General features: G+C 46.4%; 1 long non-coding RNA gene across 1 annotated transcript; it reads right to left on the reverse strand.

The window, feature by feature from the left end:
• Positions 1 to 25,439: 25,439 nt before the first annotated feature.
• On the reverse strand, positions 25,440 to 83,487 carry LOC311597413. The gene is made up of 3 exons (XR_014779224.1): positions 83,410 to 83,487; positions 61,488 to 61,582; positions 25,440 to 25,485 (listed from the first exon to the last, which is right to left on the reverse strand). It is a non-coding gene; the product is annotated as an uncharacterized lncRNA (long non-coding RNA).
• Positions 83,488 to 144,179: the final 60,692 nt, after the last annotated feature.

Here is a 144,179-nt window from a genome sequence, read left to right on the forward strand (position 1 = left end):
AGGGGGAAACGGCTGCTAAGTCGAGCAAGGGATGAGGGCTTGGAGTTGGGGGTACCCGGGAGAGGCTGGAGAAAGGAAATGAGGGGGGGTGATTAATTCTATTTCAATTAAGAACATTTAAAAATACCATGAAATCAAAACTTATAATAACCAAGTCCACACTACCGGCTATTTATTTGAGCTGCTTATGCTCTGGTACATGCTAAAAATGGACTGAAGGGGCTTGAGCTCTTCAGAGGGATTTTTGAAGTGAGGTAACTGCAGCTGCTTTCTCCCGGAGGCAGACACTGAAACAAAGAGTTCGCTGGAAGTAATTTGGTGGCAGCATGATCCTTCAAGGATCGGCAGGGGAGCAGCAATGAAACCCAAGAAGAGAAGAAACATTTGGGGTACATTATCACGCCACTTAAAACTGTGGGCAGTGGAGAACACAAGCTAACCTTTCCTAAGGACCCAGAGAGCTGGTCTTCAGCAAACAGCTCTCCGCATCACGTGACTCAACAGTCTAGAGGTCAAATGACCTTTTTCCATGTGAACGAGGAAAGTCTGTAGTAAGAACATGGATGAGGAAGCTGGGTTTCATCCTGCAGAAACCATGTGTGGCTTCACGCCAACCATGCCAGGAGCTTCGGAGCCAGCAATCTCTCTAAAGCAATGGCTCTCAACCTTCCTACTGCTGTGACCCTTCAATACGGTTCCGCCACCCCCCAACCATAAAATTATTTTGTTGCTACTTCATAGCTACAATTTGGCTACTGTTATGTATCCTGATAGAAATATCTGTGTTTCCCAAAGGTCATTGGGGGTCGTGATCCAAACACTGAGAATCACTGCCTTAGCAAATTAGAAAAGAAGGAACAAGTGGAATTTCAGCAAAGCAAAAGCAGAGAAATGATAAAACTTAGAGCAAAAACCAATGGCCGAGAAAACAAACTCAAGAGGGAAACAAGAAAATCAAACGCTGCTTTTGTTAATAAGGTCAGTGAAACAAGACCCCAGTCAGACCACTCCAAGAAAAAGGACGCAGATTACCAATGTCAGAAGTAGAATATGAAAGCCAGGCATTGTAATACACACCCCCAAATTCTAGCACCCAGGGGGCTGAGTCGGGAGGTACACATGGTCAAGGCCAGCCCAGGCTACAGCAAGATCTTGTCTCAGTTGAAAAAGAAAAGAATTACGAGACATTGACACAGATTCTATGAGCATCAATAATACATATGTGGCGATAATAAAGAGAAAAGGAGTATCAATTTGAGGGGATATAGGAGGGGTTTGAGGAAGGGCAGCTGGGAGATCCTAGAGAGAGGAAAAGGAAGAGGAAAGGAATGTAACTCTATTTCAATTAAAATATTAAAAAATAGATAACTAAAAAGTTAAGAAAAAGGCTAGTTAAAGGTACTTGCTGCTAACCCTGACAACCTGAGTTCATGACTCAGAACCCACATGATGGAAGTAGATAACTGTCCCCAAAACTGTTGTCCAACACACACACACACACACACACACATGCACATACATACGCCTGCACACAACCTCAACAAAAAGAAAACAAACATGTTAAATAAGGAGAAGACCTGAAAACTACCTTCCCAAAGACAACAACCTACTGCCCATAAGCACAATAAAAGGGCTCTGTATTTATGTCAGTGCAGAGTTGCACATTACAACAGTGTAATACCAACACACACCTCCCACCTTGCAAAACCTCAGAAACCCGACAGGGTGTTGGATCCTCTGGAACTGGAGTAGCAGAAGGTTGTGAACACTGTGTAGGTGCCGGGAATGGGCCCCAGGTCCTCCGCAAGAGCAGTGCATACTCTTAACGGCTGAGCCATCTCTTCATCCCCATATTTGACATTTTACAGAAGGCGACACTGTGGAGACAATGAAAAAAGTGGGTGATTAGCAAGGGCTCAAGACGAGAAGGACCAGTAGGCAGAACTTGGGGGGTGGGGGGTTCAGGGCCATGACCCTCATCTACAAGATGTCCTGATAGTCAATGCACAATGTTTCTCCTGTCAGAATTACACCACGTACTAGACAAGAGCAAGCCGTGGGGTGGACCACCGGCTCAGGATGGTAACTGATGTCAGCTCATCAGCTGTATCAGAGATGTTCCTCCCGTGCGAGAGGTTGACACAGGGCAGGCTGTGCGGGTGGAAGGAATAGGAGGACATCTGGGACATCTGCTTGCTTCTTGCTCAGTTTTGTCGTGAGCTGCTCCAAAAGTTAAAGTCTATGTTAAACCAAAACCAGCAACGAAAACACCATTGATCTCACATGGCTGGAAGTGGTTGCAAAGCACTTCCGTCTTCTGAAAGCTAACAGGAATCCACACAAATTAACAAGAGCTAACCTACCTACTGAGTTCTTAAATTCTGACCCATGACCAAAGTCCATAAAAACCATGTGTCTGTCTGTCTCTGTGAGTGCATGCATGATTTCAAACATGTGCCTTTTTCCCCTGAGAATAATTCACAAGCTTTTATCAAGATTTTTAATGCAGAGCTGAAGAGATGGCTGAAGTGCAAAGGTTCTTACAGCAAGCCTGGTGACCAGAGGTCTCCCAGGGACCCACGTGATGGGAGGACACTCATCATGTCACTTGTTAATGAGTACATACATACATACATACATACATACGTACATACAAAAAGTGAATACATAAAATGTAATTTTAAGAAGGTATAGTAACCCACACTTTTAATTCTGGGACTCAAGAAGCAGAGATGGGAGGATCACAAGTTCAAGACCGGTCCAGACTGCATAGCAAATTCCAGGCTACCCTAGGCTAATTAATTAGGGAGGTCATGCATCAAATACAAACAAAATACAGCTTGTCTCGGTGATGGCTCTGCCTTCAGTTTCCCTTTTCTCTCCAAGCCCTCAAACCTCCCCACCCTCCTTTCCTGCTGCAGGGAGGATATGGGACGTCTCTAGCTGAGCCTCCTACAGTGGGGGCACAGAGACTGTGGAGGCCACCTTCTAGGCAGGCAGAACCTATAGTGGTGGGAGGGGATCACCAATCCACCTACAAACCTTTCCAACCAAAATATACCCTGCCTACAAGATGTGCAGGGATAAAGATAAAGTAGAGACTGAGGGAATGTCCAACCAGTGCCTGGTGCAACCTAAGATCCACCCCATGGGAAAGAGCCAACCCCTGACACCATTGACTATATTATACTCTGCCATGTTTACAGACAGGAGCTTAACTTAACCATTCTTTGAGAGGCCCCACCCAGCAGCTAATCAAATCAGATGCTGAGACTCACAGCCAAGCATTAGGCAGAGCTCGAGAAGTCTTGTAGAAGAGTGGGGTGTCGCAGGAGGATAGACGGACCTGGAGGGGACAAAAATACCACAAGAAGAGCAACAGAGTCAACACACTTAGACCCATGGACGTTCACAGAAACGGAAGCACCGACCAAAGATCATGTATGGCCTGGATCTGGGGCCCCCTACACATATGTAACCTATGTGCAATTTGATCTCATGTGGGTCCCCTAGTGAGTTGAGCAGATGCTGTCTATGACACGGACTCTGCTGCCTGCTTGTGATCACTTCTCCCTAAAGGGGCTGCCTGCCCTGGCCTCAGTGGAGGACAATGAGCTCAGCCCTGATGCAACTTGAAATGCTGGGTGAGGAGACAAGGGGAGGGGAATAGGAGGAAGAGCGGAGGAGAGGAGGGAGGGGGCTGCTATCGGGATGTAAAGTTAATATATAAAATTTTAAAAATTAAAAAAAAGTAATAAAATAAAATAAAGGATTCTTAATGCTCCATCACATCCCACGCCGTTTCCAAACTGCAGAAGACAGCTCTGCTCAATTGCTCCTGATACCTCTCGGGTTTCCCCAGTGGCTCTAGGCACAGCAACAGGAGTCTTCCCAGACCACAGCGAACGTGTCTCTTGGGTTCCAGCTGGGTGCCTCTGACTAACTATGAACCCTATCCCTTTGCAGGAGATGTTGTTTGTGCACTCAGAGTCTGCAAATGAGCCCAGAATAGCTTCTACACAAAGACACACACACACACACACACACACACACACACACACAGACACACACACACAAACACACAGACACACACACACACACACACACTATGACCCCTGCCCCCCCCAAAGGAGGAGGAGGCTGAAAAAACAGTAACTACCAACATGGCTCCAGCTACGCTTGTCTCTCCTTGAACTGCTTGGCTTTTCCATCAAGAGGCTGATCTAAACATATAAAATGCTTACTCCAATGGATTGTGTGGGTTCCTATTCCCGCCATAAGATAAAGAAATGTTTGAGGTAAAAATCCTCCCCTTCTCCCCATCGTGTGCACCAGCCCCTCTAACCCCCCGACTCTGGGTCTTCTGCCATTCGGTTTTGTAATCAATTAGACCTGACATCTCCAGCATCCTCCTAGTCTTGACTTCTCTATCCTCCTCACGCAGCTGGACCTCACACCCTCTCGGGTTTTCCACGGCACAATTCTTGTATTCTCTTGTCCTGGCTATTCCTAGCTCCCCCTGCTGGAGTGGCTGAGAGCACTCAGCCCAATAATGCTGACATTAGCAAACTACATCCATCTATTTTGTTATTTGTCATGATGGCATTGCTCTTCTATTCAAATGTAGACTATTCCTAACATGGAGTGTATAGCACATGCTATAACCTCATCACTCAGGAAGAGAAGGCAGCAGGAGGCAAGTCCAGACCGGGCTACATAGTAAGACCCCACCTCGATTTTGTTTGTTTGTTTTTCAAGACATTTTCTCTGTGTAGCACTGGCTGTCCTGGACTCACTTTGTAGCCCAGGCTGGCCTCAAACTCACAGAGATCTGCCTGCATCTGCTTCCTGAGTTCTGGGATTAAAGGCATGCGCCACCATGCCCAGCCTCAATTAAAAAAATATAATGTATTAGCTCATTTTTGTCTGCCTTAGTGGGATATAGGAACTTTAACACAATCCTGAGAGATAAGCACCATTGGCCTTCCTTTTTTTATATATATAAGATTTATTTGTTTATTATTTATATACTATTCTGCCTGCATGTTATGCCTAGATGCCAGAAGAGGGCACCAGATCTCATTGTAGATGGTTGTGAGCCACCATGTGGTTGCTGGGAATTGAACTCAGGACCTTTGGAAGAGCAGTCAGTGCTCTTAACCTCTGAGCCATCTCTCCAGCTCCCCATTGGCCTTCTTAAGCAAAGGACAGATCTTTATACAGAATTTCAAAGTGCTTAGAACTGTTCTTTCGCTACCTTGACCCATCATCTGTCAGTGAAAAGTTAGCACTTAGTCACTATTTCTTAAAACTTGATGGAGATGATGCCATCTTCTCAGTAAACCCACAATGTTTATCCATCAGAGCCTTTGGTCAGGAATTTTTACAGACTTAACAGTTAGCAGTGGGTTTTAACAGCTTAATGAATATGTCTTTACAGGGGAAGATCATTCAGAGAAAAATTGTCAGGTGGCCACTCACCAGTTCTGGTCACGTCCGGCCATGTGATTCACTAAGCTTCCTTCATAACTAGCACTTCACCCTGGCTCCTGCTACCATGGTTTGAACCCTGCAGGGCCCGAGAGCCAGAGGAAGCATCTATCTCAAGTTGGACACAGAGTACACATGCTCTTCTGAGTAGATATAATAGAGTTGAACCAAGGATGGACGTTAAGATGAGAACGGATCTGGCAAGCTGTTCATGCTGGAGTGAGATAGGGCTTGAGGTTTGGAAGCTGGGAAGAAAAACAGTCCAAGCCATGGGAGAAGATACAGTTCAAGGCAATACTTGCTGCTGCGTGCAACGGTTCGTCTTTGTTGTCAACTAGACACACCTAGAAAGAAAGAATCTCAATTTGAGGAATGAACTCCATCGGACTGGGCATGTCTGTCGGACGTTTTCTTCATTGCTAATTGATGTAGGAGGCCCAAGCCCACTGTGGGCGGTACCATCCCTGTACAGGTAGGCTGAACTGTAAAAAAAAAAGAAAAAGAAAAAGAAAAAAAAGGTAGCTTAGCCAGGCAGCGGAATCATTCTCTCAATGATGGGCCATGATAAGGACCATTAAGGCAAATAAAACCTCTCATTCCTAAGTTTCTTTTGGTCAGTATTTTACCACAGCAACAAGAAGCAACCTAGCATTTGTGGCAGAAAGCATCTTCCAAAAAATAGGAAACAGAATGTTTAGATAAAAGGTAACCTCAGCCTCTCAAAGCTTCCAGATTGTCTTCTGCCACTTGAACTATGACAAAACAGGAGATAAGTATATCTTAGCTCTTCACCAGGACCAACGCATCCTCTTTGGAAGGCGCTAACAGTTCCTAAGGGGAAAACATCCCCTTCTTGATCCAAGCCTTGTCCTAAAACCATGGCTCTTGTGCGTTACTTCCATGAGATAAAATAGTGTTACCTCTGCCATCCAAGCGTAATGTCATGATTAAAATAATTTATTCCATTAACAAGAAGTCCATCCATCACTAATGAGGGACCACCGGACTCCCAAGACCCTGGAGGCAGGACTGGTCTAGAAGTGTGCTAGAGTGGCCTTGGGCTTGTCGGCGGGAGCTGGGCGGAGGCAAGAGAAAGGCACAGCCTGGGAGGCAGAGGTCACAGAAAGGATCAAATAGAGAAAGGGACAGTAGGACTTCAGGGTTACTTTAGACTTCAAAGAGTAGCTCAAAACCAGCCTCGCCTGACGTGTTTCATGAAACCTACATTCACATGTAGTTTACATTTGCATTTAATAAAACCAAAACCTCATAACCTTGCCCTTCGCTGGGAGCAGCCTGGAGCACCCTCACCTTTGGCTCTCTGCCCATTCTGCAAGGGGTGACTGTTCAGTGGCTTTCCCTAGGAAAAGGAGGAGAGAAAGAGAGACAGGGCTGGGGAAAAAAGAGAGGAAGATGAGGGAGGGAGGGAGGGAGGGAAGGAAGAAGGGAGGGAGGGAAGGAAGAAGGGAGGGAGGGAGAGAGGGAGGGAAAAGGAAGAAAAGCAGGGAGAGAGCAGATAGGCTCAGTTTTAGTCCATGGTGATTTTAGATTGCCTTGAGAGAACAGATGCCACCCTTCCTACATGGTCCAGAGATGTCACTAAAGTTTCAAATGCTACACTCTCCCATTTCATCAGGGTTGCGGCAGGCTGGTAAGGTTGGTTAGAAAGAGTCAAAAGCTAAGTACAGAGCAAACAAAAGATTTAGCTGGGTTCAAGAACCCTCCGTAGCTAAGCATTCTGAAAACTGAGAGTTTCTCTCTGGCCCTTGCACAAGGACAACAATGGCCTCGTTGGGTTCTGCAGCAAACTTTTCTTTTTCCAGAAAATGGGTGACCATTTCCCTGTTCTCACTGGGCAGGAAAAACTGCAAGTGCTTAATTAGGGCAAAAACAGCCAACTCAAGCAGAAAGCAAGCCATCAATCAGAAGACCGACCGCCTCATTGCACATGACAGCACACATCCTTAAGTCCACCCAGGGGATCCTGGGCTCCCCTAGGAGTGGCATCCTCAAGAGAAAGCTCTTTAATTGCTTCCCCCAATTCCTTCTGAGGACATGTACCACATTCAGGGCAGAGTCTCGGGCTTCCTGGGCACCACGACACACTGGCTGACTAATGACTCATGGTCACCCACCCACGTGCTAATGCTGCCATGGCTAACGGGCCAGGAGGAGAGAGAAACTCGGACTCTGATTCTACCAGGCCCTCCTGACAAAGCTAAAGGATGCTGACTCTGTGGCTCTGGAAGCTGGCATCTTTCTAGGATAGTTCGTAGGCAGGCACTGTCCTCACATGAAAGCAGTGCCTCTCCATTACATGTGGGGCAATACCAGCCTTCTCACACAGGAGTCAGGACCACAGCCTCTCCTTATACAGCAGTGTGCATCCATGATTCATGTTAGTTTGGTTGCAGGAGAAACCTCATCTGCACGTGTGTGCCCATGAGATCCAGGTGGACCAACTGCACTTCAGCAGAGATACAAGGTACTGAGTTGAGCCCTGCACAAAAGGAAGTTGCTGTCCCTGGACTCCACTATGTGGGTTACCATGACACTCCCTGAATATACTTCAGATTTTAAATACACAAAAATACCACAGGAACTATTCGGGCGGTGTGGAGAGAACCGCCCACAAACAACACCGCTTCATAGCTGGCTCGCTTGGGTTCAGACAGAGCTTACTTACTTGAGCCTTTCGCTAAGACACACACACACTCACTTCTCTGGCTTTCGCCCCGGGGAGGAGTCAGAAAAAGATGAAGTGTCCCGGTCACGGGAGCTACTAGCTCTGGTAGGAGAGCCAACACTCCCCTTTGCTCTTTCTCTTGCTCATGGATGGAGCCAAGACCTTGAGGAGGAGGAAACTCCCTCACTTACAGCGCCCCCTACCTCTAACCCTAGGTATTACTATCTCCAAATTCCTGCCAGTCCCTTTGATGGTATTATTTTATTGCCCTTCCTACAGATTGATCCTAGAGGTGTGTTTCTTTCATAAGCAGGGGGATCCTTAGTAAGAAGGGGAGTGGGGAGGAGGAAGAGGCGGGGAGGAGGAAAGAGAAGGTCTTAGGAAAGCCCGTGCTAGACTGGAAACAAGACTTGCTGGAAGGGAGGGCATTTGCCACGTATGCTCAGGACCCTGGGCTTAGACTCCAGCGCAGTGGGGTCAGCGAGGGGTAGATGCTAATTCTCTGCGACTCCCTCACTGGGAAAGAGTTTGATGCGCAGAGTACATCTCCCTCTCCCAGGAGGACATGCAGGAAACGGTAGCGAATTGAATCCCAGCGGCTGGGAAAGGGAAGGATGCTAAAACCAGTCAGAGGGGAAAAGGTTGGGAAAAGAATGTGGAAAAACCAAGGAAGTATCTGCCAGCTCATAACTCTCCCAGGTGTTATCTGAGCCTGCCTCTCCCTCCTCCACTCGGTCCCAGAAGGAGAGTCTCAAAGAAGGCCCGATCTGCTCTGAAAGGCTAGAGGCGGGGGAGGGGAGGGGGGAGGGAGACACGGAGACCTTGTGAGTCCAAGCCACCCTGTGGAGTCCTCTAGCTCAGTCCAGAAGCCTGTACACACTCGGCTCTTGACACAGTCTAAACGTTGCTAAGGCGTTTAGGTGCCCATTTCCTGAAAGCCCCGGCACACAAGGCCTTAACGGCCGGCCGCCATTCCCCTTAGAGAGCTTGCCTCCCTTGTCCACCTCCGCAGATCCAGGAAGTGACTGTCCACCCTGACTTCGAAATTCCCACAACACAGCCGTCATGCAGTCTCCCGTTTGCTCCAGGCTTTGATCAGCATTTATCACACTGGGCTTTCGGAGCTGGAGGACATGGTTAAATAAATTTAGGCATTTATGCGGCTTTCATAGTACGTCCCTTACTTTGCACTGGGGAAAAAAAATGAACAAGTATGAAGTGAGAAATTCAGCTCCAAGAATTTCAATGAAGAGGCCCTTGCACATCACTGCAAGTGTTACCCTGAGCCTAAAGCATCCTCTGGGGCTCCTTTTCTTATCCTGAGCCTTGTGAGCTTTTCCTATAGTCACTGTATGGCAGGGCCTGCTGACCTGAGAAAATCTTACATGCTTTGGAGAAAGGTTGGTGTCTACCTTTTGGGAACAATTCTCTCAGGAACAGCTTTCTCTCCTTAATACATGCCTCACCCATGCTGCTAGCATTTGGTTGATAGACATATGATTGGGGCAAGAATAAACCTATTTTTTTTTAATGTTTTGTTTTTATTTTTGACATATGTGCCTGTATGTGTGTATGTGCACATGAATGCAGGTGCCTGAGGAGGCCAGAAGAGGGCGCCAGCTTGCCCTGGTGCTGGAGTTAAGGGCAGTTGTGAGCCACCCAGTGTGAGTGCTAGGAAGTGACCATAGGTCTTCTGCAGGAACATCATACCTTCTTAACCACTTGCTATCTCTTCAGACACTAAATCTACTTTTTAAATCTTCAAACCCCTGTAGCCTCATTCTAGTTGTCTCTCAGATCCAAGATGATAGGCCCACCATGCCAGGCCCAGCCCAGTCATGATTCCACAACCACACACTTGCCTGTACTGTTGGTGAGATGACTGAGAGTCTTTAAATGCTCCCACTTGGTCATTATAAGGACAAGTAGTACAGCTTAGGGAGTCAGATACCCTGGTGTCAAAATATGACCTTTTTTTTTTTCTTGATGTAATAGAAGGATTGAAAGACAATGTAAGAAAGTAAATTTTTCATGATATGATCTAATATTCTTACATCCTTGTCTCTTGACTACCTATAATCACTTATGTGTGACCTCACACTTGAAAGTGAACAGCCCTGAGAAGCTCAAGCACCCAGCCTCAGACCTTTACACAACCATAAGCACTCCTCCCCCACACATACCACTGCGGGAAGGATTTGGTCCATCAGCAAATTCCCAAAACTAGGCCAACATGGACACAGGAGAGGGTCCCTTTCCTAGGCCCTGGCCCCTCCCCTCCCTCGGTTCACCCCCACCCACTGCGTAGTCAAACAGGCCAGAGGTTGTCTCCCGTTTTTTCAGGGTGCTTTGCGCCAACAATAAGCCCTCAGCCTTGTAAACAAACAAAGTCAGGAGCAGCGAGGGACGGTTAGTGGATTAGTTCAATTGCCTTTTCAAGAACTAGGTCTTTCTAAAAGAAAACTCTTGGCTGTGTAGAAAAATATTCTGCTCTCCCCAGAATCTGATTGGATCGTCTCTCACCCTAAACCTTAGGGTTCCGGAACAGAAGGAGGTGCATGAGGCCTGGCTGAGCCTCTACGTCCTTGAGTGAACACAAGCGGTCCCTGGCTCAGGTGGCATGTGCAGGTGGCATGTTCAATAAGGTGGCATGTCCAAGTGGCATGTTCAGGTGGCATGCTCGATCAGGTGGCATGCTCGATCAGGTGGCATGCTCGATCATGTGGCATGCCCAGGTGGCCTGCTCAGGTGGTCAGTGTTCTCGGGCCAGTCAGCCATATATCCTGTAAACAAGCAGTGATACCCAGAAGCCTAACCTGAGCTCCTACCACTCTGCCCATCCAGAAGCAACACTGAGAAATCTCAACCAAAGCAAGCGTGTTCTGAATAATTGTTTTAATTGAAGACACCAATCAGGACTGCACAAAATAACTGAAAAGCACATTTCATTACCTCCCATAAAGAAGATGATTTTCTTTAATGCTGCTTTTATATTCAGATTCTCTTTAGAAGTTCCCTAAGACTTTATACCATGTTAGTCATGATCACCATTTATTGGCACTATAAGCAAAGGACTATCCTAAGATTTTAACATGTACTGTGTCATTTAATCCTCATGACGTCCCTGAGGCATCTAAAATCACTCTAATTTAACATATTAAATAACTGAGAATAAAGGAGGCTAAGTACGAACCCAAGAGAACAGAGCTTCCAAATTATGGAGCCAGGACTCCAAAGACGACACCCTAAACATTTCAGTGCTAGCCCTCTAAGCCCCATGCTGTGTACCCATAAAGATAAATCAAGGTGTGGTGGTGCATACCTTTAATCCCAGAACCAAGGAGGCAAAGGCAGGGGGATCTCTGTGAGTCGGAATTCATCCTGGTCCACATGGAAAGCTCTAGGCCAGCCAGGACTACCCAATGAGACCCTGGCTAAAGAAAGAAAACTTAAAAAGATGACTCATGGGGAACAGAAAATGGTGAGCTTAAATTCTGTGTCTGCACAGAGCAGAGAATACATTTTCCTAAAAGGGGACCAAGCAGTAGAGGACCTGAGAGGAGGCTTTTAGTGGACCTGATAGTTCACTCCTTGAGTCTCTGGTTAAAGAGCTTTTATTAAAGAAAAATAAAATAATAAAAGGTGGAGAAAAAGGCAAAGCTCTTAACAATCGCAGTTTTTCTAAAGTAACACCAGAGAGACCTGGGTAGTGCTGTGTCATAACTTGGCATACATACACACACACACACACACACACACACACACACACACACACACACACACAAATAAACACTTTAAAACTTTTTAAATGAAAAGAAAAAATGTTAACGGTTTCTATGTAGCCCAGGCTGGACCCAAAGTCTCTCTCTGTACGTCTCTTCTCTTTCACACTTCGTTTTGGCAGGTAGCTCAGCCACCTCATTTCACTTTTGTTCCTCATTCCCTGAGCCATCTGTTTAGCACTCAGAGAGCTGTTCTGTGCTTCAGACACAAGCTCTGCACAAGAGGTGTGAAGCTGACGGAGACAGAGACGGGAGAGGCTTTTGTTGGAAAGTTGGCAATCTGGCTTTAGAGGCGGTTAATTTGTTACCTCCATGGGGCACAGAGAGAGACAGAGCAGTCTCCTCAGGGATGTCTGTCACTGCAGGCCTGGGTCTGGGTGAAGGGGATGTGAGAGTGCCCATCTTCAAAGGAATCTGAAAACCCTAGATGTGGAGAGGCTGAGTGGAGCGACGGGGAAGATGGAGAGATAAGGACAACGCAGCTGGAGCCAGTAAAGAGAGGACCAGGCAAGGAGATGAAAGCAGGGCAGCCAGAAGGATGCGGGAGATGGGAGCAGCTATGAGCCGGTCCACGCCCTCCAGCCTCAGAACGCACGCACGAGTGCAGTGTGATGTAGCTTGTGGCCGTGGGGCTAGGCAGAGCTTCAGGACAGATAATGGTTTACAATGGGTCTCTGAAAGCCGTGGACAGCAGAGGTCATCGGAGATAATATTAAGAATCCAATGCTGTAATAAACAGCGAGTACTTAACCAAGTATTCAGAAGATCCAATCCACCATGCACTGAACCCTCCTGGCAACTCCTTAAGGAGGATACTCTTTCCATCTCTACTCAAAGGATGAGGAAACCAAGACACAAATTGTGGGTTCTCTAATCAATGGATTTGAATCCTGGTAATCTGGTTTTAGACCCTGACTTTCTCATCCTTAGGCTAAACTGTTTCTCAAAGTTTAAAAAAAAAAATGTTTTTCAAAGAAAGAAAGAGAAAAAGGAAACAGGATTAAATTTAAGAAAGACACCAAGAGAAGATTTATGTGTTTGACTTGGGATGGAAGTGTTTTGAGTGTCGTTTTAGAGACTAAAAAAAAGGGGGGGATCATTGGGGAAAGTCTGAAGATTGTGGAAAAAAAGAGAAAAATCAACCTAAAAGGGTATCACAGAGAAAGGTGTGATTGAACCCTCAGAGAATGGCAGCATGCCAGATTCTGGCCCTGGGGACTTGATGGTGAGAGACAGGGAATGGGGCTGTGACCCCAGGAAGATAGATAAGAAGTACACCAACATGGAAACCAGTGTCCATGAAGAAGGTGGCAAATGGAATGCCGGGACAGAAAATAATCTCTGGTTGGTAGTGGCATTAAAGCTGAAAGCTGAGGAAAGTCCTCAGGGAATTGGAGAAGAGGGGCCAAGGTCACTAGCAAGGGAGCAGAGCATGAAGCCCAGAACGAGGTGACCCGGGTGACTTTTAGATCTTGTCCCATCCCATGGATGCAGAGCAACTGGCAGTGGCAGCTGGGCAAGGTTGCACTTTAATGCTTCCCTGAGCATCCTAAGAAGAGAGTGATCATTTTAGAAACATCTGGAAGGTTTCACGCACAGAAGTGAAACGATCACACTGTTTTTAAACAAAAGGACTAAGTAGTGAAGAGGGGACAAGAAACAGCTTTCTGAGGGAATAGGCAAGTCTTTCTCTAAGACACTAACAAGAGGAGAGACATGTGCATCTGTAGAGAAGTTCAGAGCCACAGTCAAGTTCTCTAAGAAAGGAGAGTTCATTCCTCCTGGAGTGAAGTGGGAGAAGACATCTAGGAAGATAAACAGAGACCAGGAGCCTCAGACGCTCCTTAGGTGACCCCATCACCACCAGGCAAGGCTATGTGAGCATCTCCAGAGGTGTGAACTGTGGGCGAGTGCAGAGGAAGAGTGTGGCACAGAATCCAGAGTCCCCAGTAAGACAGCGCTGTGCACACAGATCATGGATTCCAAACAGCATGTTATCAAGCCAGAAAGGGATGGGAGGTGGGGGAGGGGTGGGAAATGGGGGGGGCCAGGAGGGGTGGGAGTGGGGGACCAGGGGGATGCGAGACTACAATGGCTGAGATCTAGAGCTTTGGTGAAGATGAAGGTCTCATTTGGCAAGAGTGTAAAAAAGGGGGGAGGGGTGGAGATACGGACACTGGGTGGGGGCTTTTTAAAAGCGACAGCTTCAGTAAGATGTCCGTCTGTGAGCACAGGGACCACAAAAACAGTGTCAGTGGCCAGCTTAGGCCACCATCTTCAAGGAGCCGTGCAAATGAGCTGAAAACCATCAGAACGTGCCACTACCCTGGCACGAAAACTGTTCTGATCTGAAAGCAATCAACACCAACAAAAGCCCTCTAGGCTGCCCCTGCTTGCCAAAAAGCAGAGCATAATTTCATTTTGTGAGGTAATGAGAAGCCATTCTAGACTCTTCGTCCAAAGACGGCACCACAAGGTATCTGCGTCACAAACACAGCTGAAATAACCCTTCTCTTCCGGCAATTTCCCCCGTATATTTATCTTCCCACCAGTTAGCTGCCCTTGGAAGCCAGGAAACCTTTGCCTCTGCCTTGTCACACACCCATAAAATTGTGCCCCTTTGTTAAAACGACATGTAAGTCTCAGAGTCCAAGTAGCTGCTTGGGTTTCATTTCATTTCTGGGAAGGCCACGGGCATCCCAAATAAACCCTCTTCTCACTAGTCTCTTTTGCCAGGTCTGCTAACGCGACCCTGAAACTGAGAAGGTGGAAGAAACCACTTTCCTTCTTCCTTGCCAGAACGTTACTTAGATTATGGACTTTTTAAAGTTCTCCTAAAATCACCAAGTGTTAGTTTCACCGTTAAGGGATATTGGAAAGATGGCCTCTAGTAGTTTGCTTGATGATCTTCTGGCACCTTCTCTGGATACAATTATTGACCTATATTACCCCAGAAATTGAGGAGGTTCTATTGACCAAAAAAAAAAAAAACCAGTTTCTGTCATTATATCATCAAATCACTGCCTCAGTTTAAAACGTCGCTCTTAAAAAATAAAATAAATGTCACTCATGCAGAACCATTTGGTTCTTACAAACACCTGGTTATCTCACAGTGCTGAACCAAACGCCAGTTAAGAACCGGTTGGCCTTTTACAAAATGACCACCAATAGTTTTGGTGGGAGGGTTGTGTAATTTTTTTCTTTGCTTTGCTTCTGTTGGCAGTGAGAGACAGCTGCAGACTCGGGACTGTATTAGAGACGCAAGGATGAGACGCGGGGCACGGAGCATCCGTTACCTGGCTGTGTCCTGTGCTGCCTGGTGGGCATCCTCCCCATTTGGCCCGCTTGTCCGGAGGTTAAATCAGACTGGATAGATAAAGCAGTAAGCACAGGGTTTGGCGCATAGGCAAGCACTCTCTGAACTGAGCGCACAGCAGTGTGTGGAAAGCAGGGATGGGGAGCTGGATCAGCAGCCATCACCAAGTCTAAGCTGACAACCTGGTATTTCTGAGTGCATGCTCCACTCTTGGGAGTTGCGTGAACTATAACATCGAATGGCTGGTCCATACTTCCTCCCAAAGATGCTTGGGAATTCATTCACATATTTGCTTAATACACGTACGACCTGTGTGTACCTACTGTGGGCCATGCATCTACAATGCAAGGAGAATATTTAAAAAAAAAAAAAAAAAAAAACGAGACCCGATCTTAGACCCTGTGTTCAACCTTTACAAGGTGAGGTTGCACCTGTGGGGAAGGATGACATGACCAGGAAGTTCCTGGAGAGATACCTCGCTGATACTGAGGGTCAGGGACGAACAGAAGCTCACCAGATTACATCAGAGCTGGTGTAACATAGATGAAGCAACCATGGCCTGAAGTGTCAGCGTGGGGGGGGGGGGAAGCTAAGAGGTTAGTGTTGCACACAGCCCAGGCGGCTCCAAGCGGAAGAGACCAATCTCGCTCCACTTGGCCTTACCTGTGAGCTCCAGTAAGGCAGCCAGGTCGGATTTTAAGCCAAAAGGAGAGAGAGTGTTCAGGAGAGAAAACTGTTTAAAGAGGGCAGAATGGGTTGGCAACGTCAAGGGCTACTGTCAGCATGCCGAGGAGGGTGGGAAAGTCATTAGGGGTCCCGCTGACCCGGGTACAGTTAGTGTTGGAGTGCAGGGGGCCTGTGGGTGTACGTGGTCTTCTTGAGAGACAGCTGGTGAGAGACACAGGGAGACGGAGCAGGAAGTCGGTGGGAACATGAGCTTACACTTAGAAAAACCCAAGCCCTTTCAATGGCTGACTGGCAGGGTTTGCGAGCGGGGAGGACACTGATGATGTAAGAGACATGTGACATGGGACAAGCTAGACCTGAGAGGAACTCCGTGTTTCCAGCTACACTGCCAAGGAAGAGACTGACTGGCCTCAGGGCACCCCAGAGCCCACTGTCCTAGGAAACAGGTCATGAAGTCCTGTAAGCTGTACAATTGGGGACAGGCCTGCTGTGTGTTAACACAACCAGGCCCCAGTGAAAGTCAGTGCACTACTATTTGCGGGGGAAACAGTAAATGTTCATGTTTTAAAAAGTTATTTCATGAAAGCAAGTTTGTGATTTTTTTTAATGAAAATATGTCTTTATAAGTTTAAATGTTCTAAAGGGGAAAGGACGGCCTATCAATCCAGTTCAGCTACCAGCTCACCCCACCCCTCACTCCCCAAAAAATTGCATAAATGGTGTTATACATTTCAGGAAATTTCCCATTGAAAACATAGGCTTCTGAATTGCTTTGAACATTGCCTGGCAGTCATCAGATGACACACTCAGCTGCTTGCTCATCAGAAGGAGGCATGTGTTCCATGGGGCTTGGTTTGCCTTCCCCAGCCTCTTCCTTAACCTTCGAGGCTCAGAGGCAGCCTCTTCTGCTTTGGGTTAGGCGGTGGAACGGTGGATTGTCGTCTGTTCCGGCTTATTTCTAACTGAGCATCAACCATGTGCCTGGCAGAGAGCTAAGTCTCTAGGCGCAGGGGCACTGTGACTCTGCCCCACTTGGGGAGCGCAGGCTGGCAGGCCCGTCATCTCAGCAGGGTGTTGCAGCTGCCTCTCTCTGACAGCACAGATTTAACTTTGCACTTAGGAAATATTCCAGCTGTCTGCTCTTCCCACGCACCCACTCACGAACAAAAGCACATTAGAATGGATGCCCAGCTCACTATAGAAATGTTGACATGAGTTTTCTGGAGTTGGACATCGCTCCGCAGCAAGCGCTTCAGCAGCCAGGCCAGAGGCGCTATCTGAAGAGGGCGGATGTTCAGCCTAGTGCAAGAGTAAACTACAAAGAGGTCTTCCCGGGCTGCCTGGGGCACCAGCTGTCCCAGCGTCCCCCCTCCTGTCCCCCTCACCCCCTCCCCCCCGTGCAAGCCTTCCTCTTTGCAAACCATTCATATCAGCGTCTGATCTGATCTTTGACAGGCTCGGGTTGATTTAAAACCATAATTCAGCAGCTGCAAGCAATGGGGCTCAGAAGATGAGTTTGTCCCGCGCATGCGCCTACCTTCCCGCGTCCCTGAACGGTGATGCCCTAAGGAGAAGGCAGTGCGGTAACAGAAAGGGTGTCTTCACTGTGGATCCGTCCCATTCTTTCCACTGACAGGGGAAATGAACCGGGTAAAGTTTTAATGGAGACTGAAAAGTTCTCCCCTGAAGGAAGGACTTATTTTTTGCAACAGAATTTACTTTTATTGACTAAGCTGCAAAGGAAATTTAAACACCAAGGCCTCAAAGCATTTCATACAGAAAGATTAGGTTAGGGTATTTTTGTTTTGAGGAGCGGGGTGATGTTCTAAATTTCTGCCTAAGACAGTTGCGGGTTTTCTTTTCGGTTTTGCAGTGCCGTGGACCAAATGTAATACAAAACCCAGGGAGTTCTGAGCACTAGGCAGGTGCTCTGCCACTGAGTCCCATCCCAGCCTCAGTTTATGGACTCTGAATTGAGACACCCGCTCCTCCAGGCTGCTCTGAGGACCCAGTGACCCTCCTCTCTCCCTTACAAATTGAGATGGCAGCATGGTAGGTCATGAGCTGCGCTTGCCTCCGCGTGGACCCTGACTCTACCCCTTGCTAAAAGAAAAACGCGGTTACTCAACCTCTCTCAGCCCTGGCTATCCTGGAATTCTCCTTGTAGACTGGGCCTCGAACTCACAGAGATCCTACGGCCTCTGCCTCCCAAGTGCTGGGCTTAAAGCCATGAGACAACAAGGTTGTTAGCACACTGTTGAAAGCTGCCCTGAAAATAGGATGAGAAGATTTGCTAAGTAGCTGGTCTCCAGGATAGGGTGGGGGAGGTGGGGAGGTGGGGGAGGGGGTGGGTGGAGGGGTTGGGGGGGAGTGGGGGAGGGGGGCAGACCACAGACACTAAGACACAAAGGCAGCTCCTCTGGGCAGACAGATAAACAAAAGAGGAATTTGTTTGTTTGATCAGACTGTGTGTGTGTGTGTGTGTGTGTGTGTGTGTGTGTGTGTGTGTTTGTGTGTGTTTGTGTGTGTGTGTTTGTGTGTGTGTGTTTTCCTGGGAGTGCCAATATCTGCAGAGACCAGAAGGGCCACCAATCCTGAGAAGCTAAAGTTACAGAAAACTGTGATCTTTCATGTGGGTGTTAGAAACCCTACTTGGGTCCTCTACAAGAGCCGCGACTGTTCTTAACCATTGACCTTTCTCTCCAGACCCAGAAGGGCAATTTTTAATGGTGTTAGCTATCAAAATCTGACTTCTGCCCAGACATGGTGGTGTACTCCTTTAATCTCAGCATTCAGGAGGCAGAGGCAGGCAGATTTCTGTGAGTTCGAGGCCAGCCTGGTGTACATAGTGAGTTCCAGGACAGCCAGGACTATGTAATATAGAGACCATGTCTCAAAAACAAAAAAAATCTGACCTCTGACTATATGACTTAGCCTGATTTCTGAGATATTCAAGTGCCCAAAAAGTAAGTCTAAAGAACCCTTATGAGAGCCAGTGCAGGGGTGAAAGGCACTGGGGCTCCAGGGGCAGAACTGACAGGTGTGAGGAGGGCAGTGAGTTCCTGGGCCTATCCTTCTGACACTTAAAAAAAAAAATCAGATAATAACATCTACATATATATAATATACACAATATACATATATATAATATACACATATATACATAATTTATATATAAATATATATACATAATATACATAATTTACATATATATAATAAGATTCATCCATTTTGACTGTACAGATTAACAAATTTGGATAACGTGTCTAGCCGAGTCATCTTGTAACCATTCAACGAAGGCATTCACTCATTTGAGCACGACAAATAAACAACACACTGCTCCACCCAGACCCCAGGCAACCAAACAAGTGCCATCTGATATGATCTTCTGGCCTTTTCTGGAATGTCATACAGACGACACTGTATATAATATGTGCTGCTTGAAATTGTTTCTTAGTGTGGCTTTTAAAAATTCACCCACATGGATGCACATTGTGATAGCCTGTTCCTTTTTTTTATTGCTGAATAATATTCCATAATACGGATAGGTCCCCCTTTCGGACAGCTATTCAGAAACTGATGAGCAGTGGCTGGGTGGTGTCCAGTCTGTTATGAGCAATGCTCTTGCTAACGTTTTCACAAAATTCTTTGCGAATACACCCTCCATTTTGTTTCTAGACTGTGCACTCCCACTTAAAAAGTTACAGTGTAGGAAGGGCGCTCCTCTGAATGGCTAGCTTAGAATAAATGAATATAATTACAGCTCGGCTAGCTAAGCCTTATATAACTTCTTTCCGCATTCAACTGTTGGTGTCTTTTCAGGTTTTACATATGTAAGTTCAGAAGAACTATTTGGCTTGCTCTAAGCACTGTGTCTAGTTGATGTCTCCAGAAGGCAGGGCGAATCAGAACTCTACGGTAGTGTCTTAAGTGCCTTAAGAGCACTGATTCTCTTTAAAAAGCCATCTTCCCTACACTGTTAACCATTTGCTTGGGTTGGTTGGTTTGCGTTCCTGGGGTTTGAAGTCAGCCCAGTGCACGCTAGGCAAGTGCTCCACCCCTCAGCTACATCTCCAGCCTTGGAGAAATGACATTATAGGTCAATCGGCCATTTTTCCCACCTAAGGAATCACACTTGTATTTAGAAAATAGGCAGGGGCCTTAGAGCACTCGGAGGCCTGGTAACTTTGCTCTGTGTCACACAGGTGTCACACAGCTATGATGTAACAGAGCCAGATTTCACCGCCAGACAGTCCAGTTCTAGAGTGCTGACTCTAAACCAGGTGATAAGCACATCAGCCCTGCTCACTTTCTGTCAGAGTGAGGAGACTGCTCAGCGGGCAAAGTGCTGGTCGTGCAAGTGTCAATCACTCATTTTTTTTAATGGGTTTCTGCTATCTCCATGACTCTTCCGTTGTTTCCATTTATCTAGATTTGCTTTTGTTTCTTGATTTTAGATTTTTGTCTAAAATAATACTGTTGTAAGGTCCTGAAGCACACCTCTTCGCTGTCTTCACAGTCTGGGTCTCACATGTCAATATTTAATGTATTTTTTTTTAGTCGAGTTGTATAACTAGCAAAAAGAGACAGAAGCCTGATTTTGTTCTTCTGCATGTAGTGTATCTGCTTTTCCCTGAGGCATTTTGAAGCCGGTCCTTTCTCCAACATGCACTCTTAGCGCTTTTTTCAAAACTCAGTGGGTTTCCTTCTTGCCTCTCTTTTCTGTTACACTGGTCAATTGTGCCTGTTTTCATGCCAGTATTGTACAGTTTGGGGGTACTCCAGCTTTTCAGTACCCTTTGAAGGTGGGTGGCATGTTACCTCATAGTGGGGTGACTATGATACATATTCCAAAAGGCCAGAGCCAGGTCGATAAAGTGCTTGCCATGCAAGCCTGAGTGCAGGAGCTCATATCCTCACAGGGATGGGAAAGCCTAGCACAGCAGCAGCACATGTCAGAGGCCTGTCACAGAACTGGGGGACAGCTGAAGGAAGGTCCCCAGAGCTCAGTGGCCAAACAATAGCTGAATCAGAGAGCTTCAGGTTCAGCAAGGCCCCATGTCAAAAAAAAAAAAAAAAAAAAAAAACAAAACAAAACATGGCGATGGTGTGGAGAGCAATGAAGGAAATACTTAACGCTGACCTCATGCAGGCGCTGTCTTTTAGAAGAGCAAGAGGCTGAATCGTGAAGAAATAACCTTCCCCAAAGGGAGGCCTGACCTTCCACTCCAGGCTCTTGGGTCTCTGGAATGCCTTGGCTAGTAGGAGCCTCTGCCTATTGACAGTCTGTCAACAAGACACAACAGGAGCCGTAGAGTCACGCTCATCCGTTGTGGCCTCCGCTGGGACTGATGACTGAAAATACCAGCTTGCCTTCCAGGAACAGCAGAGACTAAAAGCTCTGCTGAACTTCAGCGGTTGACAGCCCTTGTGTGTCTGTCATGCTGGTGGGGAGGAGGTCATCTGGCCAAGACTCTGTACGGACAGTGAGACTGGCACCTTTTCATGGGAATCCCTCCCACACTCTGTCCTACGGATCTCTCCCCTTGGCTAACTTTAATTTGTGTCTGTTTGCTACAATAAAGCTTTTACAGTAGGTTGCTACTTCCTGGAGGATTCTAGTGAACAATTTCACCTGGGGGTATTTGAAAGAAGCCAGCTGGCCCGAATTTTAAAATGACCATATGGCTCGCCAAACAGGCAGCTGCCCCCAAAATGAGGGCCTCCTTCGAGAACTGTTCCTTCACTTGGTACATTTGGATAGATTCCATACAAATAGTGAGGACATCAGAAGTACAATGCTGTATGTCAGCATTTCTCAACCTTTGGAGGGTTGAACAACCCTTTCACAGGGGTCACCTAAGACCATTAGAAAGCAGAAATATTTATATAATGACTCACAGCAGTAACAAAAGTCACAATTGTGAGATAGAAATGAAAATGGCTTTATGGCTGGGGGTCACCACACCGTGAGGAACTGTATTAAAGGACCGTATACTAGGAAGACTGAGACCCGCCGCTGTAGATAGCTAAGCCCCTAATCAATTAAGAAGAGTGTGCCTCCTCACACTGCAAGACAGAGGAGGCCAGGGCAGGGGGCAGGGACCTGACTGGGTTCTGTCCAGTTGTAGGAAGAGAAAGGCTTCGTCCAGGAAGAGAAGTAAAGAAGGTTTGGTGGTGTTTAATTTCTTGAGTTCTTTACGTATTTTGGATATTAGACCTTTGTCAGATGTAGGGTTGGTGAAGATCTTTTCCCAGTCTGCAGGCTATTGCTTTGTTCTGTTGACAGTGTCTCCTGCCTTGCAGAAGCTTCTCAGGACTTGATACCCTATGAGCATATACAGGGGGAGGAGGTCCCCCTCAGTCACAGTCATAGGGGAGGGGAGTAAGGGGAAAGTGGAAGGGAGGGAGGATAAAAGGGGCGGGCTAACAATTGAGATGTAATATGAATAAATTAATAAAATATATATTTTTTAAATTTAAAAAAAAACAAGAAGAAGAAAAGAAGGAAGTGACAACCATGAAGAGGGGACACTTGCCGAGCACTGGGAATGGCCCTTGTGCTTCAGGCCGAGGGTGATGTGAAGTGAAGGCCAGCGTTACCATCCTTGTTTTATAGGTAAAAATAACAGAAGCACAGAGAGATTAACCAATCTGCCCAGGGCACCCAGCAGGAACATCTGAACCCAGCTGGAATCTGACAGCAGAGTCTAACTCATGGCCACGCTACCACACAAGCTCAACCATGTGTGGCAGGAGATCACTGGCCAGAAAGAGTCGAGGACAGCTGGAAGGCCGTACAGATGTCTCACATGCCCAGTTCTGTGAGCCCAAGAGCTCTGGGTCACAGGCTCAAAACTGTCATCACGTTCCTGGTCCTCGGGCCCCACTTCAGCTATATAAATCCCTAAGCTTCCTGAGAGCCCCAAGAAACAATAGAGTTGGCTGTCAATTGCTGCTGCTGGAGATTGGTGAGTTCTCTTCAGTGGCTGGCCATTGGTGAGTTCTCTTCGGTGGCTAGCTATTGGTGAGTTCTCTTTGGTGGCTGGCCATTGGTGAGTTCTCTTCAGTGGCTAGCTATTGGTGAGTTGCCCATGCTTCTGAAAACAAGCCTGATGGAAGCCATTGGCTCTCACATGCACAAAGACATGACTTGTAGAAGAAGGACTAGTTGGGGAGAGGGAAAAAAATCAGGGGAATGATAGGGAAAAAGAGAGGGAAATGGTGAATGTAATCAAAATACATTATGTACGTGTGTAAAAATGGTATACTAAACAGCGTCACATTGGATATGTGTAATTAGTATATGCTAATAAAAATAAAACCTTCACACACACACACACACACACACACACACACACACACACACACAAGACACAGCAGCAGAAGGCTGAGCAGCCAGAAGCCCCGAACTTGTGAAACCGAAGCTTTGGGGTCTGCATTTGCTGGCTTAGTGACACGGGCAAGTAACTGAGCCTTGGCAGTAGCACCTGGAAAATGGGGGGTTATGATCATATATAGGTCACGGCAAAATTACAGTGATGAAGTATCGCTAGGCAGGCTGAGAAGCGATGCTCTAGGACCAAGCTCAGCTTGTTCTAACACGCCTTCTCCGTATCACTGCGTATCCAGACTCCATGCTCAGTGGGGTGTGGCTAATTTCTAATCCTGATTAGTAGTATGAGAGAAACTGGTGTCTTACCTCTCCCATTGCTATGGGCATGTCAGTGTGTGTGTGTGTGTGTGTGTATGTGTGTGTGTGTGTGTGTATGTGTGTAAGACTAGGTAAGACCTATTGTTATCCAGAGGTGACAAAGAAAGTAAACACAACAGTTCACACTTGTACACAGCCAGATTGTGTTACAACAATCAAACTGACACCACTAAGTTGGGGGGGGAAGGGCACCCTGCATCTCCTCAGACATGGATCAGAACACAAGCTAATCCCCACCATCATAAAGCACAGCACAGCAGAGCCTTGTAACAGTCAAGTCTTAAGTGCCTAAGTATTTAATCTACTTTTTATGATCTCCAAGCAAAATCTACTTCAAATTTAGCCACAGGATTATTGCAACTCCCTGTTTCCAATCCTCTAGTGGTGGCCATCAGAGATGGCTCCATGGCCCTTGCCCACAGCTCTGCACTGTCGGCCTGCTCTCGAAGAATACCAAAAACGCCTTTAACTCTAAGGATTACTGGAGATCAGAACCCTGCTCACTGTGTGTTTCGAGCGCTCCTTGCCCGTTAACTGTGAGGTCTGCTCACAGTTATTCTGGGAGAACATTTGGATCTAAACATCTGTTCAATAGTTCCGAATCATAGGCACGGTGAAGAAAGCCCAAAGAGACGGGAGACGCCAGGGAGACAATTTAATTACATCTGCACGTGTGTCAAGACTCTCATTTCATGATGCAGTGTTTGCCAGGAGTGAAACACAAAGCATATGCGAGCACACAGTTTCAGTACCGGGTCCTCGATGCAGTCTATTTTGCTAATGAATAGAAAGAAAGAAATCATGTGAGCAACAGAGATGCATGCAATAACCCGCATGAGCAGCGGGTTTGGTAATGAAGGTGAAATGGGAGAAGCAGCATCCCTTCCCGGGTGCACCTCCTGGCCTCAGTGTCTCTGTTCACGTCTGTGGGAAGGCTTTGTCTCACAAGCTCCAGAGCTTAGGCTAACACAGCGCCTGCCACATATGGGGCTCTCCATGCATATGCATTGGAGAACTGAACTGTACTTTCTAAATCTATCTTCAGTTTTTCTGATGGCTAACAATGCATTTCAGTGTTCCCTTCTCAATTTACATAACCTAAAAGACGAGGAGGTGGTGGGAAGATGGCTCCATTGGTAAAGGCCTGCCCTACAAGCTAGCGTGAGGGCCTGAGTTCAAGCAAAGGGACACAGCTGTAACAGCAGCACTTGAGAAGCCAGTGACAGGAGGTTCCAGAGAGAGAGCCTATTTCAAACGATAAGGTGGACATAACAATACGGCTTGCCTATCAAGACCAGAACAGTGACAACACAAACAGACCTGGTAACATGAAAGGGGGAAATCTCTCTATGCATAACATCAATAATCATAGAAAAAGAGGCCAGAGATTTGAGAGGGATTATGGGGAGAGGCTAGAAAGGGAGGACACAGGAAGGCTGGAGGAAGGAAAAGAAAGTAAGGAAGCGATGTAATCAGATCTTAACTAAAAATTTTAAATCAATAAAGTGGACAGAGGCAGACTGATATCTATGAGTTCAAAGCCAACATGGTCTAAATAGCAATGGCTAGGCCAGTTGAGGCCGCATAGTGACACAATATCTCAAAAGTAACAATAACAATATGAAAAGAGGTTAAGGAAGACACCCAGCATCAACCTGTGGCCCACACACACATAGAGACACATTAACACACACATACATACATAAAAATATACAAATTATGATCAGTATTGATAGACTAATAATTTTATGTAATTATTCCATACTTAATACTTCCCCTTTCAAGAGTCACCACTTCTTTTCCTCACGGGCTATGAGGAAAGAGAAAATAGCATAAATGAACGGGGGCATTCCAACTGCACAATCAGCTCATGGTATTTATACGAATAAGTGAGAATGTTAAAATCATGAGCTAAGTACCCAGTACCTAACCATGAAAATAAAATTAGAAAATGAGTTTGCGGGGCTGGAGAGATAGCTCAGAGGTTAAGAGCATTGCCTGCTCTTCCAAAGGTCCTGAGTTCAATTCCCAGCAACCACATGGTGGCTTACAACCATCTATGATGAGATCTGGTGCCCTCTTCTGGCCTGCAGGTGTACATGCATTCAAAACACTGTACCTAATAAATAAATTAAAAAAAAAAAAAGTTGGAAAATGAGTTTGCTTCCGTTACTACTCTCAAGTCTATAAACTCATCTAGGAGTAGGACTGGAGCAAGAAAATCACCAGAGAGCCCCTTGCGAAATATATTAAGGGAAAATAGGGGGTGGAAAAGGACATGAGGAATGAAGAGACAGCCTGAGGTGGTTCGAATAAGAATGTCCCCCATAGGCTCAGATGTTTGAATACTTGTTCCCCAGTTGGTGGCGCTGTTCAGGTAGGCTCAGGGGGTGTGGCCTTGCCGGAGGAATTATGCCAGTGGGAGCCATTTCCATTCCTGCTTCTCGCTTCTGCTCCTTGCTTTGGGTCAAGATGTGAGCCTTCACCTTCCTCCCGTCCCTGCTGTTATGCCATTTCTCTGCCATCACAAACTCTGATCCTCTGGAACTATAAGACTCTTTCTTCTATAAACTGCCTTGGTCATTGCCCTAACTAGGGTTTCCATGTTGTGATGAAACACCATGACCAAAAGCAAGCTGGAGAAGAGAGGGTTTATTTGGCTCACACTTCCACACCATAGTCCATCATGGAAGGAAGTCAGGATAGGAACTCAAGTGAGGCAGCAGCTGATGCAGAAGCCGTGGAAGGGTGCTGCACGATGGCTTACTCATTATGACTTGTTCAGCTTGATTTCTTACAGAACTCAGGACCACCAGGCCAAGGATGGCACCACCCACAATGGGCTGGGCTCACCTCTGTCAATCTCTAATTTTTTAAAATGCCTGGATCTTATGGAGGCATTTTCTCAGTTGAGGTTCCTTCCTTTCAGATAATTCTAGCTTGTGTCAAACTGACATAAAACTAGCTAGCACAGTGTTGTTTCCAGGTTTTGACTATTACGAATAAGGCTGCTATGGACATAGTTGAGCAAATGTCCTTGTTGTTTGGTGGAGCTTCCTCTGGGTATACGTCCAGGAGTGGTAAAGCTGGGTCTTTAGGTAGCCCTATTCCCAATTTTCTGAGAAAGAGCCAGATAGATTTCCAAAGTGGTTGTGCAAGTTTGCACTCCCACCAGCAATAGAGGAGTGTTCCTCTTTCTCTGTATCCTCAACAGCATGTGCTGTAAATTGAGTTTTTGACCTTAGCCATTCTCAAAGGTGTAAGGTGGAATCTCAGAATCATTTTGATTTGCATTTCCCTGATGACTGAGGACATTGAGCATTTCTTTAAGTGTTTCTCAGCCATTCGATATTTCTCTGTTGAGAATTCTCTATTTAGCTCTGTACGCCATTTTTTAATTGGGATATTTGGTTTGGTGGTGTTTAATTTCTTGAGTTCTTTATATATTTTTGGATATTAGCTCTTTATCAGATGCGGGGTTGGTGAAGATCTTTCCCCAGTCTGTAGACTGTCACTTTGCTCTGTTGTCCTTTGCTTTACAGAAGCTTCTCAGCCTCATGAGGTCCCGTTTATTAATTGTTGACTTTAGAGCCTGAGCCGTTGGTGTTCTGTTCAGGAAATTGTCTCCTATGCCAATGAGTTCAAGGCTCGTCCCCACTTTTTCTTCTAACAGATTTAGTGTGTCATGTTTTAAGTTGAGGTCTTTAATCCACTTGGACTTTAGTTTTGTGCAGGGTGATAGATACAGATCTATTTGCATTTTTCTACATGTAGACATCCAGTTAGGTCAGCAACATTTGTTGAAGCTACTATTCAGCTATCAAAAACAAGGAAATCTTGAAATTTGTGGGCAAATGGACGGAACTAGAGACAACCATCCTTAGTGAGGTAACCCAGACCCAGAAAGACATAAATGGTATATACTCACTTATAAGTGGATATTAGCCCAACATAGATGTCTCTGGGAGACTCCACCCAGTGAGGGATGGATCTGGACAGATACTAAGATTCAAAGCTGGACTCTTGGTTAAGAAGTGCCAGTTGTATGGGAGAGATGGGGCATGGAAGGATGGGGGTGGGGGAGCAGTCAGGAGCCCCACAAGGAGACTGTGAAGGCTGGACCCGGGGCCCTGCACAAACTGAGGCACCAACCAAGGACAGAGAACCTAGACCTTCTACTCAGATGCAGCCAATGGGCAGCTCATTCTCCACATGGAGAAGGGAAGGGGAGAGTTGGGGGAGAGGCGGCCTCTGACATGAACTCTGGTACTGGCGATTTGATTGCTGCCCCTTGGCAGAGAGGCTCTGTGGGAACACAGATGAAGAGGATACAGGCTATCCAGATGAGACTGACCTGATAGGCTGTGGTCATGGTGGGAGAGGAAGATCTAGGGGAGAAATAAGGTGGAAGAGGGAGGGAGGGTGAGCAAGGGGATTACAATAGAAATGTAATGTAAATAAATTATAATTTTAAAAAGAATAACAACAAAAAAAGATAGAAAGAAAAGTAGCTAATGCATAGTGCTAAAGTTAGACCAGTAGGCGTTCTGTAGGCACCAAAACTGAGGAAGCCCAGTAGTGTAATGAGGGCTACTAATTTGCTTTTTGGAAGATTAAAAATTAAAACAATTAGAATTTATATTAATGATTAGATTTCATTAATTCCCAATCTTATTCTCCCTAGAATTGAGCATTTTACACACCGAAGCAACCGGGAACTGCCTACAGTCACTCTTCTATAGTCTCCGTTTGGTAGACTTCACAATGCTCTGTCGTTTGATCAAAGGTGGCATAGGCCCTGTTCAAGTGGTCCCGACACACGATGCTGGCCCTGGGGAGCTGAGTGAAGCTCACAATGTCAATGGGAAAGAAATGAGGTAGAAAAAAGTTAACTCAGGCAAAACAATTAGTAAGACCTAATTAAGCAAGGGATCTTGCTTGTTCAGCACTTTTTTTTTTTTTAACACTCTCCAAAAATCTTGATCCAGGGATGGCAGGCTAGGTAATTGTTTTAGAAATCATTCTCAGTTGTCTTCGGTTTAGTTGGTTTTGTTTTGGTTGTTCTAGTCTGGTTTGTTTGGGGGTCTTGGTGAGGGCTGCGGGGGAGGGGGCGAGGGGGGTAGAATTTGGTATTGTTTTTGTTTGTGACTTAGCACCAGTTTAGACCGTGTTGATAGAATCGAGGTGAGAACTGCTTGTTTAAGGAGAACTCCAGCTCCTAACATCTGGACTCTCATTGCTTCTGTCCATCAAATGAGTTTACATAACGAGAGATTTGCAGAGCTGGAGGCAGCTGTGCAAAGCTCATTTTGCAAGGTCTACACGGAGCAGGTTAATTTGCTTACCTGGTTTCTTGAGTCTTGTGAAACGAATGCTTTCATTTCTTCAGACGAAGCACAGCTCTCCCACCCCCACCCCTGAAGAGGCTCTGGCTCTGGCTCTGGCTTTGACCTCTGAGCCTCAGTTTCCCATCCTTGCTACAAAGAAGAGCTCTATCCGCAGCTAGTGACGCCCATGGCAACTGCAAATCTCTGTTGTTTTAACTCACAGTTTAAAACTTCGACTTATAGATTCTTCTCTGAACTTTCAAAACTTGCCCAAACCTCCTTTATGATGGAAGGTTCTACATGGCCTTCCTGCTTCTGATTAGAAAACACATTCCTTAAAATAAAGTATATGTAGTGGGAAAAGATCCTGCTGCTTTTGCCAAAGTGAATGACTTCTAATGCTAACAAATTGATTTAAGAGTTTTTTGTTTGTTTGTTTGTTTTGTTTTGTTTTAAGATGAAAAGGGCCTGGAGAGATGGCTCAGAGGATAAGAACACTGCTTGTTCTTCCAAAGGTCCTGAGTTCAATTCCCAGCAACCACATGGTGGTTCACAACCATCTATACTGAGGTCTGGTGCCCTCTTCTGGTGTGCAGGTGTACATGCAGGCAAGAATACTGTAAACATAATAAATAAATAAATCTTTTAAAATATATATAAAAGGATGGGAGTTGTAAGAAATGTTTTGTTTTGCTTTTCTATCAAAGGGCCCAGCAAGATCCAATATTCCATAAATCTCCTCATCTTAAAAAACTTTTATGCAAATCTTTTAATTTCCCCACCTGGTAAAACTTTGACCGACACTACACACACTACACACACACTACACACACACACACACACACACACACACACACACACACACACACTGCATTCCTTTTTTGCCAGTTTAAGTTAGCCAATCTTGAGATATGGTGAGGTCAGACCTCAGACAATGGAGAAAAGAAAAAGTTACCATCTGTGTTAGAATAAAACCCAGATGAACTTCCTGCCCTAATATGCTTGCTAACCAAGTTTGGATATTGATATACTGTTTTTGCAAAAAATAAATAGCTTTGCCAAGCCACTTTCCCCTTGTGTGCTCCTTTGTGAGACATTGAGCCTGCTTCTTGTTTCTAACAGGGGAGAGGGATGGAATTGAGTCACATGACAGAATTAACAGGCATCTGAGTGGTAAACTTATTCTCCTACTCACCACTGTCCACCTAAGAGCTGTTCCCAAACTGTAATTGCTCCATCTCTCTCTGCCCTTTGATTTCAAACTCTAACTCCACTTGGCCTGGAAAAGATGGACACTTTTGTAGCTCAGAGCTTGGCAAGGCTGCTCTTGTCTCAAGGCTTCAGCGGCAAAGGAGAACAAAAGTCCTAGTGCCTATGCCGCAGGACATCACCCCTGGCACTTCCTGCTATTCTGGCCTCTACACTCAGTGGTGAGGTATTGTTTGCTGGCCATTAGGGATTTGTAGGAAGCCAAAATGTGTGCCCCTGTTCTCCTGGGGCCGCTGTTAAGAATGGGTTAGGAGAGGAAAGACAAGGAGAGCTAATTGGAAGAACAGAAGAAGGCTCTGCTGCCCCCACAGGTGCCAGCTTTCCTGACCCAGCACTTTGGTGGGTAAGACTGATGCATCTTCTAACTCGGGACTTATTACGGGAACCTGGACCTCTCGGGATGAATTAAGCAGGCCCAGTTCCTGCCCTGCAGGGATTTGCAATTTAGCTGGTGCCAGAGCAGTGTCTCAGTAGTGGAACTCTAAGTGCGGCACTGGGGGGGGGGGGGGTGCTCCTCACTGAGGAGGGTGGGGGGAGGGGGTTAAGAGCCTTTTGTTCCCAAAACATGGCCCTTAATTCCTTCACAGAGACAGTTTTCCATGTCCTCCTCTGGTCCCGCAGACTAGGAATCTATTTGAGTCTCTAGGCTCTTGGAAGAAGCAAATCAACTAAGATCTCCATTCTGTCTACAGGGTAAAAGCTCTCAGGGTGATTTACTGGGCACATTTAGCACTCCTTTTGCAGGATGCTTGAGACTCCCCTGGGGGGATAAAACGATGAATATTTATCAGAGTCTAATAATAGTGAGGAAATCAGATTTTGTAAATTTTTTTTTGTAAAAGAAACCGGGTGATATTTTTATAGTTATCTCAGGAATTTTTATCTCAATAGCCACTTTTGATATACACAGTCATAATCTACCCTGGTAGTATGCTAAATACCTATAAATGCAGCATGATCTGGCTATATCGCTACCTTTTCTATGTGTTGCTAGTTGAGAAATAAAGGAAATGGCCCCAGACATCCAGTACCATATTTTTCAGACTATAAGACGCACCTGACCATAAGACGCACCCAGTTTTTAGAGCAGTAAAACAAGAAAAACAGTTTTTTTAAAAAACAGCAATTGGACCATATGGCGTATCCTAATTACCACCACCACCACCACCACCGCTTTTGGGGGGAGAGACGAGTGCATCTTATGGTCCAAAAAAGATAGTAATATTTCTGTAGTAAGTACCATGCTAGGCACCGAGCTAGGCGCTGGGGGACATAGACAAAGCTCAGCTGCCCCGCACAAGAATCACAGAGTACCGGTAGATAAGCATCAGTGTGCAGAGAAGAGGCAGAGAGAAAGTCTTGCCTTCTGAGTTAGGTACGGAGGCTCTTCAAGCAGCCACACACAGCGAAAGAGACATCGTGTGAAAGGAAAGAGTGAGGCGGCTGAGCGCTTAGTGCTCTAACAACCATCCTGAGTTCAGTTCCCAGCACCACTGTTGGGAGGCTCAGAACTGCCTGTAACTCTAGCTCTAGGGGACCCAGTGCCTTCTTCTGGCCTCCAAGGGCACCTGCATTCATGTGTGTGTGCTCACGCCACACACACATACACACACACACACACACACACACTTACTCTCATACACATACACACTCACACTCTCACACACATACACACTCACACTCACACACTCACACTTATAAACGGGGGGGGGGGGGGGGGGGCAGGAGAGGAACACTTCAGCTCTGTCCATCATCCAAAAGAAAGAAAAGGAAAAATTGGCACCTTTTTGAGTCAGAATTCAGAAAAGAAAGTGGACCCAACACAACCTTGTAGCAGTTCCATAGCAACTATACAGGTAGCAGGGAGGGCTGAGAAGGCAAAGCACATCAGCTCATTAAAGGAACAATTAGCCTTCCCACCTCTTTAGTATGATGTCAGGTAAATGTGCTTTCCTAAGGGCTGGCCTCTTAGCTAGGGGATTAAAAGGCCCAACTTGATTAAGTTTTACACTTTCAGTAAAGTGGAATGTTAAGTCTCTTTCCAAAGCTAGACTCAAATTCCACTCTTTTGACCAGAAGGAAGTAATTTCCCTAAGAGGCCTCAACACAACCTTGATCAAAGCTACTGTGTCACAGCGGGACAAACAAGGGCTGCAAAGGGCTATGGACGTGAAGGCATTTGAAGCTTGAACTACGTCAGTTCTTTCTTCTTGACCTGATTTATTCTTTTTCCTTGGTGGGGGGATGCATGCATTCATCCTGTCTTACAGAGATTTCCAGGATTCATGGGCTACATGGAATTCCTGCGTGTCTGTGTTGAGCACCAATGTTAGATAGTCAGACAAAAGAGCTAGAAATGGCATTCAAAGTAAACATCATGATTTAGAAGTTAAAGGGCACTGGAGGAGGGTAAGCACTGCAGAAGGACAGAAGGAGACCAGCATTGTCAGACTCGAGGGATTGCGAGGCCTGCCCTCTTCCAGGGCGGCTCACCAGATGCTCAGTCCCCACTGGACGATAAAAGAACAAACCAGGTGCAAAAAGACAGCCACTCCTAACTAAGGCTAAGTGTGTAGCTCACCAGGCCTGAGCTTGCCTAACAGGACAGCAATGAAGGAAAAATATTTTACCCATTGTCTCTATTTTGACACCGACTTTGTCAGAGTTATTTTCCTGGGCTCAAAGAAACTGAGTTATACAACATCAAAAACCAAATCTAAACTCAGGGTGATAGCATGCCAAAGTTATTGAGATTTCACTTCTATAAGTATAGGAAGATTGTGTATATTCATGAACTTAAATAATGTATACAGGGGCTGAAGATGGAGCACACTGTACCGTACCCCAGGCAGATGGGACGGTGACAGGGCAGGGCCACCAATTATGGCCTCCCCAGTAGCTCATCCCCTTAGGTATCACATCTCCTCTATTTAATAAAGAGCCAGTTGACCCCTCCAACAGCACTCTTCTCTCTCCATTCTGCTTCAAGAAAAGCATCTTGAAATGGCTGCCCATGCCTGCTCTCCCCACTTCCTCTTCCTACCGTCCCAGGAACACTCCAAAGCAGTTACTCTTCCCAGCACACCCAAACTGCCCTTGTTTACCAGGAATCTCTACTCTGCTAATTCCACAGAGTGACTTAAGAATTACTCAACGCGCTTGTAGGTTGGTGGTAGAGCGTTTGCCTAGCACGTGCAAGGCCCAGGGCCCAATGCCTGTATCGGAAGAAAAAAAAAAAAAAGGAAAGAAAGATCTACCTATTCTGTCTTGAACAATTGTGCTACTTAACAGCTTCTCACTGCTTTTACATGGGACCTTTCTCTCAGTTGGCTTCTGGGAACTCTCTTAATTTTTATTCCAGCTATCCTTTAAGACCACGCACCAATCTGTGTGCGCATGCGCACATCCTACTGAGGGACCCAGAGAGCTCACTTCTCTCTTTATCTACGCTGATGCTCTGGGGAACTCATGTAGTCCCGGGATGCAAATATACAATCTATGTACTGATGGTTCTCAGGTTTATACATTCACTCAGCAATGTCCTACTTGAACTCTGAACTCCTGTACCTATCTGCTTAATTGATGCTTTCACCTGGAGAGCTAATAATCTTTTCAAAATACTGTGCCTCGGTCTTAGTTTTTCTTCCAAAAGCAATTTCTCCCCAAAGCTTTCTTAATAAACAGCAGCGTTATCCTTACAATGGCTCAAGTGAAAAAAAAAATCTACAAGGCATCTTAGATTCCTTTTTTTCATCTGCATCTCACATCTAGGAGCTAATCCTACATCAAATCCTCTAAGCTCTGACTCTAAAATAAATCTCTAACAAGTAGATCAGAGCAATCAGTCAGTCTTGGGAGGCCTATGGTGCAGCAAAGCAACCACTTCTATGTACTTGAAAGCTGTGAAGAGAGTGGACAAAGCGACCTCACATCACAAAGATGCTAATTATATGAAGTAAAGCATTGATTAGCTGGACTCAACTACAGTGTATGCTGTACAATAATTTTGCAACAAAAAGCATGCATTACCTGCCAAAGAAAATAATATTTTCTAAATATATTTTATTAATTTATTCATATTACATCTCAATTGTTATCCCATCTCTTGTATCCTCCCATTCCTCCCTCCCTCCCATTTCCCCTTACTCCCCTCCCCTATGACTGTGACTGAGGGGGACCTCCTCCCGCTGTATATGCTCATAGGGGGAAATAATACTTTTTAAACAAAGTATTAAACTATTAAAACAAAGTGGTATGTCTGGAAAATGATTTGCAATAGCTGTGCTTTCAGTTTGGAATGAGTTAGCATTCTAAGCACATAGCAGCCAAAGTAACATAACTAACCTCTTAGGTAGCTAAACATCAGATCAGGTGACTCCAATATCCAGCAGAAACAGGCTGAGGAAGCCTTCCCAAAACCGTCCAGTTGGAGCTGCTGGTTGACAGCTCATGTGCAGAGCTTTCTCTCTATGGATGAGCATCGGCCTTCAGATCCCCACTGTAAGCACACTTATGCCATGGGATAAACAGTGGCAACCACTATTATTGCAAATGTTTACCTTCTAACTGTTCTCAGGGGTGTGATGTGGGTTTTGCTGTTTTTATTTCTTGTTTGTTTGTTTGTTTGTTTGTTTTTAATAACCCTAACTGTTTACTGTTCTCCTTTCTCTCTGTTACAAAACCAGGAGGCCAGCCTGACCCAAGAGAGGATGTTGTGAAAAATGCATGCTTGATCTGGGACAAGGGAACTCTCCTCACACCTAGATTCTTCTCTCAACAAGTGCAAATAGCACATGACGATTTGCCAGAGTCACTTATATGACAACTTCTCACTATGTCATCACTTCATTCCTTCCTGAAAACTGTATCACCCCCACACAGATTTGGGGAGTGTATGTGTGTGCGGGCATGTGTACCTGTGTGCGGGCATGTGTATATGTGTGTGTGCATGTGTGTATGTGTGTGTACATATGTGTATGTGTGTGTGTGCGCGCATGTGTATGCATGTGTGCATGCATGTGTATGTGCATGTGTGTATGTGTGCATGTGTGTGCATGTATGCGTGTATGTGTGTGTGCATGTGTGTGTGCCTGCATGCATGTGTGTGTGTGTGTGTTTTCAAGATAGCAAACACACAAGACAAGTCCTGAGGCTTTACCTCACACATTGTAAGCAAGTGCTCTACCATTGAGCTATATGCCCAGGCGTGAATTTAACCTCTTATTTGGTTGTTCTGCATCACAGTCATCTCTCCTACCGTCTTCCAGTGCTGTAATGAGAACATCGCAAGTCAGATGATATTGGTTCTTTTGCTCAACCCTTCCAGTGCAGTTCACATCACTCAGAAGAAAATCTCAGTTCTTATCCAGGCCCCCAGGCCTCCAAAGGCACACCCAAGCCTGCCCTGCCTACCATGTTTACTTTGTCTGCTAGCCCTTCTCCTCAGTGGCACCACAGCTGTCACGCGTATCTCCTGCCTGGGCACTTCCTGTCCCTTCTACCCCGAGTGTCCATTACTTCATTCATTGTTCAGACCACACTAGAGCAAGGAGCATCTCTGGTCTCTCTCCTTACATGCCTCTTTTTTCCTCCAGGCACTCAACCCCCACGTGACGTGCATTCAGCTACAGCCTATCTTTTCTGTCTCCCGCCATGAGATTATGAGTGTCACAGGAGCAAAGACTCTGCATGTCAGATGAACGGCTGCCTTCCCTGCCTAGGGCCTAAATGAAAAGAGACTAAAGTGTGGGATCCAAGTAGAGCACACAGCCTTGAAACTGTCAGGCACAGCTCTCTCTTCAGAACGAGATAGAGAGGAGCCTTGGTTGGCAAATTCCATAATAATGAAAGGCAGGAAACATTGGTCAACTTTATAACCAGTAACTAGGAAGGAGTCTTAGACCACCTATAACTCAGAGAAATGAGATTAAGCCAGCTCTAAAGAAAACAATAAAGATCAGAGATGAGGGCTGGAGAGTTGGCTCAGTGGTTAAGAGCACTGTCTGCTCTTCCTAAGGTCCCGGGTTCAATTCCCAGCACCCACATGACAGCTCACAACTGTCTGTAACTCCAAGATCTGACACCCTCACACCAATGCACATAAATTAAAGTCAAATAAAAATATTTTTTTAAAAAAAGGGGCTAGAGAGATGGCTCAGAGGTTAAGAGCACTGGCTGCTCTTCCAGAGGTCTTGAGTTCAATTCCCAGCAACCACATGGTGGCTCACAACCATCTATAATGAGATCTGGTGCCCTCTTCTGTTGGGCAGGCACACATAGAGACAGAACATTGTAATAAATAAATAAATAAATAAATCTTTTTTTTTTTTAAAGATCAGAGATGGCCATTATAGCAATAAAGAAAAATAGTAAAAGATTCTTAAGCATCTGTAATGGAGGTAGCTCAGAAATTCCCAGCTCTCTGGATAGACCTGCACAACCTGGATCCCAGGTTGGATGGAGGCCTGAGATTCAGGCTTTGGTAAGCACAGGCTTCTAGGTGGCAGCAGAGGTTGGAGGCTGAGGTTACCTTATATGGTTTGCAATGAAACCCACTATCTTGTACATTTAATTACACTAATAAAATATTTTTAAGAGGCTGAGTAAAAAAGCACAGTGAGGATAAACTCCAGGGGACTGTTAATGCCCAAAGCAGCTGTGAGGGACGCAAAGCATTAAGAAGGCGAGAGGGGACCAGCTGAGCAGTTGATGCGCCAACAGAGGAGAGAGAGCAGAGAGGCAGATGATGGGGATTTAGAAGGCAACAGCCACGGAGCCAGATGTTGGAAAGAGCTCAAATGGGAAACAATAATGTCAACTGACTACAAATGAGCTACGGTTTGGGCAAGAAGTATGCTACCATGTGTCTGCTGATTCTGTCACATTAAGGCAATGTCTTGTTCATTTGTTAGATCACAAATCAGAGTTTCCCAAGATGAACATTAGCATCCACCAGTGAGCGTTTTTTAAACACCAATGCTTGGATGTTCTCTGTGAGCAGTGAGTGCAAGATATCTGGATGGTGGGTCCCAGGCACTGGTTTACCATGAAAGCCCCCGAGAGGGCTGGTAATACCCAGCCAAGGCTGGAGAGATTCTGGAGAGGCTGAACTCTCTACAAGAACCACACAGGGAGCCTCCATGCGTGCCACACACTGGGCAACCCTGGCCCATGCAGTAGGATTGTGAGCCAGGCAGAGGACAAAAGGCTGTGGTCCAGGAGACAGTGGGAAAATCCATTGCTGCTGCACCTTGCCTACACACCCACGCCCGAGGGTGAGGCAACCATTTTCTCTGCCAAATGTCTTTTGCCTACTTATTGCTCTCAGTCTGACAAATCATTAAAACAGACCTAGTCTAGTCACTTGTTTAAATGATGGTGATGATGATGACGATGAGGACGATGACGACGATGATGACGACGACGATGATGATAATGATTGAACTCTTGACTTATACCAGGCACTTGCAGGGGCACCACAGCCTCTAGAGTGAAGTGTTATGATGAAGTAGGCACAGCCTTTATTCCTATTTCACCATACGATAAAGAAAACGGTTCATGAGGATACTTGTCTCCAGGTAGTGATGCTGGAAATGGCAGCACTGAGCCCAGATCCAGTTGCAGCTCACGCCAGAACCCAAGCTCTGAGCCGTGCCTGTACCACACCCGGCCCACTCCACTGTTGTCTGAGGCACTTTCTTCCTCCCTGAAAGTGAGAGCCATCTTTAGGCTCCACCTCCTCAGGCTGGGCGCTTCCTCTGAACTCAAGTACAGCTGCCTCGTGCCCCTGAGACAGTACCGACATTAGGTCTGCCCCTCGGCATGACTGGTAAGGGTTCTCTTCTGCCTCTGGTGTGTTAATGGAGGCTGACCCATCAAATGCCTAGCACACGTGAGAAATGACCCGTGAGCATCCAGGCAAGCAGAACACAGGGTTTTAAAACAAAGGCATACAATTTCCTGGCTTCAGCAATGAGCTCTCAAAAAAAACAAAAAAAGAACATGTCAGAGAAACAAGTTGAACAAGAATGTAAGGAGCTTTCAAATCAGCCTTGATTACCGGTGTTTTGTTTCAGTGTGGCTTTAATTACTATATTAGTAATTAATTAGGGCAGGTGGTCAGCTTGCTGCATTTCCTGCATTAGGGTCTCGGGGCTCAGCAGTAAAGTGCTTGACTAGCATGCCAACACCTTCAGTTGAAGCCAGTACTACAAAATAAAATAGTATCAAGTAACACTTAGCAGTGGAAAATCCAGCTCAGTATAGAAGTCTTGCCTGGTAAGTACATGCCATGCACTGATGGGGGGGGGGCGTGTCTCAGTTAGGGTGACTACTGCTGTGATGAAACACCACGATCAAAAGCAAATTGGGGAGGAAAGTGTTTATTTGATACCATGGAACTTGGGCTACCACTGAGGGAAGCTCAAATTGGGCAGGAGCCTGGAGTCAGGAGCTGATGCTGAGGCCAGGGAGGAGTGATGCTTACTGGCTGCTTCCTTTGGCTTGCTCGGCCTGCTTTCTTAAAGAACTCAGAGCCACTGCCTACAATAGGCTGAGCCCTCCCACGCTAAGAAAATGCTCAACAGGCTTGCCTACAGATCTTATGGAGGATCTCTTTTTTCAATTGAGAGTCCCACCCCTCTGATAACTGTAGCCTGTGTCAAACTGACATAAAAAATAGCCAGGGCAGGGGGCAAGGGAACTAGCTTGCCTTAGGTCTTATTTGCATACATTTTGTCCTTGGTCCTTTCTGTCACAAGTACTTCCAAGGGCTTGCCCTGTGCCTCCATCCCAGGCTTCACCACAAAGAGAAACTACTTCACAGACCCCTTGCTCTCTGTGGTACCAATCTAAGGTTCTTTGAAAGCTCCTAGCCCACAGGGCAGCTTTGCAGGAGGTTCCTAGCCTTGTAATTATGATACCATTCCCTAGGGATCCAGTAATGAGCCAGCCGTTCGTTCCTCATGAGGGGTGCACCTCCGAGTCCGCCCATAAATGTTCCCAAAAAGCCGTACCTGAATGAGTGCTGTTAGTGTGAACTGGGAAGTCACGTGAGCTCACCTAAGGATCATCACAACCAGCACTCTAATTTTGTCAAGATTCATCTCAAATAAAAGCAGCTTCATTTGTTCAAAGGCAGGCCTTTAAGATGGCTGCTTTTGCCAGCAGCTCCTAATCAACCTCAACGATTAAAAGTAACAATCACCACTGATTTTCCAGTGTTCTCAATAGAAAGGCAGAACTGAATGGCTTGAAAACCATCCCATCCCAGGCTTCTCTTTTTAACCTTTTCCTCACCAGCCAGGAAGAGCTGAGGCGTGTTATACACAGCGTGATATACTAAACCAATGTGTGGTTTCTGTTCACGTTACAAAGTTTGATGGTAAAATCCAGTGTGAGGAGATGGTACAAGGGCCGAGTCCGATGCGCATACTGTATCCACCTCTTGGACTTACAGGATCTTCTTTACTTTAAAGAAAAACAGAAGATGACCCAAAAGTGTTGGGATGTGAGAGGCCTGGGAATGCAGCCTGGAGCTAGATCAAAAGATGGTGTCCCATCAACAGCTGGTCTTTTCCATTCCCCTACCAAATGTTCTTCACCCTTCCAAGGCCGCCAGCCGTGCCGGTTAGTTTTTGTCAACTTGCACGAGCTAGGGTCATCTGGGATGACTGAGAAACATAAAACCTATAGGGCACTGTGGGTGGTGCCACCCTTGGGCGTGTGGGCCCTGTGGTGTAGAAGAAAGCAGACTGAGCAAGCCTTGGCGAGCATGTCTGTCTGTAAGCAGCGTTCTTCCACAGCACCTACCTCCAGATCCCTGCCTTGAGTTCTTGCCCTGGCTTTCCTCAGGGGTGGACTAGAACGTGGAAGTGTAAGTCAAAATAAACACTTTTCTTCCCAAGCTGCCTTTGGCCACGATGTTTATCACAGCAACAAGAAGCAAGCTAGGACAAGCGCAGCCTTCATTTTTATTTTAGTACACTGAACCCAGCAAACTGCCAGAAGTCCACATGCACATCTGAAACTCTCGGTAAAATGTACGGTTACTGTGGCTGCATGTGAGCATGCTTGGCGTGTCCCATAGTCAAAGTCACTCACGCTGACATGTGTTCGCATGGCACCAGAACTCTCTAGTAACGCTGGATTCATACCCCACGATCCTGCCATGGCCTCTCTCTGCTCTTTTCTGTATATTTCTTCCATTTTATCTCCACCTACAGTTATACAACAGAACTAAAGTAATGTCCCCACCCACCAATTCCTACCTTCATCTGAGCCTCTTTCGCATGTCCCTGCTGCACATCCCGATGCCGACTGACCAACCTCCGCCTGGAGATGGAGCCCAAAGGCAGTCTGGCGGCTTCCGAGAGGGCACTAGCCGAGCTCCATTCCCTTCCTCATTCCCTTCCCTCCGTAGCTTTGCCCACAACATGCTCTCACGCTACCCTATAATCTGCTCCTCACGAGGGAAACACAGGAAATCTCCTCAGAATGAGACCTGTCTTCCCATAGGAGAGAAGGGGACAAATGATTTTTAAAAATGGAAACAATTATTTAAGAATAGTGAGACAGATCCCGCTTCTCCACCACAAATGCCAAAGGTAACTCCTCTGAAAATTGCTAAAAGTTCACTGATTTATTTGTTCATTCCCTCAACCAATATGTCCTTAGTGCCTATCATGGGACAGCTGTGTTCTGAGCACATGGGTTACAGCAAGGACCAAAAAGGCAAAGCACAGTCCCCTCAGGGGACTTATGAGCACACACAGCTGGCCAGTTAGATAAAACAAGAGTGTGGATAGATGAATCTGTGTTGATGACAAGCCATGGAACTTAAGCCAGGTGAGGAAAGTGTGACATGTGGGGGAGGGGAATGTGCAGTTCCGTCAGTGAAGTGGACATCTCAATTTGATGTGTTGGTGGAATTGGGAGACTAGAGGGAATTGTCTGGAAAAAAAAAAAAGGAGACGAGTTCACAGACTAAAATGTGGATCCTAACATTGTGAATGGGATCAAGTGATAGACAACACTGTTGAGTGTATCAGGTGTGACATATGGTTGGAGGCCATGTTGATGTCTCTGGTCCGTGCTTTCACAGAAGGCCATATTGCTGTCTCCACAAGAGGCTGTGTCTGTGTGCATGGTTTAGCTGCTACCAGAGGCCATGTTGGTGTCTGTGGTCCATCCAGCCACCTGAGGTCCGCCCAGCCACCTGAGGTCTGTACTTCTACCTGAGGTCCGTCCTGCCACCTGAGGTCCATCTTGCCACCTGAGGTCTGCCCTGCCACCTGAGGTCTGTCCAGCCACCTAAAGTCTGTCCTGCCACCTGAGGTCTGTCCTGCCACCTGAGGTCTGTCCTGCCACCTGAGGTCTGTCCTGCCACCTGAGGTCTGTCCTGCCACCTGAGGTCTGTCCTGCCACCTGAAGTCTGTCCTGCCACCTGAGGTCTGTCCTGCCACCTGAGGTCTGTCCTGCCACCTGAGGTCTGTCCTGCCACCTGAGGCCACGTTGATGCCGATGCTGCCACCAGAAACTGTATGGAAGTTCATGATCCATGCTATGTTACGGGCAAGGAAATTGAGAATGAGAGACATAGAAGGCCACAAGAAAGAAAGAAAGAAAGAAAGAAAGAAAGAAAGAAAGAAAGAAAGAAAGAAAGGAAGGAAAAGAAAAGAAAGGGAGAGAGAAACAGTCTAGACAAGGAGCCATCATGGTGGCCTCCAAAAGGGGTGTGGAGGGGAAGGGCCCAATTATCTGCAAGGCACTGGCCACTGAGAGTTTGACCATGCTCCAGTGAGTATATGGGCAGCACAAATGGAGTTGGTCTATTTTTGTTTCTTCTTTTTTGGAGGGATTGAACCTGGAGGAATGGGAAGCAAATGTGATCAGGGTGCATTGTGTGAAATTCCCAAACAACTAAAAAAATATTATGTTGGGGGCGGGGAATCAAAGTGGGAAAGGTTAAGGTTGTGATCAGAACTCAGATTCGAATTCTCTCCACTGCTCCAGGTTACCTTAGACTACTGTTGATTGCATTAATATGGATTGTTTGTTTATGTAGTCCATAGTCTTTGCTTCTAAAGCCTCTAGAATCAGAACTCAAGGAAGGAGAGTGGGGCGGGGAGGGAGGAGAAGCATCTTGCGCCTTTTCACTTCACGTGGGGTGGGGGACTGAGAGGGGGGAAGGGGAGGGCAGGGAGGAGGAGGTTTGTGGGGGAGAGAGATAAAACCTCAAATCTTAGGGGGGGAAGGTGTGGCCTTGCAGAAGGAGGTGTGTCTCTGGGGGTAGCTTTGAGGTTCTGAAAGCCGACTCCAGACCCAGTGCCTCTCTGTCTGTCGCCCGTGTGTCAGGATGTACAGCTCTCAGCTACTGCCCCAGGTCCGTCTGCTCTCTGCCACCGTGATCATGGATTAACCTCTGAAACTGTAAGCAAAGCCCCAACCAACAAAGTTCTTTCCTTTTAAGGGTTGCCTTCATCATGGTGTCCCTTCACAGCAATAGAGCTGTGACAAAGATAGTCCCTCATACCTGACTCTCTCTTCTCTGTGAAGGAAAGATAAACCTGTCTTTGTTATGATCCCAAGTATGGGATTGGAACGGTCTTGTGAGAACAGGTGAGGTTAATCCACTAGAAGACCTTGTGCGGGAGCTTGATTGTTGCCAGTTGAAAAGATCCCGTGAACAGACTCTTGGAGGAGATATATAAATGAGCCCAAAACTGAAGGTGGGGCCTTTGGAGAATTGGCATAGTTTTGGCTGTTCATCGCTCCACTTCGAGACACTCCTAGAAAGAACCGCTCGAGGGAAGGCTTCGGGGCTCTGGGCTCTGGCTGAGGTTCCAGGTTCTGATTGCTCCAGGTTCTAGCAGAAGAAATCCTGCTGATTACAGCAGGAGAATCGTTCCTCAGAACTGATATCCTGATGGTTTTGTTATTCTTTTTTTTTAATATTTAATCGGGGTTTTATTTATTTAGGATTTTAACTTGTTTTTGTTGCCATTCCAATTTAGTGAAAAAAATAAGTAAAACTTATGATCAACTAATAGGTAGGAAAATGTTACAGAATAGTTTATATCATTTTAATGTAGACATTTAGTATGTTAAAATCATCTTTTTAAATATATGTTATTAATTTATTCATATTACATCTCAACTGTTATCCCATCCTTTGTATCCTCCCATTCCTCCCTCCCTCCCATTTCCCCTTACTCCCCTCCCCTATGACTGTGACTGAGGGGAAACCCCTACCCAGATCTAGCCAATGGACAAGACATTCTCCACAGTTGAGTGGAGAGTGGGGACTGACCTTCACATGAACTCTGGTGTCCCATATTTGACCACGTTCCCTGTATGGGGAGACCTGGTGGCACTCAGAGGAAGGATAGCAGGCTACCAAGAAGAGACTTGATATCCTATGAGCATATACAGGGTTTGTTATTCTTTTTTTAATGATTTGTTTATTTATCACATATACACAGTGTTTTGCCTGCATGTACACCAGAAGAAAGTATCAAATCTCATTATAGATGGTTGTGAGCCACCATGTGGTTGCTGGGGATTGAACTCAGGACCTTTGGAAGAGCAGCCAATGCTCTTAACCTCTCAGCTATCCCTCCAGCCCAGGTTTTGTTATTCTTTAATCCTCTTTTCCTATTGTTTTGGTTAGTCAGGTTATAAGGGACGTACACTCGGTTAATAAGTTCATAATAAAATATATTGGTTAAGAAAATTGAGCTTACATCTCTGCTCCATTTAAAAGCTGAGAATGCCCCTTCCTAACCAAGTGACTTCCTCAACTGTGCACATAAGACTCTATTCCAAAGGGCCCCTTCTGGGCATCCAGTCGTTGCCAGTGCACCCCAGTGAAACTGGGTGACCTCACAATACTGAGCTGCCTCTTGCTCTTCTTTTCCCTTCACTTTCCCTCTCTTCCCCACACAGGACCCCTAGCCAGCCCCATGGAGGACAGAGTGATGTCAACCAACGTGACCCTGGCATGGACTAAGTCCACACATGACCACTGGGCTGTACGGAAATATTCTAGCTTAAATATGCTTATCAGGTATAAACGGCGAATAGTGGATGCTATGAGCCAAGTTTCAGCAGTGTTGGTAGAGTTTTTCTTGACTTTGTTTTCAGTCTCTGAGGGACCATGCTTAAATTGCAAGGTGCTGTTGAAAAGCAATTTGCATAAACATAGATCATAAGCAGTTAGAGGCAGATAATTGGGGGAAATGGAAATGGAATATAAACTTGAATAGTGTAGCTCCTGGCACAAAGTGAATACTCTAGTGCAGTCAAATTTTCTTAATTTCTAAAATTTGAGAATTGAGGCAGATTTTCTCATTATAGTCTTTCGTTGCTCCTTCTGTTCCTCTATGTGTTGATTTTAAAAACACAAAAGGCAGTTAATAACATTTCTTTGTTCTGAATGAAATGCCTATATCCCATAATTTATCTGTTAAACAGCATTGAGAAGCATACAAAACTAATAGTTAATACACAGTCACTGATGATTTTGTAATTAAAATAATGAAATAAAAACAATCTCAAAGAAACGTGGCCTACCTTCACGTGCCTCCTATATAGCTTGTGCACAACGCCCTTACGACAGTTTTTAATCTATGTAGAAACAGCATAACTTATATGACCTATTGGGATTTATAAACCTGGAAGGAAGTTTCCTAAATAAACAAAACCTGAGGGTGATGCATTTGAGGAGTCACATGTGGGGAACTAAATTCACGCTCAACCTGATTATGACTGGAGTCTAGTCAAATGAAACAAATCCCAAAGGATTAGTGTGTTCCAGATGCTGCCAGGGTATTTTTAGTCCTGCTGTCTCTCTCACTGAAATATGCTCAGATCTGAGGGGAGGGATTCCTGCTGGTACCCAAGACTTTGCTGTATGGGATTTCTGTTCAGTGTTTGTTCAAGCCAGAACAGTGTACTATTCCAAGCATACATGTGTACATATCTATCTGTCCTTTTCCCTCAAAGCTAGTGTGTGAGCCATGTGAGTTAGCACACATCTGGAATCCCAGCACTTGGGAGATGAAAGCAGGAGGATTGCATGTTAAAGCCACCTGGACTACATAGTAAGATCCTGTATCAAAAAAGAAGAAGGAGGAGGAGGAGAAAAGGAAGGATGGATGGAAGGAAGGAAGGAAGGAAGGAAGGAAGGAAGGAAGGAAGGAAAATTAAATACCTGTGTCAGAATTAACAGCTGTACACAAAAGAGCCCTGCCCTTGCCTTGGGAAAAACCTGTAAATCACTTATATCTCGCCTGGCTCCTGCCTTGCCTCTGGAGTTTCTTCTTGCCTGTGGTGGAAGTCTGGTGTTTAGGGATACCTCAGAGGTTCATCAGCTCACACTAAAAGCCCAGTCTGAACAGCAGAGCTAAGTCAATGAAGCAAGCACATCTACCCACAGATCCTGTGGGAGCCTTGGAGGAAGTGTCTGCAGACAGCAGGGAGCAGAGGCAGCTAGAGCCAGTGTGGCTATCAGGGAGATGTCCCCTTCACTGTTACAGGGAGATGTCCCCTTCACTGTTGATGGGACCACAATATCTGCTGTTGTCACATAATTACCAATTACACTTGTTTGTGTGTGTGTGTGTGTGTGTGTGTGTGTGTGTGTGTGTGTGTGTGTGTGTATGATTATCTCTTAAGCATCCATAAGCAAAACAGCATGTCTGGCTAGGGCAGGACATGGCACTCATACTGAGCAGCAGAGAAACAGTCTATGCCACTTGAAGACGTGTTCAGGGGCGTCTTACTATTGCTGGGTCACTTTCAGGTAGCAACCTCCAACAAAACGACTGCACCTTTCCAAAAAGACGCACATTTTGACATGATGTCTCTAACGTACAAATTAAAATTTCACACGTCTTCTCCTCCTCTAAGACAAGCAGAGCCACTTCTACAGTGACTGTGGTAGCATTTCAGGAAAGCTCAGCTATACCCACACTGGTTAATTCTACAGCAGCATAAATAATTGCATAGAAGGATAGGTCACCATTCCAAGCTCATTTGCTTGTCTGGCTCGTTTTCCCGATACCCAGTGCTCTGTCAGCTGACCAACCGAAGGATGCTTAGCAACCAGTCTGGGATGTCACCCTCTCACTTCCTGCACCAGATCTCAGCTTCAGGCAGCCGAGAGGTCGTTCTCACTCCTAAATGCCTCCTATGCTGAGAGCATCTGTTCTCTTTCTGGATCCCTTAAATATCTGAACAAAATAAACTACTGTATCTTATTTGCTTTCTAACTGTTCAACGGGAACATTTATCACGGTACCAAATTGTTTTTCTAGTAGCTTCTCTGATGATAGACAATACATATCCGATGTTTCTTAGATTCTGTGTCTAAGATATTTACTCTCCACTCAGTGGAGTGATACATGTCTACTCAGTCTGGAACACTATAATGACTAATGTCAAGGTGGTTGTCGGAGTACACTCAGAATCGCCTAGGAGGCTGGTCTGACACACTTCCAGATGTGTTTGTGAAGGCATTTCTGGAGAGTATTAACTGATAGGGAAGCTGTGCCTGACTGTGGACAGTGCTTTCCCATGGGCTGAAAGCCTTCGCAGAACAAAACATAATCTAATTTTGTATATGTTTTTAAGATCTATTTATTATTTATATGGTATCTGCCTGCACGTGTGCCTGCCTGCCACAAGAAATGCCAGATCTCATTATAGATGGTTGTGAGACACCATGTGGTTGCTGGGGATTGAACTCGGGACCTTTGAAAGAGCAGATGGTGCTCTTAACCTCTGAGCCATCTCTCCAGCTCCCCATAATCAAATCTTTAATCTGTTTTTTTTTTCCCTTCAGGCTTGTCTGATAGGCCTAGGTTACGTCGCTAAGAGGTCAAAGTGGCTGCTGGTCACCAGCACTGTGTGCCTGGGAGTGTTGTCTTATCATCCTGGTTTTCAGTTCTCGCGAGGAATCCACCTTGCATGAGAATAAAGAGCTCATTGCCATCCTGCTGTCATCTCTCTCAGCCTCTGTCCTCATGTTCCTTCTGCTCCGAACGCCCACAAGACGTTGGATGGGATGGCTCTGACCTGATTTGAATCCTCACTCTGCCAGTCATCAGCTCCATAAGGCACAAGTTCCTAGGCAATCGAGACGTGGCAGTGTATGCCTCGCAAGCTTGTGCTGGGTCTCAATGAGGCCATGCTGTGGAGCGCCTAGCAAGGTGCCTGGGAAGTCCAGGCTCTAGCAGCCATTTTCTTCATGACTGTTTAGCACTCTGGGTTGTTCCTCCTTAGCACCCACAAGTGGCCTCCTCTTAGCCAGCATCACCTTACTCTTCACTGGCTCGCTCTACTCATCTACTCCCCAAAAGCAGAGTCAGCTTTATTTCATTTTTTTTCAATACCTCCTGCCCTTGTTATTCATAAGAAGCTTTCACTGAACACAATTCAAGAACCAAAAGAAGAGTGGGAGGAAGAAGGGAGCTTAGCACTAATGAGCACCTGTTCACGTCTCTGAGAACAGTATGCCAAGCCTGATAGGAGGTAAACATCTGGCACCAGAGACATCAGCTTCAAGCATTGCTGTGAAGCACGGTGCTCACTGCGATCTTATTTTCCTACGACGGCCAACACGGCTCTAACACTAAAGAAAACAAACCCACTTTCGGTGAGGATGGACAGTCTCACAGAACTAGGAAATATCAAAGCACCGTCCCCACCTCGAGGAATGTGAACGTGACTTAAGACCATGGGAGGCAGAGGTGACATCAGTTACCAAGGGGACAAGTTAGAATGGCAGCCGTCTGAGGGCTGAAGCAAATAAAAGAGTTTATGTCTAATTAGACTTGGATTTAAGAGTATTGTGTGGGTGATTAAAGAAAAAGATGGCATGAAGGGAGAGACATTTTATAATTTCAAAAAAAATGAAAATTTGACAAAAAATAAATGTATTGTATAAGACAAAATGATATGAAAAATTGGGTCCATTTTCATTCAAAGAGCATTGTCCAGATCTAAGCACCAACTCACACACTCCAGAGTATCCACATGATTATATTTCGAGACCAGCATGGCAAGCCTGGTCTGCCTCTTTGCCAGAGTGTAGAGGTCCCAACAATCAGCCCGATGAGGGTGAAATCCAAATAAGACAGAGAAACACTGTTTCCGGGTGAAGCTCAGAGCCACCCCCAGCCACTAGGAAATCATCTCTGACTTCACAACCTACGACGTTTTCCTTTCAGAAACACCACACAGACCATTAGCCAAACAAGCCTTTGAGGAGCACAGGGGTCTGCTAACCAAGAAACAGACGAGGCTGTCTTCACACGTGCAGCAGAAAGAGTTAGCAGAGCCTATCAATGCAAGGGGCCTGCGCCTTAGAGTTCTCTATCCATCTACCGCCATCTTCCTCCCTGGGAACTTAACGGATGCTCCCCCCTCCCTCAATCTCATCTTCGACTTTTTTTTTTTTATGCTGGGGTTTCTCTAGGTAGCCCTGGCTATCCTGGAACTATGTAGACCAGACTGGCCCTGAACTCAGAGTTTCACCTAGGGGCATGTGCCACCATGACTGGCCTTTGAATTTACTCTTTATCACTGACTCGTGCCTTTTTTTGTTGTTGTTTTTGTTTGGTTTTACCTTTTTGTTGTAAAAATCTTCAAATGTACGTAAAGATAGAGCTTGTGTAAACCCCAGGTACACATCGCCACACCCCACAGCCGACAGCATCCTACCCTCGGCGTTTCCCTGCATGCCTCAACAATCCGTCGGCTTTGCTTTTGTTTGAGCGCTTTAAATTAAATCCTAGAGCTCATCGCAGTGTGGCACAAGTCTGCAGCCTCGGCCACTTATGGGGCTGAGACAGGAAGATTGTTTGAGCCCAGGGATCTGAGGCTAGTCCGGGCTACAAAATGAAAGCGTAACTTAAAAGCAAACAAACAAACAAAACTGATACTAATTACTAAATGGAGCTGGGAAGGCAGGTCTAGGTTAAGTTCTTGCCACCCAAGCATAAGGACCTGGTTTCTGCTCCCCCAACATTCACATAAAAAAGCAAGCATCAACAACGCATTCATGTAATACCAGGTCTGGGGAGTCAGAGAAAAGAGGGCCCCTGGGTCTTGCTGGTCAGCTCGTCTCACCGAATTAATGAGATCCGAGTTCACTGAGAGTCCATCCTTGTCTTGAAAATTAAGGTGGAGAACAACCCAGAAAGACACCCAGAGTCAGCCTCTGGCCTCAACACACATATACACCATCCACACGCACACACAAACATGTATACACACCAAATACCATGAAATATATCCCACACACCTATCATTTCCCCTGTGAACAAGTTCAGTCTGTGCCCGGTGTTCAGGTTCAGCGCCAGGACCAGCACTGCACAGCCCCAGAATCACCTTTGCATGCAGTGCTCACCACACACATGTGCATGTAGCTGCCCCGTACCGCCTGACCTCGGGGCAGCACACAGGCTTAGCGGCCAGACAGTAAGCGCTCTAGGCTTTGCGAGCCAAACAGTCTTTTGTGGCAACTACTTCAATCTATTGCACCATAAAAGCAGATGCAGACCATATGTGAACAAATAAGCACAGCTGCAAGCCAATAAAACTTTATTTACAAAACGCAGGCTACAGAGGAAGAAAAAAATGATCATGGAGTATAGTTGGGGCACACATCCTCATCTCCCCCCAATACTTAGGAATGGTTCCATATGTGGTAGCTACTGTGAAAACTGAACAGACCCCATCTAAAGAATGACTCTCGGATTAGATACGCTCCTACCTAGAAAACCCGGCGTGCTGATAGGACGCGTCTCCCATCCCCTTGAAAGTTTATGGAGTCAGAGTAGACTCCTCGCCACTAGTAGATTCCAGCCTCCTGTGGTACACCTTATGCTGACAGACATGCAGTGCCCAAGAAAACCCGAGACTCACAAAAGGACACTGTGTGCTCTAAGAACAGAATCCAGGCTTCTAATGTTCCCAGAAGTTCCCTGCACTTTAATCAACACTAGAACAAAAATAATGAGCTCCGGCAACAGAACATTATCTCTTAGGAGGAGTAAGTCACACAGTACAAATGACCGGCTTGCCAGTGGCACAGAGAAGATACAGGCAGAGAGTACGGGAGGGTGACGCAGGAGGACTGAGAAAGGAGAGAAGAGGGGGGCATCGTTTCATGCATATATTCTTTGGGTAACCCTTTAAATTCAATTGTTTTGTTTTACAACTTGGAACTTGGTTACTTTGAATTATCATGTTAAATCCATTAACTTTTTTTTTTAATGTTGCCAATGTATTTATTATTTGGGCCCTGTTCTGATCTGTTGTAGGTTTTGGTTTTGGTTTTAATTGGTTTGTTTTATAATTTGTGTGTGTGTGTGTGTATGTGTGTGTGTGTGTGTGTGTGTGTGTGTGTGTGTGTGTGTTCTGTATTTACTTTGTTTTCCTCCACCTCCAATCCGTAGTATCACCCCTTCAAAGTCATGGTCTCCTTTTAATTATTATTGTTTTACACACACACACACACACACACACACACACACACACACACACCCCGCTGAGTCCATTCAGTCACTTGTATGCATGTGTTTTTAGGGCTGATCGCTTGCTATAGGATACCCAATCAGGAGGTTTATCCCTCTCTCAGCAGTCTCTCATTGCCTTAGCTGCCCACCTAGGAATGGGGCCCCAGGAGATTTCCCCCATCCATGGTGGCATGTCAACTGGTTTCACCGTTCAAATCTTGTTAGGCAGCCATGTTGTTGACATTTCATGGGTGTAGCCTCCCTATCCTGGCAAGAAGACACAATCTCATAGCAGACTTCAGACCTCTGAATCTTACAATTCTTCTACTCCCTCCCACAGCTGAGCCTTAAATAGGAATGCTCCCTGGGGTTTTTAACTTCTTCCTTCTCTCTTCCTCCGTGCCTCTGTGTTGTGGATGTCAACTGTATGGTACAGTAACTCTGTTGTAGGCCTTAAGTGTCATCTGTTAACTTTGTTAGCCCTTTCATTAGAGGGAAACTGGCATTTTGCTAATACAATCCAAAAGTTTTTTTTTTATCTGCTGGTCACAGGGTGTTAGGTGGGCCATAGAGGTGGGCAGGGGGATAGCTATTTAGGGGGTAAACATAACTGAAGATAAATGGCATTAGGTCTGGCCCTGCAACATCCCAACTTCCCCACATCAATGAAGTTCTAGTCAATCAGTCTTTGCAGACACGGCCATTTCAGGATTTCTCATTCATAAAGCAGAGAATCAATTACTACATGTGTGCTATCAAACATATGTAAACTCTGAAGTACATGTGCACAGCACACACTCACATGCGTTCACATGAAAGGGAGAAAGTAAGCTGTGTGTGTGTGTGTGTGTGTGTGTGTGTGCGTGCGTGTGTGTGTGTGTGTGTGTGTGTGTGTGTGTGATCACTTGGATGCTAACTAGGACTGTCTGACATCTTCGTTTAGCTAGATCTTTCCAGGCATCAGTGGAAGGCCCTGTTCTGTGTAGATCTCCATGTCTAAATACACTGGCCTAACCATTACCACTGAGCCCCAAAACAGAAAATACGACATCACATTCATCTCAGAGACAATGCATCCACATGACCGTAGATTGCTAAAAGCACTGGTAGCAGGAGGATCAGACTGCACCATCTCACTGGCTGTGTTTCCAACCCTCCAAATGCCTGCCTCTTGGCACAAACCCCCATGCAGAGGGAACGTCCATCAAACGCCACCCCCTGGGCACTGCTCCATCAAATAACATCTGGCACGTCCTTACAGCCTCCAGTGGATCCAAAAGTCTTTGAATGATCTCTAATTCTCTGGGAAAATCAACACAGATCAGGAAGGATTTATGTAGCATCTGATCTCCTAATTCCTCCTTTAAACCTTGACCCAGTTTTTCTGGCCACAAAAAGGAAAACCGTATCTCTCTGCGTGCAGTGTTGTATACAGACAGATCTTGCAAATCCACGGTGATGCCCAGCAAAGCACTCGGTAAGATCTTCATCATCCACACAGATCACTCAGAGCCAGGGACAACCTCCATAGGAAAAAACTCAAGGGACAGCCTTACATTCCAAAAGCAAGGATAGGAAGTAAACGGACCTGGATTGTCATACAGTCCCAACTGGAAGATAAAGGATTCTCTTAAGCATCTCTCATGCAACTTAGAAAGGAACAGGTTTATTTCAGCGTAAAGCTTTCAGGTCACACTCATCCCTGGGGAAGTCAAGGCGGGAACTCAAGGTAGAAAAGTCTAGAGGCAAAATCGGAAGCAGAGACCACGGAGGAGTGAGTACTGCTTACCGACTGGTCCTCCGTGGGACCACTCAGCGTGCCTTCCTAGACAATTCAGAACCACCTGCCCGGGGGTGAGCACCACCCCGAGAGAGCTGAGTCCCCCCACACTGATCATTAATCAAGAAAATGCCCCCACCGACTTGCCCACAGGACTGACTTGCCCAGGTGGAAGTGTTTTCTCAGCTGAGGTCCCACTTCCCAGACACTCTAACTTACGTCGAGCTGGCATAGAAACTAGGCAGGACAAAGACCTTGTGCCTCCTCTCTCCTCTCTTGGGAATGTTGATGGAATGTTGCTGGTCCTTCCTGTGCCTTTACTGCCTTCTCAGGAGATGGCCATCTTAAGGCTGGGAGCTCATACGTGTGCCACAATTACTGCAAGAGCCGAGTTCCCTGTATCAAAGACTATCCTCCTAATACCGCTTCCTGGAGAGTGCCCCGGGTGCAAAGAACTGTTGCCTCTTCTTCTTCTTCTTCTTCTTCTTCTTCTTCTTCTTCTTCTTCTTCTTCTTCTTCTTCTTCTTCTTCTTCTTCTTCTTCTTCTTCTTCCTGCTGCTGCTGTTATACCTACAAATGGGTGAGGAAGGCAGGCTATAGTTCTGGTGAGTGGAAGCTTAAATAGGCGACTTTAGATGTTCTGAGGCCAGGTTACTCCTGCCCATCTTCCTGTGGCTGGGAACATGAGTCTCAGGACAGTTATGGGCTAGGAGGAGGAAGCCTGAAGTTCAAGGTCAGGCCAGACTCACGGTCTCCATTCCAGCCTTTCTTGGAGTTTGCTTCGGATATCAGGAGCTTGTCTGGCCATGACAAAGAAATGACACTGTGCTCTACAGCTATTTCCCCTTATGTGTGCTCCCCACTGGTCAGAAAGAAAAAGAGGTGCACAGCAACCTGGTTCTTAGGGAAAAGTCTCCAGAAATAACCCCTCCAAGCATCAAAGCGACACCAAGCCACAGGCACAGAAGAAACCCCCTCCCACTGCAGAGCAAGGTGACTGAGAGTCCTACAGGTGTGCATCTTATACGCTGAAGTCAGTGAAGCTCAGTTTGCTGAGCTGGTGAGGCATGGCGTCCCCTGCAGAGGTGACAAGTGCGTTTGGCTACAGACACTGCAGGCTCCTCCCTGCAGCAGCAGGTCTACTTGGCCAACTTCACTGATGTGCAAACTTGGGCTCAGTCCAGCTGGTGTCTCCCCTGCCCGTGCCCCACCCTCTGCTAGCTGCAGAGGGAAATGGAAACGGGCAGGATAGGAGGTGCAGTGCGTCTGCTCCCGTTCTCCTTCACCTGGCTCTAAAGCCATCTTGAAGGAGTGTAGGGAAGCAGAGCCCAGCTGAATCACTGAGGCTGGAAGCAATCACAGTTTCCATAATAGCTAAGTTTTTAGCATAACCCAAGAGCTAAATAAGGGCTTAAACTATTAGGAAATGGTGGCTTGTAGTATTTTATAAAAAATAAAATTTTCACACATATTCTCTGATGACGGTTTTCCTTCCCACACCTCCTTCCAGATCTTTGCTGGTTTCCCATCCATCCCACTTCACACACACACACACACACACACACTCTCTCTCTCTCTCTCTCTCAAAAAAAAAGCAAATAAGAAAAACAAGGAAACAAGACATTTTTTAAAACAAAGCACAAGAAACACAAACAAATAAAAAACAAAAATAGAAAATTAAAAACTATAATATAAAAGCAAAAGACCATCAAGATTTAAAAAGGAAAAAAAAATGCCCAGCCAGATGGGGTGGCACACACCTTTAATCTCAGCACTCTGGGAGGCAGAGGGAGGTGGATCTCTGTGAATTCAAGGCCAGCCTGGTCTACAGAGCCAGTTCAGGACAGCCAGGGCTACACAGAGCAACCCTGTCTCAAAAACTAACTAAATAAATAAATCCATCCCAAACAAAGAAATATGAAAATTCTTTTAATTCTACAAAAATAGTTTGCTTTCTGTTGGCCACCTACTGCTAGGTACATAGTGTGGTTCATTATATACATTAAGTGTGATTTATATACCAATTAAGATTCCATTGGAGAAAATTAACTCTTCCTTTTCAAGTAATAGTCAATTAGAGATAGATTCTTGGCTAGAGCTTCCCCTCTCAGCCCATGGGCCCCACCTTGCCTGGACCTATGCAGGCTCTGTGCGTGCTGCCATGGTCTCTCTCTGAGTTCATATGTATGTCAGGCCTGCTGTGTCTCGAAAATACTGTATTCTGGGTGTGTTCTCTCCCTGCTGGCTCTCACAGTCTTTCTCCTCTTCCACAGAGTTCCCTGAACCTTGAAGGGAGGGGTTTGAGTAAGACCAACTGTCCTGAAGTCTCTCACTCTGCATATTGCCAGCTGTGGGGGTCCGTGTTTGCTCCCATCTGCGAAGCTTCTCTGATGATGGCTGAGGAAGGCACTGATACAGCAGAATGTCATTAGGACTCAGTCCATTTTACCTCTATGTTCCTTTAGCAGGAAGAACAACAATATTTGGTTTTCCCTTAGGATTCCTGGTCACTCGAGCAGTGTCAGGAACGGGCCCCACATCATGGAGTGGGCCTTAAATCCAAGCAGAGAATGGCTGGTTACTCCCACTACTTTTGTGCCACTATTGCAGCGGCGTCTCATGCAGGCGGGTCACCACGGTAGATTTCAGGGTTTCTAGCTGGGTTAGTCACTAGCATTCTCCTATGACAGGATTCAGAGCATCTTCCAGCACCATGAACACTAGTCTGTAGGGGGGAAGGCTCTATTTAGGCACCAGCTTAACTTCTCTGTGTTCAGTGAGATTTGTAAGTGTTGTCTTCAGCAACAGGGTCTCACCAACAGCTCCTAGCTTTTTTAAATAATAAAAGCCCAACTAACTTTCCTCTTCTGTACACACTTGAGACACTAATGGTATCAAGTTCTAATACTTTGGCCATCATACTAGCCTTCTAATCCTAAATGTGCATCTGTTTATCCCTTACCTTAATGAGTTAAAAAAAAATGAAATATAATGAGACTTGTTAATGCCTGGCTGCTGCTCTGAAGAGGTCCAGGGTAGGGTCTCTGGTGCTGGATGTGGATGCCCTTCCAGTTTGCTTTATCTCAAGATTAAAAGGAGGAAGAGAAAAGGGAGGAAGGGTTTCTTCTCTAGGGACTGTCTGTACTGGGGCCAAGGAGGAGAACTTAAACTGACCACCCTTTTCCTATGGCTGAGACTGTAAAAGCAGCTGCTGGCTAGAAACTGCACAGGGGGTCGTAAAAGGAGGCTCTTTGATCTGTAGACAGGCCTCTTTGCAGAGATCACCAATAAGCTGGTGTAAACTTAAGCTTTATTAGCCATAGAAGGCTGATGGCCCCAAGTCTGCTAACTTATATGCAAATCTACAGAGAAGTAAGAAATAAGAGAGAAATAGAAAATAAACCACTCACACACATACATTCAAGAAAAAGGGTAGATGAAATTGGGCGTCTTGACTTCAACTGAAGTTAACCCTCCCAATCCTCCCAGCCACGTTTATTGTAGAAGACCATATTTATACTTCTGAGAGAAGGGAATTACCTCATAGTCAAAAGAATGCAATTAATCACAAAAACAGATGAATTCTAAAATACAACAGGTTACATGTTTTAAATCTAAACATTTCTTATCTATGTATCCATTACATAAGCTCATGGTGAGTTCAGAATGACAAAGGTTGGCAGGGTCTAAGGTTAATAACGTCTGAAACTTATAATAGTATACAACTTATCAATTAGAATCCAGCAAACTCTTAGTTCATTATAAGCCCAGGACAATAATTTTTATCTGTCTTTCATTCTAAGAAAACATAGTAAATTCAGACATATCTAGGCAGCTTCATTCCAGTTAGGTCATGAGAAGTTTAAACAAACTTGCCCATATTTATGGTGAAATACCAGGATTCGTGGTGCCATCTGCAGTGGTGGCTTATCTGAAGCCACAAATCTGCTAGTAGGCTATCCTTAGTGAGGCATCTGGAGGTCCACAAAGGTATTTAGTGCAGCCATAAACTAACTTTAACTTTTAAAACTATTTGAATCAAATCAGGAATTCCATAATCAGGGATTAATTCATCTGAATAACAAACAGTACATCTTCAATAAGATCCTGTAGGAAGTTTGTCAGTCAGAGCTGGTCAGTGCCCAGAAAATAATAATTCACACCAATGCCAGATGTATTTACTTTTGGTTTTTCAAGACAGGGTTTCTCTGTGTAATCTTGGCTATCCTGGACTCATTTTGTAGACCAAGCTGGCCTTAGACTCACAATGATCCACCTGCCTCTGCCTCCCTGGGTGCTGGGATTAAAGGCATGTGCCACCATACCCGGCTCTAATGCCAGATTTCAGAGAGATGCAGCAGTGCACAATTGACAGGGTAGTCAGAGGTTGGAAGCAATTCTGGGGCACATCACGATACAGACCTTGCAAATACCAGGTCACCTCCAAAGATCTCTCATGCCTCCTGGACTTTCCCAAATCAATGGCTCCTGACAGCATGTCAGAGGCTGGAAGCAGTTTGGGAGGTGCATCATGGTATAAGACCTTGCAAACACCAGATCACCTCCTAGACAGCCCACATGCCTAGTGAGCCCCCTCAACAGGGTGGCTCTTGGCAGAGACTCAATAGAACATAAGGAAGGATTGTAGCTGTGACCCAACTCAGAAAGATGACAGCCTCCCAGACTGGAGCGTTGTACCAGCACGAGAAACTGCTTTGTTTTTTAATCATATTTCCTGAACTTTCCCTTGCCCCCTTTGCAAGGATTAGCAGCTAATCATGTCCAATTGTGGAGCTCCCACCAACAGGATGAGACAATGTCACCACATGTGTCAGGGATAAGAACCCAGAGCCATCTTGGCCCCTTATGTTCCTAGTCCCTGAGTTCTGGAACACCCTTTCTTCAATAAGAATTGTATTGCTGGATTATTTTTGCTGTGCTTGTACGTTCCGTGTGCAATGCTAAGACTAGTCATTGTCTCTAACATCTGGATGGGTTCCAAGGTCAGAGGTACTAATGATACAAAAGATCTGCGAACATGACCATGAGGGTTGGACATACCTCCTGCCTATGATAACACGTGCGCGAACATGTTCATCTGAGTACATGTGGGAGTGTCTACATATATATATGTGCATATGGAGACCAGAGGTCGACCTTGGGTGTGGTTTCTCAAGAGCCTTTTGCCTTGTTTTTCTCATTGGCTTGGAACTCACTGAGTAGCCGAGGCTTGTTGGGCCCACCTGTTTCCACCTCGCTGTGCTGAGGTTAAAAGCATACGCCATCACGCTCAGGGTTTTTAATGTGGGTTCTGGGTGTTGGACTTAGGTTCTCATACTTGCCTGGCACGCTCTTTACTAACTGCTCTCATCCCTTCAGCCCCTAGAGTTTTATCCTTAAGTCCAAAAGGACAATTTGCAAGTACATTTGTGTGAAGTCATTACAGTGATCAAGATGACAAGGGCTACATGCTCATGGTGAACCAGCAGCGTGAGTCACTATCTAAGAGGGTGGCATGGGTAGGGCCCACGCTGCCCAAAGCCAAGGAGAAGTGGTCTGCTCTCTGCTGGTTGTGACAAATGTTGGCTTCTACTCCAGGTGCCACCACAGAAAAGAATATTCGTCAATGGGCTGGGGAGGGCTTTGCACGCGTGCCCTACATGGAGAGTAAGGATGTCTAGACTGGTGGAAAGAGAACTTAGCTAAATCCTGACTCTCCCCTGCCCAGTAGTCTAGCATTTCTCTTGTCCCCTGAGTGGGTCACCTGAGGGTCACCATGACTTTTTATAACTAGGTAACTCACATGAGCTCTCTGATATAGTCACCTGTCTGTCTCTTCTGTGGCATGCCTGCAGCACTCAGCTATCACGCCTATAGGCTGACATCAGTTATTACTCACTAAAGCTGAGTGTACTTAAACTCACAACAGTGAGAGGATTTTGTACAGTTCCTAAAGTTGGGAGACTATGACATTCCTGGCAGAAAATAATAAATACAAATGCATTTTCCAAACTTAGTTGTGCATTTGAGCCACCACCAAATAATTATTCACCAAGCTATGGTAAAAATTTAAAAAAAAAAAAATCAGCGGCTCCTGTACAAGGTTAGTGATGTTGGGACCCACTACCAAAAGGCAAAGTGACCCTGTGCTGTCTTTATTTTTATTTTTGTTTCTGAGATCTGAGAAGGAGAAGGAGAGAGACAGAGACACAGAGAGACAGAGACACAGACAGAGACAGAGACAGAGACAGAGACAGAGACGGAGACAGAGAGAAAGAACAGGAAGCTGGGTGAGTCAGGAAGCATAAGAGGGCCTGGGAGGAGGTGGGAAAGGGGGAAAACATGGTCAAAATATATGTTATAAAAATTGTAAATAAAAATTTAAAACTCTATACTGCCTTTAAATGCTAAAAAATAGACAGCTGATGGTGGCAAAACCAATGAGAATTATTTAATGGCGCACAACTGTAGACTTTTTAAAAAATCAGTTAAAACGGTAGGTTGTGTGTGTTTGGCATGCACAGGTGTTGGGTGATTTCTTCTGTCACTCTCACAGAATCTCTGGGTGAACCTGGGTCACTAATTCCTATAGAATAGCTAGTGAGCGAGCCCCAGGGACCCTCTGGCCCCATCTGTGCAGCTGGAACTACAGCTGCCAAGCACAGCTGGCTACACAGTCCTGGGGAGCCGAATCCAGGTGCTCATACTTGTGTGGCAAGCACTCTGACTCTATCATGTCTCTAGCCCCAGAGTGGTATATTTTGTTCCATATACTATGTTATCCCAATTTTTAAACAGGTGGGGTGCGGAGGACAGGAAACATGGTATAGTTTCAAAAGTCTAGGCTTTTGACAGTGGAAGCAACAGCAAAAGAATTCATACATTTTATATAGATGCTACTTTCATTCTCAAAAAAAAGTTATGGATACATTTGTCATAAAAACATGGCAAAAAAAATAAGTCACTGGTCACATTTTTGCAAAAAAAAAACAAAACAGCTCTGACAAGCTAAATCCTAACACGTTCACATAAAAACTGAGCTAATGAGATGTTGAATTGGGACCACCAAACAGAAAGATTATCCTCCTATAAATCTGGCTTGAAGTGCTTTTTAATTATCTGCTTTGCGATGTGCGGAGAATTTTTAATAGCATTCATCTTATTGGGTCTTCCCAAAAGGCTTAAATGAGTTGTGCGTTTTCATCCTTGTACGCAGACACATCTACCAACATTTTCCTTTCAAGTGAATCCATCACATTTCAGCTCATCAACTTTTTTTTTTTCATGTAAGATGAAGACGCATTCCTCCCACCCCGCATTTGTTTCGTGTCTGAAAATACATTATTAAATGTGTGTGCTCATTTCAAATTTACTTCTTCTATATCTGTTCTGCAAATCTCTTTCCCAGTCCTGCATTCTTTTAATATTTTAATTTTCTATTGTTTTTAATAACAAATAATAAAAGTAGTCCATTTGTTCTAGTCTTCCAAAAATATAATAACTGTTCCTGGATACTCTCATCTGTTAACTTTTCCAAGGGAATGTGTCACTAGGTCCCTGGGGCCTCTGAGGCAAGGGGACAAAATGGACAGTGGAGCAGCGGGACCCTTTTCCCATCCCTTAGAATTGTCGCCACTCATTTGTATGAAGCCAGCGTAGTCTGTGAGTTATTTTTCTCAACCACACTCTGCCATCCCTACCAATTTTGGAAATCTGTATTTTCAGAAGCTTTTCTCACATGGAGCAGAATTTAGTGGGGTGAGTTCTAACTAAAGCTCTTCTCAGCCTGTGTAGATCCTACTGTCCCCAAAAGATCCATGTGTCAGAGGCTCGGTCCTCAGCGGGACGCCACTGGTAGGTGATGAAAAGTTTTGAGACTGGAGGATTTACATACATCAGGGGAGACCTGTCCTCAAGGGACCTTGCTCCTTCCTCTTTTTCTTCCCACCAAGGCACGATGTGAGCCGTATGCTCTGCCATGACAAGCTGCCTCACCATAGGCGCAGAGACAACCAGCCACAGCAGGACCCTCCAAAACCATGAGCCCCAATTAACCCCTCTTCTTTATAAGTCACGTGCCTGTGGTATCTGTCACAGTAGAGGAAACTGACTTACACAAGCCATGAGAAGAGCATGGGTGGGCATGAGGCTGTGTGCAGGAGCTTCCGGGTGCCGGCATAGCTTAATCACAGCACGTGAGATGTTTCTAACAACTGAAAACTCACTCAGAAGTTTAAAGGGAAAGCGTTTGAAGACGTACTGTTTAGGTGAGCTGTTTTACTATTAAACCAGTTCAGTGGGGCACAGACATGTTTAGTTAAACAGACTTCTTCCCCAGTAATGGGTCCATTTTGATTTTGACTTTAATGTAAAGTTAAAGGGGAGCACTAGATAATACCATTGTGTGAGCCAGGAGAGCAGGCGTGAGTTTAGCTTGCACTATTTAGCCCACACTGGGAAAAGCCTAGCTTAACAGGGACAGAGTGACTTAAGATACAACATATTTGGGTTCCAATCCTGGCTCCTCTTGATACTGTTTCACTCTGGGAAAGTTTGTGTAATAAAGCCATGTGCCCCAATGGGAAAAATTCTAAGGTCTGCCTTGTGTGATTCAAGGATCACCAACAGCGCATATAAAAGCTCTGGGTGGTCTCCCAGTGAAGGCCAATTACTAACACTGCATGAAGGGTCCACATTTCTTTATTATTTCCAGTCTAACAACTCACACTGAGAGAACACGGTGATGTGAACTAAGCTGAATGGAAGGGAAATATCCTAGACAATTCCCCTAGTTTACAGAATCTCTCCTTAGAAAACCAGTTTCTCGTTTCTCTCTGGAAAGGCGTCCACCACCACAGCTCAGGCTTAACATGGTGGAGTGCCCTGCGCTGAGCATGCACTCAGCTAGCCTTACCAAAGCTTGAGGAAGCAGATGTTCCCCTAGTTTGCTGGCTTGCGTGCTTCTCATTGAACACGGCCCAATCTCCCAGTTACCATCCGCGGAGCCACCTATAAGTGGAAGAAACAAAACAGAGGTAAAAGTTTCTGCGATCAGTAAAGGGAACTAGTCAATGCACAAATGCTCTCTGAATAAGCATCCCTAAGCATAGTAATGGCTGCCATGTACGTGCCAGATACCCTGCCTGGCACTTTTCATGTGTCGTCTTATGTGCTACAATAACCCCATGAGATGGATGTCAGTATCATCACTTTATAAAGTAGACAGCGAGGCTCAGAGAACTTCAAGGTAACTGTCTGTAGGCTCTGATTTTTTTTAAACCTTCTTTATTTGAGGTTCCTTAATGCCTCTACCTCCCTTCCAACCCACGAACTCTAGGTAGGAAAGAAAGGTTAGCAGGGACAGGGGATGTAGACTTTTCTAGACTCAGTTCCTTGGGGCAATTGCACTCTTCACTGTCAGGATTTCAGCCATCCATTAAAGCAACAGCAAACACAGCAACAGGAACCAGCAGCAGGTGGAAGCAACAGCAGGAACCAAAAGCAGCCTCTTCAATGTTTTCTCCATGGCATTTCTCTCTAGGAGCATCTCAAAGCAAAGCAAGAAGAAGCGATGCAAAGCCATGTCTCTCTGGTTTGGGGGGGGGGGGCTCCTACTTTTTATATCCTCTCAGAGTCCACACCAGGGTCATTTCCAACTGGAAAAGACCATGCCTCTGCATGAGGCATCTCCCAGCTGACAAACGTTACACACCCTCTCACGAGTCTGTTTCCAGCTGACAAACATCCCGAGTCCTCTCACGAGGCAGTTTCACATTCCACACTTGGGGGCAAAACAAAACATGTTTACACCCACTACAGCTGTCTCGTATTTCACAGCTTGGAAGAGTCACAGAGAGCATTCCACCCCGGCTCTATCTGACCCCAAAGCTCAACCCCACAGCACGCTGGCCTTCGAGGAATCCACAGATAGATCAGACTCTGACCTGAGGGGCCCCTTCGAGATGATCTCAGTTGGCAAGCAGTTATGTCTGGGCTCAGCGTCCACCCTTGGCCAATCCATTTCTCCTCTGGCAGTTGCCTCCTTGAGGGGTTCCCTGTGAAGGGGAGGGGCAGGGAGCGGAGTGATTGCACTTCTTGTCTGTTTCTCACATGGTTCAATGCTCCTTCTTTACTCCAGCCACAAGCAATTTGTTCCTTCAGCACAGTAATTCTATCAGCAGTTTCCTGAGCCCAGTGATGGATGCTAAGAGGAATGGGCCGCCTTCTCCAGGCTTTGACAGCCTCCTTCTTCCCTCTGCTCCCCAGCCCTATGGGCGGCAGTCGCTTCCTGCAGTGGCTGTCACATCGTTCCTCTGCCACCTGAAAGCCCTTTCTGCTTTTTAATACCAGGATAAGAATCACTTATGTTCATTTTCCCCTTAAATAGCTGGCATGGTTTCCGCCTCCTGATAGGACCCTGGCCAACATAAATTATCGTTTACTCTAGTGCTCTCAAAATGAGGAAACTGAGGTCCAGAGAAGTGATATGGCTTATGCTTACACAAGCAGCGTTCAAATTTAAGACGTTGCTACCCCACTTAGAAACGTGCTGCAACGGCTACCAAGAAGAGACTTGATACCCTATGAGCATATACAGGGGGAGGAGGTCCCCTTCAGCCACAGTCATGGGGGAGGGGAGTAGGGGGAAAGCGGGAGAGAGGGAGGAATGGGAGGATACAAGGGATGGGATAACTATTGACATGTAATATGAATGAATTAATAAAAATAAAAAATAAAAATGTGCTGCAACCACAGTACGACCATCCCTATGAAACGGCTGCAGAAAGCAGGGCTACAGAGATGTTTGTACCATCGTCCCTGAGACAGATGTGAGAAATAAGACCCCAAAATAGTACGATGTTCTTGATGTCGCCCCCTCTAAGGAGCAACAAGCACATTTTTTCAACTGAATTAACCTAACTGTAAACCAGGGCTGTTAGCCTTCGCTCTGTACTTGGGTCTGACCTCTCCACACCTCTTGGTTAGACACTGTGTACTTTTAAGGCCCGAGAGCCCAGAGCTGTGGTCTGTACCATCCTCTTAGAAATACTCAACTCTTGTTTTACTTGGGTTTGTTTTCAGTTTGGTTTGGCTTGGTTTGGTTTGGCTTGGCTTGGCTTGGCTTGGCTTGGCTTGGCTTGCCTTGGAGACCGGCTCTCACGTGTCCACGTTGTTCGGCTGACCTTGCAGTCTCATCCTCCTTGCTCTGCATCCTGAGAGCTGAGACTACAGGTGTGAGACACCATTCTCGTTTCTATGTGGTCCAGGACATCAAGCTCAGAGCTCCGCACAGCCTCGGCAAACACTGTACCAGCTGACCTCCCTCACCAGCCCTCACCAGGTGGCTTGCTCGGGAAGCCAGGATATTTTCTGTGCACGTCTGACACAGAATAAAAACCTAAATGGTGTCCCGCCTACTAACATCTTCTTAGCCAGGTCCTCAAAGCAAAAGAGAAGACAGAAGCTATCTTAATATCATTATTTGTCTCCAGAGCCCTCTGGGAAGCTTCCTGACCAAAGTCCTCTCTCTCGCAGCCGATCACAGTGAGAGTCACACACAGAAACCATAGACTTTTCAGCAGCTGTGGAAGCTGGGCATGCCTTTCATCTGCCTCCTATAGACGGGGGCTGCAATAGGAAAAGGCTCCAGCATGTTATTTACTAGTCATCCAAAAGCACAAAGCTGTTCTGCAGGAATAAGACTTTCTCTAGTACCTCCTGACTGGTGGAGCCCAATTAGGAGCTTCCTGTGAGCTGGGTTTGGAGCGTAGCCACTCCCTGCCTGGGAGCTCTGCTGATCACAGCTAGGCTGCGGCCGTTAATCATGAAGGAACTGGAAGGCTCCCAGGTCAGAGCTACCACAGGGCCGCGGCAGGAGGAGGGGCTGCTTGCTGTCTGCTCATGATTAAACGTGGGTCTCCTGCGAGCTCTCGCTGGGCATTGGCCTGGTTTTCAGGACGTGTCCTCAGGGGGGATTCATAGTTGTTCAAGGATGGAGGTTAAGTCAGGAAACATCAACGCATGTAGAAGGTACTGCCAGCATCTGAGGGTCTAGCCTACCTCAAATCCAGGAGCAGAGATGATAATGAGGAAAAGACATGGGGGTTTGTGCATCCTAAGCCTCGGTGGGTGGGCAGCTTCCCGGAGCCCTGGAAAGCTGGGCTGATGTTACATGATAAACACTAACGCGCAGACATTGACTGAGCAGGTAGTGTGTATACATGCTTTACCAAAGAGAAAGGGCGGAAGCTGCCAGGAAGTGGCCTTCATTTGTGAGCACCCTGGTTCTCACAGGTTCCCTTGATGCCCCAAGGCAGGAGAGACAGTCCAGTTTACCAGAAGAACACTGAGCACGCCGATGCTAAGTCCAGGCTCTATACAATGTGGGCAAGTTACTTTTACCACAGCCCACAATTGTCTCACACACAGAAGGAATCTGACCACTAAGATTTAATGAGATGGTAGTGGCACACACCTGTAATCCCAGCACTCATGGAGATAGTGGCAGGCGGATCTTTGTGAGTTCGAGGACAGCCTGGTCTACAAATGGAGTCCAGGGTAGCCAGGGTTACACAAAGAAACCCTGTCTCGGAAAAAAATTCAATAAGACAGGGCCTAGAGAGACAGACGGCTCAGTGGTGAGAGCACACATTGCTCTTACAGGGGACTCAGGTTCAGTTCTCAGCACCCACTTTGGGTGGGTCACAGCCTACTGTAACTCCAGCTCCAAGGGACTGAGGCCCTCTTCTGGCCTCCCAAGGTACAGCACCCACATACACACAGGCACGCACACACACACACACACACACACACACACACAATTTTAAAAATATTTTTAAAAGAGCAGACAAGACAAATCTTAAAATGGTTTCTATTGAAATTTGGGGTAGAAGGGTGAAAAAACTATACCTTAGTTCTATTTAATTTAACCATCACATGGGGATAATGTAATTCCCTGGAGATTAGAAGAGACATGAAAAAAAACTGATACACAGAACCAGCCCCAAGCAACAGAGAAGTTCACCCTTCAGGGACTGCCTTACTCATTGGGCACTCACCTTGACCAGTGCCCCGTCCCCACCTCCTTCAGATTCATCGGCCCCTAGCACTGCAAGGGCCTCCCATGCCCTCATGCAGTGTGTCCACAGACCCTGGCCTCCACCCGCTCCCTGTCTGTGCTTGGATGCTTTCAAGGCTGAGATGCTTTTCCAGTCTGAGCTCCAGGCCCTCTTAGCTCTGATGAACAGAAACCACAGACCCAAAGCCTCTGCATCTGCCACTCATGGCCTTAGTCCATCTGCTGCCTGGACTGCTGGCTCCTCTTCTCCAGGGCAGCTTTCGGCCCAGTGCCTCATCCTCCTCACCTTTCTGAGAAGCCCTACCAACTGATTTGGGGTTTACAAAGTACTTTCCTCATAGGCCATTAGAAAAATGACATTTCCAGGAGAAGGAAAAACCTGTATCCTGACATTGCTGGGGCCCTCTCTACAGAAATGAGTCCTTCACCTTGGCTATCCAGAAGTTGACATTAGGCCTGAAAATAACCATGACCTTTTTAGCCAGACCCCAAGGAGGAAATACTAAAAATACGTGTATGTCTTCAGGCACCGCAGTCAGTACTGACACTATGAATAGGCCTCTGCTCCCCAGAGACTCAGACAGGCAACTTGAAGGGACCTGCAGGCCGATGTGCGCACAGGGTGTGAGGGAAACCATCATCGAAGGGGGGAGGGTCTTTTTTTTCCCTAAGACATGAGGCACAGCCTAGAGCAGCAGAGACCTTGTCCACTTCTAAGCCACGGTGTGGCCCGGGAAAGGAAATAGGGGTTTGACCAGCTTACACTCGCAGCCCTCTCCCTCAGTGTTTGAGAATTACAAACTAGAACTTGGGCTGAAATTAACTTACAACTGAACTCAATAACTCTATAGTTTTATTGATTGAAATAGAATACAGTGAGTGGTCTACAGCTATGGGCTCTACAGCCAAGGATTCAAACAACAGGAGCTAGGAAAGGTTTAATGCATTTGAAATGCAGTGGGGGCACTAAACAGAGACATGGAAGATGCAGGGAGTTTGCTGGGGGTAAAAAGGTTTATTGGTAATCAAAGGGGGAGAAGAGTGAACACTAATGGGGATATAGTCAAAGTATAGTGTGTGTGTGTGTGTGTGTGTGTGTGTGTGTGTGTGTGTGTGTGTGTAAGAGAGAGATTGAAAACAGTTTGTATTGAATTCGTACAGCATTGCACACTAAGTAATCTAGAGGTGATTCAAGCAACATGGGAGATTAGGCATCCATTAGACGCAAACTCTACATTTTCAGTAAAAGAGTCGAGCACCCACAGATTTGGATGTCTGCACGGGGCTCTGGACCATCAAGGAATAAGCATGGCGGCTCACTCCACTTGACACTGCATTGTTCATCCCACACAAGTACTGTCAGCTGACAGTGAGCAAATGTTTGCTGGGCCAGCCACTAAGCTTTACAGTGTCACCTGATCGTCACAGCAACCAAGTGAGTGGGCCCTGTTACTCATATCATTCTCACGTAAAAAAAAAATGTAGCCAACAGTAGGTAAGTCGCCTAAGGTCATACAACTAGTGAGCGAGTCGCCCTGATGCGCACGCCTGGAAAGATTATAGGACAGGCTCCCCACAGATGTGGGGCCCTCCAGGGGTCTCTTATCCAGAAGCTCTGCCACCCGCACCCCAGCAACGCCCCTCAGCACCCTCAGCACCAGACACTCACGTCCTGATCCCAGCCTCCCTCCTGGCTGTCAGCTGTGCCTGTGTGACTGGTCAGAGCACTTCTTTCCTAACCTGTGCTGAGCCCCTGGCTCTTAGACCTAGCGGCTCCACCAGTGACCCCCAAACACTGTCCGGTGTGTGCTACCACCACAAGTTTTAGAATATGTGTTAGCTGTTATCTAAGCCAGGTTTCACTTCATACGCTTTCAGAAGTCATAAGATATTACAAGTATTTCAAAATGCATGTTGTTTGTTATATATATACATGTTTGAAATACTTTATAAAATACCACAGATTTCTTTACAATATTTAATAATTTTTATAATTCTTTCTCTGTGTGGTTATATGTATGCATTGGGAGATACATATATACATGTAGGTGTGCTTGTCCATGTGTGTACACAGGGAGGCCAGAGGTCAAGACTAGTCATCTTCTGCCTCGCTCTTATATTTCACAACAGCATGTCTCACTGGCCCTGGAGCTCACTGGTTTGCTGGTCTGGCCGCCCAGTGAGGGCCTCAAGATCCACCTGTGTCTGCCTTCCTGCCCTCACCCCCCTCCCCCGCACTAAGGCTACAGATGTGCTCCCCACCTCCCACCCTCCACCTCCCACCCCCCACCTGCACCAAAGCTACAGAGGTGTGCCACTACACACAGACCAAACTCGTGTCTTCATTCTTATGCAGAAAGCGTTTTGCCCACCAACTCTTCATCCCAGCCCTAACTTTATATTTTTTTAAAAATTTGATAAAAGTATTAAATTTTAAAAAAACAAGAAGTAAACATTAAGTTTTCAATTACAAAGTATTCTGAGTAGCATGTTGAAATATATAAAGAATTGCAAAATTTTAACCATGAAAAAACAAATTTACCAATCCATAAGTGAGCTAACGGAATAGACTGACAGTTCTCAAAAGAAACCTAGGTGACCAATGCTATTTGAAGAACGTTTCAGCATCTTTATCCATCAGGGAAATAAAAACTTAAATTGCTTTGAGATTCCAAAGTCAGAATGGCTATTGTGCTAGTGAGTTTGATGTCAACTTGACATAAGCTGGAGTTATTTGGGAAGAGGGAGCTGCATTTAATGAAATGTCCCCACCAGTCTGGCCTGTGGGCAAGCCATTTCTTAATTACCGACTGATGTGGGAGGTCTCAGCCCAGTGTGGGAGGTGCCATCCCTGGGCAGATGGACCTAAGTTGTATTAAAAAAAAAAATCTCAGCTGAGCAAGCTAGGGGTGGGCAAGCGAGTAAGCAGCAGCCCCCCCCCCATCTGAGCTCCTTCCCTGACTGCCTTTTGATGATGAACAGTGATATGAAAATATAAACAAAATAAGCCCTTTCCTCCCCCAGGTCACTTTTTGTCATAGTGTTTCATCACAACAATACAAATCCTAAGACAGCGATCATCAAGAAACCAAGTGGTGTGACAAGCTGCAGACCTATGACAAACTCCTGGAGGATATGGGGGTGACTAGCTGAGACACCTAGTAGCCAGGATATGGGGGTGACTCTAGCTGAGACACCTTGTAGCCAGGATATGGGGGTGACTCTAGCTGAGACACCTAGTAGCCAGGATATGGGGGTGACTCTAGCTGAGACACCTAGTAGCCAGGATATGGGGGTGACTCTAGCTGAGACACCTAGTAGCCAGGGTCAGTGGAGAGTGAAGAGGACTCCCTCTAACTAGACAGGACGCCTAATGGAGGGAGGGGAACACCAACCCAGCCACAAAAACTTTGACCCAAAATTTACCCTGCCTACAATATGTACAGGGATAAAGATAGAGCAGAGATTGAGGGAATGTCCAACCAATGCCTGACCCTATCTGAGACCCACACCATGGGAGACAGCCAACCACTGAAACTGTTGAAAATACTCTGCTATGCTTGCAGACGGGAGCCTAGCATAGCTGTCCTCTGTGAGGCTACACCCAGCAACAAATCAAAACAGATGCTAAGACTCACAAACATTTCATATTGCTTTGTTTGGAGTTTTTTTTTTCCCGAGTCAGGGTTTCTCTGTTGTAGCCTTGGCTGTCCTGGACTTGCTTTGTAGACCAAGCTGGCCTCGAACTCACAGAGATCTGCCTGCCTCCCAAGTGCTGGGACTAAAGACGTGCACCACCTTGTTCTGCTGGGCATTTTTTAAACTCTTTCTGGTCTTTTGGCTATATATTATAGTTTCCAATTTTCTGGGGGTTTTTTGGTTTGGTTGGTTGGTTGGTTGGTTGGTTGGTTGGGGTTGTTGTTGTTTTGTTTTGTTTTGTTGTTGGTGGTGGTGGTTGGTTGGTTAGTGGGTTAGCTGGGGGGGTTGTTTGTTTGTTTTTGAGTTTTGGGGGGGTTGGTGTGTTGGTGTTTCTTGCATTTTGAGTTTTTAAATTTTTCTTGTTCATTTATTTTTATTTGCCAAGTTTTTTTCCCTAAAGGGAGAAAGGGAGGCTTGTGGCAGAGTGGGGGTAAGGATAGAAGGATCTAGAAGGGACAGGAGCTCTACAAGAAGACAACAGAGCCAAGTGACCTGGACCCAGTGGGGCTGGTGGAGACTGAAGCACCAACCAAGGACCATGCATGGACTGGGCCCCCTACACAGATGTAGCTGATGGGCAGCTCAGGCTTCATGTGGGTCTCCTAGTAAGGGGAGCAGGGGCTGTCTCTGACATGGACTCTGTTGCCTGCTTTTTGATCACTTCCTCCTGGTGAGGCTGCCTCTCTAGACCACAGGGGAAGAGGACACACTCAGTCCTGATATGACTTGATGTGCTGGGGTAGGTTGGTGGGGGGCTACCTTTTTCTGAGGAGTAGGGGAGAAGGGGAGAGGGAAGAGAGAGGGGGGGGGACCTGGAGGAGAAGAAAGAGTGGGCTACAATCAGGATGTAAAGTGAATGAATGAATGAGTGAATGAATGAATGAGAAAGAAAGACGGAAAGAAAGAAAGAAAACAAGTGGCAGAGGCTGGAGATGGCTCAGCAGTTAAGAGCACTGGCTGCTCTTCCAGAGCACTGGGGTATGAGTCACAGCACCCACTCAGCAGCTGACAACCATCTGTGTGACCCCAGTTCTAGGAATCCAGTGCCCTCCTCTGGCTTACTCAGGCACTAGGCGTACAAGTAGTGCACAGACACACTTGCAAACAAAACGCCATATGCGTTAAATAAAAATAAAGAAAACAAGTGACAACAAATGCTGGTTAGCACTCAGGGCTAAAGGGGTCCTCGGTCTCTCTTGAGTAAAAACTGATACCACCACTGTGGAAATTAATGTGGCAATTTCTCAGAAAGCTATAACTAGATTTACCACACCATTTGGTGTATTCTTAAAAGACTCCAAGTCCTTCCACCATATGCATGCTCATTGCTTCTCTATAATATCAAAGAAATTGAAGGAGCTTAGATGCCCATCAACAGATGAATGAATAAAAACATATAATATGCACCACAGTGGAATTTTATTCAGCTTTAGAGGAAACTGAAATAATGACATTTGTAGAAATAATGGATCTAGTTGGAAGTCAATTACGCTAAGCAAAGTCAGCCAAACTTAGAAAGACAAATACTGGATTTTTTTTCCTCATATGCAAAGCCTAGGTTTTAATTTTTGTATCTGGATATATTTGTATGTTTGGGTAGTTATAGGTAATGAAACTAGAAAGGGGACCATGAGACAAGAAAAAGAAATCTTAACTTGTGGCATAAAAAAAAGTAATAAAATACATGTGGCAAGAACACAGAAGGGAGTCAGCTGTGGAGCAAGGGACAAGTAAGAGATGATTGGGGAGGGGGAGGAGACTGGGGGAAGACAGTCGGTAAGAAAAAACATGTATTAAAGTGGTGGCGCACACCTGTAATCCCAGCATTTGGAAGGCAGAGGCAGGTGGATCGCTGTGAGTTCGAGGCCAGCCTGGCCTACAAAGCAAGTCTAGGACAGCCAAGGATATACAGAGAAACCTCGACAAACAAAAAATAAAAAATAAAATAAAATAAAATAAAGAGTGCCACAATCACACCCAGTGTTTTTTGCATTGCTTATTTTTTTAAAAACTACCATGTATTAAAAATAATAAATTTTTTAAAAATCAAGAAATAACATGCTATTCTAAGGTGCCTTATTGAATTCTCACGCTGTCCTGACCCATCTGCCTAGGATATGAACCATCCTATATCCCACACATCCACACCATGCTCACTGCCCACCAGCTGCTCAGCCTCCACAGAAGCTGGCAGACCCACTGCCAAGCCCTCGTGCTGGTGTTCCAATAACTTCATACCAGCCTCAGCGTCCAGGAGTAGTGAAGCTGGCCATGTTATTACAGTAACAATTACTGTAACAATTACTGTCTTAATTGTTCCACTTATTTATTAGCTATTAGTAGTTTAATATATATATATATATATATATATATATATATATATATATATATATATACATATATACATACATACAGCATATATATGAGAGCAAGAGAGAGAAAATAAAACACATAGAACTAGGTACTATCCAGGGAGTCAGGCATCCTCTGCGGATTGCTTTACGTATATTTTATTTAGATGTACCTAAATGGTTAGTGTGTGTGGTGTGTGTGTGTGTGTGTGTGTGTGTGTGTGTGTGTGTGTGTGTGTGTATGGTCACGTGATAATGCATTGCAAAAATTTTCTGTAATATGCAACTTGTAATTTTATTTTACATTGTAGTTTCCCATCAACAGTATGCTATCACTGCTGACGGGCACTGACTTGTAGGATGCACAAATCCCCACACAGCAATCATGTGGACAGTCAACCTTTTTCAATAAGTGGGGGAGTTTACCGCTCTCTGTTTATTGTCTAAATATTTCCTTTCTGGGGGTGGGAGAGAGGGTTCAGGGGTTAGGAGCACTAGCTGTTCTTCCAGAAGACCCAAGTTCACTTCCCAGCGTCCACATGATGGCTAAGGGGTCTGGGGGATCTCACGCCCTTCTCTGGCTTCCACAGGCTCTGCACCCACAAGACGCACAGACATACATGCAGGCAAAAAGCAAGTACACGTAAAATAAATATTTTGAAAACTAATAAATAAAATGTGTCTTTTCTGGATAGCCTGCCGGGAACACTGGGAAATGCTAGAGACCAACCATACAATCTGCATTTTTTTCCCCCAAGAAGAACCTCGTGGGAGAGAGCAAAGCCGATACAGCTCAGCTCCGTGTCCTGTTACGTTTGAGCTCATGACTTCTCCGAGCCTCAGTTTCCCCATCCTCGGGTGTGCTGGGTGAGAGCCCACACACAAGCCTCTAGCACAGATCTTGACACCAAATAGTTGTGGATTAACTATGCGTGTCCTTTCTTTCCCACGAGCACAGCAGGTGACAGGAACTGGACGTGCTGGCAGGGAGCCTGCCTGCCTCTCTGAACACAGATTTTCCTTCAGACCTGGGCGTGAAGCTTCATCCTCCGCAACCCCAGCAGAACCACCACTTAGAGGGCGGAACCACGGCTCCCAGGTGTTGGTTTTTCTATTGGCCACAAAAATTGGCGGGACTGAAAAGGAAATTGTCCCGCCTTCCGAAGCAGCCATGGCGGTGGCCCGGGCTCTGACCTGGGAGGGAGTGACCCTGCATCCAACTGAACGCTTAAGTCGCAGGACTTCGGTCACTGTCACAAGTGCTGGGGACTTTGAGCAGCCTAAGGAATCCAGAGACCACAGAACGGAGGCAGACAATCCTAAGGAGGTGGGGTGGTGGTCAAAGCCAAATCTCCGCCCATTTTCACTCATTATCGTGTGGTGGTAAGGAAATTTTCAGTGGAGCGACCTGCACGTGTGCCTTCTCTTCTGAGGATATGCAATGTCTGTTGTAAGAAGGAGTGATTACCAAGGAGACATAATCTGGCAGTTTGTTTGTTTCAGCCGCAAGGGGATGGTCTATGTTTTTGCCCATTTCTCCAATGTTTTCTACAAAAAGAAAAGCAGACCTGTAACCATCAACCTCGCCCTTGTAGGAGCTCGTTCACTCATCTTTGCACTAGTCAACACTTCTCCGAGGTGAATTTAACAGGCACCTGGACAGAGTCCCCTTGCACTTCTCCGGAGTTGCTGCTGCTGTGGCTGCCGCGTTCTTCTCAGTGTCTTGAGCCAGCCTCTTGCTAAGTAGCTCAGCCTCTTCTGAAACTCACAGTGAAGCCCACGCCAGCCTCAAGCTTGTGATCCCCCTGCCTCAGCCTCTTGAGTTACCCAGGTGTGTGCCACTGTACCCAGCCTTCTGAACTCTCTCAGCTAGATCCTGGGTGTGCTCTTCAGGTGTCTCACGTTTTTTCTGCTAGCCTTTGTGACCTACCAGCAAGAAGCTAGGCTGTCATGTGCCAGCTTCTCCAACCTCGGCCACTACGAGTCCTCGACCAGAGATGTGGGTGATGGATTTGAAAATAAACTTCCAACGCCGGTCATATACAAACCTTATCTGATATGAGTAAAGTCTATTACCCAACTTCCATCCCAAGATATCTTTGGTTTCTGACACTAAAGCTATTGTAAAGAACTAAATAAATAAGATTATACTATAATTAAATGTTTCTATGATAGTCGACAGTCATTGCCTGCTTGAATGGTTTTGAATCACTATGGAAACACGTGTGTGTGTGTGTGCATGTGCACGTGTGTGTGCCTGTGTGTGTGTGTGTGTGTGTGTGTGTGTGTGTGTGTGTGTGTGTCCAGAAAGATTTAACTGAAGATGAAAAGCCATCATACAGGCAGCAGCTTCCATAGGCTATCGTCACTTCCCCTCAGTGTCATGGGCTCTCTGACTGAATAAAAAGGAGAAAGCCAGGTGAGGATCAGCATTCATTTTTCTTTGCTTACTGACTATGGATGATATGTGACCGGCTGCCTAGCCCCCTGCCACCTGGATGGAATTTGTGAGTCAAAAATTAAGCCTCCCTTGTTCCCTTAAGTTGCTTTCATCAGGTATTCTGTCATAGCAAAAAGAAAAATAACAAATAATTTTACAACAAAAAACTCAAAATCAATTGTATTCGTATTAGTAGTAGTAAAAGACAGTACTCAGTGCTGGAGAGATGGCTCAGAGGTTAAGAGCCCTGGCTGCTCTTCCAAAGGTCCTGAGTTCAATTCCCTGTATCCACATGGTGGCTCACAACCATCTATAATGAGATCTGGTGCCCTCTTCTAGCCTGAGGATGTACATGCAGACAGAGCACTACATACATATAAATAAATCTTTAATGGGGGGGGGGGTGAGTTCTCAGTAAAGTCCATTGCAATGTGTTTAATAGGGTCTCAGCTTAAACTCTTGTAAATAAGGGGGAGTGGGGGAGGGGAGGGACTGCTCAGCAGTTAAGAGCATTGCTGTTCTTGCAGCAGACCCAGGCTTGGTTTCCAGCACCCCTGTGGTAGTTCACAATCGTTTTGCACTCCAGTTACAAGAATCTGGTGCCCTCTTCTGGCCTCCATGGTCACTGCACCCATGTGGTGCATTTATGTGCACACAGCCAAAATATATTGTTTTTAAATTTTATCTGTATTATCTGTATTATCTGTATTACCTGTAGGCCCAGCTAGTGATCAATCAAGACACAGACACTTGTTACATTTTTAAATAGCCTTAGTTAACCTAAGGCAGGACAGCTATCAATCCTCTAAACTACCTCCCATAGTGGGGCAGGCATGGAATTCCTGCCTCAATCCCACGCCATCTGCTTCCAATAACCTCTATTAAGCTACCTCCCATCCATAATCCCAAATACTTGCTAATGCTCTTCATCTGGGCTGGATTCTCCATCCACGCCATGGGCCATGTGCTTCTCCTCCAGCTAAGCCATGGCAGCCTCCCTCTCTTCCCTTCACGTCTCCCTCCTTTCCTCTTGTGGCCGTCTTTCTTCCCAGAATTCCACCCTTTCTAAGCCCCACCTATCTCCTGCCCTGCCCATGTGGAATGGCTTTTTATTAAGCAAAAGGTGGGTCAGACAGCAAGCAGTAATTAGCATCAAAATACATCAGATTATCCTACAACAGAAACATATTCATAAAATAAGCAAATCTTAAAAAAAATAAAACAAAACAAAAACAAAAACCTCGTAAATGAAAAGACTGGAAAGGAGGCGGGTAAGGGCGGTTCAATTTGACCAAAGCATACTGCCCGTGGGCCCCAGGATGCTCCATCTCTGCCTTCCGAGTGCTGGGGTGACAGATGGCCACCATGATGACCGGGCCTTTATGTGGTTCTGGGGATACAAATCCCAATCCTTATATTTACAGGGCAAGTGCTTATCCACTGAGCCACCTCTCCAGCCTTTGGGATGCGTCCATTGCCCATCTTGTGAGCCCTCCCCCTCCCCCCCCCCTGCACTTCTGAAAAGCTCCAAAGAACTACTCCCCTCCCCCACACGCATGTTCTTCTCCGAGCCAAATCAAGGCAATGGAAGAAGAAAGATCAAAAGCCACCAAGGCTCGGTTGACCCCCCCATAATGAAGAGCTGAGCCAAGCAAAGAGTGGGGGCCTAAGCAAGGTTATGTGGGTCCTGCCGGGGGCTGTATGGCTGAGAGGTTAAGAGCGCCTGTTACTCTTGCAGATGACCCAGCAGGTTCCACTCCCAGCGCCCACGCGGTGCCGCCCAACCATCTGTAGCTCCAGGTTCAGGGGGCCTGCTGCCCTCTTCTGACCTCTGTGGGCCCCAGGCATGCACATGATAAACACACATGCAGACAAAAGGTGTATACACACGAGAGAAAAAACATCTCTCTCTCTCATTTTAAAAAAATGGAGAAGTAGCATAGTTGAAGTAGAGACCGTGATGCAGCTGCCATGTTGGTTTAGTTTTCTTTCTTTCTCACTGTAGTTCTAGCAATCGAACCAGCACTTGTACTTGCTAAGCATGCACTTTCCCACTCAGCTACATCCGCAGCACTAGATTTTTAAGGTCGACTACAACATCATTAAAAAAAAACAGAGAATGCTCCATTCTGCTTATAATTATAATTTGCTACCAGGCATGCTGGAACATACCTGGGATCCCAGCACCCAAGGGGCTTGAACAGAAGGGTAACAAGTTGAAGGCCAGCCTGGGCTATGTAGTGAGTTCAAAGCTATCCAGAGCTACAGAGAAAAATCCTGCGTCAAAAATAAGGTATTATTTGCTGTTCTGTTATCCATTGACTGGGACTCCATACTAAACTGAATCATGAGTCATGACCCGCAGCAACATAACGTCAAATGCCAACAAGCTAGCAGGTCCGTTGACAGTACTGATGTGCGTGTGTATGTGCGTGTTTACGTGTTGCTGCTACTTGACATGCACTGGTCTCTCCTCCCTCTTAGACACCCTGTCAGTTTATTCTCCGTTGTGATGGTTGCTGTTAGGTGTCAAGTTGACTGGCTTTAAGAAGGCCTAGCGAGCTCACGGAACATTGTGTGTGAGTTTGTCCACGTGCACATCTCCAGAGGCTGCCAGTGTGACTGAACAGGAAGAGCCACCCTGGAGGTGGGCAGGAGGTGGGCAGGAGGTGGGCAGGAGGTGGGAGGAGGTGGGCAGGAGGTGGGCAGGAGGTGGGCAGGAGGTGGGCAGGAGGTGGGAGGAGGTGGGCAGGAGGCGGGCAGGAGGTGGGAGGAGGTGGGCAGGAGGTGGGCAGGAGGTGGGCAGGAGGTGGGCAGGAGGTGGGAGGAGGTGGGCAGGAGGCGGGCAGGAGGCGGGGAGGAGGTGGGCAGGAGGTGGGCAGGAGGTGGGCAGGAGGTGGGCAGGAGGTGGGAGGAGGTGGGCAGGAGGTGGGCAGGAGGTGGGCAGGAGGTGGGAGGAGGTGGGCAGGAGGTGGGCAGGAGGTGGGCAGGAGGTGGGCAGGAGGTGGGAGGAGGTGGGCAGGAGGTGGGCAGGAGGTGGGCAGGAGGTGGGCAGGAGGTGGGAGGAGGTGGGCAGGAGGTGGGCAGGAGGTGGGCAGGAGGTGGGCAGGAGGTGGGAGGAGGTGGGCAGGAGGTGGGCAGGAGGTGGGAGGAGGTGGGCAGGAGGTGGGCAGGAGGTGGGAGGAGGTGGGCAGGAGGCGGGCAGGAGGTGGGAGGAGGTGGGCAGGAGGTGGGCAGGAGGTGGGCAGGAGGCGGGCAGGAGGCGGGCAGGAGGCGGGCAGGAGGTGGGCAGGAGGCGGGCAGGAGGCGGGCAGGAGGCAGGCAGGAGGTGGGCAGGAGGTGGGCAGGAGGTGGACAGGCACCATCTAGCCAGCTGTGTGCTTGGGTGTAACAAGAAGGCCAGAAAGGACTCGCTCTGGGAGAGACCATGATTCTCCTGCCCTTGACATCAGAACTCCGGGATTTATAACCAGGACCAGCCACCCTGGTGCTTAGGCCTGTGGTCTCAGAATGAGAATTGCACCATGAGACCTGTGGGGCTGAGGCTTGGGGTCTGGAACTAAATCACAGAAGCAGCACTCCGGGGTCTCCGTAGTGCAAACAGCGAATACCATGGGAATTCTCAACTTCCATCACTATGTGAGCCGCCTCCCCTAGTCAATTAGGAGATGAGTGGGTAGATAGGTTGGTAGACAGGACAGAGATTGTTGATAAACTGCCTATTGATAGCTAGATAATACATAAATAAATATATGATAGAAGACTGATGGATAGATAGACAATAAAAGATAGATGATGGGCGGATAGATAGATAATATATAGTCTGATAGATAGATTGATCATACTGGTTCAATCTTTAGCAAACCCAAACTAATGCATTCATGATCACAGCTTTATTTTTATTTTATATTTCCTTGTTTCGTTGTATCTATTTTTATAATCCACTTCACTCATTATGAAACAAGACGCAAATATAAATAAATAGGAATCACATTCTTGGTCACTTTGTACGCCATTTTCCTATGTATAGAATAAGCGTGTAGGGCACAGTGCCCAGCGCGTATCTTCAGCTGCAACCCTGCTGCCTCGTCCTTTATTTCTACAGCTCGGGGACCATGCTGGGTCCTCAGCATAGTCGCTGTAGGTAGCACCGGGGCCGTGAGTACGTGCTGAGTTTGCCCTGTAATCTGTCAGGTAGCACTTCTGTTCTGGAAGACTATTGCCAGTGCCACCGTGAGTCTCCTCATAGAGTCCCTCTGGCCCTGTTAACGTGATATGCTCCAAGTGTCCCAAGACCTGATGGGGGGGAGGGCGGATTAGCCCTTGATTCGGGCTTAGGGTACATATAAAAGATAGCCAGCTAAATGAGGCTGAGAGGACCTCACTGGATGGTCACCACCCCTGTGTGGCAAGTGTTAAAAGAAAGTCACATCTCTTATTGTACAGCTGGGGAAAGGTAATACGACAGGGATCAGTGACACTCAAGGTCACGCAGGTCATGGCTGGCACATGAACCCGAACTCTGTTCTCCTGGCTCCACATCACTCTCCAATCCCCCCCCACTGAGCTCTCCCAGGCCGTACATACACCTCCTGGACCTGTGTCACTGGTCTGCTGCTGTGAGCAGACACACCCCAGTTATATGGAGCACCAGAGAACTCGGATTATCGCTCTTGGGCTCTCGGGCCTTCTAGTGTTTGAAAGAAGCAACCTTGTGGCCTTAAGTCCTGTGTAAACTAAAAACAGCAACTCCGTAAGGATCCTTCAAGCCTTGGGCATCAGATTAGAGCTGCATCCAGCATCGGGGCCTGAATGGCAACCAGGCTCTCCGCCTCTCTGGCATGCAGCCCCGCCCCCATTGTTGGACTGTCTAGTTCCTATCACATAAGCCAGCCTAGCAAATTTCTTTTTCTCATATACATATGTATACGTGCATGTTCCCTTGGCTCTCTTAGAGAGCCCTGCCTAGTAGTACATCAGCTTCGTCATAGAATTATCCCCTTAAAAGTTCCTTACATGTAAGGGTGACCCTAGCTAAGACTCCCAACAATGGGGGATATGGACCGTGAACTGGTCACCTCCTATAACCAGGAAGGACTTCCAAAACCTTTGACCCACTGTTTTTTCTGCCTATAAGAGGTACAGAGATAAACAGGGAGCAGAGTGTGTCCCTCAGGACAAACTGTCCCCTGGGTCTGGAAGACAACTTGTAGCTTTCTTAAGAGAAAAGACCGGACTTTCTAGCCGTCTCCATGTTGTGTCTTTTCTCTTCCTCTGGCTTCTCACTGGGCTTTTTTGCTTTTTTTTTTTTCCTTCTCGCTAAATTTTATGATGCTTACATTAAAATGTGATTCTATCAGATTACAATAAATTTGTTATCCGGTTTGTTTTTGTTTGTATATTAAAAATTCTTCAGCTGGGTGCGGTGACCCACACCTCTAATCCCAGGACTTGGGGAGGGAGGCAAAGGCAGACAGATCTCTGTGAGTTCGAGGCCAGCCTGGTCTACAAAGCGAGTCCAGGACAGTCAAGGCTACACAGAGAAACCCTGTCTCAAAAATCAAAACCAAAAACTTCTGTTTTAAAAGAACAGTCTAGTTGATGCCTCTCTCCCCAGATTTTGTAATCTCTGTTTCAAAGTGAGGGAATGGCCAGCCAATGACTGTCCCAGCTTGAATCCCATGCTCTGAGAGAGAGCTCATCTCTGGCACTATTAATAATATTCTGCTATACATGCAGACAGGAGCCTAGCATAACTGTCATCTAAGTGGCTTCACCCAGCATCTGATAGAAACAGATGCAGAGACCTACAGGCAACCATTAGGTGGACCTCAGAGAATCTTGTAGAAGGGGGAGAGGAAGGATTGAAGGCACCGGAGGGGTCAAGGACACCACAAGAAACCTCACAGAATCAAATAACCTGGGCCCATAGGGACTCACAGAGACTGAGCCACAACCAGAGAGCATGCATGGGACTAACCGAGGCCTCCTACACATCTGTAACAGATGCACAGCTTGGTCCTCATGTGGGACCTCTCACAGCAGGGGAAGGGGCTGTCTGACTCTGTTGCCTGCCTTTGGATGCCTTTCCCCTAACTGGACCGCCTGGTCTATCCTCAGTAGAAGAAGATGCACCCAGTCCTACTACAAGTTGATATGCCAGATGGGTTGATGATATCCATGGGGGTTTCCCCTTCTCTGAGGAGAAAAAGAGGGGGTACAGGGGGAGGGGAGGGGAGAAACAGCTGGGAGGAGAGGGAAGAGGAGCTCCAATTGGGATGCTAATTAATTAATTAGTGGGAAAAACAAGTGAGATAATTATCTAAACAAAGCCATAAAAAAAAACTTCCACTTTTATGAAAGGTTTTTACATTTCATTGAAGATGTCGATGCATTTCACTGTGTTTACTTAAGACGCTTCTAGAAAACTGCCGAAAGCTTCAACCGTTCCTGGGTCTTCTGTTGTCTAAATTCCCCCATGTCAGCTAAGATGTCTTTTGGTGAAACCACTCCTTAGGGTCTCAAAGCTGATGCAGTTTCTTTCTCGTTGCTACATCTGGCCAAGAAACTGAGCCTCGTCTGCTTGGGAGGAGAAGTTGCCGGGGAGTGCCCTGGATGCCGCCGCCATGACACTGCCAAGCCGCTCTGAACAGGGGACCCTTCATTCCAGGAGTTCACACCGAAGCTTTCTCTCCCCACGCCAGCTTCATCTTCTCCAGGTATGATGCGAAAATGCTCTCAAATGCAAAAACAAACTCATGCCAAAGAGCCACTGAAGCCAGCCACAGCGGCATGGATACAGTTCTAATTGCCCCCCCCTCCCGGAGCCTTGGGGTGCACAGGCAGAGTCCCAGGGTGCACAGGCAGGGTCCTATAAACAAGTTGTAGGCTAAAAGCATGTTGCCTTCCAGACGGGAGACTACTGACGATTCTGACCAACTTCCTATACTCCTATAATATGGTGGCATGAAAAATGGACGCTTCTTTCGATGCCCAATGGCGCTGTAAGAGCTGCCTTTCACAGAGCCTAAGGTGAGACCGGCTGGCACCGTCTTTATCCCCGGAGTCCTCAGAAGGCACCAAGGAGAGAGAGAGAGATGCTGGGAGGATCAGCTCGTGCGTCCTGAGGGCTGTAATGATGACAGCAGTGCTTCCTGGCAGGCTGAGCCTGCATCTTGGCTTTAATCCCAGGCCTTTGGGGAGTCCCAGGGAGCTGGATTACTAGGTCAACAATATTGATGGGCCCTGTTGAAGCTACAGCCAGTTCTAGAGCTTTGTTTCCCCGCTGGCAAGTGAAAACCATGCAGCTCACTTGAGTTCTAGGATGCCTTCCTCGGTCCTGCCTCGGGCAGAAAACAAAGCTGGGCGCAGGGGGCCCAGGCATCAAGGAGATAGGAGAAGATTCTCCCCACACATCCTATCCATCACCCCTGTGTGTAGAGATGGAGGCACAGCTCAGAAAAGAACATTCATCTAGCCTAGTCCCGGCTCAGTCTCCAGTACCACCACCACCGGAAGACAAAACAACACTGCGCAGCGCTGCTTCCTAGGCCACCATCCACTGCCACTTTTTCTATCGATGCCTCTGTCCACGCCCTTCAGGCAGATGCTCAAATCCGAAGGTTCTAGACTCTGACTGACACTCGCCCCTAGTTCCGTCCACCGACTCGCTTTGTCTCTGTTCCCAAAACCAGTCCTCACTCCAGAACCCAGGCAAGGCAGCAGAGTCATCCTCCGTTACAGACCTTTCTACAGGTTCTCTTTAGAGACTCGGCCAGCACCCTTGAGGGAGGGGACCAGCTGGCACAGAGCAAATGAGCCGCCTTCAGAAGTACAGCTGGGCACACGTGCTAAGTAAGAACTGTGCTAGCGCACGGACTGCGGCAAACAGCAAGGCCCGCCCATGCAGAAGTAGAACCGCTCTCTGACCTGTGAGCAGCCCCCAGGTTTCTTTACTTACTGATTCTAATGCAGCTGTCTTGGCTCTCACAGGAGCTTGTGTTTCCCTGATTCCAACATGGACAACAGGAGAGGTCACACCCGTGTGGACCAACTCAACCTGAAATAGTTACAAAGCTAAGAGTCTACACAGCCATGTTTCACTCCACCCTTTCTGTTCGATTCTTTCTTGAGTTCATGAACCACTACCCTGGGATCCGCATGGTATATGGGTACCTAGTGGGACTTTTGGACCTGCCAGTGGTACAAATGATGACACAGAGGGTTGTTGGTTTTGTTTTTGTTTTTGTTTTTGTTTTTGTTTTTACTATTTTAAATCTTAGGAGTTTTAGCTAGGCAGATTGCCAGCCAGCTGTCTCGCTTAACCCAACTAGTCCTGGCTCTATGTCCTGCCACGTAGCTAGCTCTGCTTCTTGGCTCCTGTTCACGTCTGTCTACTCATCTCCGTGTCCTGCTGGTGACTCTGCTTTCTTCTCCTCTCTCTCTCCTGGAAGTTCTACCCTCGACTTCCTGCCCAGATATTGGCCGTCAGCTCCTTATCACATCAATAGGCAAGTGTACATCTATATTTATCACACACAAGCTCTGGCTAGTAGGCTAGCACTTAGCTCTCTGCAAGTTTTACAGTCAACAGTCGAATATACAGAGACACAACCTCACACCGTGTACCAGTGGGCACCTCCAGCATGGATCCCTCAGTCCCCTGACTGCAGAGGTATGGAGCAAAGAAAGCAAACACAAGCACTGATAAGTACCACACAGCCATTCGGTGTAGTAAATGTTGATGTGGCCACTAGACTACAGAGAAGTAATTTCACCTCATTGGAGAATACATGATAGCAAGGAAAACAGCACATGAAAACATACTTATGTTCTATCAGGCATACAGCAGCATCCCTCATGCCGATTAAAATACTCAAAACCAAGACGCATCGTCGCCTGCAGGGTGTGCGGCTGATTAGAGAACCGCATTCCTGGATCAAGAGCTTGGCTTCTTGAAGGGTAATTCAAGGAGACAAATTGTTCTCTTATTCCACAGCCTAAGTAAGTTCTCGCCAGCCCTCAGCACAGATACTGACTCTGCGCCCATCAAAGCTGGCGATAGCGAGCCTAAATCCACCAAAATCCCACTTAATCCTTATTCCCACACTATTTTCGGGGATATTAAATTCTGAAGATCAAGCATTCGTCATTTAGGTAGTATACTTGAAAAACAAGAGCTCATTTAACATTTTTCAATTTTAAAAATGATCTTTAAGTTGAATGGTCACAGTCTTCTCCATATTTGCAGCAACTGGCTATGCCTTACCCTAGGAAACCAACGAATCTTCTGGGGCTCACTTCTAAGTCAAATCTTCCTCTTCTGGGAGTCTTCAGAGGCCAACCCTGAGACAAAACAAAAGCATCTTCAATGATGCAGAAATCTTTTTCCATTCACTTGTATGAAGGAGAAAATTTTTTGATGAAATAATAATAGCCATGTGAAGACTAAAATTTCTTTTGTTTGACAGAATAATGTCTAGAGTTAAAGAAGAAACAGCAATTACAGCTAAAGAACAGAGCATCCTGAACTCCAAATCTGTGCAGCTTTTAGCACCTCACCATCAGTTTGCAGAATAACAGGAAGTTCTCTGGTTTCCTAGCAATTTATGGAAGCTGAAGGCTCTTAGGAATAAGCGGTGGAGCTAAGTCTGTGGGAGGGTGGATGGAGACCAAGGTTCAAAAAAAACCACAAGAAGTGAACCAAAAAAGCAATCGTGAAGAGGCGAGGGTCTGGGAAGATGGTTCAGTATATAGACTACTGGTCACACAAGCTCTACGACCTGGGTTTGATACCTCCAATCAATGTAAGAATACCAATTGTGACTTATAACTTCAGTGTTGTGAAGGCAGAGGCAGGCGGATTACTGGGGCTCACTGGCCAGACTTGCCTGATGGGTGAGGGCTAGGTCCAAGTGAAAAGTCCTGTTGCAAAGAAAAAAGTAGATGGTTTGGGGACAATGACACCTGAGGCTGACTTCAAGCCTCCACTCAAGCCCAAAAGTGCGCGCGCACGCGCACACACACACACACACACACACACACACACACACACACACACACTGTTGCAGGATATTTGATCCCATTGTGAACCCCAAGACTGTGAACTCTAAAATCCTCTTTCTTGTTTGGCGTGGTTCAGCCCCTAACACACACCTTTAACCATAACACTTTCTGTGTATTGTAAACAGGTGATTATCACATGGCTCAGCCCTAGAGTACACCTTTAATCCAAGAGCTTTCTGTACACAGGATTTAATAAAGATAACCTTAGGTCAAGGGGTGGAGCAAGAAACCAGCTGACAGGGATTAAAGAGTAGAAGGGACTTTGAGTGGAAGGGTGTTTAAGACAGCGTGGATAACAAGAGGGCTTTTGAGCTTTGAGTTAGCAAGCTCTTTGGCTTTTAGTTTTTTTATTTTTCTTCCTGGCTGTCAGCTGAGCTAGCAAGCTTTGGGCTTTGGGCTTTAAGGTTTTAAGGTTTTTTCCTCTGAGACATGAGTTGAGTAGGAAGGTCAGCGGGGTGCTTTCTCTGCCTCTCTAAGCTAGCAGGTTTTCACCCCAGCATCTGGCTCCTGAGTCTTTGTTGGTAAAATCAAATGTTTGGGACCTTCATTTTTTTAAAACAACAACACACAAAGTGAATTTCCCTATTATGTAATATGTTGCCTGCCACTCAGTTTAAAACTAGACTTTAGAAATCATCTGTCGGGGCTGGAGAGATGGCTCAGTGGTTAAGAGCACTAGCTGTTTTGGGCATGGTGGCACACACCTTTAATCTCAGCACTTGGGAGGCAGAGGCAGGTGGATCGCTGCGAGTTCAAGGCCAGCCTGGTCTACAAAGTGAGTCCAGGGCAGCCAGGGCTATTACTCAGAGAAACCTGGTCTTGAGAAAACAAACAAAACCAAACAAAAAAACAAAAAGAAGGAAGGAAGGAGCATTAGCTGCTCTTCCAGAGATCCTGGGTTCAATTCCCAGCACCCACATGAAGCTCACAACTGTCTGCAACCCCAGTTCCAGGGGATCTGACATATCATCATACAGACATATACGCAGGCAAAACACCAATGTACATAAAATGAAAGTAAAAATTTTTGAAGTCATATACCCACTGGGCATGGGTGGCACATGCCTGTAATCCTAGCACTCAGGGAGGCAGAGGCAGGCAGGTCTCTGTGAGCTCAAGGCCAGCCTGGTCTACAAAGAAAATCTAGGGCAGCCAAGACTTCTGTCTCAAAAAAGAAAGAGAGAGAGAGAGAGAGACAGACAGACAGAGAGAGAGAGAGAAAGACATAAGGTTAAAGGTTAAAAAGGAAGGAGACAAGTAAGAAAAAGATAACTGGTTGTGATGGCTCTTCTCGGCTGTCAATTTGATCACAACTGAAATGAACTACAGTCCAGAAACAGAGGGCACACCTGTGAGAGATTATTTTTGCTTGGTTTGAAGTGGGTGAATCTACTTCCAGTCCAGACCTTTGAGGTAGAAAGACACACACCTTTGATATGGCTCTGGAGGAGGAAAGGCACACTTTAGCCTGGGCCCACTTTCTGCTGGAAGCCTACATAGTGACATAGGAGGAGGAGAGAGGCTTTGCTCTTTGCCTGCTTGCTCTTGCCTGGCCGGCACATCCATCCCTTGACATTGGAGCCGAGTCCTTGGGATTCCACCATCTACTGCAGATCAGCCAAGACAACCAGCCTTGTATACTGAGCAATTACTGGGTTTTTTGGGTTTTCTGCAGCCTGTAAGTCATTCCAATAAACTGTGTGTGTGTGTGTGTGTGTGTGTGTGTGTGTGTGTGTGTGTGTGTTTAGAGAGAGAGAGAGAGAGACAGAGAGAGATTTGATCTATAAATTCTGTAACTCTAGTGAACCCTGACTGACTGATACACTGATCAAAGACAGTCACCTATGGAGTCCTGCAATATGAATGCATACATGCACAGATACACACACACACAAACAACATTTTCACAGGAGTCTCAGAACCTTTGTAAGAATTGGTACAGACTAGGAAGCTACGGCAGAAGACCAAGAGCACATATGTGAACATATGTCGTGTTTCAACTCTGGAAAACTGAAAGGAGGGCAGGATGTGGTGGCGAACGTCTATAATCTCAGGGCTGACCAGGCAGAAGCAGAAAGACTGAACTCACGGCCAGTGTGGCCTACTTAAGACGACCTTGGCTCAAAACAAAACAAGTGAAGAACACAAAGCCTTCCTGCAGTTATTTCTGGTGTCGTACATAATGTGGAAGGCCTTTCTTTGTGCGTTTTTTATCGTCTTCTAATTTCTACAGCGAGATGCATTTTTTTTTACCTTAATGCGCAATAAAGGAATATTTTAACTGTTCTAAAAGAAGTAAATAAAGGCTTAAGATCAAGGAACAGCTACTCAAGATAAATTCCTGAGAAGAGAAAAATCAACAGAAAGAAGACTCAGACAGGAAGCTGACTACGGAAGTGGTAAAGAAAACCTTAATCCACCTGAGACTGCCTGGAGTTGGAGTTAAAGACGTTCCCGGGTGAAATACTCGGGTGCTGTGAAAGTGGGGGGCTAATTAGTGAGACTGCCGTCTGAATGTGTTCACCCCTGTGTACAGTTGCTGGCCCATGCAAGAAGGCAATGGATCCAGGACAACTTCAAAGAAAGCTTCCGATCTCAATTGGTGCAGCATTTCAAGCTGTCTCACACAGGACCCCCCCCCTTGGGCCTGGGATTGAGTCAACATTTAGAAGCTAGACCCCAAATGCTGCTCCTGGCCTGTTTAACCATCTTCCTCAATTTTATTTTGGCCCCTACAATGGTATTATTTGCCCCAAATCAGCCAGAAGAAACCTTAACAGAAGGATGCCCCATTTCCCCTAAGGGGGTTTGGGTAGGTTTCTGTTTGCTCTCTTGGGCTACAGATGCTTATTTTCATTGGGGGTTAGTTATAAGTTATTATTGGGGTTGGTTATAAGTTATTATTGGTCTTATACAGAGGGAAAATGAGGCAGGGCTCAGGGATGGCTCTCTTTTCCTTTATCTTTCTTTCACAGGTATAGGAATGGGGATTGAAAAGAAAGAAGGGGAATATGGAAATATATAGAGATAATAGAATAAAAAGTATATTATTGAATCTGCTCCTCAACCTAAGGCCTTGATTATTACTCACAAATAAGGTTATTTTTAATTCATTGGTGTAGAACTTTGTATAGTGAGGCAAAATAGTTTAATTTTGATACATTGATACAGAATTCAAATTTAAGATTATTCTTCATATAATATATATATGTTTCCACTCTAATATGAGGTATTGTACCCATACAACTCAATTATGGTCATGTCAGTTACTAGTCTATTTTTATCACAAGAATATACATCTTAGGTGCAACAAATAGATATGATTCTATAGCTAGATAAGGTAAAACAGTTAGATAAGGTCTTCAAAACCTCAGGGGCCTACAGAATATGTCATTTAAAGATGTTTTTTATTGTTTTAAGGATACTTTGACAATAAGACAGGTTAACTCCTGGCAACACTCAGCCTACCTCAAAAAAGATGATGAGCATCAGAGAACCTCTTTATAGAGATGGCTTCAAATGTGGCAAACAAGCCACTGGGGTAAATGTCCTCATTTCTACCACAGACAGAATTCTGCCTAAAAAGGGGCAAGCTTGGATGCAGGCAGAGTCGACATCTAAACTCTGCCAAGACAGGGTAGGCAAGTCCTCAATAGTTCCTGCCTCACAAATATGTCTGTCAGATATATTGGGCCAGAAGGCTCAAGATGATGCTCCAATGTTATAGAGAGTTATAGGTGACTGTTCAGGCAGCAAACTGTCTCAGTCATTTTCTCATTTTAGAAGCTGCTAACCTGCACTTCCAGTTCACTCAGGTATTTAAGTTTTATTCTTTCTCAAGTCTCTGATGGGGTTGAAGACCAGATAGTTTAGTATTACAATTATGCTTAGTTGTTTAGGGGTTAAGATGTTTTTAGGTCTAGATAGAGGTTTTATGTTGACAGAGATGAGATATGATAGATATTGATTTTCATTCAGAATTTTAGACTCACCAAGATAGGAAATATGTTTTCTTCACATTTGCCAAACACAAATAGCCAAATCACTATGAATGTAACATTTATATAATTCCTGATTGTTTTGTGGTTCTTCTTGCTGTATGTAGTTTATTTTATGTGTAATAATGTAAATGTATATGTAAAAAAGAAATATAATAAAACACATGCACACAAAGAAAGCAATGGATCTAAGTTATGAACTGAATGTATGTCCATACTCCAAAAGAGGGCCTAGGAAGACTAGGAGAGAAAAACAGTCACCCTACAGGAACCATCTAGAAAGGACATCTCCTAATGCTAGAGAGAAAATGCTGTAATAGATTTCCAATGAGCAGATTTGTGATGACCCAGGGCCAGTTAATGAAGCATGTGGTCCAGAGCAACAGCTCTCAGCCTAGAGAGACACAGGCAGGAGCAACAGCATCCCAAAGGTAAGTTCTGTGTAGGATGGAGGAGACCCTCTGGAGATCCCAGCGTGATAGCTGTGACTCCACCTTCTCTTCCTAGTGACTGCCGTACAATGCACATGACAACTGGAAATCCCATCTTCGAGGGTATGCTGCTGCACCCGGCAAACAAGAACCCACTCACAGGTGGAGTGCCCAGCCGTCCTTCTCCTCTCATGAGAAAAGTCTGACTTGGCTTCCCCACTCCACCACCATCACTGCTGCTGCCACTGCCGCCACCAGGCACAAACGGTGTTGCTTTGTCAAAATAAGCCTTTGGGGACATTTTGTCTCAGGAGAGGGTAAGTGAGGTAAGGGGCCAATCTCAAAAGACAAATGTCATGGCACATGCTTTCCTCTCCTGTGGGGAATCTAGATTTAAAATACGCATAAGAAATGGAGGATGAGGGCTGAAGAGATGGCTCAGAGGTAAAGAGCACTGGCTGCTCTTCCAAAGGTCCTGAGTTCAATTCCCAGCAACCATATGGTGGCTCACAACCATCTATAATGAGATTTGGTGCCCTCTTCTGGTGTGCAGGTGTACATGCAGGCAGGACATTGTATACATAATCAATAAATATATCTTTTTTTTTTTTAATAAAGAATGGAGGATGAAGGTCCCCTACTTGAGTCCCAGCCTAGTGTGAGGTTCAGGGATCTATGAGGAAGAAGAAGCCAAAAGATCGTAAGAGCCAGAGGTGCTAAGTGAGTGCAAGGAAACACTGTCTTCCAGACACAATAGGACTGATATATTATGAACTCACAGAGACTGTAACAGCGGGCACAAGGCCTGAATAAGATCAAACCAGACAAAGTCCCAGGACAGGGAAGGGTAGCTAGACACAATGTCCCATCCCCAAGCAAGAAGCTATTTATAATTGATCCCTGCTGAGAAAGGGAAAATCAGTTATCACTATACCACCAGGCATAGCAACTACACTGCAGGGCAGGCCCCAAGCCCAGGAGTAGCTCGGCAACACAGAAGAGTCTCTGTGGGTTGTTGGAGTTTTTGTTTGTTTGTTTTGTTGTCTGCATATATGTGTCCAAGTTCATGATATACTTGCATGAAAACGCTATGACAACACTCATAACTTAACACAAGAAATCCACACTAACAAAAAGGAATATGGCATAAAAAAGTCAAAACTAAAAATATAAAAGGTGTTCGGAAGCCAGTCATGGTGGGACATATATGTCACCTCAGCCCGTGGCTGGGAAAAGGCAAGAGGGTCATAAATTGGAGGTCAGCCTGAACTATAGAGCAAGATCCTGTTGCAACACACACACACACACACACACACACACACACACACACAAATGTTCTGGTCTCCTTAACTAAAGAGTAAAAAGAAAGGCAAATAAATGGCTGGAGTTCTTTGGACATTCCCTTTGAAAATTAGACTATACACAGTGCTCCAAGACGACCACACACACACACATACACTACATACTACACACAAACTCACACATATACCATATACACACACCATACATACATACACACTCACACACACACCACACATGCACACTCACACACACCACACATACACACACCACACATGCACACTCACACACATACACACTCACAACCACACATACACACACCACACATGCACACTCACACATATACACACTCACACACACCACACATACACACACCACATATGCACACTCACACACATACACACTCACACACACCACACATGCACACTCACACATATACACACTCACACACATCACACATACACACACCACACATGCACACTCACACATATACACACTCACACACATCACACATACACACACCACACATGCACACTCACACATATACACACTCACACACATATTACACATACACATACCACACATGCACACTCACACACATACATGTTCACACACACCACACAGACACATACCACACATGTACACTTATACACACATACACACTCACACATACACACACACACACACACACACACTGCTAAGGAGGCATATATTCTTGCAGGAACTTGTAGGGCATTAACCTGAGTCCAGTAACACAACAATAAACAACTCCTCTCTCATTTCTGTGTGTGTCCACTAAAATATGTGTCTTTAGCCTTTATTGCTTCCCTCTGGGGTTTTTCTTAACCAAAAATATGCCTTATCTCTAAAAGCTGCTCAAATTTCTCTGACAGTACAAAAAGTATACAAACACATCGTGCTAGAAGTGATGAGGGAGAAATGGCAACCTCTTCCCTAAGCTTCGGCTCTTCAAACATGAAAGTTTTGTGCCGTGGTACTCACCAGCGAAAGCCCTGTAACAAAGCCATTTGTATTTAGCTTAATTGGCAGGACTAGTGAATCAGCCCACATATATTAAAATAGTCTCTCTAACACTGGGTGCACAGTGATAGTCATACGGTGTACATAAGGCACACACTGGTATCTGTTAGGGACCCTAAGAATTCAATAGCGAACTCCAAGTCTTAGCCAACAGTCAAGAGCTAAGTGACAACACATGACTTACCTAAAATGCTACAGGGTTATTCATTGCATGGCACAATCTAGCACAGACAGTAAGAATGCAGCGTGCATCTTCATCCCATACACACCCTGACCCTTGACAGAGATCACTAGTCAATCTACTCAGTCTTTCTGCTAAACCAGTCACAATCCAGAAACATTCTTGTTCCAGCCCGAGTTCTCACTGGCACTGGATGGCAGCTGGCAGGTGAAATGGTCTGTCGGTCCCTCCCACTCTGTGAGGGAATTAAGGCTGATGTGCAGGAAGGATTGTAAACTTTGTCACAGGTGAAAGCAGTCTAGGCGGGCTTTGCCCTTGGACACATCATGGATACTCCCTGAGATTAACCTTGAGACAGATTGGGTAGAGCCATCCTGAACCTGGAATTCAGGAAGCGGACCTGGGGACTGCACCTGGACTATTGTGTTTCTAATCGACCCTCAATGGGAGGTGGAGACCGCCCTTTGCACGTGAGAGACAGACAGGCCGAGAGGGGAGAGAAGCAGCAGGGTCAGACCAGGCTTGAGCACCTGTAGATCAGGAAGAGGATGAGCGAGCATGCCGGACCAGCGCACAGACCAGAGACACGTAGGGACCCGTCCTATGGAACGGATACCGGAAGGCTCACTCTTGTTTCCCTTTAACCTTTTTTCCCCTTTTGTGTAAGCTAGTTGGGTTGTATAATAAAGTTTGTTAAGAAACAGAGCCAATACTGAAGGGTCAGTTGGGAGATGAGTATCCAAAGGCCCCATCCAAGGGAACCTGGTGCTAGTAGGGTTGGTGGCACAGGATTAAACTGGCAGCAGAGGGGCTGTCTACAAGTGACATAGACACGACATGTACACACAGGAGATGCAAGATAGTCATACCACACAACCCCCAGCTCCACGTCGCTGCCATTCAAACAAGGGCACTTTCAGGAAGCAACCTTTTGAGCTATTGTCTTTTACAAATATCTTGGCTCCAACTCCTTAGCAACAAACAAGATAAACAGAAAGACTCTAAATGATTTAGGGTGCAAGATGGCTCTGGTTTTGAAGAGCCATCAGCTATTAGGTCAAAGCAATGCCAAGCCTTGTGAGCAACGCTAAGCCCCACCTACCTGCCACACCACTCCCCAGAGGGACAGCCAGGACTATACAGGGAAGCCCAGCTTCAAAAACCAAATAGGACGGAAGGGAGGGAGGGAGGGAGGGAAGGAGGAGGGAGAAATTTTTAATTTAAGAAAATAAGTTTTGGCTTGCCCAGGCTGGTTTGGCTCACACCTCACCTGTCAGGTACCAACTGCTGCAATCCAGAGGGGAGGCTTTGGTGGGTTAAAGACCAGGTAAGGGTGTCGTCTAAAGTCAAATTAAACTAGAGTAACAGAATTTATTTAACGTAGGTTCCTCTTAGCAGGATTAAAAAGCAGCCTTCAAACTTTTAATACTTTCCTTCTTCTTTCACCTTGCTAAACTAAGTCATAAATGAGGAAGACGGTAGCTGGAGAGACGGTTCACACTTGCTCTTGCGGAGGATCCAGGTTTGGTTCCCAGCATCCTCAAGGTGACTCAAAACCATCCCTAACTCCATTTCCAGGGATCTAATGGCATCTTCTGAACTCCTCAGGAAGCAGACACAAGTGTGGTACACAAACACATACACAGGCGAAGCACTCACTCATACACACAAAATAATAAACATTTTTTTAATGCCAATGAGCAGCTGGAGGAATGGCTCAATAGTCAAGAGCTCTTGCTGCTCTTGCGGATGACAAGAATTCACAGCACTCATGCCCAGTTGCTCACCACTACACCTATGGCGCCAGGCCCAGGAAAGCTATAATTGGCATAACCATGTGCAAAAATCTTTGAGAATCTCAGATATTTTTTTAAATATTTTTATTTAGTTTTAATTTATGTGCATTGGTGTGAGGGTGTCAGATCTTGGAGTTGCCATGTGGGTGCTGGGAATTGAACCCACCGGATCCTTTGGAAGAGCAGTCAGTGCTCTTAACCATTGAGCCATCTCTCCAGGCCCCGAGAATCTCAGATATTTATGTTAGGGAATATACTGGTTACTTTTCTCATCTCTGTGACTAAGAGCCTGATGAAGGCAAATTAAAGGAGGGAGGCTTTATCTTGACTCACCACTTCAGCTCAGGTGCAGCCTCGTGGAATTCCTGGTAACAGGAGCATGAGGCAGAAAGAGGAGATCCTCAGTCCTGGTGATCAAGATGCAGAGAGCTCGGACAAACCCAAGGCAGCCTTCAGAGCCCAGCCCCAGCCAGTGACTTGTGCTAGCTGGACCAGATGTCCCAAAGGTTCCATAATGTCTCAGTCACTGTTCTATTGCTGTGAAGAGACCACCGTGACCAACGCAACTCTTATCAAGGGAAGCCTTTCGCTGGGGGGTGGGGGGGAGGGCTTGCTCACAGTGTCAAGGGGTTAGTCCGTGATCATTGCAGTGGAAAGCAGAGAAGCATGGCGCTGGAGCGATACCTGAGACCTTTACATCCTGATCTCTAGGCAGCAGGTAGAGAAAGGGAGCCATTTGGCCTGGCGTGGGCTTTTGAAACCTAAAAACCCACCAGCAGCTACACCTCTCCCCCAACAAGGCCGTACTTGCTTCCCGTGTCCACGCCTCCTAATCCTTCCCAAACAGTTCTGCTGACTGGGAACCAAGTATTCAAGCAAAAGAACCAATGAGGGCCTTTTTCAAACGACCATATGTTGGAGGTTGGTCTGGTGCTATGTATTCTGATGCTAAATATAGCATTAGATAGCAACCCCCAACATCTGGTTGCTATCCAGACGAGCATATTCTCACACACACTGAGTGATGTTGTGTAAACCTTGCTCCCCTGTTGAAAGTTGGGTGGTTGATAAAATAGCTAGAATCTTGTAACTGGGCAGAAGAGAGTGGGCAGAGCTTAGGCTCCCAGGCTTGGGGTCTGAGAGGGACCACAAGGGAGGAGGGAGAGAGGAAGCAGAAGATGTGGCAGGAGGACAGGAAGCAGGAGAAGGAAGCCGTGATGGGGTAGTGTGGACCATGAGCACGTGGCCATGAGGCCTGGCCTGATGGAACAGAGGCACCCCAAGCAGGAACAATTACGGCCAGTAACTCGGGGTGTGTAGCTGAGAAATAGCAATTGCTTAGAGGGTTGATCTCTTCCCAGTTACTGTACTTTAAAGCTTTTATAAGCTAAGATTATTTGGGAACTAGCTAGGGTAGAGAATCTAATATTGATTCCGCAACACGAGCACACCTGACTTCCCAAAGCAGTATCACCAAGGGATCAAATGCTCAAAACACACGCGCTCATGGGGCACAGTGCACATTCAAACCCTAACCAGGAGGCACAGCGTTTAGAACAATGAAAGGCCTAACAGCATCATCATAACAGCCCCACCTTCATGCATAACGTTTTACAGAACAAGCATAAATATAATGTTATGCAAAGTACAAAGAATTTATTCATTTACTAGCATCAAACCCCTTTGGCATTCAAACCCTGCAATGTGAAGATGGTTGAGCCATGATCCCTTCTGGCTTCCTGCCGTTACTATCTCTGGCTCTGCAAAGCCAACATCTTTTCCCTCAACTCTCCAGAGTCCTGGGGTGTTTGCAAGGCAGACACATGCACTCCACAGCCAACTTGTCCTGAGCATACCCTCGCCTTACCAGGTGCCGTGACCTCCATCACAATCCCTGACTAGAAATAAACAGAGACACGTAGAGAGAGGCAGGCGCTGGCAGAGGGCGTTCTTAGAGAAAGCCTGCTTAATGAGTTGATGGGTGATTATGCTCCTGTGATGATACATTTTGCTTTCCCCCATGAAACCATGTAGCCGTTGTGAGTGAGGTAAAAAAGAAAACTTAAATTCTGAGGTTGCTGAATTAAGCAAAGCAGATGCCTGGCCCAGCTAGACATAGCCACACAAAACCCGATGGCCCCTGCCTCTCCTTCTGATTTTGAGAGCCAGAAACTACACCCTGCTAGGACGTAACTCAGTGGTACAGCGCGCATGTAGCATGGTACGAGGCCATGAGTTTAATCAGTAGAACTGAATTTTATAAAGAAACAGAAACTGAGCCCAGGAACTCGTCTGTGTGTGTGTGTGTGTGTGTGTGTGTGTGTGTGTGTGTGTGTGTGTGTGTCTGTGTCTGTCTCTCTCTCTCTCTCTCTCTCTCTCTCTCTCTCTCTCTCTCTCAGGTTCTGTGCTTTACAGCAAGCATTTCACACAGAGCCATCTCTGCATCCCCATGTTGTTTTGTGGCTTTACAAATCTTTGTTGCATTTGTCTGCTTACATCGTGTGTAGGGTATGCTATACTGTGCATGTCAGGGTCAGAGCATAACTATGTGGGTCACGGGGTGAAAGTCGAGTCCTTAGGCTTTACCCACAGGTGGCTTTATGACAGGTTCTCTCACTGGCCTGGAGCTCACCACACTCATCAAGGCTGGCTGGCTGGCAAGCCCAGGAATCCAGCTGTCTGTCCCTGTGTCCCCGGTGCTGGGACTACAAGCACAAGCCACCACATCCACATTTTTTGTGTGAGTTCTGGGGATGGGACACAGGTCCTCCTGCTCCTGCGATAACCACCCTACCCACTTTGAAAATGACATTTTTTTGAACACATAACTAAAAGCTGGGCATGGTGGCACATGCCTTTAATGCCAGTACTGGAAAGGCAGATCTTTGTGTTCGAGGCCAGCCTGGTCTACAGAGTGAGTCCAGGACAGCCAGGACTACTCAGAGAAACCCTGTCTGGAAAAACGAGAAAAGATAGAGAATCTATCAAGATATTTATCAAGGTTTGGAAGATACGGCAAATCATCTTCACCCACTGACAAGTGTGGACTTTGAAGATGTTCATTCCATAGCTGGAGCACTTTTGAAAGGCAGATGCTTTCTCACTGACAAAATATCACCATCACCTTAAAGATAAAGATGATCCTCCCCTTGAAAAAAAATCTTACTTTTAACACTCATTCATAACACACACACACACAGCCAGTAAGTTTGAAATACTTGTTTTCTTGAAAAACCCGTAACATCTTTAGGAGTGCTTCCTGCTTTTAAAGAAGACCACAGTCACGTTCCCAGCATCCGCACACAACCTCGCAAGCACTTGGGGATCTAGCCTCCTCGGGCACCTGTGTTCACAGAGATATAATAAAAAATTAAAAACACATCTTGGGTATGTGCATATGAGTTCAGTGCCCTCAGAGGCCAGAGGCATTGGAGAGCCCAGGAGCCAGCTACAGGCAGTAGTGAGCCACCTGATGACGCAGGTCGTATGAAAGAACAGTGCGTGCTCTTAACCACTGAGCCATCTCTCCAACCCCAAAAAGAATTACCTTTTAAAAGAAAACCTATTCTTTTTCCACAAAAATGACCAGAAAAAAAAAAATGACATATGAGATGAAAGGTGTGTTTTTTTTAATCGAGTCTCTTTCTTTTTACCAAATATTAGGGCCACTAAGTCTTTGCATTTGTAAAATTAACATATGCTGTTTCGGCTTGTCTCCTTTTGACTTCAGTTCTTGCCTGTACCAGATCAGCCATGAACAGCAGCAGGCCATGGGCTTTCTGTCTGCACTAGCACCCTGCGCTCACACCAGAGGCGGTTTTTACTCCTGTCACAGTGACTGCAGCACTCATGGTCCACACATAGGCATAAAAAAAAATTTTTTTTTTAGGAATTCATTTTCTTGCTGACCAGAGCTTTGAATTGCACATCTAGTGCATTGGTCTGGGCAGCACAGAGGCCATGGACCCTGAACGCCAGTTTCATTGGGTCATCTTGCCAGCGTCAAACAGGGTGTGAGTGACTGTCTGTCTGTCTGTCTGCTGGCAGGGATCCGGAAACCATATAGTGCACCAAAAGGAAACTGTTTCATTAATGATGGAGGCTTCGGTCATAATGACTAGAAAGCGACCAGCAAAAAGCAAGTAACAGGAAAATGATCACCCGGGGGAACAGTCACACTCCTCCCCCTCATCAGGGACCCTTTGCAGCAAATGCCCTGTAATCATACTGAAAAGCTTGAAAAATGGGTTATTTAGCTCCCCAGTCTCACGGCCCTAATGGGAGGAGATGGAATTTATCTTTTCTTTTTTAAGAATCTTTTTTTCTGTAACTTATTCTCAAGGAATGGTACAGCAATGAGCTGGGTGCCCCAAGAACAGTTATTACCTTTAAACACACAAATGGTCCAGCCTGCCTTCATCCTCATCCTAATTTGACAGATGGAGAGAGAGAGAGATGATAGAGGTGCAGAAATATATGCATAAATAGATACATAGTGTGATAAATGATAGATGACTGATAGATAAATAGATGAGAGAGACAGAAATAGATAGATAGAAATAGGTAGATGCAGAGGTCACACTTAGGTCGTATGAAAGAACAGTGCGTGCTCTTAACCACTGAGCCATCTCTCCAACCACAAAAAGAATTACTTTTTAAAAGAAAACCTATTCTTTTTCCACAAAAATGGTAAGAAAAAAATGACATATGAGATGAAAGGTGTGGGTTTTTTTTGTTGTTGTTTTGTTTTTAATAATCAGTCTCTTTCTTTTTACCAACTATTAGAGCCACTCTATTAAAAGTCTTTGCATTTGTAAAATTAACATATGCTGTGTCGGCTTGTTTCCTCTTGACTTCGGTTCTCGCCTGTACCAGATGAGCCATGAACAGCAGCAGGCCATGGGCTTTCCATCTGAGCTAGCACCCTGCGCTCACACCAGAGGCAGCTTTTACTCCTGTCACATAGAGAGGTCATAGGTACATATATAGGTGATACATGATAAATTATTGGCAGATAAATAGATGATAGATGTGCAGGCAGACAGATATAGATAGATAGACAGACAGACAGACAGACAGATGATTGATAATAAAAGAATTGATAAACAGATACATTAAACTACTATGTCCACTCAGTGGCTATATTATAAATCACTAGAATTATATTTAAGAATATTCTCTTATATCACTAATGAAGTCTTATGACCAATATTATCCTTTTTTTTTTTTCTTGGAATTTTGAGACAGTCTCTCTGCATAGCCCTGGCTGCCCTAGATCTCACTATGTAAGACAGACCGACCTTGGGCTCACAGATCCACCTGTCTCTGCCTCTGGATTAAAGGTATGTGTGCCACCACACCCAGCTAATAATTTTTAAAAGAATATTATAGAAAATACATAATATATGTATTATATATGTATATCTTAGAAGTAATTTTGGCAAAGAGGTGGAGACTTCTAGGCATGGCATTTAAAGGTCAAAGGGAAAATCAACCAAAATTAACTCACCCTAGAATGACCGGGCTATGGGTGGTGGGTGTTTTCAAAACTATTTTCCAAGCTCTTTTACTGTGGTTATATTAACCCTCTAGTGAAATAAATGCAAAGAAAGAACATGTGAGCTCACTTCAAACTTTTGAGATGTGTTGAGTAAGTCTTCAAAGTGTTGTAAATACTTGTAAACAGATGAACTGCACTAGAGATCATGAGAGGCCCATATCTATAACAGGCTGGCCAGGGTGTCCTCCAGCCACGGGTGGGACAAAGGCTGACCTTCGCTGCCTGCTCTGTGGCCACCACCGTATTTTCACCTGAGCATTGTTGGCAGTGGTGGCTTAAGCAACTGAAATGGGTCTCCTCACTGCTTGTCAGTGGAACCAGGTGCGTTCTAAGGTCTCTCTCCCGGGCCACGTCCCAAACCCTTGCTTGCTCTTCACAGGGTCATACTGTCTCAGAAGAGCACATGTTATATTTGTCCCCTTGACCTCATTTTCTACAGTCACTCTGCTCTGAAACAATCACACCCTGAGGGCTGGGCATTTAGACTCCAATTTATGAATTTTGAGACAAAATATAGAAAAAAGTAGCAACTGACTCCGGGCTCGTGGAGAGCTCGCTAGTGTGGCCCTCTGCAATGTCTCCAAGGAGAACCCCCCCTACTCTGCCTTCCTGGTAGCCCTCCAGGGACCAGGTCTCAGGAGAAGCACTGCACACTTTCCCCCAGACTTACTGCCTTGTCTTCCACCGTACTAAGCCTTTGTGTAGACTGCAGAGGTGTTTCCCTAACTGACGGCTGCTGTGTGTAAAGCAAATGTTTGAAATGCAGACTTAAACAAAAGATAGTCTGCCAGCAAGCCACTGTTACCCAAAGCATCCGCAAATGTAAGTCTGAACCCAGCACTGTTAGAAGAACCCACAGGGGAATTCAGAACGCAAGCTTCTCTCTCCTCCACCCAGCCCTGTAGCTTGTCCGTCCCCCCACGCACCCACCAGAAACAACAAATCCACTAGTTCATCAGAGCGGCCTACAGCTCCTGATTTCAGTCAGTTAAAGTGACACGCTTTTGTTGAGTGCTTTGCTGTCGCCTCGCCTACTTTCAGTACAAAAGAACCACACAGACTCTCCCTGGGTCCATTTTAAACCTATTTTGTTATGCAAAAATCCACCAAAAGTCCCAAAGAAAAGAGAGAAACAGAACTCTTCAGGAGCATTTTTCCTTTGTGAGCTTTTGAAACTTATGTTAAATGCTGCTACACAGGTTACTTAAAACTTGGACTTTTAAAGTTAAGGAGGAAAAACTTTCAGGTAGGCCTGAAGATTGAAAGATAGTTGTCTCGCAGGCACCACAAGGCATGTTCCAAGCTGGAAAAGGGCATATCCAGCGTTGATGAGCTATGCATCACAAAATCTGGGTCTGGCTAGCTACACTGGAGACCAGGGCAAAAATTGGAGGGCGACACAGTTCTAGACCACAAGATAACAAGAGAGAATGGCGGGAGGCAGTTGGCGATGGAGGTGTTTAGTCTGAGAAGGAGGTAGCTGCTCCAAGCCTGCCAACAGAGGAGGGAGGCAAGAAAGAGGCCTCATTTTGAGAAGACAATCAGGGCCAGGGAGCTACAACCGAAATTTCTAAACTTAAAAGTCATATGCATGCCGGGCAGTGGTGGCGCACGCCTTTAATCCCAGCACTCAGGAGGCAGAGGCAGGTGGATTGCTGTGAGTTTGAGGCCAGCCTGGTGTACAAAGCTAGTCCAGGACAGCCAAGGCTATGCAGAGAAACTCTCTCTTGAAAAAAAAAAAGTCATATGCATAAAATACTCAGCTAGTTTACAATCTGGGAACAAGAGGTTGTTATATGAGACTTTAAGTGTTTATAAATATAAATAAACCATGTAAGTGGATTAAAGGCATCCCTCCCTTTGCACAGATGTGACACATACACGCATCAGTCATCCTTGCTCAGCTAAACTGAAGAGCAGCCACTCACAAGGCAGTTCAGTCTGCAGTTTGAAACAACACCAGGTACAGATGTCTGGCACCAATCACTAAGAAAGTTACAGATGGCCACCGTGACCAGCAACCAGTCACGTTGCTTCTTTCATTGCTTGTTCCTGATTGCTCACTGTGCCTCAGCTAATCCCTGCAGAAAGGAAGGCACACTGTGACGAAGCTCCCCTCGTCCTGGGGAAACTCCCACCTGTACATGGAGTTTCACAGTTACAGTTACCCAAGGGAAACAAAACCCAGAAGTATTCCATGGAAATTTTTACAAGTTAAAAAAATAATAATAAGTTTTTAGGAACTTTATTGTGGTGTCATGTTGAAATGATTTTTATTTTGCTGCTAGCTGTGATCACGGGCCTCCTCCTGTGCCTATCCTAGAACTTACGTCTTACGACAGGTTTGTCGTATCAGGAGAACACAGACTAGCCCTGCGCTGCATGATGGTTTTCTAGTCAACAGTAGATCATAAATCATAGTGTTTCCACAAGATTGTAATGGAAAGGACTGGAGAAATGGCTCAGTGGTTAAGGACACGGCTGCTGCTGCAGAACACCTGTGTTTGATTCCCAGCGCTCACACGGAAGCTCACAACCGTCTGTAACTCCAGACCCAGGGGATCCAACACCTTCTTCTGGCCTCCAAGTGCACCAGGCACATACACGGTACATAAATGCAGACAACATGCCCATACACATAAAAATTCAAATGATAATGATTTTTTAATTAAAGATCATAATGAAACTGGAGAAGCCCTCATACCTAGTGAACGCATCCGTAGAGGAGGTGTGTTGGTCTCTCTGTGTAGCTCTGGCTGTCCTGGACTCACTTTGTAGACCAGGCTGGCCTCAAACTCAGAGATCCACCTGCCTCTGCCTCCCGAGTGCTGGGATTAAAGGCTTGCGCCACCACCGCCCGGCTCGTTGGCCACTTTTCATGTCACTATGAACAAATATCGGGCAAGACGCAACTTAAGGAAGGGTTTGGCTTAGGAGTTTTTGTTTTGTTTCTTGGCTTACCATCCTAAGGACACAGTGTATCCCAGTGAGGAAGGCAGGAGAGCGCTAGCTATGGTGGCGGGAACATGGTGTGACGGTCACGTTGCTCCTGAAGACAGGAAGCGAGGAGAGATGAGCACCAGTGTCCAGCTGGCTCTCTCAGTTCTGTTTATACTAGGACCCCAGCCTGTGGGAGGATGCCAGCCTCGCTCACGGTGGGCCTTCCTCCGCAGCTAAGCCTTTCTAGAAACACACTCATAAGCCCAAAAGTGTGTTTCCACAGTGATAAGTCCAGAACATTAACAATGAAGAGATAATACTATAGTATTTATTATCCAAGGTTTCAGACAGCATCCTCTGAGGGTAAGTGTCGACTATGAAATATTTTCACAGATTAAAGAAATGAAGGGAAGAAATGAAACCTGGATGTGGGGCTGGAGAGACGGCTCAGCCGTTAAAGGCTAGGCTCACAACCAAAAATACAAGAAAATCTGGATGCAGCAATATCAAAGCGAAAATGGAAAGAGAACTGGGCCTTGGCGAAACTACCTTAAAAATGCACTGGCCAAGCTTGAAGACTATAAAAAAGAAATTAATTTTAAAACGCAGTTAAAGTTGTTTCAACTTGTTGCAGCTGAAATTGCAGTGGGAACAAAAATATACTTCTGACTTGTACTTTGTATAGAAGGATGCAATAAAAATATAGCCCCTATCAGTTTCCTACCGTGCAGAGCAAAGTGCTAAAGTTAATTGCCACCCTGATAGGAAAAAGGAACACCAAAGAAACTGCCAATAAAAAGGTGGCCATCATCTTAGATGTCAGCATGAACCGGTTCATGTCAAGCTGGCTGATAAGGGGCCAACTGAAATAAGATAAGCCACTTAAACTCAAACTCCAACATTAGTCAAGGCAGGTCCTCGTGCTCCCAAATATGGAAGCAGAGGACCGGTGAGGTAGCTCAGTATGTGAAGGGACTTCCCGAGTTCAGTTCCTGGGTCCCTGTGCTACAGGGGAGCATCAACTCAAGTTGTCTTGTCTTACTTAGGGTTTCTTTCGATGTGGCAAAACACCATGACCAAAAGAAGCCTGGGAAGAAAATGGTTTATTTCATCTTACAGCTTATTCATCATCCACAGGCAGGGCAGGAACTCAGAGCAGACGCCTAGAAGCAGAAAGTGACACATAGGCCATGGAGGAATAGTGCTCACTGGCGTGCTTCTTCTGGCTTGCTCGGTTTGTTCATTTGTTTGTTTTAATTTCTTCTTCTTCTTCTTCTTCTTCTTCTTCTTCTTCTTCTTCTTCTTCTTCTTCTTCTTCTTCCTCCTCCTCCTCCTCCTCCTCCTCCTCCTCCTCCTCCTCCTCCTCTTTCTTCTTCCCCCTCCCCATAATATACCTATTGATGACTTGAGAATTTAGGACAATGCCCCTGATCACACTTGCTTCCCATTCCTCTCAGGTTCACTTCCCATGCTTGCACCCTGTCCCCACTCCCCAAAGAAGAAAAAACAAAACAAAACACCAAGACCGATTTGTGTTGCCCCTGTACTCATTAGAGCATGGTCACACTCCCAATGCCCAGTCCCTTAAAGATAACTGAGTCCTCCCCCTCTGTCCTACCAGAGCCACCAACTATAAAAAGCTACACTTCAGTATCTTTGTCACAACTTTTAAGGACCCTCCTCAATAGCTTCCTGTCTAGACTGTTTGGGGGGCGGGGCAGGGGCGGAGAAGGTTATAGAAGCCTCCAATACCTCCAATTCACAGTTGTCAATATCACTACAAAAGACGCTTTCTTGCCCGTAACAGCCGTTGGTAGCAAGGATCATGGACCACAGACATCAATAGAGTCTCCCACAGGAGCCCAACACAAACCTCAACATGGTCCCTGGTGGAAGGCCAGGTCATGGACAACCACGTGGTCTCCAGTAGCAGCACAGGTCACAGACACCAACATGGCCTCCAGAGGCATCATGGACCATGGAGGTCTTTTAAGGAGACTTAATGCAGAAAATGAACCATTCTTCATCTTGGATATCTTGCTGCTGTTCAGAACCAGAGCAATTGAGTCACTAGGCAGCATGTTTGGAGGCAGAGCCTGCACAAGTGCCAAGTTGCTGCACACCACCCTGCCCGCCCTTCTCAGCCACACGTTCCTTTGTCCACCTCAGCCACCTTTCCATATTAGTGCGTCTCTAGTTTTGCCTCTCTTTGCTGTGCAAGTAACACTCTATCCTGCCATCTTTCCCACCTCTCTCTCGCACATTCATTTATTAAAGTGGCATTACAAAATGCTGTGTCACACAGTATATATATACATATATATATACACATACACATATAAATATACACATACATACACACACACACATATGTATCCCAAACAACTTCACATGCAAATATTTATTACAACAAGTCATTGGTCTGGTTCAAGTTTCCTAGTAAATACTGAACTATCACTGAGACTCACCTTGGATACCCTGTTGTTGCCCAGAGTCAGGGTAATCTTGCAGCTGGGGAGCACGTCCAGGGGGTAGGATCCTTGAGAGTGCCAAGCTGCTGCACATCTCCTCCCACAGGCAGTGCCATAGCCCCACACTTCCCTTACCCCTAGCAAGACCAGCAGCAACGGCTTCATGCTATGTTCAGCCCATTGCCCCAATGCTCCCAGCATGCCAAGTACTGGGCCTCAGCAACAACATGCTCCTTTGTCCACCTCCCATACCTGTCACCGCCAAGACATCTCCAGTTTTACTTGCATGCACATGGCTCCACTTCACTATCAGATGTGTTTATAAGATAAAAATACCTCTTTGTGGTCAGGCCTGTATGTCTGGACCAATCAGCATAAAGGTCATGCTTCTACCCACCCTCTTACCCAATCACAAAATGCCAAGGCTTGGAAACCCCCACTTGCAGTTTTTTTTCCTTTAAAAAGCCCTAGACCCTGCACCTCGGAGCTGCTCTCCTAACCTGCTGTGTCAGGGATGGTTTGCAATCCAAGCTTGAGCTTGCAATAAAGATCCTGTGTGTTTGCATCGGATCCATGGTCCTGGTGGTCTTGGGGGAGGGGGCGGGTAAGAGAGAGTGTCTCACGATCTGGGCATACCAATTTTCACACACATACAAAATAAAGTGAAAATGTAATTAAAAGCTTTGAATATGAAAGTGGCTGTGCCCAAAGCATGAAGATGCCCCAGAGCAGCTGGCAATGTCAGAATAACATCCGGAAGGCAGGGACGCCCCACAGTGATCCACAACAGTGCAAGGGTACAAGCGAAAACACTGAAAGAGAAGCTAGACTTTGAAAGGATTAGGACAATTTGCCAAGACACAAGGAACAAAGTGCTCATGTGTGTCACCACAAGGGTGAACCTCAACGTCACACAAAGTGAAAGCTGCCAATCACGAGCCACATATATCCAGAATAGACAAATGTATAACTTAAAAAAGAAAATGCTGCCTGGAACAAAGAAGGGAGGGGCAGCTTAACAGCATGAGTTTAAAGGGCCTGTTGAAAGTTATCCAAGAACTGTGAAATACAGAAGACTTGAAAGGAAAGCTCACTAGATGCCTCCAGCGCTGCATGCATCTTTTCCCGAGAGCATTAATGACTCGTAAGGCAGAGGGCTTGGGGAAAACGCTGAAAAAGCCAGATGAAGGGTGGATGCCAGGCAGCAGAGAATCTAGAGGAGACACAGAACTGGAGCCTACTGCCAGAGAAACAGGCCTGGGACGGGGAGGGGGCAGCGAAGGGGGGAGGGCTGACAAGCTTCTAGAAAGACTAAGTAAGAAAAAGGAGACGAAAAAAAAGAAATAAAAATAAATAAATAAATAAAATAAAATAAAATAAATAAAAAATAAAAATAAAAAAAAGAAAAAGGAGACGCACTATTTACAAATAACCCCACTATGGAGCCCACAAACACCACACTGATTACCACAGGGGTAGAAGAACAACATCACACCAGTACATCTGAAAATTTACGTAAGATGCCCTAGAAATACGAAGCTTAGAAAACTGACCACGGCATACTTCTGTAGCTAAGAAAACGAATCAGCCACTGCAACTACTCCACAAGGGATCTCGGCCGACTTATTGTCCTCTTTATTTGTCTGCCTCTGCAGCTGTGTCCATCTACAGCGTGGACGCAGACATCAGAGGATGATTTTCAGGAGGCAGTTCTTTCCTCCCACCATGTGGGTCGCAGGGATCGAACTCATGACCTCAGGCTTGGCAGAAGGTGCCTTTTCCTTCTGAGTCATCTCCCTGGCCCCAAATGATCTCTTTGTTTGTACTATTGGTTGGTTTACTTGGCTTTTGTTTTCAGGGTGAGGACTGAGTCCAGGACATACCAGACAAGCCCTTCACCTCTGAGTCCCGCCCCCCAGGCCTGGTTTTCTTGAGACTGGTTCAGGCTGGCCTTGAACTCACTACCTAGTGCACATAATCCTCCTGCATCCACTTTAAGTGCTGGGCCTACACATATGCACCAAAGCCTAGCTCTCTGGCTCTCCACCCCACCCCCACCACCTCTTCTATTTAAGGAAGCAGAACAAACAACACTAGTAACTTTACCATCAGAGGGGACAGTCAGTTGGAAGGCATGTTTATCAAACATAACAATAAACAAGATTAAAATAAAACAAAAGTAAAACAGCGAAATTAAAGTATTAGGAAAGGAAACTGATGAAGGATACGTCACTAGCCTTTACTGACCCCTTCCCCAGTTGAACTCAGATTTCTTTTTTTTTCTGTTCTGTTTCCATCTTCTGCCGAATTTGACACTTCGGAGTCCCAAACAAAGATCTGTACTTGATTGCTTTTTATCTAACAAATGCAACAAGGCCCAAAGAAAGCTCTTCTGACACCGAGCTTCAAGGAAGCCCAATTCTGCAGATGCCACAGCACTTCGAGTCTCTCTACCTGAGATCCAAGGAGACAGAACGAAAGCTGTCCCAGGGAGGCGGCAGTCTGCACGCTCTCCCTCTAGTTTGCTTTCAAGGGTCTCGGCCTTGGTGACGAAATCTTCCTGGGACCTGGTCAGGGAACATTCCAGCCAGAGGTCAAAACAGCAGCGGAAGAGACTTCGAGAGCCAGAATTTGAGTCAAGTGCTCTGCAAGGACTGTGCCTGTCCTCCCTTCACCCAGCCACTCCCTGCACTACAGAGCTGAGGAAGAGGCGTGAAGGGCCGCTAACCCCAGCACATACCAAGAACACATGAGGCCCAACGTCAAAGGCTTCCAGCCACCCCAAGTGCAAATGGGCCCTGAGCCCCAGCAGCATTCCCAAACCCAGAAATCCAACTCAACCAGCATGCCTAGTAACATGTGACGTATAAATGAAAATGAACTGGTTGGGTTTTTTTTTTTTTTAACCAAACCTATGAGCAGAGCTGTTTTTAACAACCATTTCCCAAAACAACGGTGGGAGCGTATTAACAGATCTTTAAAATCTGTGAAAGCTGACGAGAGGTGGGGGACGGGGGGTTCCAATAGGCCTGGTTCTAACCTAATTTCTATAAAGAAACAAATGCCAGAGTGAAGAGTGGGGGGGGGGGCCTGAGGAGGGGCTGGGGCTGAAGGGGGGGGCTGGGAAGTAAGGGTGGGGCTCCGGGTGGAGGGGCAAAGTCAGGGGCCTGAGGCAGCCCACACGGAGTCTAAAGAAGCTGAAACAGCTTTTGCTTGAAATAAGCACTGCTCGGCCACAGCGTGCGGGAAGACTAGCGCCTTCCTTTCTGCTGCTGACCTGGTTTTTCTACCATGACTCAGAAATGACCTTAAGAAGGAGCTAAATTGACTGGCAAGCTATATTAGAAAGAAGGGATCGGGTGGAAAATATTTCAGCATTTAGATTGACAAGCTGTTCCTAATATATCCCTCTAAGATGCACACGTACACACACGTACACACACACACACACACACACACATGGCATGCATGTGGTGAGGGGGCTTACTTCATGTCTTTTTAAAATTAAAAAAAAAAAAAAAGAAATCCAATGTTTGCTGTTCATATCTCCTGGCTATGGAGCCATTCACAGGAGTATGTGTTGCTCCACCTGTCAGGGGCCCCATCCTTAAAAAAAAAAAAACCTCTCTCTCTTTGCCTCTAGCCCTGTCTCCCACTCTCTGTAAAATGAACTACCAGTAGTTTCTCGTAAAAAAAACTCTGTGACAACATCTTTCTTTTATGCTAGATCCCTATCTCCTTCCCAGCACAAAACTGAACCCCGAATGGGCCAAGGGCCTCAGCATAAGCCCTGATGCCCAGAATCTGGCACAAGAGGAAGTAGGGAATACACTTCCGCTTTCAGGAACCAGCTTCCTGAGCAGGACCCAGGAGAACAGAGCCAAAGACTAACAACTGATAAACGCAGCCTAGTGAAAAGTGTTGCTTTTGTACACTGTCATTTGGAGCAGCCTACAAAATGGAAAAATACAACTTTCCTAGCTCTACATCTGACAGGAGCTAGAACACACAGAGAACTCAGAAACCAAAAAAAAAAACAAAAACCAAGAACAAGAACAAAAACAAACAAACAGGGCTTGAGCGATGGCTCAGAGGTTAAGAGCACTGGCTGCTCTTCCAAAGGTCCTGAGCTCAATTCCCAGCAACCACATGGTGCCTCACAACCATCTATAAAGAGATCTGGTGCCCTCTGTTGATGGGCAGGCGCACATGCAGACAAAACATTGTATACATAATAAGTAAATAAATATTTTAAAAAACAAACAAACAAAACCCTCAAATAAACATTGTGGTATGAAACTAATCAGAGATTTTTCAAAATAAAAAAATATAAATCACCAAGAAATATTTATCCAAGTATTCTACATCCTTAGCCATCAGGGAAATGCAAATTAAAACTACTTTGAGATTTCATTTTACCCCAGTCAGAATAGCTCAGCTCACCAAAACAAATGACAGCAAATGCTGGCGAGGATATGGAGGAGGGAAAGCGTATTCACTGCTCGTGGGATGCAGACTGCGCAGTTCCTCCGGAAGCTACAACTAGCTCTACCACGTGACCAGCCTTCCCACTCTTGGCCACTCCCCTAAAGTGTATCCTGCTACGGAGGTACCTGTTCATCCGCGTTCCTTGTTTTTCTATTCTTTCTGTTGCTGTTAGTTTAATGGTATGGCCTAAATACTGTTTATTATTAGGCTTATGATTATTACGGTATTACCTAACCCGCTTTTACAATCAGTAAAGACACAGACACCTGATATATATTATTATAGCCTATTCCACCTGGGGCAAGGCAGACATTACCTCCTGCGCGTCTTCATTTATCTCCCAGTCTCCATCCCAAGCCATCTGCTTCTAATCATTTCTGTTTGGGCTACCTCCCAGCCACAATACCAAAACACTGGCTAAGGTTGTTCATTTGGACCATTTCTTTCCATTAGGAGCTTCAGAGTTCCTCCTCTGGACCCACATGGCTCTTCCCTGTCCCATGGCGATTCGCCTTCCTCCTCCAACAGGCCAGGCTGCTTCTCCTTCCCAAGATCCTCCTCTCCTCAAAGCCCTGGAACCTCCGCTTCCGCCCCTTCCTTCCGCCTTGCCCAGGCATAGGCCTTTTATTCAGCCAATCAGGGAGGCAGAGTTCAGGGCCGCAACTAGATCTTGGGAGCCAGTAATTAGCATCAAAATACTTAGCACCTGATCAACTTCCAACATCTTCCTTTTATTTAAAAAAAAAAAATCAAAAAATATCTCCTCTCCACCTCCTCTGTTTGGCCATTTTCCCTTCTGTTCTAACAACGGTTCCTCTGAGGAGGCTGCTGATGCAGCTCAGTGGTACTGCGGCCTCCGATGTGCAAAGCCCTGGACTCCACCCACAACATCACAAACAAAAAGGAAAACACCCCGGTGGATTTGCCTCCTCAGCTTGCTTCTCTTTCAGGCTTATGCCTTGTAGGTGGGTGCGAGACGGTCAGACTCCGCTGCGGCTGGAGCTCTGTTTCTTTTGGCAACCCTCGGGTCCATATCGCCAACCCTGTGTGGACTCTGCCTCCCCGGACAGCAGAGTGGTATTTCTGCATTGGCATCAAATGTACGCATCCACATCCAAAATGGCGGAATCTCCCTTGCTCCTGCCCATCCTCCTTGATTTCTGTCCTCTGTCTCCTCACTCACCCATTCAACTGGCAGTTACCAAGGACCAGGCATCAGTGGCCACCCACTCCCCCAAGGCAGACACAGAAGAACAGCCCTTTGCTCTTCTCAGTCCTTTACCTGCTAGAGTCAACCCTGCATCCCACCCCGTATAACCGAGATGCAGCCCTTTTCCTCAATGCCTGGGCTTCAGTCTCCAGTGATTCTCACCAGGATGCCTCAAGGACCCTCTTTCGATTTCCCCTGCCAGGAAAATAGGTCCGCCTTCTCCAGCTACCTAACTTCTCTCCCTGAAAAATAAATTGGGTCACGTCATTCCTTTTCCGTAAAGCTTTCCTACCCCTCAGCGGTGATGGGTTCTGTGAACCAGCCGCGTTCCAATCGACTGGGGAGCTCATTAAACTGTCATCTTCTGCTGCGTGCGCCTCCGTGGAGAGGAGTCCTAGGGATCCCCGTTCTTAATGATGTCCCCAGGTGATTATTGTCACCTCTGTCCAGCAGGAGAGAGCCCAAGCTTCTCGGGCAGAAGTGAAAGGCCCTTGTCCCCCCCCCCCGGGGGGCACTAGCCTCACTTTACCCCACTCTATGTTATGTGCCCCCAAACCGGTCACAGTGAATTCCTCACTCGTGACATTTCAACCCCTTCTGTGCTTCTAAGCCTTCCCTAGACCGTTTAGATGATGGTTGCTAGATATATACATATATATATACATACATAAGTGTGTATGTCCTAATAGAATTATCTGGAAAATTTTAAATCATAAATATCAGTGGAGTCACTCACTCCCCAGGCCCAGGGGCAGAGTGAGCCAGCCAGGCGTGTGACTGACTGCCCAAGCCACACCCTTAGTATGCAAGCCAGGCCTGGCTGTGGGGTTCGTGGTACCTAACCTCGTGGTGAGTTTTCACACCGTGAAGCTCCTTCGGCTGCCCACCCTCATAGAATATCACTTCATAGAATGGCATAAAATGTTACAGTTTTAACTTCAGCAAGCCATCAGGTACCCAGACATTTAGGCAAATATTACAGCTGCCCCCTTTTCCTGCAGTGTGAGCGAAGCCTCATCCCATTACCAACCTGTGTGAGTAAAACAGAAGAAAGGGGCCGCGTAGAGGCTGAGCTCTTCTGGACCTCAGGCTCACACTGGATCGCTGGCTCTCTGTGCTGCCTTCAGGCTGGAGCTGATACCATCCTCTGCTGATTCTTGGGCCTCAAGACTTGAAATAGAACTACACACTGGTTCTCTTGGCCCTCTGGCTCGGCACACTTTGGGACCTCTCGGTCTCCTTAGTCATGCAAGTCGCTTCCTTTATAGTCTGTCAACCTTCGTGTTTAAGGCCATCCTGGCTACACAGTGCATTTAAGACCAGCCAAGACTATAAAATACATATTCTTTTTTTTTCTTTTTTTTTTCTTTTTTTTTTTTTTTTTTTTTGGTTTTTCAAGATAGGGTTTCTCTGTGTAGCCTTGACTGTCCTGGACTCACTTTGTAGACGAGGCTGGCCTTGAACTCACAGCGATCCACCTGCCACTGCCTCCCAAGTACTGGGATTAAAGGCGTGCGCCACCACGCCCGGCTCAAGAGTACATATTCAATGGGATGTTATTCAGTCTTCAAAGGAAAGGAATTGCCACAACACAGATGAACCTAGAAGAAATGGTGCTAAGTGAAATAAACCAGTCAATACGGGACAAATGCCATGCAATTCTATCTGTATTAAGTGCCTACATTGTCCGAATTCGTAGGCACAGAAAGTAGAATGGCGGTCCCTAGATTAAGGAGCAGATGGGATGTCATTACCTAGTGGAGCAGAGGGCACCTTGTGACCGTTTCTCCTCTCCTTCCATCACTGGCTCAGGTCCTGAGCTTGCTAGCAAGCCTTACCAACTGAACTAGCTCCCCAGCCCCAAAGTTACAACGTTCTAATCAGTCACTCAGCCTTGGAGAACTGTGAACAGATAGAGGTATAATTTTTTTCCTAAGAATCTCAGTTCACCTGGTGCAGTGGCGCACACCTATAATCCCAGCACTCAGAGAGGCAGAGGCAGGCGGATCTCTGTGAGTTCGAGGCCAACCTGGTCTACAAAGCATGTCCAGGACAGCCAAGGCTACACAGAGAAACCCTGTCTCGAAAAACCAAAAATAGAAGAAGGAGGAGGAGGAGGAGGAGGAGGAGGAGGAGGAGGAGGAAGAAGAAGAAGAAGGAGAAGGAGAAGGAGAAGGAGAAGAAGAATTATTTCAGTTCACAGAACACTTAGAGATGTCCTACGCAAGGCCATATCTACAGGGTGGATTCAGGTGCGAGAGTTGAAACAGGCTCTGTACAGGTCATTCTGAAAAGACTTCTTGCTGACCACAGACCAGACCCAGGGACCTCTGGATCCAGCCCACTTCTAATCCAGAAAATATGCTGAGCCCATGAGGCTGTGTTGTTTCACTCTGTGCACCAAACCAGCAGAATGAAGTTTGCAGAGGTTGAGTGTTTCATGGACTGCGAGGTGGCCAGCACCAGCTATCAGTTTGTTATTCCAACTACGGGCACTACACTCGCATCGTGCCACGGTGGTGTCTGAGTAAGAAAGGCCCCCATCGGCTTAGATGTTCGAATATTTGGTCCCCAGTTGGTGGCACTGTTTGGGAATGGTTGGGAGGTATGGCCTTACTGGAGGAGGTGTGTCACGGGTGGGGGAGGGTGAGAATTGAGGTTTGAAAAGCCCACAGCATCCCCAGGTAGCTCACCGCCTCACTCCTGCTTGAGGGTCAGGTGTGAGCTCACATCTACTGCTCCAGCGCCACGCCTGTCTGCCTGCTGCCACGCCCCACACCGTGATGCTCACAGACTCGCCCTCTGAAAGCCCCTAATAAATTCTTTCCTGTATAAGTTGCCTTGGTCATTTCGTCTCATCACTACAGTAGAAAACTAAGTCACCACACAGTCACGTTTGACTTACTCTCAAAAGACTGTTCTTGTGACAGTGACTCCAGCTGAAACTGCCTTTCTTGATGCCTGGTCCACTCTAGTGTCTACCGTCCAGGAGGCTATGGAGTCGTAGACAAAAACCCAAATCAAACCAGGAGGATTTACAAAGAGGAGACTCGACCTTCAGTGCCAAGTAAGCAGGTGCCAAAAGAAACGGAAAGCATGCCAGCCTGCCGGTGTTCACCTCAGTCCCCAAACGCCAGTGGGCCTCGGGCTGCACAGATAGCACACGGCCTAATGCCTGACCGTGAACTCAACCAGCCCCACTCTTTCCTAGGCATTTGCCAAAGATGTACCTGATTTATTCACAGGCATGGCCATGCTGTAATTATAGGAGAAATGTGTTGGCTGTTTAGATGCTAATCAAAACCAACAGAGAACTCAGAGCCTAGATGGACACCAGGCCTTCGTGTCCAAATGACCAAAGAACTAAAAAACTGGGGTAAACCAAGGAAAGGTACCACCCACATACCAGAACATTCTAAAGACAGTGAGATAAAGAAAGCGGAAACCAACGCCCACTCGCTGCCCTGAGACAGTCTCGGGAGAGAGAAAAGAGGAAGACTTAATTTCTGAAACACCCCTCTTCCATCAGAAAGGTGGGACAGTAGGGGGGGAGCAGGGGGGGTGCAGGGGGGGGAGGAGAAGGCAGAAGAGGAGTGGCAACCCAAAGCGCCAGCACTGTTGGAGGAACCATATCTTCCTAGGGTAGCATGACAGGTCTGGAAACCAGGGACAGCACTGCCCAGAAGCTGGACAGGAATTGGGGGCCACTTCCAAAGATCTCCCCTCTGTGAGGCCTCAGGCAGGAGCAGGCCCTGCACTTCCTGTGAGATTGAGACCAAGACAAATAGGTACTGCTGCAGGTGCTGCAGGGCTTCCTGCCTCAACTGCGGCTCCAAAGCCTTAGGCACCTGGGAGATTTGCCAAATGTCCTGAGGGAGAAAAGAATCTCTGTGGGGCCTAGGAGGAAGTGTCTGTGCATTCCCTCAGACTCAGAAATGACTTCAGGAACATGCCAGGGGCTCCTGAGCCCAGAGAAGCTACACACTGAGCCCAGGGCTCTCTCCTTGGCCATGCTTGGAGTCAGCGGAAAAAAATGCCGTGAGGTTCCTGACTGCACAGCCAAGTGCTCCGTGCCCAGCACAGCGACAGCAGAACTCAGATCTGAACGTCCTGTCCCGGGCAGGCCCACAGATAATTGCTACAGAGGGAGATGTTCCTCGATAATTAAATGCTTAAAGCTCTGTAAAACCCCTCTTTCACCAACACAAAATAAAAGAGACCATTAATTCTTCACCCATCTAATGGGGTGAGGCCCAGAGTCAAAATTAAGACAACGGGGTCAACTGAGAACTTTAAGTGTACTGAGTCCCGTGTACCTGAGTGAGATTCGCTGCAAGTCTGACCTGTGCTCTCATAAATTTCTTCAAAAATTAGTTATACGCTAGGCACAGCAGACACTTAGGAGCATGAGACAGGAGAATTAGCACAACTGCAAATATAGTCTGAATTAACGACTAAGTTTCCAGTACAGCCTGGACTACAGTGTGAGGCCCTGTCTTCAAAAACAAATAATACAGCCCGGTGATGGCGGTGCACACCCAGAGCTGATAACAGTCTCATGAGAGGACATGTAATGTTTGTCAGCTGGAAACAGACTTGTAAGAGGGCCAAGTGATCTTTGTCAGCTAGGGACTGCCTCATGCAGGGGCGTGGTCTTTGCCAGCTGGAAAACATCCTGCTGCTGACTCTGAGCGGCTATAAATAAGAGCCCAGAGACAGAGAGAGTTCACATCACTTGACTTCACATCTCCCTGCTTCACTTCACTTCAAGATGCTCCTAAACAGAAACACTCCGGAGAAAACTTGGAAGAGGCTGCTGGTGATTTGTTCCATTGTTGCTGTTTCTGTTTACTGTTTCCAGTTTGATGCTGCTGTTTACTGTTTGACTGGACTGCTGTGATCCTGAAGATGAGCGGTGGAATCACCCCCAAGGAACTGAATCTAAAAAGGTCTACATCCCCTGTCCTTCCTAACCTTTTTCCTCCCCTACCTAGGGTCTGTGAGTTGGAAGGGAGAAAGAAGTGTGAAGAGCCACAGATAGCAGCGCCCCCTGCTGCTTCCCCGGTGCAATACACCCCCTTTTGCGCATGCACAGTGCGCCCCTTTTTGCTCATGGGCAGCGCGCCCCTTTTGCACATGCGCAGTGAATAAGCCTTATGCGCATGCGCAGTGAGCAAGCCCCTTATGCGGATGCCTGAAGGCATGACGTGAGGTGGCGTGATCCGAATGCACCAACCAGGAGTGACGACGTGGCAGTTTCTGATAGGACCAGGCACACTATAAAGGTTCTGTGGGAGCTTTTCCCAGGGTCACTCCGGTAGTCCAGGTTCCTGAATAAAAGTGCTGCAAGAAGAGTTCCCGGTGTTGGTGTCTTTCCTGCTGGACGGGGGCAGTACCGACAAAGAGGCATTAAGAAACCCCAAATAACACAAATTAAAAAAAAAAAAAATAGAAGCCTACACCTCTTGTAACCTGCACCTGCTCCAAAGGCACAAAGGGCTGAGAGATTTGTCTGTACTAGAAACAAGTCTAGCTGAGACCTAAAGGGACTAAAAAAAAAAAATGATGCTATCAAAAAAGAATGTTGTGACAAAGTTATGGTGACAAGAGTTGAAAAGAAAGGGCTGGAGCTGTGTCCGTGGTTATTGTTGCTCTAGCAGAGGGCCTGACACCAGTTCTCGGCACTGACACGGTGGCTCACAACCATTCATAATTCCAGGACCGGATGGACTCTTCTGACTTCCGCTGACGCCAGGCATGCACAGCGTACACATGCACGCACAAGCAAAACGTTCGTACACATAAAACCAATAAGCCTAAAAAAAAAACATTTTTTTTGAAGAGTTGAAAAGATTGCAGAGTAGAATTAACACAGCAGAAAACTAAATTGGTGTTTGGATCATTCTGAGATGTTTCTCAGAAATGTTAAAAAAAAAAAAAGGAACAGAAATTTTTTTAAAAAATGATGAGAACAGAAATAGGAATCACTAATGGATGTCCTGGCAGCCACCTATAATCCTAGCAGAATTGGGAAGCAGAAGCAAGACAGTTACAGGTTCAAGGCCAGCCTGGGCACTAGGGCTAAACTCTGTCAAAGGGGGGTGGGGGGGAAATATGACATACTTAGAACAGGACCAGCACCTCAGTACTTAACTTGTATACCTAACGAAAGGACCAAAGGGGGTGGGTGGGGGCAGGGGGTGGGGAGTAGGGGAACAATCCTTATGAGAAAGGAAAAACTTGTCTGAACTGGGAGCAGGGAGGGAACTATAGGCTCTTGGGGAAAAGGACTCATTAAGAGTCACATAGAATTAATGACCAAAGACTAACTAACTCCCAGATTTTTGAGGATACAAATAAGGAATTTCAAGATAAACCAATCAGTGAAGCATCAGGGAAGTAAAATCAACGTTTCTCTGCAAAGAAAGGACAGTGAAGCAAACTTTTACCACAACACAAAAACACAAAACACAAAAACACAACACAAAAACCAAGAGATCAGAGGGCAAATGTTGTAATTCAGACACTTCCCACTGTCAAGCTGTGTTTCCCAAGAAAAGCAGCATGCCTTGCTGAGATGTGCAAGGCCCAGCAAGGACACTACCACCCACACAGCCTTCCCTGGTCACTCCTCAGCAAGCTGCCTGAGCTAACAGACAGAACGCAAAGCCTGGGAAGTCACAGGAAAATCAGACCACGGTGACCACTGTAGCGGTCACAGGACAAAAGTTCAAATAATTTTAGATGTGCTATTTATTCAAAATGTCAGGGTTATAAAGATGCACAGTGTGAGAACTAGGACCATAACTCGGTCGGTACACTGCTTGCCTCGCATGCACAAAGCCCTGGGTTCAGTCCTGCATAAGCCAAGAGGTGCATGCCTCTAGTCCAGAACTCACAAAGATGGAGGCAGGAGGATCATCAGTTCAAGGTCATGCCCAGCTACATAGTGAGTTCAAAGCCCATACAGGTGACATGAAACTTGTATCAAAACAACAACAAAAAATAAGGTATTTTACATCATTTACATGTAAAAAAAATACATGTAAATGAGATTCTGAATTGTTCATTGGTGAGTGAACATGTTTCAGGTTCATTTATATAAGATTTAATAATGAGGGGGGAGCATCTCATGCTATAGGAGATCGATTTAAAATCATCTGAGACGACAGAAAAGTTTGGGCTGGTTTTGTTTTGTTTTATTTTTTTACCCTGAGGCTCATTTCAAGTTAAATAATGTGAATTTCTGCCATAACCATACTTTATTAAAGAAATATAATGCATTGTGCAAATATTAACATACAAACATATATGTGTTACTGAAATTGTGAGAAAATTTTAAATTATGAGCATATGGAACAAGAACCCACACTTCAGAAGGTATACACTGTTTGAAAACACAAAGGGGCAGATATCCCATCATGCTCTGCTGTGTGAAATGGCTCCGGTCTTTCCCATAGCAAAGTGCCAGAGACTGCTTAGTTCAGATAGCTGCTAGGAAGCCCGTGATGAAGGTGATGGGAGATTTGGGTCTTGCGAAACGTGTTCATCCTCACTTAAAGACAGCTAGCTGTCTTCTCACGGTGGGCTCATGTCGACTTTCCTTGATACACATACTTAGAGAAAAAAATCTCTGCCTTTGCATGTGTGTGCATGTGTGCATGTGTGTGTGCATGTGTGCATGAGTGTGCATGTGTGTGCATGTGTGTGTGCATGTGTGTGTGTGCATGTCTGTGTGCATGTGTGTGTGTGCATGTGTGTGTGTGTGTGTGTGTGTGTGTGTGTGTGTGTGTGTGTTCCTGGGGACTGAACTCAGGGCCTTGTGTGTGCCAGACAAGCATACTACCTCGCACTGAGCTACGTTCCCAGCCGTCTGACTTGCTGTTCCATCAAACACATCATCCTATCATGAGGAGTCCATATCACACTACCCACACCTAATCTCAATGTCACCACCAGCACCAACACCATGACACTGGGAAGCAGGTTGACAATACAACTCTGGAGAGTGGGCACACACAGCCTGCCCTTGATAGCCTTCCTCTCGTCAGACAGGTAGCCAGCAGTGTGGTACCCAGTGAGGCCTGCTAGCCACACCTACCGCCTTCGGCAACATCTACATCTCCCAGTCACGCTACACGGACTAGTTGAGGGGTGGGGAACTTGTGGAGGGCATCTCCCTAGTAGCTCAGGTCTGCTATTAAATGGTCTAGCATCCAGTGTCACCTCCCCCCTGGCTTCAAACGTCTCTCTGAACGTGGCCAGTCCACCATGAGTCATCCATCTCCGCAATATTTTGGGCACAGGGGAGTGACTCAGAAAGAATGGGGGCAGAGGAGGCAGTTCCCCTGCAGGAGGGGAAGAGGAAATGGGCTTCAGTGAGGCAGGAATGTTGCAGTCTAGCCTAAGCATGGCTTCTGTCCCTACAAGGAGAAAGGCGCCCAGTCAGCCACCTACACAGATGACGCCAACTGCGACCGGGCTCATCTGCCTTCAAGCCTAGAGCTTAGGAGGGAAAATGGAGGGGAAAAAAAGAGAGAGAGAAAAGCTGGGAAGAGGGAAGTCCTTCTGCCCTGGGTTCTCAGTGGGGCAGAGGTGACAAGGAAGAATGCAGGGCTGAGAATACACTTGCAGGAAGCAGGTGCCTGCTCTTGGCCATAGGTGCTGACTAAGCTTACGATGAGTCTGTCTTGTGCTATGCCTTACCTTTAGTTTAGCTTACACTGTAAGCTGGGGCTACCCATAACCAAGCAACAGGTCAAGAATTACTCTTTTGTATTGTAGAATACAGCTGTACGCCACTATTGTAGAGTATAGAATCTGCTATTGTATTGTTGTCGAATAAGCCTGGTTTTACATTCTTATGTCAAGTTTCATGACAATTCATTCACCTTTAAGCCAAGTGTCCCGAGTCTGCAATGTGTTACTTAAATATCATTTTGCTAAGCACGGAGCAGGGCTGCAGCTCGCTGTGGTAGAGCAAACGCTTAGTAAGCACAGGTCCTGGGCTCAGTCCCCAGGACAACAGTGACTACAAAAGTCATCGCTGAGAATCATTATCCTTCATCACTAAAACAGACATTAAAATAATGTCATTGTCCGGGTTGGTTTTTTTTTTTTCCCAACATGACACAGGTAGAGCTCTCAATTGAGAAAACAAAACTGGCCTGTGGGAAGCCTATGAGGCTTTTTTTTTTTTTTAATGAATGATGTGGCGGACCCAGCCCACTGTAGGTGGTGACCTCTAGGCAGGTAGTCCTAAGGTCTATAAGCAAACAAACTGAACAACCCAGAGAAGCAAGCCAATGAACAGCCCTTCTCCACGGTCTCCATCCTGATGTCCGGTCCTGACTCTAGGACCCTATCTTGAGTTCCTGCCCTGACCTGTAGGCTCAATTTCCTTAACAATTATACTTTATTATGAACTCACTAACAGAGCGTACCTCACTTACAACCCGACTAACCCAAACAATAGGAAAAGGAGATTAAAGAACACAATATAATGAAACCTTAAGAATATCAGTTCTCTCTAGGAGTCAGTCTCTCTCTCTCTCTCTCTCTCTCTCTCTCTCTCTCTCTCTCTGTGTGTGTGTGTGTGTGTGTGTGTATGTGTGTGTGTTGATGAACAGCCAAAACAATCCCAAATCCTCTCTCAAGCTTCTTGTTTTGCTCATATATGTATGTGTGTGTGTGTGTGTGTGTGTGTGTGTGTGTGTGTGTATAATATATATATATCTCCTTTCCAAGTCTCTGCTAGGATGTTTTCAGCTGGCAACATCCAAGCTCTCCCACGAAGTGGTTTGACTTCTAAGGGGCTAAACATCCTGCTCTCTCACAAGTCTGTTCTCCATCCCACACTTGGGATCAACACAAGAAACATGTTTATGTCTCTTACAGTGGCCTTGTTACTGTAAGTTGAAACAAACCCTCTGCTCCCCAAGTTGCTTTCAGGTCATGGTGTTTATCACAGCAAGAGAAATCAAAGTAAGACATTACCATAGATAGTGCAGTGGTGCAGTAATTGTAGCACTTTGGAGGCGTGAGTTTAAGGTCATCCTAAGCTACATAGCAAATTCAAGGCCAGCCTGGGCTACAAGTGATCCAGTCTCAATAACAACAACAACAACAACAATAATTTTAAAATATTGAAAAATCTCTCCCAAGCACTAGATACAGTAAATGAAGCAAAGAGTTTATTGCGTGAACAAGAAAGGAACGAGCAGGAACATTTAGTAGAAAAACCCTAATTAGCTCGGCAATGGTGGCTATGCCTTTAGTTTTAGCACTTGGAGAAGCAGAATGGATCGCTGTGAATTCAAGGCCAGCCTGGTCTACAGATATAGTTCTAGGACGGCCAAGGCTACACACACACACACACACACACACACAAAAGTGCTTCTCAAAAACCCAAAAAAGAAAGAAGGAAGGATGGAAGGCAGGCTTTATTTACTCTTCACGGGTGTTGGGGGCTGGATAGCAGCTAGCTAAATCTAAATCTAAACAAATGCTCACAGACTTCCTGAACATTCGATACAAAGCCAACAAGCAATTTTGTCTCTTCTTGTAATTTTCTTTTTGAAGAGCATATGTAATTTTCTTCCACAAATCAGTTGACATAATTAGAAAATAACATAGTTCCAAGGTACAGCTAGCCTCCACACTCTAAACCTATTCCACGGCATGAAAGGCAGGGATGGTTTCCCTTAATTAACAAGCTCTGAGTAGAAAAATAGAAAACAAGAAGTCCAGCCTTTCATACCTATCTAAGTCTGAGGGTCAAGACAGAGCTATCCAATATTACAGTTGTATTTTAAGGTGTTCCCAATATGTTGGCAAATGGGCATTGGATGGGAGACAATAAAAATCAATCACTAATAAAAAGGAAAAACTCATCATGTCAGTTTGCCTAAAATCTTCAGTACAACTGCCAAGCTACCAAAACTAACCAAGACCCACACTAAGAAGCTAGCTGGAAAATGAATTGCCCAAACCAGTAACTTTTCTATAATGAACAATCAAGCAAATATGTGCTGAAACCAAGATCTGAGAAGATGGCCCATAGGAACTATCTGGGTTCAGACCCCCAGCTCCCACAGAAAGCCAGGACCGCAGCACTGGTTTGGAGGCAGGCAGATCCTTAGAGCTGGGTGTCAAGTCTAGCCAATCAGTGATCTCTAGGTTCAGTAGGAGGCCCTGTCTTTAATAACAACAACAACAACAACAACAACAACAACAACAACAATAATAATAATAATATAAAAATTTGAGGAAGAGCCGGGCGTGGTGGCGCACGCCTTTAATCCCAGCACTCGGGAGGCAGAGGCAGGCAGATTGCTGTGAGTTCGAGGCCAGCCTGGTCTACAAAGTGAGTCCAGGACAGTCAAGGCTACACAGAGAAACGCTGTCTGGAAAAACCAAAAAAAAAAAAAAAAAAAAAAAAAAAATTTGAGGAAGAGATTCTGAATTCAGCCTCTGGCCTCCATGTACACCCCCTTGGGCAAGCACACACGTGCACGCACATGCTCATGCATGTATACACACACACACAAGTTTAAAATATAGATATAAGATACCTCAGTAGGAAGCAGTGCCTGATACCTGAGTTCAGTCCCTGGCAGCCTCGTAGTGGAACACAAGAACAGCCCAAGCACGTTGTTCACTGACCTCTATGTGTGTACCACACACTAAAACTAAAATTTAAATTTGCTAAATTTTTTGTTGGTTTGTTTTGTTGTTGGTTTGTTTCGAGACAGCTCCAGGAAACCACCCTGGAAAGCCCCCACACGGCCTGCTCTCTGTCCCCTAGTTGACCCAGCCCGAGCCAATCATCCTGCTCACATAACCTTAGATACAGCAGCCCAACCAATCAGTTTAGAGGTCAGGTCCTCCCCTGGCTTGCGGTTTTAGCCTTTATAAGCAGTCTGTAACTACTCAGGGTCCTTTGCCTCCCGAGTGCTGAGAGACCCTGACACATCAACAATTGGGACTTCTGGTGTGTCAGTAATAAATTTTACCTATACCTCTCAGCTGGTGTGACTTGAGTGGTTTCTCGCGGCGACCCCCTTACCGAATTGGACTCCAGGGTCCAAAATTTTGGGCCAGGGTCCAACACCCGCACCCTCTGCCGCTAGGGTGAACTCTACTGTGCTGCGCAGGTGAGGCGCAGGGCTGCAGCTGCAGGTGAAGGGCAGGGACAGCTCTCCTGCTCTCATGACCCCGTAGGGGCCAACTCTCCTGACTGAGAGAAGGAAAGGGAGAAGAGCTCTCCCTCTCCCCGTGGAAGGCAAGAGGCAGCATTGGCTCTCCCCGGGACTCCAGCTTCTCCCAGCATCCCTCAGTCCTACCTGTTACAGGGTATGGCTGGCACACCCCACGCCCTACCCTGAACTCTCCTGTACAGGTTCCCCTTCTTTTTGTACCTTTGGGCCTCCTGGCTACTGCACTTGGTCCCTCTTTCCCCCCTTCCCTTCCCCTCCCCCTCCGCCCTTCCCTTCCCCTCCCCCTCCCCCCTTCCCTTCCCCTCCCCCTCCCCACAAGGCACAGCTCAGTCTGTCATGTCCACTCTGGACTCTCCTACATGTCTATAGTAAACTATCTCCTCCACCAAGCCTAGAAGCAGTCATGTCCTTCCCTGAGTAAAGAACAAAAATTTTCAACATCTGATGAAATGGAAGTTTCTGGTTTCTTCGAAGACTCAGTTGTGTCACGTGGTATTTTGCTAGGCGCTGTCTTGTGAGAGAGGACACAGGATGTTTTTCTGGAAGATGTCTGTCTTGTGGGAGGGCACGTGATGTTTTGCTGGGAGCAGACCCACGCGTGAGAGGGCGCGTGATGGTGGGGAGGAGTAAATAGAAGCCTGTGGACAGCTCTAAACTTCACAGAGAGAAATGTTCCAGAGAACTGGCTGGTTCCGGCCACTTCCCCAGACTCGATTCGACAGAGCTTTGCTGTTCCTGCTGGATCGCGCCACGGCTACGGATCCCCGCTGCTGTTTGGTGTTCGCTACTGGACTGGACTGCTGGTGTCCTGACAGTGCAGAGTGGAATTGACCCAAGGAACTGCATCTAAACAGGTCCACAGCCCCCTTTTTCATATTAATCTTCTTTCTCCCCTTCCTCTGGTTGGTGGGTTAGTCGTGAGGGTGAACTGTTTAAGAACCCTACTAAATAAAGCAGGTTTTGAAAACTCTAAGCCTACAATCTGGACTTTTTTTTTTTTTTTAATATGTGATTTGATTTTGACTGATTTTTTTGTTTGTTTTTCTTCTGTTTTTAACAGTTGCCAATAAACAATATGTTGATTTATGATATGATACTAGGAAAGAACATAAACCATGCCTCAAAAAGAACCACTTTACAAATAGCTTTATCTGTAGGGGGAAAAAAAGTTGAAATAAAACAAAACAAAGCTGGAATATTGAGTAGGTCTGAAAACAGACCTGCAACATACTCACACATAAAAATAAAAGCAAGCTGTAAAGTGACTACTGTGGTAGTAATCCTATTTTTAAAAAAGAAATGCATATATTTATATATACATAGAAAAGCTATGAAGGAACTGAGAGTAGTTCTTTCTGGGGCACAGAATGACTGAGAACCTTTACCTCTAATGCATTTATCTGTACACTGTTTGGCTGATGTGTAGAAGTATCTTGGCTACTGCTCTAGCGCTGTGAAGACAACTTATAAAAGGTAGCACTAGCCGGGCGGTGGTGGCTCACACCTTTAATCCCAGCACTCAGGAGGCAGAGGCAGGTGGATCACTGTGAGTTCAAGGCCAGCCTGGTCTACAAAGTAAGTCCAGGACAGCCAAGGCCTACTCAGAGAAACTCTGTCTCAAAAAACAAAAAACAAAAACAAAAAAAAAAGGGAAGCATTTAATTAGGGCCTTGCTTACAGTTTCAGAGGGTGAGTGTCTTTCGGGGTCCAGCGACTAACTGGGTTCTGCTTCTGGTGGGGCAGACCCAGGCACTGCTTGCTTCCGGATGAGAACAAATGGACCTCAAAGTCAAAGGTTCTGTTTCGTAGGTCACTCAGTGAAGCCCGTGCTCTAGACGAGGTTCCCAGTCTCACAGGAGTTGGCAGAAATGAGTTTTCCACAGGGTGCTACAGTTCAGCCCTTTTAGAATGTAATAGCCAGTCTCAGGCACAGCGGAAACTCTGGCTTTCCAAAGGCCTGCGATGACATCACAGTGCTGCGGCCCTTTAGCTGAGCTTCTGTGCTAACCATGGCAGTGGACGCCCCTGAAGGCAGGTCCAGTGAGATGCAGACCCGGTGGGTGCTCACAGGAAGTCACCACCCATCTCGCTACCATGGAGCCAGCTTCAGCGGCTGCCGAGACAGCTCCACCATCACCAGCAGTGATTTCTTTCCCCCAGAATAAATGGTCATGGCAGAGGAATGGCGTGACCATGAGAGAGAGCAAGGCAGCCTTTGCTAGTGAATCGGGAATGTATAAATCTTGGGCAGCGGAAGGGGTTTGAGGATGAATATATCTGATTTACATGCAGTGATACAATACCTCATTTACATGTGGTAGCACGGGGTCCTATCACAAGAAGGAGAGCACAGTGCCTAATTATCCTATAGGTGGGGGAAGAAGTTCCAGATACAATTAAAGGTCATTTGCTGAAGGCTGAGATCTCCTCAGCATAGGGTCCGGTATTTCCAGGAATCCCCAGGTGCTTGCTGAACAGGTTCTATCAGGAAATCTTCTCTGCTGGCCATGTGACGCTCCTTAGAGTTTCTAGGGTTCAGAGAGGGGACCCCTGCTGAGAAAGGGAAAGTTGTTGCTGTCTACTGAGCTCAGAGGCTATTCAGACGTGCCAGACTTTGACCTCTCCAGAAGAGTCCCACATCTGCAGTTATCACAGCAAGAAGCACAGAAGCGGGCAGGGGTGTCGCCAGAACAGTAGCTGAGCGCTGACATCCGGGTCTACAAGCAGCAGGCAGGAAAAGAGCAAGGCTGAGCCTGGTGAGAGCCTTCAAAACCTCAAAGCCCACCCCACTCCCCAGTGACACGCCTCCTAATCCTTCCTAAACAGTTCTACCAACTGGGAAAGAAAGATTGAAACACATGAGAGACTAGGGGAGCCGTTCTTATTCAAGACACCACACATGAGAAATGTCCCCCACAGACGCCCTGGGTAGCGGCACTGCATCGTTATGTGTAGATGATGTGGTCTTTCCGGGGGGAAGTACATCAGTCCGGGTGGACTCTGAGAGCTCACATCTTTACTCACTTTCAATTCACTTTCTCTGATATGTGCTTCCAAAAAGAGATGCAATCTCTCGGCTTCCTTCCGCTGCCACCATGCCTGCCACTTGCTCCTAGGCCATCATGGACCTTTATCCCCCTGGGAACACAAGGCAAAAGATGCTCTTTTTTTTTTCCCAGTAACACCTTGGTCATGGTGTTTTATCACAGCAACAGAGAAGTAATCAATACACATAAAACCAGTAAGGATGCCAACCACATTCAAGCTCTCACCTAGAAGCTTCTGGAAGGTTTAATAACAGCTAACTGCCCCTCTACTTGCTGCCTTCTAACAAGCACTGGCCCTTCTTATGTCAGGACAAATAGAATGTTGAACTCAAAGTCAGTGTCACAGTCAGGGAAGTTTCAGGAACTGTCATCCCCCCTCCTCACCCTACCAGGAGTCTTTGGCCCAGAAATCTGCTGGAAATTTCATTAAGTGGAGTTTCAAGAGCAGCCAAAACCTTCATGAGCTGCGATAATGAAAGCCATCACTAAGCCACACCGGATGACAGGGAAAGGTGCATAGCTGGAAATGACCCTAGAAACGCTACGCTCAAGGTGTTCCGAGATCTGCTTCCATTCCTGATGGAAAAGGCCTTCATTCAGTACACAAAAACAAGTAGTGCCAGAAGAAGAAGAAGAAGAAGAAGAAGAAGAAGAAGAAGAAGAAGAAGAAGAAGAAGAAGAAGAAGAAGAAGAAGAAGAAGAAGAAGAAGAAGAAAGAAAGAAAACGCTGTTTAACAGATTACCCCTCTTTTATTAGTGTGCTCTTTGTTGCTGTGATAATACACTGACCAAAAGCAACTTGGGGAGGAAAGTTTACAAAAAGGAGGACTTTACAAATTACAGTCCATCAATCAATGCAGAAACTTGGAGGCAGGAATGAGGCAGGAACACTGCTTACTTGGCCCACTCCCCCTGCCTTGCTCTGCTAACTCTTATATAGTCCAGGCCCACTGGCCCAGAGCTGGAATCACATCTGGACGGTGGGTTGGAAGGGAGGTAGAAGCATTTAAGAACTGTAAATAAAGTACATTTTTCAACAATCTAAGCCTACAGCCAGTCCTAAAAACCAGCGAGACAGAGCAGTGTATCCCAGTAAGAAGAAACAGTTACATGGGAAGAAATAGAACCATAAAAAGGAATGAAGAATTTGGGACAACATTGAAGTCCTCAAAACTCATGTGACTTCACTGTTAATCAATAGCACAGTAACATCTCCGTCCTTATATGTAGCTGCAGAAGAAGAAGAGGAAGAAGAGGAAGAAGAGGAAGAAGAAGAAGAAGAAGAAGAAGAAGAAGAAGAAGAAGAAGAAGAAGAAGAAGAAGAAGAAGAAGAAGAAGGGACACATCTCAGGAAAGAAGGAAAGGCTGCCACAGTGAAGGTCCTTGGAACTTGTCATAATGAAACAGAACATCCTCCTCAGTGGAATTCTCTGATGGAAATTTAGAATTTAAGAAAAGCTACACAAGAGATAAAGGACTAGAAAATAAAACCAAACCCAGAGAAAGACACATTTTTAAGAGAATTATGCAGAGAATGTGTTTCTTTGAAATACACGTTTTGGGGCTGGAGAGATGGCTCAGCGGTTAAGAGCACCGACTGCTCTTCCAGAGGTCCTGAGTTCAATTCCCAGCAACCACATGGCAGTTCACAACCATCTGTAATGTGATCTGATGTGCACAGTATACATAATAAATAAACAAAAAAAATTTTAATAAACAAATAAATAAAAAGAAAATACACGTTTCATTTCTTGCATGACCACCTCTGTCTATCATCTGTTGTTTATGACTTAGGGCTCTCAACCTTCCTGGTGCTGTGCCACTTGAATGCAGTTCCTCATGTTGTGGTGACCTCAAACCATAAAATTAATTTTTCCTGCTGCTTCATAAGTGTAATTTTGCTACTGTTACAAATCACAATGCAGACAATCTATGTTTTCCCATAGCCCAAGTGACCACTGTAGAAGAGTCATTCAACTTGCCCCGGGGTCATGACCCTTGGTTGGGAACCACTGCTCCAGAAGAATAAATGTGTGCATACGTGTACATACATGCAAACAATTCTTTCTCAAACTAAGCAGATAAGTGACTCCTTAGAATTTAAACCTTGAAGACAGAGAAATCAAATCAACTTGAAAATCTCACTCATGCCAGGCATGGTGGCGCACGCCTTGAATCCCAGCACTCAGGAGGCAGAGGCAGGCAGATCTTTGTGAGTTCGAGGCCAGCCTCATCTACAAAGTGAGTCCAGGACAGCCAGGATGACACAGAGAAACCCTGTCTCAAAAATCTTACTCATAGGCTATAAATGACTCAGCAGTTAAGAGCGCTGTCCGCTCTTGTAGAGAGCCAAGTTTAGTTCATAGCACCCAAGCACCTATATGGCAGCTCACAACCATCTGTAACCAATTTCAAGGAGTCAAAGTCCCTCCTCTGGCCTCAGTGGGTACCAGGCATGCACATGTAAATGCATACATACAAGCAAATCACTCATACACTTAAAAATAAAGAAATAATTTTCTAAAAGCTCACTCCTACGGCTGCTCGGGAAAGGCTATCTCATGACTGCTACCTCTGAGGCCCTCACGGTTGCTCCGCATCCCTGACCTCTCTGAATCCCCTCTCACCCATGCATTCTCTAGTTCATGAGCCATCCTCTCGCCTCACCAGTGTTGTTGTATAAATGAACCAAAGCTGAATGGCTTCTTTCATTATCTTTAATATTTTAATTTATTCTTTGACAATTCAAATATGTATATGGTGCATTTTATCATATTAAACCCCCCTCGGACTCTTTTAGTCTCCTTCTACTTCCTCTGGACCTCTTTTTCCTAATTATTTACCCCCTTTTAATTAAAGGATGGCTCTTTTCTGTTCCCCAAAGGAGATGTGAGAAGAATGTATAAGAGCAAGCATTAAAGATGCCTCAAAGAGAATAATAAGTATGCCATCATTCAGGAATCTAGTACCTAAAATCATCTTGTGAAAATTACTGTTACTATGGCAACCTTTAACTGTGTATTCTGTGGCATTATATTAACATTTTAATGTAAACCTAACTACATTGTTTATTTAGCTTTGATTCCTTTTTAGATACAGACTAATTGGTCTTATAGATTTATTAGACAAATGCTATCATAAAAATCTTGTTGAAATCTGTCCATAACACCAAGAAAGAAGCACCCAAAATTCATATTTTTCTCTGAAACCAATGTGAAAATACAAATTTTGTAATAGCATTATTTATCCTGGCTCGATCATATAATAACTAGAAAAAGCATTTTCTTAAAAAACAACAACAAACAAACTGCCTAGCTTTCATGGTCCTAGAAGGTGCTATGTATGTATGTATGTATGTATGTATGTATGTATGTGTGTACGCTCCTGTAGGAGAAAAGTGTCAGTCTTACCCACCTGTGAGCCCTGCAAGCTGTAATAATGAACTTTCTGGAAAGACACACTCACTGACACAATAGTGACATGAACGCCACGGAAATGACAACCACTTTCTGATTGGATTTAAGACCCACTTTACAAGTTGAAACCCATATCTGTCCCTGCCACTGTTAGAGCCAAGAGCCCGCGGCTGGACGGGGCGTGTCCCTGTGGGAGAACCTACCACTGCTGTTTCGATAAATGGACACAGTCCTAGTCTGACCCCTAACAACTCATCCCACGATCCGGGAGCCTCACTAACGTTATGGCTAACTTGGAATCAGTCAGCACCCTGCCACGCCTTCTCTTCCATGGACAACGTATGCCCACTTGTTCAGGTACTTGTAACTTTGAGATTTTAAATATTTATTTAAATAAATGTTATGCCTTATAAATGTGCTGATTTGACTCCTGGATTTTGTTTTAAAACACTACATTACAGGAGGGAAAGAAGATAAAACATAATAAAACAACGTTGGCAGAACGTTGGCCATTCCTGCAGTGGCTGCTGGGTGCTGTTCTCTGAGCTCTGGTGCGTTTTCAGATGTTTTGATGTTATACTCCCAAATAGTGTAAGTTTTATCATTATTTTTTAAATAATGATACTCTCTACTTTCCATTTCTGAGTACAGACTGTTAATACAGAAAGAAATGATGTTTTCTGTTTATTATCTTGAATCTTTCCACTTTGCCAAAAATATTTAAACTCTAATTATTTGTAGAGTTCCTTGAGTTCCTAAGCAAATAACCAAATAATAAACAAGACAAAACATTAACCATTTCCTTTCCAAAGCTTATGGCAACTACTTATTTTTCTTACCTACCTATACTTATGACATGAAACCTAATAGTGACAAAGAGATGTCCCTGCCACCTGAGTTCAGTGAGATTGCATCAAGGTTTTGCCATTTCAAAAAATATCTGTCACCCTGTGTTTGAAGTAACGTTTCTAATATTCTTACTTAACTTAAAACTTTACAGCAATTGCTGTTAAAAAAAAAAAAAGAGCTTAGGTTGAGAAACTGTCTGGATCAGGTTAACCTGTAGATGTGTGGGGAGGGGCTGTCTTGATCACTGATTGATACAATATAACCTACTCTATTGTGGGCAGCACCACTACAGGACATACCCAGGAATAAAGTCTTTTTTTTTTTAAGATTTCTTTATTTATTATGTATACAATATCCTGCTTGCAAGCCAGAAGAGGACACCAGATCTCATTGTAGATGGTTGTGAGCCACCATGTGGTTGCTGGGAATTGAACTCATGACCTTTGGAAGAGCAGTCGGTGCTCTTAACCTCTGAGCCATCTCTCTAGCCCCCCAGGAATAAAGTCTTAATCCTCCAGCCATGCCATGGTCTTTCTGGTGACCAGCCTTACCCTGAAGCTATTTGGTATACTGTAGAAAACACTAAACATGTCTTTGGGCCACATAGCACTTTTCTTTCTTGGTACTGAGGTATTGCACGGGCTAGCATATGCCCTATCTCTAAAGTACATATCTCAGCTCCAGTGTTTAGGTTAGGGTTTCTATTGCTGTGATGAAACGCCATGACAGAAAGCAAGTTCTGGAGGAAAGGGTTAATTTGGCTTACACTTCCATATTGTTGCTGCTCCTCATCAAAGGAAGTTTATTGCTGCTGCTCTCATCAAAGGAAGCCCAGACAGGAACTCCCACAGGGCAGGAACCTGAAGGCAGGAGCTGATGCAGAGGCCATAGAGGGGTGCTGCTCACTGGCTTGCCCCCTCCCATCAATCACTAATTTAGAAAATGCCCTACAGGCTTGCCTACAGCCCCGTCCTGCAGAGGCATTTGCTTAACTGAGGCTCCTCCTCTTGAATGACTTTAGCTGTGTCAAGCTGACATGAATTTTCCATAAACATATGCAAGAGATAATGTATTCCCCTTGCTCCATGGACATAAGGATTTGTGTAGCCCGCATTTGATACTTTGTGGGTTCTTCTTCCTCTCATCCATCTCCACTCCTTTTCTTCCATCCTTTTAATCCCTTAACATTAGATAACAGAGAAAAAAGGACAGAAAGGAAGGGAGGCCATGTTATCCTTAGACACTTCCTGCTCATTAGGGACATGAAGCTACTTGGGGAAAATTTGATCTTTGCTGTCAGGATATCTAATTTCCCCCTTCCTCCTCCTCTTCCTCATATTCTTCTTGTTCTTATTGTTGCTGCTGCTGCTGCTCTTCTTCTTCTCTTTTTCTTCTTCTTCTTCTTCTTCTTCTTCTTCTTCTTCTTCTTCTTCTTCTTCTTCTTCTTGTTTCTTCTTTGTACACAACTATTCAGCAAGTCACTACCAATAGCAACCAACAACCAAACCTACCTCTCAGGGCCCTAGCATTTATACACCCTCTGAAAACTTCCCAGAATTCCAAGTGTCACACAACCACATAAACTATCTGCAGCTGAGGAAATGACCTTCCCTACCAGAGCACAAGGCAAATTATAGTCAGCTAAAAAAAAAAAAAAAAAGCCCCATACCTCCACACCTGGGATTCAAATAAAAACATATTCTTATAACATTTCTGTGTTTTTTCAAGAACACAATCAAAATTTCCGACTACAGATTATTTCTTCCCTGTCTATCTGAGTACATAGGTGCACACACAGGCACATGCACACAGGAGTTTACTTATCATAGTGTTTAATTCTTGTTTCCTTTATATTCACTTATTATGTGCACACATACATGCACAATCAGTGTGCAGAGGTCAGAGGACATCTTTGTGACGTAGGTCTTCCCCTTCTCCCTCTCTGTGTGTTCCAGGGTCAGACTCAGGTTGCCAGACGTGTGCCCCCTTTACCCACTGAGACATCCTCTCGGCCCTTGTTTAATTCTTTTATGTCGTCACATATGTTTGTCTCCTGGAAATGTCTCATTTTGATATGTATTCGAAAAGATCTCTCCTATTGTTTATCTCACTAGTCAGTGAGGGTTGTAATTAAGGAATTTTACAATAAATCGAGATGTAAGCGCTAAAGAGAGCCCTTTGTTAAGCACCACATGAATCCAAAACCAAAAATAGATAAATAAAAGAAGCCCACTCATGTACAACTAAATGGAGCTTAATACACAGCAGATTTGATTACAAGAATTTTTTTCTTTACGTGCACACATGCACACAAATGCTTCTCTTTCTGTTGATGTCAAATCAGGTCTCTCAAGGCCCAGAACCGACTATCATGTCATTTGCTTCATTATGGCCCGAAAATCATAATTATTTCCCTTGATTGATGTTGGCTTTTGTGTGGTTGAAGATGATTATAATTAAGTAAATCTGTTTTTTTAAAATAGGGCTTTCTCTCAAGAAACAAAGCCATAATTAATATGGTGATGAGAAGCTAAAAGGCAATTTGAAAACACGTTTTATTAAAATGCAAAGTCCTGCTACACAGGACTACAAGGTGATCACGGGGAGAGCCTGCCTGTATTGTTCCTCGCTAATGAGCTTTCAATTCTTCTACTTGATAACTCCTGCTTCAGTTTTAAATAAAGGATAGATAATATGCAAAATGTAATTACAAATGCCTGTGGTGGGGTTAGCCAGACAAAAAGCAGTGAGGGAAAAAGAAAAGAGGCCCTGACCACCTTGGCTATTAATCATGTTGGTTTAAGCTTCCTAGGTTTGTGGGGGGCCAAACAGGTGGAGACGAAAAGGCCCCAGACATGAGTATTATAGTAACATCAGGTGCTCATGCTTTATAAAGCATTTCCTTCTCCAAGAGTACAGCAAACCAGCCGGGAGGTTAATCTACACCTGACCAAATGGCTCACTGTTACAGCCAGGCGTGGTGGTATACGCCTGTAATCCCAGCACTCAGGGAGGCAGAGGCAAGAGGATCTCTGTGAGTTCGAGGCCAGCCTCGTCTACCAAAAAGAGTCCAGGACAGCCAGGGCTACACAGAGAGACCCTGTCTGGGGGGGGGGGGGGAGACTCACTGTTGCTCTTAAACTTACTTGTCACTCCCGTTGTAGTACAAGAATTACTACACAAACTATTAGAGCACCAGTCTCGGTGAGATGTTGATGGTTTGTTGAGTGAACGCACAGCCCAAGACAAGGCCGATTGCAACCAGGGCCACAGACAGGACTCGGGAGCCCAGCTGTGACGCAGCCTGTTTCTAAGGCGGGCCTTTTTATAAAAAAAACCATAACCAGGTAGCCAGGTGGGAAGCAAGGGGAGGGCAGCATTACATCATTGACTAGCTAAACACAAGAGGAATGTGTAGGCAGCTGGACAAAGTACTTCACGCTGATTAGCTAGGATAAAGGCTTGGGACTTTCCAGTTCCCCATAGTTCCAGGAGAAGGGAACCTAGCACAGTGTTGTGGTTTTGTTTAAGTTAAACGTATATCATTAATTCAAGCAGAATGTTCATCAAGTACTGAATTGTAAGTAAAAGGCTATTCAAGCTCCCAGGCAGGCGGAGCCTGAGAATCTAAACTTAATTTCACCTTATGATCAAAATGGAGACTTAAAAAACAGAATAGCTTCTGTTATGCTAAAGCCGAAAGCAGGTGTAAGCAGGTGACAACAACCCACACACACTTGTGAGGAAATTCACCTCTTGGGTTGTTTCTCCACTTCAGAACGTATAGTCTATATAATGTAGAAACTATGCTGTGTTCGTAACTTTGGAAAGGAAGATAAAAATACGTTTTACAACTTTGGTAGCTGATATACACTGAGAAAATTATCTATTTCCTTTAGATTTTACAAGTTGGCAGAGTACAGGTTCCTAAAGTATGTCCTTATACTTGCCTGGGTCTCCTCAGAGTCTGGTATTGTGTCCTCTTTTGTCTCTAATTTTGCTAGTTTGTATCTCCTCTCTCTGCCTTTTAGTTGGCTAATTTGGATAAGAGCTTGTAAATCTTAATTACTTTTATTAAAGATCCAACTTTTTTATTGATTCTGTTTTTGCTGTTTCTATTTTCTTGATTTCAGCCCTGAGTTTGATTATTTCTTGCCTTCTACTCCTATGGATTTACTCTTCTTTCTTTTGTTCTAAAGCTTCCAAGTGAGTCACTGAGTTACTGATACGCGATCTCTGCAATTTTATATGTATATAGTTATTTACTGATATGAACTGGCATCTTGGAATTGCCTTCATTGTGCCGCATGGTTTGCCTATGTTGTGTTTTCATTTTCAGTCAATTCTGAAAAGTTTATTTCTTAATCTCTGTCTTGACCCTTTTTTTGTTTTGGTTTGGTTTGGTTTTGGTTTTTCAAGACAGGGTTCCTCTGTGTAGTCTTGGCTGTCCTGGACTCACTTTGTAGACCAGGCTGGCCTTGAACTCAAAGCAATTTGCCTGCCTCTGCCTCCCAAGTGCCAGGATTAAAGGCATTAAAGGCGTGCGCCGCCACCACTACCACCCAGCTCAAAGATTTATTTATTAAGTATACAGTGTTCTGCCTGCATGTACACTTGCAGGCCAGTAGAGGGCACCAGATCACATTATAGGTAGTTGTGAGGCACCATGTGGTTGCTGAGAATTGAACTCAGGACCTTTGGAAAAGCAGGCAGTGCTCTTGGCAGTGCTCTTAACCTCTGAGCCATCTCTCCAGCCGATCCATTTTTAAGTTAATAATGAGTTGTTCCGTTTCCATTGTCTGTAAGCCTTCTGTTGTTGGTATCCAGCTTTTATCTGTGGTGGTCAGATAGATTGCAAGGTTTTATTTTAATTTTCTATAGAGACTTGCTTTGGGTCCATGTATATACACAGTTTTGGAGAAAGTTTCATAATATGCTGAGAAGGCATATTCTTTTCTATTTGGGAGAAATGTTCTATAAATATCCAAACGTTCATCTGGTTTATGACATCACTTAGCTCCAGCAGTTCTTTAGATCTTGTTTGGATTACCTGTCTTTTGATGAGAGCAGAGTATTGACGTCACCTACTATCACCACGATCACTGTGTGAGGGTCAATTAGCTGCAGCAGTGTCTCCTTTATACAGCTGGGCGCCCTTGTGCTTAGATGTTTAGGGTTGCAATACCCTCTTGGTGGGTTTTTCCTCTCTTGGTTAGTTTTGGTTATCGGTCTATTTTGTGAGGCATTACACAGCTGCCCTGCCTTGCCTCTTGAGCCTGTTTGGTTGGAGCATCTTCTCCATTCTTTTGCCTAAGGTGGCGTCTATCCCTGGTGCTGAGCTGTATCTGTTGGGTGAAGCAGAAGGATGGATCCTGCTTTTCAGCCCAATCTGCTCATCTGTGCCTTTTTACTGGAACTGAAACCACTGATATTAAGAGTTATCAATGGCGAATGTTTGTTGACCCCATTATTTTGTTGTGGTCACGTGGGCTTTTCCCTCCTCTTCTCATCTGCTGATCTGAGAGTCTTTATTCCTTGGCTTTGGAGGTTACTTGGTTTTGGTTTTGGTTTTGGTTTTGGTTTTGGTTTTGGTTTTGGTTTTGGTTTTTGGATGTGGTTAACCTCTTCAGGTTGAGGCTCTCCTCCTAGCAAACCGCAAACAGGACTCAACGGGGGACACAGGAGGGTGGGGCCAGATACTGCAGGGGGAAGGATGAATATGGTCAAGATGCACTGTAGGTATGGCTGGGTGGTGACACAGGCCTTTGGTCCTGGCACTCGGAAGGCAGAGACAGGTTTCAGGACAGGCAGGGCTACACAGAGAAAACCTGTCTCAAAAAAACAAAAGACAAAGTGTCATAACAAAACAATTACTTTGTGCAATTTAGGTATGCTGATAAAAGACTTAAAATATGTATATATTTTACTGTAAAGTGTTGACTCTGAATCAGGAGACTTACATAATAGCTTCCCCCACAACCTTAGGCTATAGATGGTTAAAAATTCTTTGTTCACGTGCTGCCACCTGGTGGACAACGTGAGAAAACTCTGAACCGCTACCACAGCAGCAGAAAACCTCTGGTTTGCTGTCTTCTTTATATCCCCCTCCCTCCTAGCATCAACAGATACTTTGTATGTACACAGTGGCATCAAGAGGTTTAACAGATGAACGAACCGGCTGACCAGACAGCATGCTTGCCGGGTGCATTCCAGCACGAGAGAAGTCTCTTTATTGTTTGCTTGCAAAGCACACGACACGGGTTTGCTCCCTCAACAAAATCTGTGTCCTTCATTTCCAGATAGTCCAAATTCCACTGTGAGGGCGATAGAGGGTCCATGGGAAACAAACAGGACCCCACCTTGTAAGGTCACAACTCAAGGGAGCTCAGGTTAAAGGCTTCCACATGCGACGGCACCTTCTTCATCTTCATGAAAGATGATGCATGTGGACTGTCAGCTCGTCAGAGGCAAGTTCAGTCAGGTTTACATACTGAGGCCTCCTCCTAAAGCCCTGCGTTTCTTCTCATCCCTGGCCATGGGAATCAGCTGTATCTGAGAATCTGACCTCCTGTAGCTGGAGCCTCAAAAGCTGAAGTGAGTCCGCAGCTGCCATGAGCTAGGGAGTGCCTGTGGTGTGGGAATGCCGGCAGAAGCAGCAGGGAAGGATGCACTGGCTCTTCACACAGCCCCCAGAAGCCCCTCCTCTGCTCTAGGCTCCACCCTTACCTTCAGGGTCCAGCCACAGGGAGGTTAGCGGACTGGTGGCCCACGCATGCCCTGCAACCAGTACTCTGAGGACACTTCCTAGCCGGGCATGGTAGCACGTGCCTGTGATCTCAAAACTTGGGAGGCTAAGACAGATGGGTCTTGAATTCAAGGGCAGCCTGAGCTACATAGTAAGACCTATCTCAGAATAAGTGTTGTCTCTGATTATCTGTCCCATGTGGCAAGTAGGCTTTGTGCATGCTTCTACCTCTGCAATACTCTGCCTCACTGTGGGCCTAGAGTCAGGACAGGCAAGAACTCTGAAAGCACCAATGTGTACCCATGGTTGTGCATTTGGCTGCTTTTGTTTTACAGGATGATCTCCAGTGTCTTCCGGCAAAGGACACAATTTCATTGTTATCCATGGCTTAAATAATGTTCCATTGTATACCCCCAAAGTTTGAATGCTCTGGTACATGATAAAACCTGAGTGACAGCCAACCCCACAGCCACTGCGTGGACGGGAAATACTCAAGAGCTGGAAGCTGAGGCCTGTTATTCAGTGCTAGAGTCCTAATTGTGGCACACTCAAACACTTTCCTTGAAGAGTGACACCAGGAGCTGGGGCATGTGAGCTGGGTGAGATGGAGTTTCAAGTTGACCTGGATGTGAGGTTAACTAATGCATTATCAACATTCAAAAGGAAAGAATCTTCTAGAGAGGCTCCCACAAAAGGAAGCCATATTTCATGATGATATTTCACGCTCAGAAAACACTGAATTTTAATTAGAGCCAATGTCTACCTAATCCTGTATATTAGTGTGTGTGTGTGTGTGTGTGTGTGTGTGTGTGTGTGTGTGTGTGTGCGCGCGCGCGCGCGCGCGCGCGCGCGCTTGCTTCACAATGAAGTATTTACTTTCTTTCAAAGAGTAATTCTGACTTACTGGAGCTCAGTGGGTAAAGACAGTTGCAGGCTGAGTTCGATCCTCAGGACCCACATGGTGGAGGCAACTGACTAACACAAGTTGTAGGGAAAGCAAGATGGCTCAGTGGGTAAAGGCACTTGCTACCAAGCCTGATGACCTCAGTTTAATCTATAGGACTGGCACAGTGGAAAGAGAAATCAGCTGACAAAGTAAGTAAATAAATGCAAGTCCATGCTCATGTACTTGAGATGTGAAACAAATGTTTAAAAAGAATGCCAGAATGCCTACTAAGCCGGGTGGGGTGGTCCACACCTGTAATCCCAGCACTCAGGAGGCAGAGGCAGGAGGACCAGAACATCAGGGTCTGAGGCCAGCCGACACTGCATGAGACCATCTCCAAAATCAAGAAGTAAACCAGTTATTTGTTGGGGTTAGGGATATGGCTCAGTTGGTAGAGGGCTTTTTTAGTATGCACAAAGTCTCGGGTTCCAATCCCTGGCATTGCATAAACCAGGTATGTAGGCACAGGCCTGAAACCCAGCACTGAGGCGTCATCCTCAACTATACAGGGAGCTTAAGGTCATCCTGAGACACTTGAAACTTTTTTTTTTTAAAGCACAAACAGCCAGAGGGTGCTGCACACCTGTAATCCCGACACCAGGGAGGAAGAGGCAGGTAGATCTTAGGTCGAGGCCAGCCTGGTCTATGGACTGAGTTCCAGGACAGCCAGAGTTACACAGTGAAACCGTCTTGAAAAACAAAAACACGGAGGGAACCTGGCCCAAGACACGGGGCTGCCACTGCTGCTGCCACTGCTGCTGCCACTCGTGCTTCTTGCCCTGCTTGGGGGAGAAGATCTCGGGGCTGCCTGAGGGCTTCAAAGCAGATGGCAGGCTGGCTAGAGCACCCTGAGCTCTCACAGGCCCTGCCAGCAACATGCTGCCCAAGCCCAGGACTGCCCTGATTCAGAGCAGCAGCAAGACCTCTGACTTCCATGGTCCACGCTGCCTCCAGAGAGCACACAGACGGCTGTGATCCTTGGAGCTGTCGGAAACCACGTGAAGTCATGACCCATGCTGTCACTGACTGCTGTGGAAAGGGAAGCTTTCCTCCTTCCAACACAGTATCTTTATTAAGTATTTGGGAATTTCATGTCATGCACTCCATCACACTCACTTCCCAGTCCTCCCGGGGCTGATACCCCCACATACATACCTCTGTGACCACCCCCTGCCAAACAAGGGAGAAAAAAAAAGTCTAATTTGTGTTGCCCATATATTCACAGGAGCATGGTCAAACTCCTGGTGTCCTGACCCTTAAATAAACCAGAGTCCTTCCCCTCCCACGCCCCAACAAGAAGCTGTGGGGAAATACACTTCAGCATCCTTATCACAGTTTTTAAGAGTTCCCTCCCATGGTTTCCAGTCTAGGCTGTTACTTTGGGGAGGGGGATTAGGGGCTATCATAGAAGCCTTCTATGGCCCTCTTTCTAAACTGTGAGTCTGCAGTCATCGATACCACTGCAAAGGTAACTTCCTCGCCCCTTACAGTCAGCAGGAGCCCTGGCCACAGACTCGAACACGATCTCAGCATCAGCATGTGGCACAGACTCAGAGTGGTCTCCAGCGGCAAAGAGACCACAGATACAGACACTGCCCTCTGCCAGAGCACAGGCTGCACACACCATCACAGCCCTCAGCAGCACAGGTCACACACACCATCACAGCCCTCAGCAGCAGCACAGGTCACACACACCATCACAGCCCTCAGCAGCGCAGGTCACACACACCATCACAGCCCTCAGCAGCACAGGTCACACACACCATCACAGCCCTCAGCAGCACAGGTCACACACACCATCACAGCCCTCAGCAGCACAGGTCACACACACCATCACAGCCCTCAGCAGCACAGGTCACACACACCATCACAGCCCTCAGCAGCACTGGTCACACACACCATCACAGCCCTCAGCAGCAGCACAGGTCACACACACCATCACAGCCCTCAGCAGCAGCACAGGTCACACACACCATCACAGCCCTCAGCAGCAGCACAGGTCACACACACCATCACAGCCCTCAGCAGCAGCACAGGTCACACACATCATCACAGCCCTCAGCAGCACAGGTCACACACATCATCACAGCCCTCAGCAGCACAGGTCACACACACCATCACAGCCCTCAGCAGCAGCACAGGTCACACACACCATCACAGCCCTCAGCAGCAGCACAGGTCACACACACCATCACAGCCCTCAGCAGCAGCACAGGTCACACACACCATCACAGCCCTCAGCAGCAGCACAGGTCACACACACCATCACAGCCCTCAGCAGCACAGGTCACACACATCATCACAGCCCTCAGCAGCAGCACAGGTCACACACACCATCACAGCCCTCAGCAGCACAGGTCACACACACCATCACAGCCCTCAGCAGCACAGGCCACACACACCATCACAGCCCTCAGCAGCACAGGTCACACACACCATCACAGCCCTCAGCAGCAGCACAGGTCACACACACCATCACAGCCCTCAGCAGCAGCACAGGTCACACACACCATCACAGCCCTCAGCAGCACAGGTCACACACACCATCACAGCCCTCAGCAGCAGCACAGGTCACACACACCATCACAGCCCTCAGCAGCACAGGTCACACACACCATCACAGCCCTCAGCAGCACAGGTCACACACACCATCACAGCCCTCAGCAGCACAGGTCACACACACCATCACAGCCCTCAGCAGCAGCACAGGTCACACACACCATCACAGCCCTCAGCAGCACAGGCCACACACACCATCACAGCCCTCAGCAGCACAGGTCACACACACCATCACAGCCCTCAGCAGCAGCACAGGTCACACACACCATCACAGCCCTCAGCAGCAGCACAGGTCACACACACCATCACAGCCCTCAGCAGCACAGGTCACACACACCATCACAGCCCTCAGCAGCACAGGCCACACACATCATCACAGCCCTCAGCAGCACAGGTCACACACACCATCACAGCCCTCAGCAGCACAGGTCACACACACCATCACAGCCCTCAGCAGCACAGGCCACACACATCATCACAGCCCTCAGCAGCACAGGTCACACACACCATCACAGCCCTCAGCAGCAGCACAGGTCACACACACCATCACAGCCCTCAGCAGCAGCACAGGTCACACACATCATCACAGCCCTCAGCAGCAGCACAGGCCACACACACCATCACAGCCCTCAGCAGCACAGGTCACACACACCATCACAGCCCTCAGCAGCAGCACAGGTCACACACATAATCACAGCCCTCAGCAGCACAGGCCACACACACCATCACAGCCCTCAGCAGCAGCACAGGTCACACACACCGTCACAGCCCTCAGCAGCAGCACAGGTCACACACATCATCACGGCCCTCAGCAGCAGCACAGGTCACACACACCATCACAGCCCTCAGCAGCAGCACAGGTCACACACATCATCACAGCCCTCAGCAGCAGCACAGGTCACACACACCATCACAGCCCTCAGCAGCAGCACAGGTCACACACACCATCACAGCCCTCAGCAGCAGCATAGGTCACACACACCATCACAGCCCTCAGCAGCAGCACAGGTCACACACATCATCATAGCCCTCAGCAGCACAGGCCACACACACCATCACAGCCCTCAGCAGCACAGGTCACACACACCATCACAGCCCTCAGCAGCACAGGCCACACACACCATCACAGCCCTCAGCAGCAGCACAGGTCACACACACCATCACAGCCCTCAGCAGCACAGGCCACACACACCATCACAGCCCTCAGCAGCACAGGTCACACACACCATCACAGCCCTCAGCAGCACAGGCCACACACACCATCACAGCCCTCAGCAGCAGCACAGGTCACACACACCATCACAGCCCTCAGCAGCACAGGCCACACACACCATCACAGCCCTCAGCAGCACAGGCCACACACACCATCACAGCCCTCAGCAGCACAGGCCACACACACCATCACAGCCCTCAGCAGCACAGGCCACACACACCATCACAGCCCTCAGCAGCACAGGTCACACACACCATCACAGCCCTCAGCAGCACAGGCCACACACACCATCACAGCCCTCAGCAGCAGCACAGGTCACACACACCATCACAGCCCTCAGCAGCAGCACAGGTCACACACACCATCACAGCCCTCAGCAGCAGCACAGGTCACACACACCATCACAGCCCTCAGCAGCAGCACAGGTCACACACACCATCACAGCCCTCAGCAGCACAGGCCACACACACCATCACAGCCCTCAGCAGCACAGGTCACACACATCATCACAGCCCTCAGCAGCAGCACAGGCCACACACACAATCACAGCCCTCAGCAGCACAGGCCACACACACCATCACAGCCCTCAGCAGCAGCACAGGTCACACACACCATCACAGCCCTCAGCAGCACAGGTCACACACACCATCACAGCCCTCAGCAGCACAGGTCACACACACCCTCACACACCATCACAGCCCTCAGCAGCACAGGTCACACACATCATCACAGCCCTCAGCAGCACAGGTCACACACATCATCACGGCCCTCAGCAGCAGCACAGGTCACACACATCATCACAGCCCTCAGCAGCACAGGTCACACACACCATCACAGCCCTCAGCAGCAGCACAGGCCACACACATCATCACAGCCCTCAGCAGCACAGGTCACACACACCATCACAGCCCTCAGCAGCAGCACAGGCCACACACACCATCACAGCCCTCAGCAGCACAGGTCACACACACCATCACAGCCCTCAGCAGCACAGGCCACACACACCATCACAGCCCTCAGCAGCAGCACAGGTCACACACACCATCACAGCCCTCAGCAGCACAGGCCACACACACCATCACAGCCCTCAGCAGCACAGGCCACACACACCATCACAGCCCTCAGCAGCACAGGCCACACACACCATCACAGCCCTCAGCAGCACAGGCCACACACACCATCACAGCCCTCAGCAGCACAGGTCACACACACCATCACAGCCCTCAGCAGCACAGGCCACACACACCATCACAGCCCTCAGCAGCAGCACAGGTCACACACACCATCACAGCCCTCAGCAGCAGCACAGGTCACACACACCATCACAGCCCTCAGCAGCAGCACAGGTCACACACACCATCACAGCCCTCAGCAGCAGCACAGGTCACACACACCATCACAGCCCTCAGCAGCACAGGCCACACACACCATCACAGCCCTCAGCAGCACAGGTCACACACATCATCACAGCCCTCAGCAGCAGCACAGGCCACACACACAATCACAGCCCTCAGCAGCACAGGCCACACACACCATCACAGCCCTCAGCAGCAGCACAGGTCACACACACCATCACAGCCCTCAGCAGCACAGGTCACACACACCATCACAGCCCTCAGCAGCACAGGTCACACACACCCTCACACACCATCACAGCCCTCAGCAGCACAGGTCACACACATCATCACAGCCCTCAGCAGCACAGGTCACACACACCATCACAGCCCTCAGCAGCAGCACAGGTCACACACATCATCACGGCCCTCAGCAGCAGCACAGGTCACACACATCATCACAGCCCTCAGCAGCACAGGTCACACACACCATCACAGCCCTCAGCAGCAGCACAGGCCACACACATCATCACAGCCCTCAGCAGCACAGGTCACACACACCATCACAGCCCTCAGCAGCAGCACAGGTCACACACATCATCACAGCCCTCAGCAGCAGCACAGGCCACACACACAATCACAGCCCTCAGCAGCAGCACAGGCCACACACACCATCACAGCCCTCAGCAGCAGCACAGGTCACACACACCATCACAGCCCTCAGCAGCACAGGTCACACACATCATCACAGCCCTCAGTAGCAGCACAGGCCACACACACCATCACAGCCCTCAGCAGCAGCACAGGTCACACACATCATCACAGCCCTCAGCAGCACAGGCCACACACACCATCACAGCCCTCAGCAGCACAGGCCACACACACCATCACAGCCCTCAGCAGCACAGGTCACACACACCATCACAGCCCTCAGCAGCAGCACAGGTCACACACACCATCACAGCCCTCAGCAGCACAGGTCACACACATCATCACAGCCCTCAGCAGCAGCACAGGCCACACACACCAACACAGCCCTCAGCAGCACAGGTCACACACACCATCACAGCCCTCAGCAGCACAGGTCACACACACCATCACAGCCCTCAGCAGCACAGGTCACACACACCATCACAGCCCTCAGCAGCACAGGTCACACACATCATCACAGCCCTCAGCAGCAGCACAGGTCACACACACCATCACAGCCCTCAGCAGCAGCACAGGTCACACACATCATCACAGCCCTCAGCAGCACAGGTCACACACATCATCACAGCCCTCAGCAGCAGCACAGGCCACACACACAATCACAGCCCTCAGCAGCACAGGCCACACACACCATCACAGCCCCCAGCAGCAGCACAGGTCACACACACCATCACAGCCCTCAGCAGCACAGGCCACACACACCATCACAGCCCTCAGCAGCAGCACAGGCCACACACACCATCACAGCCCCCAGCAGCAGCACAGGTCACACACATCATCACGGCCCTCAGCAGCAGCACAGGCCACACACACCATCACAGCCCTCAGCAGCAGCACAGGCCACACACACCATCACAGCCCTCAGCAGCAGCACAGGTCACACACACCATCACAGCCCTCAGCAGCTGCATGGACCACAATCAACAAGGCCACAGGTGGCTGCACCTCCTCACATCAATGTGGCCCCTGGTGGCAGCATAGCCTGTGGGCATCAATGTGGCCTTCAGTGGCAACACAAACCATGGGCATCAACACAGACATCAGCCCCCACACCTTCTAATCCTTTCAAAGCAGCCTCGTTCCCTAGTGACTAAGCATGCAAACAGATGAGCTTACAAGGGTAATTCTTTTTTTTTTTTTTTAATTTATTCAGATTATATCTCAATTGTTGTCCCATCACTTGTATCCTCCCATTCCTCCCTCCTGCTTTCACCTTATTCCCCTCCCCTAGGTCTGTCACTAAGGGGGACCTCCTCCCTCTATATGATCATAGGCTATCAAGTCTCATCTTGGTAGCCTGCTATCCTTCCTCTGAGTGTCACCAGGCCTCCCCATCAAGGGGACGTGGTCAAATATGGGGCACCAGAGTTCGTGTGAGAGCCATTCCCCGCTCTCCACTCAAGTGTGGAGAATGTCCTGTCCATTGGCTAGATCTGAGAAGGGGTTCGATGTTTACTGCACATATTGTCCTTGGTTGGTGCAGTAGTTTGAGCAGGACCCCTGGGCCCAGATTTGCCTGT

The sequence above is a fragment of the Acomys minous genome (genome assembly GCF_964271855.1).
Source record: "Acomys minous genome assembly, chromosome: 1".
Taxonomy (NCBI): Eukaryota; Metazoa; Chordata; class Mammalia; order Rodentia; family Muridae; genus Acomys; species Acomys minous.